At 42.1% G+C, this 144179-nt stretch overlaps 3 protein-coding genes across 3 annotated transcripts in view; 1 reads left to right on the top strand and 2 right to left on the bottom strand.

Moving 5' to 3' along the window:
* Positions 1-29646: 29646 nt before the first annotated feature.
* LOC147895356 (ethylene-responsive transcription factor WIN1-like) lies at positions 29647-30910 on the top strand. The gene is made up of 2 exons (XM_087383794.1): positions 29647-29783; positions 29890-30910. The coding sequence occupies exons 1-2, from the start codon at positions 29704-29706 to the stop codon at positions 30602-30604; spliced, it is 795 nt and encodes a 264-aa protein (XP_087239920.1). The 5' UTR covers positions 29647-29703; the 3' UTR covers positions 30605-30910.
* A 22327-nt stretch (positions 30911-53237) lies between these two features.
* LOC147895355 (Zn-dependent exopeptidases superfamily protein) lies at positions 53238-108483 on the bottom strand. Its single transcript, XM_087383690.1, has 17 exons — positions 108429-108483; positions 108120-108321; positions 104309-104419; positions 103944-104061; positions 103757-103848; positions 103514-103593; positions 71766-71843; positions 71545-71616; positions 71360-71433; positions 71046-71175; positions 70850-70921; positions 55596-55715; positions 55416-55484; positions 55002-55151; positions 54747-54831; positions 54177-54633; positions 53238-53983 (listed from the first exon to the last, which is right to left on the bottom strand). Exons 2-17 carry the CDS (start codon positions 108265-108267, stop codon positions 53719-53721), a joined length of 2121 nt encoding a protein of 706 aa, XP_087239816.1. The 5' UTR covers positions 108268-108321; positions 108429-108483; the 3' UTR covers positions 53238-53718.
* Positions 108484-132475: 23992 nt separating this feature from the next.
* LOC147895354 (serine/threonine-protein kinase STY13-like) overlaps positions 132476-144179 on the bottom strand; it is a 17048-nt gene continuing 5344 nt past the window's right edge. Inside the window, exons 4-6 of the mRNA XM_087383491.1 lie at positions 133662-133786; positions 133401-133559; positions 132476-133296 (exon numbers count right to left, since the gene is read on the bottom strand). Of these exons, the coding sequence (XP_087239617.1) occupies positions 132943-133296; positions 133401-133559; positions 133662-133786 (638 nt within the window). The 3' untranslated portion in view covers positions 132476-132942. The remainder of the gene's footprint in view (positions 133297-133400; positions 133560-133661; positions 133787-144179) is intronic.

Raw genomic sequence — 144179 nt, 5'->3', positions numbered from 1 at the left:
GACACCAGATGGGGGCCATGTGTGGCCTAATGGCTGGACGGCTTCAGATAGAGTTGGCACACTACCAACTAGGCTACATGCAAGTGCGAGAAGGGATCCCATGACTGACCGCACTGAGGGTAGATGGAGCATTTTTCGAGGCAGCCCATTCTTGGGTTGCGGGGCCTGTTTGGAGCCCCAGATGATCTCGGATGGCTCTGGGCCGAATGGCTAACCGTAGGTTAGTTGCTCTATTTTGCGCCACGGTTCTATCGTGTGGTCGGTGGCCTATTTCAAAACCGACCCCTAGTCGGCCGTTTTGGGCGTACTGGGTTGGTCACCCAATTGGGTCTAACCGACTACGAGTGGTGGCTATATAAGAACAAGCCCATGAAGCCCATCATTATCACTAGCTACAACAACCCTGATTCCTTAGCATCCAGCCTCCGTCCTCTACTATTTCCAGCACACCATCGAAGCTTCTCACACAGGAGCACATGACTGGGAGGCAGCGCCATCTATTGTATCAGTTTTACAGTAATCAAATGTTTGATTTTCCATACTATCTGCTTTTATCTCTTGCATACGAGATCCTGTTATCTATTGAGCACAGACGTTGTATTGTTTTCTTACATAAGTACCTCCTTGTTATTTTATCACTAGTCAAGTCTTTTGTTTTAGGATTTATAACATAACTACTAGACCTTGAGCTTTGATAATGGGATGCATAGGAATTACTTTACCTTGGACCCTAGGAGCCATCCTAATCCATGAGAGTTTGTGGAGAATGGAAATGGTGCCAATATCCACAATCTGAATTAGTTTTCCACTCTCATTCTATGTCTATGCTGCTAAGTAGATTGGCAGTAGTGTCATGCTAATAGGGAAGATGAAAGCAGCTGTGGAACAATTATGCATAACATTTTTTAGACATTGGTAGAGTGCCATTATCCACAAACTCTCATGGATTAAGAATGGCACTAATGCCATTCTCTATCAGAATGGCATTGGTGCCAATCTCATTTGTGACAGTCACATTTATGCATAACATTTTTGAAACATTGGCACAGTGCAATTATCCACAAACTCTCATGGATTGGAATGGCACCGGTGCCATTCTCATCAGAAAGGCACTGGTGCCAATCTCTTTTGTGTCAGTAAAACAGAGAATCACATCAGTGCCCATTGAAGCTTAGATTTTAGAGAACTCTCCATGTTAACTAGATTGGTAGCAGTGCGATGCTAAACATCCCTTTAGCCACTTTAATATCCCTTTAGCCACTTTAACCTTCATGCTATGAGGGAGATGAGCCGTAGACAAATATGGAATTTACAAAGCTATGGGCGCTACCACTATCCACAAGAATATAGCCATCTCTACTTAGTACCTTCCCATCTGTGCACAAGTTAATTTAGACTTGCATACATTATTGTGATCCACACCCCCATTTTTCACCACATTTAAACATAGAATCTTTTTCTCTCACATAAGAGATTGATATAATTGTTTAAGTACCTCCTTGTTATTTTATCACTAGTCCAGTCTTTTGTTTTTGGATTTATAACATAACTACTAGATGTTGAGCTTTGATAATGGGATGCATAGGAATAATTTTACATTGGAACCTGGGAGCCATCCTATCCCATGAGAGTTTGTGGAGAATGGCACTGGTGCCAATCTTCACAATCAGAATTAATTTGCCACTCTCATTCTATGTCTATGTCACTATTAAGTAGATTGGCAGTAGCTCCATTCTAATAGGGAAGTTGGAAGCAGATGTGGAGCACTTATGCATAACATTTTTGAGACAATGGCACAGTGCCATTATCCACATACTTTCATGGATTGGAATGGCACTGGTTCCATTCTCTATTAGAATGGCACTGGTGCCAATCTCATTTGTGTCAGTAACACCAAGAATCACATTAGTGCCCACTGTTAATCTCCATATTAACTAGATTGGTAGTAGTGCCATGCTAAACATCCCTTTAGCCACTTCAACCTTTTGGCTATGAGGGAGATCATCCACAAGTAGATTCAATGAGTAGACAACAAACTTGGACTTTACAAAGCTATGGGTGCTACCACTATCCACAAGAATATAGCCATCTCTAATTATTAGTACCTTCCCATCTCTACACAAGTTAATTTAGACTTGCATACATTATTGTGATCCACACCCCTATTTCTCACCACATTCACACATAGGATCTTCTTCTCTCACATAAAAGATTGATATAATTGTTTAAGTACCTCCTTATTATTTTATCACTAGTCCAATCTTTTGTTTTAGGATTTGTAACATAACTACTAGACCTTGAGCTTTGATAATGGGATGCATACAAATTATTTTACCTTGGCCCCTGGGAGAGATCCTAATCCATGAGAGTTTGTGGATAATGGAACGAGTGCCAATCTCCACAATCTGAATTAGTTTGCAACTCTCATTCTATGTCTATGTCACTGTTAAGTAAACTCATAGTAGTGCCATGCTAATAGGGAAGATGGAAGCACTTATGCATAAAAGTTTTGATACATTGGCATAGTGCCATTATCCACAAACTCTCATTGATTAAGAATGGCACGAGTGCCATTCTCTATCAGAATGGAACTGGTGCCAATCTCATTTGTGACAGTCACACAGAGGATCACATCAATGTCCACTAAAGTTAGATTTTAGAGAATTCTCCATCTGAGTTTGTACTGAATGGGACTGGTACCAATCTCATGCAATTCTCCACAATCTGAATTAGTTTGCTACTCTCATTCTATGTCTATGTCAGTGTTAAGTAGATTGGCACAGTGCCATGCTAATAGGGAAGATGGAAGAAGATGTGAAACATTTATGCATAGCATTTTTGAGACATTGGCACAGTGCCATTCTCCACAAACTCTCATGGATTGGAATGGCACTGGTGCCAATCTCATTTGTGTCAGTAACACAAACATTCACATCAGTGCCCACTAAAGGTTAGATTTTAGAGAATTCTCCATGTTAACTAGTTTGGTAGTAGTGCCATGCTAAACATCCCTTTAGCCACTTCAGACTTCAGGCTATCAGGGAGGAGATCAACCACAAATAGATTCAATGAGTACACAAACATGGAATTTACAAAGCTATGGATGCTACCACTATCCACAAGAATATAGCCATCTCTACTTAGTACCTTACCATCTCTGCACAAGTTAATTTAGACTTGGATACATTATTGTGAACCACACCCCCATTGTTCACCACATTCAAACATAGAATCTTGTTCTCTCACATAAGATATTGATATAATTGTTTAAGTACCTCCTTGTTATTTTATCTTATTTGGATGGCACCAATTAGTTTGGCACTCTCATTCTAAGTCAATGTTAATTAGATTGGCAACAATGCCATGCCAAAAGACAAGATGGAAAGAGATCAACCAAATGTCATGGACATTTCAAAATCATATTCTAGAGACTATTAGTAGTACAAATCTCTCTCAAAATGATGTGATTTGCACTTATTTTAAATATAATTCTATCTAATTGCACATGCAAGAATGGCTAAAGGAAAGAGAAAGATTTCAGAGATGACAACTTTTGATGGAATCTCTGCTGGAAAGGGATGGTACTTGGACATATTCAATAGTGAACTATAGTGGCTCAAGAATATCCATTGTTTTGTTAATCTCCTAGAAACTACATTTGAAGATGTGGGGGAGGTTGAAGAGATGGTGGAAGCTCAAGTCCAAGAAACAGATGTCTTGAGGTTCAGCCCAATGGTTGCACAGTGTATCTTTTGGATCCCACTTGCTATGATAATGCCAGGATGATATCCAATATGGATGACTCGATGGAATCCAAGGGCTAAACCATTGACCATGAAAATTTAAACAACACTCAAATCTTGGATGCCTTTTCTGCAGTGTTAAAGATTTTAGAGGAAGATAATGCCATGAGTAATAAGAGATCAAAGAAAATCAAGAGAATTGAAGAAAAAGGCAAAGAGAAGGCCGAGGAAAAAGTTAAGTCCACTATCTAGCACTGGAATGACCAAAGAGAAGGTGTTAGACACAACTAGAATTGACAAAGAGATGATTGGGGATACAAGCACTCTCGGGGACAAGCCATTCTGGCTCATGTGCCCCAACCGGCAATGCCACAAAGAAGTACTTGGCTACTCAGTTTATTGATTTGAAAAACTTGGCATCTAAAATAATATACACATTTCAAACTTGAATGTGAGATTAAAACATTACACAATTGGTATCTTGAATGAGATTATCAAAATATTACAAATGCAATTATACTTATAAAGGATATATCTTGGACTGTATAGGATATCCAAATTATTTTGAAAATTTGTTCTACACATATATGGAACTAATTATTCATTTAAAGGTGCAATGTTTCTTACACACCACATGAGGCAATGCTTGATCTTCTTACAACTAATTATTCATTTAAAAGTGCAATGCTTGAGCTTCTTACACACCACATAAGGCAATCAATTGAGGATGTTTGCTATGGTTTTGTGGATGTCCAATATTGCAATGAAATTATGCACACACATTTGAGGGCATGCTCAATAATATTTTGTTATTTAGTTGGAGGGTCAATGCAAGATCAAGTGTATGGGTGGAAGCACATTAACCGACTATGCTTTTTGTGCTTTTTAGCATTGACAAGATAGCATGAGTTGAAAGCACACACATTTGAGAATAATTCATATTCATTAATTTATTTTATTTCATAAAATAATGTTTGAGTGTGCATGAATAATCATGACAAGGCATGGACTTACTCTCAACTACATGCAACTACATGGCCTTACTCTCAACTACATGCAACTGAAATTGAACGAGGGTTGAGAGACTTAGTGAGTAGCTTAGAATGCGGGAGGGTTGCAAAATCTATAACGGGTGACGTGCTTGTGTGAGCTGATCATCATGTCTGGGAATGGAACGAGTGGTGAGCATGGGCTCCACAACTCAAGGAGGGAAGGAGGCATAGGAGATAACAGGTTGTAGGAAAGCTAGAGCCAAATCCAGCTCTATCGTGGAAGAACACTGCCAATAAAAAAGAGCAAGTTGCTCTTGCAGACTCATCAGAATGGGAAGCAGCTAAGCCATGGTTCTCCCGAAATCAGAAGACAAAACCCCTCCAAAGAGGAGGAGAGTAGAATGCAAACCTCTTCCACTACTGGTTCTTCCTTTTTTTGCACCTATTCATTTTTTCTCTATGGCTCTTCTCCACATCGCTTTTACACTTCAACTAATGTTGCATTCTATGTTCAAGCCAATGGAAACCTCCCAAATTGGAGTATCCAAAGAAAAGAAGGTTGTGACTTATGAAGGAGGCTTTTCATGCTAAACACAGCCTTAGTTTAATGGAATTTGGTCCCAAAACATTAAAGGAGGATGATCTGCCAGAGAAGGAGTGGTTGGGCATATTTAAAACTGCCAGAGATCCGTCCGTGTATAGAATTAAGTGCAACAGTGTTTGCCCTGAAGCATATAGGGATTTTCTTCTTTTCCACAATAAGGTGTACCAGAAACAATGCCCTATTAACATGGAGGCGATAGTGGCCTTTGAGAGGGCATAGGAAAAATAGTTTAGCCTAGGAGTTAAAGAAAAGTGGTTATTTTGAGAGCCACACCATTAAGTGGAAGACAAATAATGAAGGAACTTTTGCAATCCATAATGATGAGGAATATTATTTTCAAAGATTACATTCCTAGAACAAATGAGAAGGGGCATCCTAAAGAAACCCCCATATCAAGGAGATAATATACAAGGCATGGCAAGAAAAATAGGGGTCGTATGCATGTTGGCCACCCACATGCAGAGGAAAAAATTATTTTTCTGATTGATCACTTAGATATATGCTGAGCTTAAAACCATTGCATAGGAATTGGAAACGGCAAACACTTCATTAATAGATGCAATGGTTAGGAAGAGGAGTTGGGAAACTGTAAGTGCAGTTGACCAGCAACTTAGAGTAGAGAAGAAGGAAGTGGAGATTGGAACTACAATCCTTGCAGATAGACTTCGCAGATACAAAGAGGATGTTTGAGCTATAATTGACAATTGAACATCTCTCTAAGACCTTGGCACACTTGGACACCGAACATGCTGAGAGAATGAAGTGTTTGATGCCCAAGCATGTGCATCCAACTTTGATTGTCACTAGTCTCTTCTTGAAGTGCAAATGTATATATTTATTCAATGTTTCTAAGACTTGAGTCTATGTTGTATCATGTTTGTAGGCTATAGTTGACCTACACTCAGAGTAGTTAACAAAGTTGGGAGGCCATCATGCTATGTCTTTGTAGATGCTACATGACTTGAAGAGCAAGGGGCATGCACAGTTTGTACCTTCCCCTCATCATCCCCGATGTACAGCTAAAGGGCCAAATAAATCTCTCAGGCTTGTGTGTAGGTTGTGGGATGGCCATTGAGCATGAGAACGCCATGATGTTAGTATGCTTGCCATGCAAACATAGCTACCATGTTCTGTGCTTTGCCCACAACGTGCTCCATGGGCTCATCATGTAGGGATTCAGATTGCAACTATGTAATTGATGATGCTGTGAAGATGATGGTTGGGGTGTTTAGGGATGATGAACCAGATTGCCTCTTGTTGGATTGCAATATGCAACAACAACTGTTGGCAAGGATCTGTTCTGGTAAGAATCATGTTGTAACTTGGTTGAATGTCTCAAGTTTGCTAATAGACCTCAAATTCAATGTACTTGTGTTTTGAGCACATCTGTGATATTATTTCACTTGTTTGTTAGCATATCTATCAACATATATGTTAGCATGTCAGTTAGTGAAAGTGTGTTGTTAGCAGCTACAAGTGTGCTATTAGCACACCGATGCCATTTGGCACAACAGAGGATGTTAAACCACGTGCATGCAAGAAGTTATGATGTACACTTTATCTTGTTATTCAAGTCCATGCCAGAGTGGAACCAATGGTTCAGCCTGTGTGGCATTCTTCTACTTTTGAAAACCTATATGTTGTCTAGCAGATCCTATGACTTGGTCTCCTATAGTTGTAAAGACTTCTTACTCTTGTTTATAAATTATAAATAAAATACCTTGTTTTGAGGAAAAACCTTGTTATATTATTCTCTTACCATGGCAACCCCCATTTTACATTTATTTAAAGCTAACTAGCTTATGTTCTATGGTACTTTACTTAGTGTACTAGATACTCTACTCAGTGCACAAGTTATGCTATTGGGTGCACATTGGTATACTTTTGGTCCCAACTACCATATGTTAGTTAGCATTCATGCAGAGAGTACTAACTTGCTAGAATTCTACTCATGTGATAGTTAGATAGCAGTTGTTGTTGTAAGCTAATGTTTTATTGTTAGAAACATCCTAGCTACTAGTTTCATCTTTCGTTGTTGGATTGTCATTTTTGTAGATCCATCAATGTGTAACAGAGTTGCACACTCTTCAACTCTAGAGATGTCGAATGGAATTGCAAAAAGGGTTGATAACATCATGAGAGACCTTATAAAATGCAGGGTATGTCCAAGAAGATATTGCAAATATGGATATCCAAGATGACGGTCCCTCGGGTCACCTGCTAAAAATGAGGAATTGCCACAAGATATTACTAGTTTGTCTTCACTAGGAATTCCATCAATTGAGAGAGGGTATCCACTAGCTATTTAATTGTAAAACAAACCTACCCCAAGGGACGTGGAGATATCCGATTGGCAACAACTTTGAGATGAGACTTTGGTTGTGGTCTGCACGACATGGTAGCTTGGTTGAAACTAGGTACCCCTCAAGTTTTTTTAGCATAACAAGCTAGCGCACCAAGGTTATGAACAAAAGCTAGTGGACTTCTATGAGGATGAAATCTATTATGCACAAGGTGAAGAAGAGAAGTATAAGAAAGTGTATGAGGGAGCCCAAGAAGTCCATTCAAAGCTACAAGCTTAGCACAAGGATTTGTAGACTAAGTATGCCAAGCTATAACATACAAATGAATCATTGCTCATTGAATTTCAAGACACCCAGGGCCATCTCGATTATGCATAGGACACATTGGGGTGACATAGAATCAGCTCACCATGTTAAATGACTAGAAAATAAAGTCTCTTGTGTCTCTAATGACAATTACCTCAAAATTATTCCAAGTACAGCAACAGAATGCAACCCATTGTAGTAGTGAAATGGTCACACTTGAGTAGATCCACACCTTGTTGTAGACCTTAAATGCACTTCCTGAGAATCCGAGTCAACTCACTCAATGCAAGCAACCTGGTAATGACCAAGATGGTGCTTCAAGAGATGGTTGTCCTTGGTCACTGTCATAGACAATAGTTCCCAAGCCAAGCACTCCTGCCAACTCTAAAGAAACAACAAGGTCCAAGACAATGCCCATAGAGGATAGGCTACCCTAACCAAGAAAGCAATTGAATTAGACCCAAAAGAAAAGGCTATGGCATAGACACTTTTATAGCTGGATTCTGAGCCTTTCCATGTGCCTACTATCGACATCAGCTCCTTCTCACCAAGTGGATTGATGGAAATAAAAACACATACAACTGTGCTATGCCTTGTTGAAGCATGTGTGTAGGCTTTCTCAAGCATATCCCATTTAATGAGGCACTGCCACATGCCCAAGGTGATATTCTTGTCCCTAGTCCTAGCATCTCTCTAGGGCTTGTGCCAATTAAATTTTGATTTTCAATGTTGTGTACATTTCAAACCTGCACTAGACAAGTCTTTCATCATTCATTGAAGGCATATCTCTACATTAAGCAGAGCCATTGGGTCACTTTCCACCCAAAATTTCCATCTATGATAAGGCTTGCTATGAATTTGATCAAGTATTAAGGGAGAAGGCACGACGTCAATGTGCAACTCTCAAGTATTAAGGGATAAGGCTTGCCATGAATTTGATCAAGTATTAAGTGAGAAGGCACGACATCAATGTGCAACTTTCAAGTATTAAGGGATAAGGCTTGCCATGAATTTGATTGAGTATAAAGGGAGAAGGCATGACATTAGTGTGCAACTTTCAAGTGTGAGCACGAAAATCTTGTTGACAAAACTTGAGCACTACCCAGACCAAGTATGGATACATTGCGAGTATATTATGCAAAGTTACTCCACTTGATTAATCAAATGATGGGATCCATGGTTACTAAATCCCTATGTATGCCGCATCATCTACATTGTGTCTACAAGAGCCCTATCACTAAATGGGAAGACCTTCCTTCAAAATTTCAGAGGTATAGATTCAAATTTGAAGAGTTTTGACTAGTACTTCTTGATATGGATCCCATGGCTAAAGCATGGGTGGACAACTAGTTACAACACCTCAAACAAGATCCCATTAACATCGGTAGGTCTATACCCTTGGCTGCCCCACTAACTATACATGTGTATCCAAATTTTATCTAGAAAATGACAGATCCAACAAGGGACCGTAGGTCTTCCATAACCCTTTTCCTTTATTGCCCCCCTTTTCCCCTTAAGCACCAATGCCTTGCACCCAAAATACATAAAACTACTATTGGACCTTGTCGATGGAAGCCAACCTACGGCCTCCAAGTTTTGAGCACCGATTTGTGAACCGGTGGAACTTTGGGGATAGAGTTCCAAGTAAGCTGAGGTGAAATGTTGACTTAGAGTTACCTGATCAAACTTAGCTAGGTCTAGCTAGTCAACAAGTAACCCAAGAAAGTGGTTGCTGATACACCAAGTAGTGCGACCCCCAGTGAATAGGAGTGCCAAGCAAAGGCTATGCTAAGTCCAATCATGAGGAGTGATGATATAAGTTTCCAAACGTAGGTCTTAGATGGCAATTCTCTAGAACCCACTATCGTCCTAGGAATTAGTTAAGTTGTGAGTCCAAGTTAGGAAGGGCTTGTTCCCCATCCTCTTGTGTTGCCCTTTTAGATTTCACACAAGTTTACATTTTGCACAAGCTAGAAGGATCTGATTCCAACTACTCTTGAATTCTGTGTTGTCTCACCTTGAGGTGAGGATAAGAGAGTGTCTAAACATTGAGTTTGTAGTTACGGCTATTTCTAACCAAGTGGTTCTCTTTTATAATAGATGTACTCCTTACATCTTTGGCTTTCTTTTTGTTTTTGCAACACTTGTATTACTGTGCATGGTCAATCAACCATCTCCATATGGCTTTGCCCACACAACATAGAACCCATGTTAGTTTTTTTATTTCTAATTTATGCATCCCAATCATTTGAGTAGTCTACTTACCAAGCATCAGAGTGCAAGAGAGGGCATCTTTTTTTCGAGTCTTGTTACATTTTTTCCAATTTAAAGCAATAGAAAATTGGGGGAAAATCTGTCTTCTCTCAACTAATATTCTGAGAAGAAACACATGATTTAATAAAAGTATATAATTTAGTGTTCATAAATTTAAATAAGACTAGCTTGGATTAAGTATTATTTTATTTTTTACATATCCTTTATTCTTTTGAAGTTTCTAGTGTTTGTACTCTTAGGAGGATTATTTTAGTAGAGTAAATGCATGCAAAGTTGATATGAATGTATTCAATAAAATACATTAACACATAAAACATTTGATTTTAAAATTTTATATTTTACAAATAAAGATTCTTCATTGATTTAAAAATAATCAAAAAATATTATTCACAAATTTTAAAAATATTCAAAATTTTCACATGGGAAACTAGATAGAATGAATCAAAACATCTCATAGTAATAAATGTATCTCCAAAGTTTGCATGAATATGATAAATAGAGCAATGAGAATCTAGGTTTTGGTGCTCATAATCATCATGCTCCGCCTTTCTCCAATCCTTCATTTCCCTGAATTTGCAGGATTGGGATCGCCCCTCCATGAGATTGGGACCTACCTCCTTAGTTAAAAGATTGAGGTTATAATCCTCCACAAGATCAAGGTGCTCTTCTTCCTCATCTTGAATTGGAGACTAGGTCTCATAGTGAGATGCCAAGTCATTGAAATTGAAATTTCACATAGAATAGCAATTCAAGATTGGAGAATAATTATCTTTATTCAAAGGAAACCCTTTACTAGGAAACTCTTCCTACAGGGAGAATGATGTACCCCCCGACCACCCTTGTGCCCTACCCTCAGTATCTCAATCACAATCGCAATCTCAGTCTCAATCATAGTCGGAGGTAGGTATCACAATCTTAATCTCATTTGAAATCTTAATCCCAATCAAAATCTCAAGTTTTGTTACATGGGTCCTTAGCCTTGCTCTCAATTGAGAATCTATATTTACAAAGAAGGGAATAAAGAACTTACACTTTAAACTGATGGGACATTTCATCTAGGCTAAATTGAGGCAAATTTCTTTTGTCTTTGCTCGAAAAAATGTAGATAGAATAAAATTTCATTCTTATTCCCCTAGAGTGACGTCTATGCAATGATTGTCATGCCATCTGATAGGGTCTTGAAATCCACATCAGAGTGAAAAGTAAAAGGGAAACATATTCATGGAAGTGTAGTTCATTGGGGTGAATCATTCAAGAACATATCTATGGAAGTTTATGTCATTGGGAAAAACTTTGCCCAATAGAGAGTTACAAGGCTTAAATGGGTTTAAGTATACTTAAAATTCATATAAATATTTTTTATAAGCTAGAATTTGAAAAATATAACTTTATAGCTAGGTCTAATGACTTGTGCCAATCTTTTTGAGTACTTGGATGGCTAAATTTAGAGCTTTTATGAGAAAATTACGTTAAATTTTGGGCAAATTTATTGAATTTAAATATGTAATATTAGTCTAGGAAACTTGGATAAGGCTCTACCTTGATCCACATCTGACTATTTCCTTGTAGAGAAATATTTGATCATCCTTTGCACACATTTTCTTTTAACCCTTTATATCATCCTTTTCCCACATGCAAAAAAAATCTTCTTATAAATCCTAAATGGGACTCGAAAGAATGCTAAATGGGACTCGAGATAATGCTAAAGTAACAAACTATAGTGCATTCAAAGCTCTATTGTCTTAAAAAATGAGGCCAATCTCTCTATAGCATTGGATCCTGAGAGCTTTAGTAACCTTGTCAAGGTACTCATTATAGAAAAATAGAGCCCTTTTGATGTTTCATATTATTGTTGGTAGCATTATCATTATTGTGGTCCCATGCTATTAGCCTCTATAGTGAAGTAGCTCCCAAATGATGAAACATTCATAAGAATTTGCTTTCAAAATATCAAGCACATTGGCTAGAATCTACTATGACAAGAATAGGCACAACATTAGCAAAAGTATTGTCTTCATACTAACCCTCAAATTTGACATGGAACGGATGTGGCTCTTTGAAATCCAAAGGCCAACATCTAGTATAGTAGGGTCAAGAGAAGACCTATGCAATTTTTTCACCTACTCACATCCACTAACTTATGAAGCCCAAATGTTTCTCTCAAAATGTTTTGATGAGCATCCACAATCCTAGAGCTTACTTTTAGCTTGGGCACTTTAACTTCTCTCTCCTCCTTCTCATCTTTGCTAATTGTAACTGCAGCCTGCACCTCCTTTGGGGTTGGACTGTTGTTCTTCCTTGATCGATTCGACCTTGCAAAGTATAGTTAATTTCTTGTGCTTCTTGTCAACAATAGGAGACCTCGTAATATATTCCTTAGGAAACATAAAGGTAGAAAGTTGAGGAAAAATATTGGAGTTGTTTTGATTGCCTTGCACACCCATGGATAATTTTTTAATGTTAGTTTTATTAAGAAGCAAACCTTTTATATTAGTGTCAAAAGTTTGCACTCCCTAATAAAAATAAATGTTTGATGCCAAGATTTGAAACTTTTGTGCAACAAATATATAAAGTTTTGCCAGGATTTACATGTTTCACTTTCAATATCAAAATAATATATATATAATCATACTATATTCTATTAATGTTATGAACTAAAGAAACCAGATCCATAAAGTTTTGCTAGGATTTTTCATTAATATATAAGTATAGCTTTGATAAAAACATCCATGTGTACAGCTAAAGTCTGAGATTAGAGGGATTTATCATGGGACCTCACAATTCTCTTACGTTGGAACATCATGGATATTCTTGAGAGGGTGGTGGCTATACCAAAGCTAGAGTGTTTTTTGAAGGACAAATTGATGTATGTGTGTGTGTGAGTGCCTATGGGCTTGGAGTCCTATGCAAGGAGTGTGTGAGTGTAGGTGTGCTAGAAGGTTATAGTGACTTGCCAGTTAGGTATGTCAGGTTGGTGTGATGTGTGGATTTGGAGTGATCATAGGAGGTGACTGATAGAGACAATCATGGAGATAATTGTGGATCTGGGATCTACCAACATGGAGGCAGTTGCCTATATATGTAACCACTCATGAATAAAGTTTTGTTCATTGTGCTTCATTGCTCCATCTAAGAACCAACATGTGGTATCAGAGCTTGCTGAGAATCCTAGTGCCTAGGAAGAGAATCCATGAGATTCTTTGAAGATTCCCTCTTCTTACCCGAATGGAGTTTTCCTTCCACCTTCCTTCCTGAAATGCCTTAAGTCTATTCTCCACCTATAAGCCACCATTGCTCCTACCCTTTCAGCTGTAATTTCCCCTCATTAGGGTGCACTTCCATCTTGGAGGAATTGAAGAAATAAAGCTTCTAGAGCCTGTGCTGCTTCACGCTTCATCCCATGCCATTTCTTCAAATTGAGCCTGCTGGAGCCACCATTGCTCAAATGCTTTGATCTACTATTGGATGACCTTCTTAGGAAGCTGTTGATGAATTTTGAAGGCCAATGACAAAAAAACCAATCAGGATTGAAGCTCCTGTGGCTATGGTGACCTGACGCATTTCTTTGCCCAAGCTTGGTTGTAGGTCTTCTCTATCAATAGACCTTTGATTGTGCAGCAAATGCCCCAATCTTGATGCTATGTGGAGTGAGGTACCAATCCTTCAAAGTTCCTTTGTTTTCTGCAAGCATTTCTAGACTTTTTTGAAGGTTGATGCTACACTAAATGCTAGGTGATGCTTGAGGAGTTAAAGTACAGTTCAGAGATTTAGAGATCGCCTTTTTAGTTCAGAGAATGTTCTTTGAAGTTCAGTTGATTGTGATTTCTTGACAACATGCCAAGTTCTCAATGTTCTTCAAATGCTAAGAAGACTACAAGGACAAAGTACAAGGTAAAGAAGACCCCAGTTAAGAGGTTGTGGGAGAAGCCAACTGGTTATGCATATGCCAAACAACTAGGTTTTTTTGAAATTTTTATCTAGCAATTTGCATCTACATGGTGAAGGTGATTTCTTTGTTCAGAAAGATTGATCTTTTGTAAAGGGATTAGACACTACTATTAAATTGGTAAGACCTTCCCAAATGGCCTCCAAACTCAAAATAGATAAGTTTGAGGGAGAGGGTTTTCACACTTGGCAGACCAAGCTGAAATTTATTCTCATGAAAAAGGGAATATGGAAGGTGGCTAATGGAAAAGAAACTAAACCTACAACTAGGGAAGGAGAAGCTTCATGGCTTCCTAAAGATGAAAAAGCACTAGCCATAATTGCTCTTGGATTGAGTGATTCTTTTATCCACCACATTGATGGATGTGAGACTGCTCATGCTGCATGGACTCATCTTGAGCATGTTTTTGGAGCACAGGGGAGATGTTCTAAGTTTAGCTTGCTCATCAAGTTCTTTGATTTAAAATTGGATACAGGAGAATCCATCTCTTCACATCTAAATTCAATGAAGAGCATATTGACTCAGTTATCTTGCATCAAGTTTAATCTTGATGAAGATATTGTAATTGCCATCTTACTTAGAACCCTAGCTGAAGAATATGGCACTATTGTCACCACACTCACCAATATACCAGAGATTAGTCTAGTGAAATTGAAGCATCCCTCTTGGAAGAGGAAAGGAAAATCAAACAAAGAAGTGACTACAAAGACCATGGGGCATATTTGGCTTAAAGCAACTTCAAGGGAAAGAGCAAAATGAAGTGCAACTTTTGTGGAACACTTGGACACTTTGAAAAAGAATGTGCAAAGAAGAGATGTTCAGCAAACCTTGTTGAAGAAGCAGAGACAGAAGAAGAAGAAGAACCAGAGGATGTCCATCCTTAAATAATTGTTAGTCTTTTGTTTGAGATTTTTCCTTATTGGACTCATGGGGATTCCCATACATAGTCATTGTCTATCTCCCAGTTGTAAACCAAGAGTCCTAGGAGTGAGTCACAGGTTGGGGCCATGTGTGTTGCCACATGATGGTGGGCAAGCCATGGAGACAAATTGATGTATGTGTGTGTGTGTGCCTATGGGCTTGGAGTCCTATGCAAGGAGTGTGTGAGTGTAGGTGTGCTAGAAGGTTCTAGTGACTTGGCAGTTAGGTATGTCAGGTTGGTGTGATGTGTGGATTTGGAGTGATCATAGGAGGTGACTGATTGAGACTCATCATGGAGATAATTGTCGATATGAGATCTACCAACATGGAGGCAGTTGCCTATATATGTAACGACTCATGAATAAAGTTTTGTTCATTGTGCTTCATTGCTCCATCTATGAACCAACATTTTTGTCGATGCTCTCTCTCTCTCTCTCTCTCTCTCTCTCTCTCTCTCTCTCTCTCTCTCTCTCTCTCTCTCTCTCTCTCTCTCTCTCTCTCTCTTTCTCTCTCTCTCTCTCTCTCCCTCCCTCCCTCCCTCCCTATAGCTCTAGCATGGCCAGTAGCTTGGGAGATCTCCATGGAGGCAAGCGGACCAGAGACCCACTACCTCTCCTCAAACTCATGTAGGAGTGTTTATGTATCCTTTGGATCTAAGCACGCGAGTAATTTGTGAGCCTTCTCCATATTGATATTGGAGGTAGTCGTATCACAGGATCTCTTTTTACCTCTTCGACTCGATCCTCCACTTGCCATTTTTCACGGAATCAAAGCAAACATTACATTTAAAAATTTAGAATGCAAGTTCCATAAGAAGAGATGTGACATTCACTTAAAGAAAGAGAAGGGGAAGGGAAATGGAAAAGATCATGCTATAAATCTTTTAGAATGCAATGAAAAATGGCTTCAATGAGTTGTAAGAGCTTGGGACATCCTACCTAGTATTTTCTTCCATGATTACACATTGAGCTTCACTATTATCTGCTTTTGCATTCTCATGTATGTCCTACACATGAAACTTACACTTTAAAACTCTAGGCCTGAATTGAGAAAATGTTCTTTCACCTTCATGTATGTCCTACACATGAAACTTACACTTGAAAATTCTAGGCCTTTTTATCCAAGCTAAATTGAGGCAACGTTCTTTCACCTTCACTCAAGACAATGTAGATAGAGTGAAATGTTCATCTTGAGTCACCTCCATTGGTTTCCATGCAATGATTGTAATCTCATCTGATAGGATTTTCAAATCGCAATCAGAGTTAAAAGTAAAAGGGGGCCATAGTTATGGAGTATAGGTCATTGGAGGGAGAGAGAGAGAGAGAGAGAGAGAGAGAGAGAGAGAGAGAGAGTGAGATTATATACACATCCTCATTAGGGTTAGAGTTCCTTGTGCCCTTTGGCATCCTTTGAAGGACATGCATTATTAATATTGCACTTTATAAGTTAGTGTTGGACAGTTAGTGTTGGACAGAGTGAAACCCAAGGTGGGAACTTGTAATCAAATTAAGTGAGAGGTGAGCCAAGCCTATCAACACAACCACTTTTTAAAGGAGCTTTAAAGAATATCACATTTAGTACATACTAGATATCTATGCACTTACCTCATCATCAATTCCTTATAGAACGTTATACATAAAATACAACGCTATAGCAACATACTTCAGAATGAATGAATTTCCATGCATTTTTGATTTCATGGAGCTGGCCAAACATTATTGTACCTCTCTGGAGTAATGGCCAATAGCAAGGTATGTATATAGAATGGAAAACAATGCTAAAAAGTAGATCTACATTGCCCCTCCCTTGTGCCAAGTTTATGGTGTTTCGTGTCACCCTACAATAGTGTAGGAGGTTGAGGTGCTCTTATGTCAACACATTATAGTATTCAACCAAATCCATTAATTTCCATGTTCATATGAGCATAGATTTTATAAATGAGGGACCCCACTTGGATGAAATGAATCATCTTGACTACAAAAGTACACCACTCTTATACAAATTGTTGAACTAAAACCATGGTCCATTCCATTTTCTCCTCGTGACACGATGCTTTTAACAAGGTAGAAGGGGCGCCAACATCCCAAGGTTAAAACCAATACCTAACTTTCACATTCAACCTGATGACCGGGTAAGAATCTCTCTCTAAGAACTATACATTTTCTGCCTAAGAATTTCTCTCTACGCCAGCCCATGGACGCAATCATTCAAATGGGTTTTCAAGAGTTCGACTTTAAATTGACAATCTAGTCAAAGTTCGTTCCAAGTCAAATTTGATGGTTGATTTATTTGGCGTGCTCTGTTGCTTGTATTTATGTCAACAAGTATAGTACAAGCTTGTCGAAAGAATGTATCAAGTGCAGTACCAGCTTGCTGTTGGCTAGTTCCTCCCGTCAGTACTTCGCGTAACTACAAATTCTATTAATCTTTCCTGCTCTTAGCTGTCGATCTAGCAAAGTCTACGTAAGTAGTACGAAATCAACCGGTATCCGGCTGTAAACAGCTTCGGCTTGTGATCGATACGTGCATGTCCGTCTCCAGCGTCCGAGGCCTGTCCAGTGTCGAGTCATGTGAAACCTCACAGTCAAAAATATGTCGCTCTTGAAGCTTGTCCTGTTGCCGCCGAGCACGTTACAGCGGATCTTTACCTTGATTCACCGTTACTGAGAGCGGCATGGGCGATCCCGCGTCTTCTGAGGCAATCCATAGGACGGGGACGAAGGACCTGAAGCTGCGCAGCATTTCATATAGTCTAGGTCCTTTGCTCCTGAATCCTCGCTGCTGTGCTGTGCCCCTACATCGAACCTGATGACTAGTGGGCTCGGATCTGAGAGCTCTGAGGGCTGCAGGCGAATCGTTTCTCATCGAAAAATAGCCGACAAAGGCGCGGAGACACTTTTGTGAAGCAGAATTTGTGGGTGTAACCGTTGAAGTTTGAGGAATGCAAGCTGGAGCATTGGAAATCTTGCCAGTTCTTTGACTTTGAGGATCAGATTGATGGATTTTAAGTGTGCAGCCCCCGCAAACTACTACTTATAGAACCTCGCCAAAGCAAAACTACTACTTATAGAACCTCGGCAAAAGCAATGAGACCCACATGAAATCAGAGATCACGTTAGCGAAATTGTCGCTGAAATAGTGGCCCCCTATTTGGTTAGACCTGCCGCCATGTGATCACATGGCCACCCTGAGCTAACCTTCTCTTCATTTATGGTTTATGAACATGATAGTCTCCTACCCCCTAGTGTCCTGCATTGCCTCACGTGAGCCCATCTTTCCTTCATTCAACATTGAACCGAGTTCCACTCTCTCACATTCAATAAGCCAAGACCGGTGTCAAGCCACTTGAGCCCCACACGCACAAGCCAATTGAGTCCTTCGCACAACAAGTGAATTGCAACCTTTCATCTTCACCTAAATTTTTAGGATCACAAAATCTTTGAAACCTGTGTTGTCCTAGACTTTATATTTTGCCCGATAACTGTAAATTAACTTTAAATCCTCCAAATGTGGGGACGATAATGGAGCGCTTTGTGACCCTTACTCACAAAGCACTCCATTATGGTCTACCTCACACCAACTTTACTCCCTCGAAATTTCCTTAGAGGTGCCCCCCAATGGGGATCTACTTGGGTGAGGTCTTCAGCGTTCAATGTGGATAAGTAGAAGATTCTCACTATGTTCAAGTCACATGCAACCTTGCACTCTTAAAAATGACATTGTAAAACCACACTAGATACCCTGCTAGGGATCACAAGTTGGTAGAAGATGATTCACTATGGCAAAGGATACCTAGAAAGCAAATTTAAAAAAGGCTAGAAATGATGGAAGGTCTATATTCGCCACCAAAACTAAATGCCATGTGAGCTCATTAAATGATTAGGCCTAAAACCATTGTATATCCCCCTACTCATCAACATAGATCACAAAGCACTCCATTATCGTCTACCTTACAATAGCTTTACTCTCTCGAGAATGTTCTTAGAGGTGCCCCAAATGGGAATCGACTTGGGTGAGGTCTTCATTGTTCGATGTGAATAATCAGCTCATAATTAGAAGATTCTCACTATGTTCAAGTCACATGCAACTTTGCACTCTTAAAAATGACATTGTAAAACCACACTATACCTTGCTAGGGATCACAAGTTGGTAGAAGCGATGGCAAAGGATGATACCTGGAAATCATAAAATCAAGTATGATTATGGTTACCAAATTGAAGCACACTCCCAGAAAGCAAGGGTCTATATTTGCCACCAAAACTAAATGCAATGTGAGCTCATTAAATAACCCTTGTATATCCCCCCATCCATCAACATAGATCACAAATATGGTCTTCCTTCTTGACTCCTTTCTAGTAGATCATTAACTATTTAACAATCTCACTCAAGTCCCATTACTTGATAGAATATGGATACTCTCTCTCTCTCTCTCTCTCTCTCTCTCTCTCTCATATGAAAGGCATGCATCCATCCTTTGGATTATGTGGTCACCTCTTATTGAACCAATAAAACTAAGGCTTCAAGCTCCATGCACACAACTTTGTAATTGTTTTCACCCAATTGTCTATTTGCATTATCTTTGGAGGTTGTATTCGTTTTGAAAAAGTAAAATTAATTTTGTTGTTAGGGGATTATAGGCACCACACTTAGGACATAGAGTATGATTGTGGTCTTGGTCAAAGGTCCTAGCTCTAGTGGAGTAGTGGAGTAGTAGAGGAAGTTACAATAGTCATGGTTTTGGGGCATCTTGAAGATTGTATACATGTAACTATTGGGAGTATCTTCTTGGGACTTGTATCCTTTTGGGAGCTGGCCTCTTCTTCCACCAAGCAAGAAATGCAATGGTGCTTCCCCCTTCTCCTCCCGCTTCCATGTCCTAATTTTTTCTCTATGTTGTAGCAAGCTATAACACCTTGGTGATCCTGCTATTCGAATTCCCATTGTTTCTGGTTCAATTCATGCCTTTCCATTGAGAAAATAGAATGAACTTCGTCTTGGGAACAGTTCTTTGAAGAATTCGAGAGTATGAAGAAAACTCAGCCCAATGCATGGTGGAAGATAAGCGACTAGTTGAAGATGGCTTGTGTAGCAAGAATTGTTTCATGAAGACATGTTGGGGGTTTCCTCTCACTCAATGTTCGATGTTTCAGAAATCTCTAAGAGAACCGATACCAATCAATACTGGGCAATTAATGAAAGTCGTCGGCCTACTATGAGCATATGGAGAAAGTGTGTCCATGACAGAAGAGGGCACATCTTCTTACTAAGGGGGTAGTTGTGAAGAAGGAAGCCCGTGTTTGCAAATCTTGAGGGAGAGAGCCAATGGAGGACAACCCATCTGTAGGAGAGAGATATTGAAATCATGGCGGAAGTCACAAGGTAGTATGCAAATGTTTTAGGTGTAGCTAGGGACGTGCTTGGAATGTGCTGGTATGAGGGTAGCTTGAGGTGGCAACTAGTGGCCATGAAAATAGAGGAGAGGAAGGCGGCTCGGAAGCATGAATAGATGAGTGGTAAGAAGCCAAGAAGAAACAAGTATGGGTTGCGCAAAGGACCTTTGTTAGTTTCCATTCATTCAGCTTTTGAGCGATGAACAACGTCAAATAGCAGGCGTGCTAGCTTGCGCTCTATGCGACATGCATTGCGGGGCTCTTCTTCATCATAGAATCCTTTTATGCAACACAATTCTTGCCTGGTATACAATTTTGTTGTCTTTATCTTGGTGACATGGATACTAATTGTAGGTCTTCTAGGATGCCTATCTTCCCCATGCATCATGCATTATTCTAACTCTCATGTTTGGTGGGATGGTGAAATGTGAGTGGTGGACCTAGCTCTAGGATCAAGATGATGTGTAGCGACCAACCAGTGATGATTTGTTGCACTAAGACACTTGATTTGTGACACCTTTCCATTACTTTTGCAACCAACCAATGATGATTTGATGCACTGAGACACTTGAGTTGTGACACCTTTCCATTATTGATCCCCTACTATAGGATTGTACACTATAAAGTTTCTTTAGCAAAAAAAAAAAAAATCTTCCCTTTTGGCCTATTTGGTATAGGTCATGAGACAACATTAGAAAAATGGAACTATTAAATGAAACTTGGTAGCTTGAAGCTTTTTGATAGCATAAGTAATATGAAATAGAATTCCTTGCTATGGCCCATGTAGTTTGTGTATTTTTTGAAAGTAGAGTCAAGTTAGAGTGCTTGGAAACATGGCCCTATATTGAGAAATGAAGCTACTCAAAAAATATTTTGTTAGGGATCTGCCCATATTGGCAATGTGATTTTCAGTTACTCCCACCTAACTTGGAAAGTAATAAGTCATGTTGTTCTTAGTGTGATTTTGAGCTATTCATATTCATTGTGTGTGTGTGTGTGTGTGTTTAGCTTAAAAAGTCCCATCAATAATTGAGCCATACAATTAATTCCATCAATTGGATAAAAAGTATTTTTTAATGAAAACATATAAGAAAAAAATGTTTAAGACATCTAAGTTGAAAAATGCAATAACCAAAGTTTGCAAAAAAATTCACCAAAATTAAGAATTTTCAATAACATTGAGTTTGACAAACACGATATTGCAAAAAGATGTCGAATCCTCAAGCAGTCACGGTCCACTTACCTGCCACCATCAAAACAAACTAGATGTTAGAACATCATAGTTACGATTGGGTAGATAGGTAATGCATGTTTCGCTGGCTTGTTATCGCTTTACTTAGGAATATAGACAACCATATGGATTCTTAGATTATATATATATATATATATATATATATATATATATATATAAAGTTTAAGTCACAAGTGGACTAAGGAGCGAATGAGTGCATGGGTTGAGAAGGGATTAGTGAAGGTATGGGAGGAGTAGTGTGCTTGGTGCATGGGTAAATTAAAAAGATAGTGTAAAGGAGAGATTTCACGGGGGGTTTCTTAAAAGAATAATTCATAGTTGGGGAAGTATACGTGTGTGTGTGTGTGTGTGTGTGTGTGTGTGTGTGTGTGTGTGTGTGTGTGTGTGTGTGTGTGTGTGTGTGTGTGTGTGTGTGTGTGTGTGTGTGTGTGTGTGTGTGTGTGTGTGTGTGTGTGTGCACGTGTGTGTGTGTGTAAAGAAATAAGTGTTTCTCTGAGATACATTTACTAGTCAAAATTTGTGTGTGTGTGTGTGTGTGTGTGTGTGTGTGTGTGTGTGTGTGTGTGTGTGTGTCCCACCCCCAACCCAGAGGGTAAGTCCACATGGTGGGGAGTAAGCCCACCATGTGGAACTTACTCCCCACCTACTGATAATAAGTGAATAAAAGTGGATCTGTATCATAAGTGTCAAAATAAAAAATGATTCCAATAGTAAATTCATTAACCACTTCTACAAAATAGATATAAAGTTTAACTAAGGCAGATTAAAAAATGATGGGATTTTCCATGCTAAAGAATTATCCAATGGATGTGAACTAATTGTATGGCACTAGCCCCCGACCAAAGGCTAGCTGGGAAATCAAAGTGTTGTTTAGATTAAAAAGTCCCATCAATAATTGAGCCATACAATTAATTCCATCAATTGGATAAAAGGTTTTCTTTAATGAAAATATATAAGAATAAAATGTTTAAGACGTTTAAGTTGAAAAATGCAATAACCAAAGTTTGCAAACAATTTCACCAAAATTAAGAATTTTCAATAACATTGAGTTTGACAAACACGATATTGAAAAAAGATGTCGAATCCTCAAGCAATCCGCATTCCGAGGTCAGGGTCCACTTACCTGCCACCATCCAAAAAAACTAGATGTTAGAACATCATAGTTACGATTGGGTAGACAGGTGATACCTATTTTCCCCCGTTTGTTATCGCTTTACCTAGGAATATAGACAACCATATGGATTCTTAGATTTTATATATATATATATATATATATATATATATATAAAGTTTAAGTCACAAGTGGACTAAGGAACGAATGAGTGCATGGGTTGAGAAGGGATTAGAGAAGGTATGGGAGGATTAGTGTGCTTGGTGCATGGGTAAATTTAAAAAATAGTGTAAAGGAGAGATTTCACGGGGGGTTACTTTAAAGAATAATTCATAATTGGGGAAGTATACATGTGTGTGTGTGTGTGTGTGTGTGTGTGTGTGTGTGTGTAAACAAATAAGTGTTTCTATGAGATACATTTACTAATCAAAATTTGTGGTGTGTGTGTGTGTGTGTGTGACTGGTTTGAGAAACATAGTAAAACCTTCACTCAGGAAAAGAGATATTGGTTGATTGGTTGGTTTTATTATTGGACTAGTACATGTATCTATGGTGAAGCCAAAGGATTTGTGTGATAGATTATATAATAGCTTTCTTCAAGAATTTGATTCATTTGGCGTAGAGCCCAATGTATAGCATGATAGGAATTTCTAGCCTAGAAAGAAGAATATAGATGGAAAAAGTAGCAATCAAGCTACAAAAATGTTGATGTGATCAGAGATGGAACTTTGAATCCAATTTCATAACAACTCTGCCACATCCATTTATCGTCTCACTCATCTCTCCCTTTCATAACACAACCCCACCCATAACAAACTCTTTTTGTTCTCCTAAATGTCAATTGCTTATCACATTGAATTTACAAAAAACCCCATGCAACGGAGAGTTTTAGAGGAACTGCAACATACAACTTCAAAAGAGATGCTGCCAAATCTATCACAACCTTCCTTTGAGTAAAAATGGTGCTAGTTTCTTGCTTCCAAAGTAAGGGGGCCAACTCCAAATCCATCGTAGATGAAGTCCCACTTGATTGGCCAAGCCTATGTCAAATCCTTCTCTTGAGCCTCATATTTGTTGTCTCAAATGCTAATTATGTCCTTGACCACAACCAAAGTTTCCAAGGTACTTCAAACCCATGCAAAAAACAAAAAACAACGTGCAAGTGGACACACTCCCTTAATCACTACAACACCAAGAAGAAGGCTCCTCTTACATAGAAAATAGGCTCCCTTAGACAATCCACAAATGTTGCAAGATGGATCTCAATAAAAGAAAAACAGACTAAGCCAAATATTTGTTATTCATCAATTTGGGTGATAAAACTATAATTCATGGCTCAATCCAATTGAGAATATCATATTGACAACATTTATAAGAGCTTGCAACTCTATTTGCATTATAAGGTTGCATGAGAAGCCCATTGCTTCATTATTTACAACATGGTAGTATATGAATTTTGCAAACCAAGTGGACATCTTATCATTGGAAGATGGAATGCATAAAATGGGTTCTACATAGATCATGGCATATAACTTGTGTCTAGATATCTTTTCAATTCAATCTATTTGGATTAGTGGATGGAATTTCACACAAAACCATGTCTTACAACCAATCAGAAAGAAAGAGAAATTTTAAATATTATTTGAATTGAATTAAAATTATCATTTGATTCATAAATTAAAAGAGTTTTGAGCCCATACAAGAAGTAACAATAAAGAAAGAGCCTAGCATATCTAAATAAGTACATAACCAATATGTACACACCTTATAAATCAGACTAAGAATTAGTGAACCCAAAATAAATGTCCAGTAGCGACTTTTTGATCTTTTCCTCTTTCCTTAAGGGGGTCATAGGAAAATGTGTCTATCATGTGCATTTGATAGTAGGGCATTTTTAAATCATGTTCTTAATAGAAATATATTTATTGAGGGATACTATGAAAAGTGTTTCAAAAAAAGTTTCAAGATTTGTACTGAAAAAGCATATCTTTTATTAATACAATATTCATAGATAAGGGATTTAAAAAATAGGCTTTGAACGCATGTAATAAATTTTATGGTTTATATAGTGGAGCCTTTTTTAAGGGGTAATAGGAGTCTTGCATTAAGCTAAGATTACCCCTATAATCAGTCCACCCAATAGAGATGTCTTAAAATCAAAATACGAACCCAAAAGAAATAGCTAGCAAAAGACCAAACAAACTCACAAAGCACAAAGCACATAATATGCACCACACACCCACACAAGGATGCACAAATGTATAGCCAACAACGATAACACTTGCAACAAGTCCAAGTACACAATTGCAAGGGGGGGAAAGGTTCATAGAACCAGGAGAAACATACACCACATAAAATTGCACACACACACATACATTGCATAAGAGCACACATAATGAATAACACACCCACAAAATACAACCTCTCAAAATAAGAACCCATGAAATAGGCAAGCATACTCAATAGGAGCTCGATAGCAATCACAACTCATTTAGACATAGAGTGCACACACCATATGAAAGCATGCAACAATGACACACCGAAAAATTAATAAACATCTACTTGTAAAGAGTGCAAGACTCCAAAAATTCAAACAATACTATCCAATAATGACCCTAGAAAAATCTTGTGTTTGGAGATGTTGCAGTCGAAATGGGCATATCAGTTTTCAATATCCACCAAGGTTTCTTCTACAACATCCATAAGCAAGGCATGATGCATCTCATGAAAACTTGACAAGGGCATAGTGAGATAGAAGCCTGAAGAACATGGGGGCATTAATATCCGAATAACTATCAAGAGAAGTGAAAGCATGAAGCATGAAGGATTTGGTGGGAAACCCTCCTCTTGCCACACATGTATTGAGGATCAGATCATGTCTTGATAGTTATATTCCTCATGGAGCCTCTCCTTTCCGCCCAAAAAAGTTAGGTATAGAGAGGATAAGAAGGTCCAAAAGGTATCAACGTTTGGGGGGGCGGGGGGGAGGGGGGGGCGAGAGAGAGAGAGAGAGAGAGAGAGAGAGAGAGAGAGAGAGAGAACACTTGTACATGCACATGCATGGATGTGCACATGGTCCATGGGTGTGCATGCGTGTGTACATGTGTGTGTGTGTGTGTGTGTGTGCGTGCATGCGTGCATGTGTGTGTATGTCCTGCACATTTTCACAAAAAAAGTGTGTGTACATGCTACGTCATGAGCATACATGTGTGTGTGCATGCATGCATATGTACGTGATGGCATGCATACGTGTGTGTGTGTGTATGTGTGCGGCACACGGTTCCACACAAAAATGTGTGTGTGGACACATGCATGTATGCACACATGTATTGTATATGTAATGCTAAATTGGGGAGTATATGAGCTTTCTTAACATCCTACATTTTAATATTTTAACTTTAAATGAATCATAATTTTAAAAGGTCATGAAGACAAGGAGAAATTGCTTTCATCTTAAAGAAAGTTAACATTGATGAGTTTTGTAAACGTTAAAAATCAAAATATAATGTTCATCTATTTCAAGACATTAGAGGTATGCAAATCACCTCTTAGTTACCATCAAAAAAAGTATGGGACACATAAAAACAGTAAATTTGGTATGTTGAAATCAATTGATACAAGTTTGTAGATCATATGTGAGGAATCTTTCCAAGTTACACCTTGAAGGAAATTATTATTGGTTATTTTGTGAAGAAATGTTAGTTTTCCCATTTTATCATCCTAGTCTTTGATGAGATTGATCATTGAGTTCTCACATAATAAATTTGTAAAATAGACAAGAAAAGATCTTATTCAAAGTTCCTAGCACATGGTTATGCTTTAAAAAGGAGAGGACAATATAGTGAAAATATTTTGATTATATGTGCCTATATGGCTATTTAGATGTAGGACAATATTCCTTTGCATTAAGGGTGACCAAGTGTGATTGCATAAAGAAAAAGTAAAAAAGCTAGACAAATTTGACTTGATAAACACTATAGAGCCATTAGAATAGTCTTATATTTGGAGGCCCTCGTGTGCTAGGTTTTTTAGATCATTAACATCGATATCCAAGCCATAAAGTTTCACATACCTAAAAGAAAACTTAAGGATATAACCAAAACATTTATCTTAGATTAGGAACCATCATGGACACATGTCTCCAAAATACCTTGATAATTCTCATCTAGACAAATAACCTCTAAGCATAAAGGCACATTATCTTGTTGAATGGAAGATATTGAAAGTTGTAATATTATGGCATCGAAAAAAGGACAAAGCAATAAATTATCTTTGAAAATTAAGAAAGCTAATCTTAAGGATTTCTTGCCTTTACATTAAAGAAAATTCATAAATAAGTTACCAATTAGTATTTCACAACTTTATGAAGGCAACATGAGAACATGCCTTAGATAAATTTGAAAAGCGAAGGCATACAATCATGTCCATGAATTATTATGGTTGACAAACTAGAAAGGCATAATTCCACTTTTGAATTTGTATATTGTTGTGCAAGAGTAAGTAATAGGCGTGTACTTTCCAAAGATATCATATTAGCTATGGAAGTTCAAAAGGCTTTTTGGTCCAAAAGTTGATTTGAAAATTAAAGAGCCTTCTTTTATCAAAATTTAGAGAGCAACATCCAATTCATGTTACTTTGATAAATTAAAGGCATCATATTTTTAACAATTGGATATCACATTATACAACTCAAGCTTTACTAGTGTAGGGTTACAAGTCCCTATAATTATAACTTTGTGTTGCGTGAAGTTTACTTCACGCATGAGATTTGAAGTAATACAATGATCATTCTAGAGTCATTGTAGTGGGACCCTTACATTAATTTGCTCCAACATAGAACCTTTTCAAATGAAATAAGACACATTTTGAAGTCCAAGAAAAATCGACATTGGGAATATGAATTATTTCTTTTCATTGTGAAGTAAATTCCATGCGTCCATTACACCTCTTGTTGACTATTATAGCCCCAAAGTTAGGAATGCATTGGAGTTAGAAAAAGGGACTAAGAAAAATGTTTTTTTTTTGTCACCACTAATACTATATGTGAGAAGATGTTGCATGTATGGGAATGAGTTGATTCAAATGCTATCATTTCTCGGGATTGGCCGAGGTCGGGAGGCAGTCAGCAATCTTGTGCAAAGGGAGTGACAAGTGAGAGAAAAAAATTTAAAGCGTGTGCCACTTCATGGAAAGCAATATGTTGGAAGGGAACATTAAATATATATGAAGAGAGAGAGAGAGAGAGAGAGAGAGAGAGGCCAACATCTGGAAATGAGCGTAAGCTTTTTTGCACTTCATAAAGATTTTTTACACATATATATGGCACACACACACACACACACTCATACACAAAGCCCATACTTGGCCAACATTTAGACATGAACAGAAGTTTTTGCAATTGATAAAGCTTTCTTGTGTGCCTTATATTTGTTGTTGAAGACTACCATGCAACATTAAGATATCGTGTAGAGAAAGGTTGGCGTAATAGGACACAATGAGTCATGCAAGGAGGTATCTATCAATCTAAAACCATCGCATGAAAGAATGAGATACATTGGTGCATACTTTACATTTCAATGCATTTGGATTTGGGGGCATTTTAGACCGCCCAACCTTGGGTGGGGATAAGTTTAGATGGTGTGTAAAATAGTGAAATTTTGGGGCTAGTGAGTAGTGGACGATAAAAACCGTGAGAATGGTATGGCTTCCCTTCAATATCACCACCAAACTAACTTTGGGAAAGATGGGAGTTGTAGAGCACCTTGAGTTTCAATCAATGGTGTCCTTGTTTCATCAATTCATGGACATGGTGAGGGTTAAAATCTGTGTGTGTGTGTGTGTGTGTGTGTGTGTGTGTGTGTAGAAGGATTCTCTCCTGATTATAGAAATACTAATATAGTTCTATTAATGCTGGTTGCTTAATGGAAGCAAGATTGGCATCTTGAAAGAGTTGTAGCTAAGCAATGAAGAGATCTTTTAAGGGTGGGCACCTAGGGAATACTTTTTGGGCCTCGAAGTTTGGGATGACAAGGTCTAGGGCAGATTAAGGTGTGGCAAGAGGAGGAGCATCCCCTTTTTTTAAGTTTGAAGGTTGAGGCTTTTAAGGGAACAAGATGGGCAGGGGTGGGGTAGCATGGGAAGGAAAAGGACTTGAGGAGTGTACAAAGTGTCCAATGGGGAGAAGGGGGGGGGGGGGTGAACTTTGAGGCAACTTGCATGTGAAGGAAGAGGATAGGGTCCATGCATAGGATGAGAGGAAAGAGTAGGATGAACCTTCATAGGAGGAATAATTTTTTTCTTTAGAATTGAGTGGGTGGTTCTCTTCTAATAGAAGCTCACTTTCTCATGCGTCCAGAAGGGCATCTCATGTGGGCGTGTATTCTTTACACACCTAAGCAGGCAGCTGCAGTGGGTATCCCACCATATTTCCCAGTATCCGTGCAGCAAGCGGCAAGAAATCTTCAGACAGGATTTCAATGGGGGGACATCCGTGCACTTATGCAGCAACACGGATGGGATCGTGTCAAATGAGCAGGATTGCCGTGCCATATGAGGGGGTCTAAAACCCGCCCTTCTCTCAAAAAATATTCATATGAGGCATAAGCTTCTTCTTTACTAGAGTGGGTGGTTCTCTTCATATTCATATTCATATATTCTCTCTCTCTCTCTCTCTCTCTCTAGTCTCTGTGTCTCTCTCTCACTACAAATAGATACATACACACACGAGCTCGTGTAATTCTTTTTTGTTGTCTCTTCTTCTTCTTCTTCTTCATTTCTCCTTTCTCTCTCGCTTTGTATCTACACTACACTTTGCATATACGTACACTCGCAAACCTTGCTCCCCTCACCCCTCCCCCTCCCATGGCTCGCCCCCAACGCTTCCGAGGTGTTCGCCAACGCCATTGGGGCTCCTGGGTCTCTGAAATCCGTCACCCCCTCTTGTACGCATCAGTCCTTGTTCCTTTTCCAATTTTTCTTTTGCTCGCATTAATCCTGCCTTATCTCATCAGCTCACGTTTGATTTCTTGTTGTTTTATCAATATTCAGAAAGACCAGAGTTTGGCTCGGGACGTTCGAAAGCGCCGAGGATGCAGCTCGAGCTTACGACGAGGCCGCTCGCATCATGGGCGGCCCTGCCGCCAAGACCAACTTTCCTTTCGATCCCAAAGCGCCATTGCCATCGAAGTCGCTGCTTTCTTCCACTCTCATGGCGAAGCTCCAGCGGTGCTACTTGATGTCCCTCCCCGGAGCTGCAGGAACAACATCCGGGAAAAATGATCACTCCAAACCAGGACAGTCGCTTACATGCCTGCGTCTGGATCCTGAGAAATCCAATCTGGGTGTGTGGCAAAAGAAAGGAGGAAGAGACTCGAAGTCCAATTGGGTGATGACATTGCAGTTTGATCCGAAGGAGTATGCTGACAGCTACACTCCACTAACGAACCGACCACGCGACAGATCAGAAAGTGAAGATCTTATTGCCACTCAGATGATCGAGGAGCTTCTTGTCTCCAATCCAGCTCCGACGACGCTCCCTTCGCCTTCCTACACCAGCATCAGTAGCACCACTAGCTCTGAGTCCGATTTAACGTCCGTTCAATATACACAGGTATCAACACCCACAGCGTACTCTTGCCCGCAACAATCAGTAACGACTTCACTGGATGAGCTCTGGAGCAGCACTAGAGACGCACAATTAGGCGAAAGTTCCAACTGGTTATATCTTGATAAGTATAGTTCTGCCTTCTTTGAGTCACTGTAGTTTACGTCACCGTCCATTGGATGGGAGAAAAGGTGTTTGCATCGTTCCAAACAATCATAGCTCTGGATCATTGTAAGTTCTGGAGTTTAGGACGTCTCGGTCTCAGAGTGAGTCTCAGACTGACAAGATTCTGCGAGATTAGTTAGAACAGGATGAGTTTTAGAAAAGGAATGAGAAATAGAGCAATCGTGAAAAATTAGTATCAAGCATTCCACACTGGATCTAACGTTATAAACAGGTTAATCCGCCACCTATAGCTGGGACCTGTACTGATTTCGACACTACTTATGAAGTATATTAAGACTACACTGCGAGTTTGCCCGATGGCGTTCAATTGTGAAGACTCTCAAGATGCTTATCTCGATTTTGAGATGACTCCTGTGGGATAGGTCCAACTGTAAATATGTATTGTAGCTTGGTCGGAGTTATTAGAGAAGTGTTTTGAGCTTCTGTAGCAAAGAGTCCGCTTTGAAACTATGGAACGATTGTTAAAATTGCGAAAACTTCTGTCTTCAAATTTTTTTATGCGGGTTTCTACAACTTCTTCGCCACTTCTGTGTATCCCAAATTTCGTTAGATCGTTCATGTTGATCGCATTCGCTGTTGAGATTTTTTGCTACGAATGGCCTTCCAATATGTCCTGCACTTTCCCTCCTGCGTAGAAACTTCCTAAATCCACATGTAGTTAAAAGGTATTTCCAAAGTCAATGTGGGATCGGAAGGGTGCAGTCAAAATTCTATGTAGTAACTGTTGGGATTGGAGGCACCAAGCGGGTTAGCAGCAAGAAAATACGCTAGAAGTCTATGTGCAATGCGATAGGAGAGTGTTAATGCATGTGGGTGCAGGCACCGAGGGGAAGGGCAATGGCAGGATGACTGCAAAATTCGGATGAGAGGTCGAGGCGCTACGGTTAGCTTGTTACAACGGACGATTTGAGTGGAGGTAGCTGCGATTGCTATAAAGAAAGAAGAAAGAAGGATGCACGTCTCTTTGGAAGTTTGGAAGCTTTGGGTATGGACGACGACTTCGAATTGAATACGCAAAATATATAAATGTCCCCAAATTCAAACAAGAGACAGCACACGACATGATGCACTAAATGCCCAGTTGAATTTCCAGTCTTAAGAGAAATCCTCTAAACTACATACAATGAACCTCCAACATTTTCATTTTCATTTTCATTTTCACCTCTAAATAATATTTTCATGATTTTGTAAAATTTTGCAAAAGTTTACTCAATTTAGACATTTTACCTCTAAAAGAATACTTTAGAACTCAATTTTGTAAAATTTGCATAATTTTCTACAATGTAATTATATTTTCGCTTGAAAGTTTGCAAATTCTCAAGTAAAAGCTTTGTGAGAAAAGTGTTTTTTGTGAACACTACAACACACTCGTTATTTCTGCTCAACTCGATACAAGAAAAGATAGATTTTATTAAATTGAAAGGGAAAAAAAAAGAGTACCCGATAGGGCCTCTTCAACAGCCATATGCGTCAATCGAAGTTTTGTAGACTTAAGCCCAAATTATTCAAGAGTCCTAAGTACATCCAGCAAATCATGAAAGTCATCGGGAGGTAATCTAATCTTATAGAAGACAAGCGAATCCCGCAACAACCATGCATGCTCAATCATCAACACCCTAAGAAGTTGAAAGACCCAATATTGCACATCATTCTATTAACTTGTGTCACCAAACAACACAAGTTTCCATTGGAATGGGAAATAAAGTTGTGCCTTCTGCATCCATTTCGCAAGATGCCTCCATATCGTCTTGGTAACAATGCACTTCCAAAACTAGTGAAGATGGTCCTCAACACCCACCTTACAAAAACACAAACCAGGGAGACATCAAGCCACTTAATGAGTCAATCTTGTAGTGAGCAACATCCAAAAGCGAAAGTTAAGCTTATATGAGGGAGTGGAAACCCAAACCCTTCTGATGCACATTCTCAAGATCATGTTGAATCAAATTGAGTGTACTTCCTCCAAGCCATTTGGACCATGAGAGTGATTATATTGGTGCTGTCAAAAGGTTCAAATCCTTCATAGAAAAACAGGATCAGATCCTCCCTATTGGCAAAGTCCGTCCACATAATCCATCCATGCATAGTAACACAGAACTAGTAGGCCACGAGTCTTTGAATCACCTGGATGTTGCCACAATGAAGTATCGCTCCCATATAGATAACTTAAAGCGCTCCTCCAACTCCAGTAAGGTATGCCATCCTCCTCAATGATGATTACAAAGTAGCACATGAACACAATCCTCTCTAGTTCAACCTTTTAGCCATACGAGGCCTTATCAGCCATATATAAAGGCCCAAAAAGGCAACTCCTTGTAAGTTGCCACTGAGTCTAGGGACAACCTTTAATCATTTTTTCCATACTATGATGAGCTTAGCAAGCAACTCAGACTGTAAAATCCTAATAGGGATATCTAAAGAGCAAATCCTACCATGATGCTAAGCCTCTAGAAAAACCAAGCATGCTTTGCCAACCATCGATCCACAAGCACTCAATTTTTGTCCATGGATGATCTGTGTGCATCCGATCACCTACTTAGATCAAATCCAATCGCACTTATCATGAAAGGCCTCCAGGCCAAGTCCTCCTCCTTGTTTAGAAGTAGTTGCCACCTCCTAGGAGAAGGCATGCCATTTCATCTGCCAAAGGAAATCCCTTACTAATTTGTCAACAGCAATAAAGATAACTCTTTGAAAATGGCAAGTCAAAGGACACATACACAAAGGATGGCGCAAGGATATGCATAAGGACTGTGATCCTCCCCAACAATGTTAACTCCTTGTCCTTCCATTTATGAAACCTCATTTGAATTTCTCCATAATCTATGTATGCCTTTGGCTCACAATGACTTCGAACACTATTGGGCGCCCAAGATATCAATAGATAGAGTTAGCTGATATTTGTTGAAATGGAAGGTGAGATAGTCAATCAGGCAGTCTCACAAATATGCAAAGGTAGACTTTGTTGCATTTATGTGAGAGTCAAAAAACTTAACAAAGGAAGCCATAATCGCCATAAATTGCTCAACATAGATTGTTGGAGTTATCATATGCAAAGAATGTAGGTGCAATTGAAGAGTTATTAGGAAGATGTAGCATGCAAACAAATCCATGTTGTACATGATAGTCAATATGACATAGTAGAGTTTCCATGAGTAGCACAAACTGCAAAGATGTCTGTGGGCATCCTTGATGAACAAATTTCTGCAAAAAGAAGGATTCATAGAGGTAGCCATTAAGGGTAATGGTTGTTGAGGCATCAAAAAAGAGGACTCCAATCATGTTACAAAAACTATGCCCGAATCCGAGATGTTGCATTATTGCCAACATGAAAGACGAACTCACTCTATCATAGGCCTTCTCAAGGTCTAGATTGAGGTGGAGAAAACATTCACTCTGAGTGATGGCATAATCTATAAATAGCAGATATGAAAATGGCCTCAAGAATGTTTCTTCCATGTAAGAAGCCATACTGTTAAGGGTGAAGCATTTTGGCAAGCAAAAGCAAGTGCCTAGAGTAGCCAAATCACACCATTACTCCGCCAATTTTGTTCTCTATCTGCTTCTTTTGTTGTGCAAACGGTGTCTCCAAGGTTGCTCAATGTTCACCTTATCACCTGTAGGAGTCTTGTGCTTGTGCTACGTGGTGCCCACCTCATCTATGGCTACCTTTCCAATGTCTGCCTCCAACTTAGAGTATTCCTAGAAGGTACCCTCTCCATTGTTTCCCTCAAAGGTCTTCTAACCGCTATGGTCACTTTGCTCATTAGAGCCCTGCTCTTTGTCAAACAGCTGCCCTGCTATCCTCCTCAGCTCCACAAGACCCTACTCCTCTAATGGGTGCGATAATGGAATTGGGCCACTGTACCTCATTGGATCTGAGTCTATGGTACAGCATACACAAATGTGGCCCGAGGTTGCAATGTGTGTAGCTCTTGCTGATATCCTTGAGTCACAACTCAAAATTCTTCTTGAAAGTAGAGAACTACTCGACCTCTTGGTTATCCTCCATCGATGTGACCATCTGAGCCACATACTACCGTGGCACATACCCAACACTCTTCTTTAGCCCAACAAGCCCTGAGAGGAGCCTGCAAACGACTCAAAGGCCTTCGTCCAATGCTAAATGCTAATCAAGTACACTTGCAAAGATGAGTAGCTGCCACCATCATCGTAGGTGTCGCAGCATTTGTTGGTTGCTGTGCCAATGGACTTAGAGCTGGATGTGGAGCACTTCTTCCAATAGACCAGGGGTCAAGCGGACATGTACATCCTAGATGACCACACTATGATCTTCGTCATCGTAAGAGTCAAGGATCTCCTCCCCCAGAGCTTCATTCCAAACCTGCTCTTAATGTAGCTTGGCAAACTGTAAGATCTTGTTGCCCCTAAGAATTCCTCTGATGATCTCATTAAGTTTGTGATAGGATGTTGAGATGAGATTTGGGAAGGTGCTCTGTGCCCTTTCTATCAATCATTGTGCACCCAAAGTTCCTCCATGATCACCAACATAGTATAGGATGCAATAGACAAAAGTAATGGGAGAGAAATCGGAAATGAAGACACATAAAGCAAGTAGACAGTAAGAGAGAGTAAGAGTAATTGATGAAGAGGATGGAAAGCTAGAGTTAAGTGTAGACAACAATCAGGTAAAAAAGGATGCCTTGTCACTGCCACATGGTTGCACGTAATGCATCCCTTCTATTGTTACTAAAAACAGCTTATTGGCAAACTATCTGACACACACAGTAGAACTAAGGTATTGTCAACCATGTGACATGAATTCAACCCTTGTGCAACCAAGGAACCTGCTACTCAATAAGGCTTTAATTTTCTCCCATTATACAACTCAGGGAACACATTCCCTTGTAAACCCTCAAGTTGTACCATTCCATTAGGAAAGACTTCAGTCAACCTAAAGGATCCATTCCATCCAAGTTTGAAATCCGTTTTATGGTTGGCATTATATAGTAATACAAGCATACCTTTTTCCAAGTGTTAAGGCACAATATTCCTAACATGCCATGCTTTCCTTCTATGATGAATCACCTACTATGACCAGGCTACTTGGAGATGTAATTTGTCCAAGTGGCTTAGCTGATGCAATCATCGCTTGATTGCCTCAGGTTTATCTAAGTGATGTTCAATTTTTGCCACTTGGAAACTGGGAATAATAAATTCCAAGGGAGCTACAGCTTCCAATCCAAAAGACATACAAAGAGGTGTTAGATTAAGAGGTAGTAAATAGAGCGAGCGAGAAAAAGCGAGCGGGCCCAATGAAGCGAACGAGTTTTTCCACAATTCCTCTAATGAGAAAAAATTTGAAACCAAACTTACTATAGCAAGATGTTGTCATAATAAGTATACATTAGGGGAGAATTGGGGTCTCCAAAGGGCCCCCAATTAGTGTTTCCTAATTTCAAGGGATTAGTGAGGTGAGCTTCCCTCCATTTTTTCCTTACTTGCTTCACTAGCTTTCACTAAAGCATAAGTGTTGTACAAGTCTCTTTCCCACACCAATACTATCCCTTAGGGAAGTCTATCCACCATGGACAATGTGCTTATTCCCATTGAGAGAGACAGTGGATGCCTGGTGGATACATGCATGCTGCATGACCAATCTCCACCCAACTCTTGCACAAATTTGGAATGTCAGATATCCTTTTCTCTGTTGCTAAGTCGGAGAGATATCTATCAACCAAGAAACAAAAAGAAATAGCACAAACATAGACAAACGAAAAATGAACCTTGGAATGAATTGAAAACATACCTATAAACCACCCTATGGGTAGCCATGTCCAACTCAGATAGTCCATCTCCTTTTTTTCCACCCTTTCTCTCCATCTTTGTTTCCTTTGATCTTAGCACCACAAACATATTTTTCCTTCCCTCCAGCTTTATATCCTCCAGGTATTGCTGCAATGTGTAATCCTTAGGCATCTCCAAAGGCATGCCCATTGTTGTGATCACCCTCAAATCTTCAAGCACTTTCAATGACTATGTCTCGACCTTCTCCAAAAATATTTCTCTACTAATCCACCTAAATAGTAACAGTTGACAATTTTTTATAATCAAAAGTAAGAGTCATGCCATTGGTAAGAAACGAACAAACACCATGAAATCTAGTTTGTATTGGTAGTAGAAACACACCCTCTGTACTCAAGGTCGTCCACAGGCATGAAGTACATGTCTCGCATAGGTTTAGTAGCTTCTAACAAAGAAAGGAAAATATTTTTCTTCTCTAATCTCAAATCAACTTTGCAATACAGTTGGAGCTTCTTCAATGTCACGCAAGAGTCTGTACCATCAAAGCACAAGGCAAACAACTTTTCCAACCAAGCCTCTCCAAGACCAGGATCTATACAATTCAACACCTATCCAAAGATACATGTTAGTCACTTAACTTCAAAATAAATGCAACAAAATATAGAAAATTCAATTCACACCTTTCCCATCCATCAGCAATTCTCTTTTGAATTATGGTACACTGCTTTCCTTTAGCCTCTCCCCTTTGATCTAAAGGCAGCTTTGTAGATATTTTGTCCATTGCCTTTTTAAGCTCTGTATTGTACTCAACCTACATCCATAAGTTCCAATTAGAGAAAGCAAAGGAATAATAAAGAAACAAGCATCAATAAAAGTGTAATATTCTACCTAGAAGACAAGCCTTGCTAGATAACCTCTTGTCAATGGAAGCCATGGCTTTTTCCCTTTACTCTCTTGAGCCCTCCAATTCTCTATCGATTTGACCTCACTCGAAGATAATGTTCTCATAAACACCATAGGGTCACACTCACAAATGTTGTGTGCATTTATGAGTATGTCCCTTAGACTGGGTTTGATAATGGCATGTTCATCCATGTTACAAAACCAAGAGCAAAGTACACAACCCAATCAATAAATGCAAAGTAGCATTAAACACAAATGTGGAGAAGCTTCAAAGATTCCATGTGCTTAAGAAGTCATTTGTTGCAGCCCTACCAAGAGAGCAATCTCAAGCAAAAGTGTCGTCATAATCGATCCCCGGTCCTTGTGAGTATCCTTTGCCACAAGTCAGGCTTTGTGCTTATCCACAATACCATTTGATGTGTACTTGATCTTGTAGACTCATTTGACACCAATGACTGAACACCACTTGGGGCGAGATCCTAACTCCCAGGTCCCATTCTTTCCTTGGGTCAATTATTGTGCATACCAGTCATATATGTCTTTTCTTGTTTGTAGGAAAGATGTCCTTGATAACACTCATCCATGCACTAGTCCCTCCCAAACAAATAACATCTTTTGCGACATAAAATGAAAGTCATTGTTAGACATCACATCTTTCTCAAACTCTTCATCCACCTCTCTCCAGGTGGGAGACCAACTCTCCCTCATACCATCTGTCACAATTATCTCCTCTCCATCACTCTTGCAGACAGATACAATGATAGATCCTTTCTCTGGGAGATAGCCTGTTGAGAGTTCACGCTCAACATCATGTGATCATGTGTGCATAGCACCATCACGTGATCATATGTGCATAGCACTAACCTTATAGAGTGCTATAAAGGAAAGGGTTAGATCCCCTAACCCTAACCCTAAAAGGGTTTGTATATATTCTATTTTTTCAACTAATTCTAGTGTACAGTTAGTCATATTTTGTGGTGTGCTCTCTAGCTGTGCCCTCTCTCCTCATCTCCACTCTTCTCCTCTCCCCTCTTCATATTTTGTCATGGTATCAGAGCTCCCTTGTCTTCCGCTGAGACATTGCAATTCTTGAGAGAGTGAGAGTGATTGATTGATTGAGAGATTGAGAGTTTGTGTTCATTCTTTCACTTCCGTAGAGTGATAGAAAATTCCGTTCAATGAGTGGAGAATTCTGTCCATTCTCTTCTCTTGAGAGTTTAGAGAGACATTTCCATTGAGAGATTTCAGTTATGTTTTTTTTTGAGAGAGATTTCATGGTGAGAGAGAGCTTTTGTAAGTCCATTATCTGTCCAGAGAAAGAAGAAGAAGAGTTCTTAATCTTTATGAGACTCGAAAGAATAGGGACCGGACTTCCAGCGTCCTAGCTAAGGCTACTGCTTTTCTACAACTACTACATAACCACCGGGACCAACGAGCTCCTTCATCCACAAAGGTCTTCTACGAGCATCAAAGCTATAGCCCACAGTCTTCTATAAGGCGCCTCCAACGACACCAACAAACAAAGGCTTTCACTCAAGCACCCCAGCAGCTCCATCAGCCAGCACGCCCAGCTCCTCTATGACGGACGTCCCTGGCAGCTCCCTGGCAGCTCAAGCTTCTCTGACCTCTACATCGAGCCCTCAGCATACCAGCGATCTACAGTCTCAAACATTTGCAGGTCAGCGTCATCAATCAAGAAGGTCGACGTAACGTTGCTTAGCCCATGCTCTCGGCTGGCTCCACTCCAAGGATGATCTGCTTCTCCACAACGCTTCTCCAACGAGCTTCTCCACAACTGCTCCAACGAGCTTCCACCATGTCTGCAGCACGCCAAGCCTCTCTGTCGACTCAACCGACCTCTACGACCTCTTGCTAGCCTCTCCTCCACGGGCTCTGTCGACTCCAGAAAGCCAACTAGGTAAGAACGCCTGAGCTCCCGATCAAAGCATCCCGACTGACAGCCATGGCTCCAATGGCCCATGCTTCGTTAACGAGCTCGAGAGCTGTCGTCGTCTAAGACGAAACAGAAAGAGGTTAGCTCGCCAATCGTTGACCCAGAAGATGCGCTCGTCGTCCCACTCTCTGATCTCTCGCTCTTTCTTTCCCCCGTCGATTAGTTTTCTGCCTCCATCGCCATCGCTGGAGCCGCTTCCTACTTTTATTCCGACTTGTTGAGGTCTTTGCGCACGTTACTCCCGCAGCTCGTTCGCATTTCGACTGTTGCGTGAAGTTGCGTCCTTCTATCAACACGTGGCATCTACCCTATCATAAGGGTCACCACACAGAGGTGTGGTCAATCAATTGACACGTGGACCTTATCCATTGTAACCATGGTAAGGTTCATTGAAGATAGGGTTGGTCAATGCAACCCCAGGTCAAGTTAACTCTGGGTCAACTTAACCCCTGGCTGGGTCACCACGTGGTGAACATTGTGACACGTGGCAACCAATTGCCATGTCATCTTATCCAATCCACGTCACCATTGCCACGTCATTAGCCTATCCTTACTACCACATCATCACCGACTGCCACATCATTCTACCACGTCATCAGTGACACATCATCAGTGCCATGTCAGCATTGCCATGCCACCCTGCTGACATCATCTGTGCCACCTCAGCACAACCACCTCAGCAGTCCAGTCAGCACTGACCCCTGCAGGCACAGTCTCTTGCCAGGCACACTGTGCACACACTGCATGTGCACACTCCTGCCACCTCAGCACAGAGCTTCACTGGCACACCTCTTGCTAAGCACAGTGCCACATCATCACTGCATGTGACTCACAGTGACACATCATCATTGAGCACCATTTGCACTCCTTTTGCCCCTCCACCTAGATCAAGTCATATCTCTTGATCCAGGAAGAATTTGAGGGTGCTCCAAAAAGGAAAGTCGCTCGATTTTTCGTGCTCTACGCGCTCGTTACATCACGTGCACATTTCGGGGCAAGTTACACTCACATTTAAGCCTCGCCGACAAAACCACTTCCTTCACGCACATTTGCCTCTACATTGACGCATCTGACCCAGCACTTAAAAAGAACAAAAGAAAAGGAATTATTTGCTGCTCTTTCATCGATCGACGGTTGGTTTACATCTAGATCAGAGTAGACTAGATCGCCATAGAGGGGACGCTTTGAATTCCCCAAGTTGCCAATCTAAGCCATGCCCGAAATTCCCGACTAGTACCTACTCGGAGTCAGTCCATACGCTCACATCCGATTTCACATCATTACATTACCTGAAACCTTACGTTCATCAGTTCAATGAGCAGACTTCAGAGTTCAGAGGCATTGCAGATTGGTTCAGTGGGCAGATAGCACTTGATTTCACACACACATGCCACCATTGTAAAGCCTATTTGGCTATCTCACGGCATCGTGCACATCATTTTTCAGCCTTGAAAAGCCTCTTGGCTATTCCCGGCATCATTGCCACAAGCCTTGTAACACAGATCAGATCTTATATACTGCAGTTCTATCTTCACACGGTACAGAGATTTCACTTGGCATCTTCAGTGTATTTGCAGTTGATTCATACAGAGTTTTTCAGGGCACTTTTGAGTACGATGTTTGCACCATGTCGACTAGCAACCTCAATCTGGAGGCATCTGCTAACTTAGACAACTCCAATTACGGTACATGGAAATACCAAATGGAGACCATTCTTGTGCTTCAGGACAAATGGGAGTATGTCGATGGATCCATACCTAGACCATTGGCCGATCCAGCCACCAGTAGCTCTACTCCATCTGTTGTCACAGCACCAGCAATGGGATCTACATCTACACCATCAGTTTCCGCACTAGTAGCAGATCCTGCCATTGCCCGAGCTCAAGCAGAATGGGATAAGAAAGACAAGTATGCCTATCACCTGATCAAGCAGAATGTGCAAGACGTCATGCTAGGACAGCTCAACACAGTCAAGACATCAAAAGAAGCATGGGATATGTTCGCAGCTCTCTACGAGTCCAAGAACACATCCAGGATTCTCACCCTGAGAAACCAGATCAACCAGAGTTTCCGCAATAGCAGCGAAACCGGTCATGCTTATGTACTCCGCATCAAAGACTACAACAATCAACTTGCAGCAGCAGAGGAGAGACTATGAATCCCGTAGAAATGGTTCAAGTAATCCTGAATGGACTAGGAGAAGGATATGAGAATCTAGTCCAGAGTATTGCCATCCAATGGCAAATTCCGACACTAGAAGAACTTCAGTCAGTTCTACTTGGTGAAGAACTCAGGACTCAGGCCATTCAAGCACGTAAAGGTCATTCTAATGATCAGGCATTCACAGCTTCAGACAGAAGCAGAGGCAAAGGTAGAAACAGAGGTAGATCATATCAGAAAAGTGGTCATCATCAACAAAATCAAAGTCAGAATCAGCATCAGCATCAGCATCATCCTCAGCAACATCAGAATCAGCAAAGAGGAAATCATTCCAACCGAGGAAGATTCCAAGGACGAGGGAATGCATCCACCAATGTGTCAAACATTCAATGCAACTACTGTCACAAGTTTGGACACTATGAAAGAGATTGCCGCAAGAAGCAGTATGACCAAGGCGGTCAATCCAGCAGTAATCGAGGGAATTCCCAAGGAGGAGAAAATCATCGTGGTGGACATTCTAGTCACATTCATTTTGCAAATGAACATGGCAATATGTTTCTTGCAAGTGAGGAATTGCATCAGACTGATACAATACACCTAGACACTGATTTTAATCCCAAAGAGGATTTCAGCTATCAAGTCGACCAAGTGGAATAGGATCCTTGGTACATCGACAGCGGTGCATCATCTCATATGACAAATCATTAGGAATGGTTCACAGAAATGAAGCCATTAGAAGGTCAAAAGAATGTCATCTACACAGTAGACAATACACCAAATCCGGTTCAAGGGACAGGTGTTATCCCTATGAACAATTTCACTGGTACAAAAGGATTAGTCAAAGATGTGCTCTATGTTCCGAAGCTCAGTAAGAACCTTTTGTCAGTAGGTCAAATGACGGAACACAACTACAAAGTCATCTTCGACGGTGATGAATGCACTATCAGAGACAAATCCAAAAGAGGTCAGCTAGTAGCAAAAGGTGTCAAGGAAGGACGCTTATACAGGATGCCAGCTACAGTACCAGATAAGCATGCCATGTCAGCTCAAATGCAACAGATGCCACTATCTGCAAAATGGCACAAGAGATATGGTCATGTCAACTTCAAGTACTTATTAGATCTCAGGAATCAGAATATGGCAATTGGGATTCCGAAGCTACAGTTTCTTGGAAAGGTTTGTGAAGCATGCTGCTTCGGCAAACAAAAGCGAACCAACTTTGTCAGAAGTACCTCTCGTGCACGAGGTATTCTTGATTTGATTCATACAGATGTATGGGGTTATGCCCAGACCCGCAGCATCAATGGTTCACTTTATTACTTGACCTTCATCGACGACTACAGCAGATATTGTTGGGTCTACTTTCTGAAAGAGAAATCTGAAGTGTTTGCCAGATTTCAAGAATTCAAAGCCATGGTAGAAAACCAAACAGGCAGAAAGATCAAGGTCATGAGGTCAGACAGAGGAGGTGAATACATGTCTTCAGCCTTCATGAACTTTTGCAAAAATCATGGCATTCAAAGACAATTCACATGTGCAGATACTCCTCAGCAAAATGCAAGAGCTGAAAGGAAGAATGGGACTTTAGCAAATAGTGCTAGAGCAATGCTTAGTGAAAAGCATCTTCCGAATCAGTATTGGGCAGAAGCAATAGCTACAGCTAACTACTTGCTTAATCGGCTTCCTACCGAACCGATACAAGGTATGACTCCTTATGAAGCATTCACTGGACACAAGCCACGCATTGGGCATCTCCGCATATTTCGTTGCATAGCATATGCCCACATACATGATGATCATCGCAAGAAATTGGATGCAAAGTCACGCAAATGCATCATGGTTGGCTACAGTGAAGAAAGCAAAGCATACAAATTGTATGATCCCATCAACCGCAAAGTCATTATCTCCAGAGATGTAATCTTCGATGAGGAATCAGAATGGAAAACCTCACCTACACAGGAGATAGAAGCATCGACTTCACAGTCATCTACAGAACAGGTTGATGAAGAAGAGCAAGAATTGCCAGCAACACCCCAAGCAGCGCCACAGCAGCTCAGACGGTCTACTAGGGAAAGCAGACCACCAGCCAGATTGACATATGCTCAGAAAGGCAAAGCAATTCAGGTGGAAACCACCAACTATGCTCTTATGACTACCATCATGGCTACAGAAGAGCCAGTGTACTTCGAAGACGCAGTAGATAAGCCAGAATGGCAAACTGCTATGAATGAAGAAATGGATGCTTTGTATAAAAATAACACTTGGAAATTATGCGACCTTCCACCAGGAAAGAAGGCCATAGCCAACAAATGGGTATACAAAGTGAAGTACAATCCAGATGGTAGTATTCAGAGATACAAAGCCAGATTAGTTGCAAAAGGATTTGCACAACAATATGGCCAAGATTATGATGAGACTTATGCTCTAGTAGCAAAGATGGATTCCATACGGTTCTTGATATCACTAGCGACACTCAGTAAATGGAATGTGTATCAGCTCGATGTCAAGAATGCATTTCTCAATGGTTATCTAGACGAGGAAGTCTACATGCAACAACCAGCCGGTTATGTTGAACCAGGAAAGGAGAACCAGGTTTGCCATCTCAAGAAAAGTCTCTACGGCTTAAAACAAGCACCCAGAAGTTGGTACAGCAGAATTGACAAGTATTTTGCTAATCTGGGATACATGAAGTCCAATGCAGATCATACTCTCTACTACAAAGTTCAAGGGGAAGATATTACTATTGCACTTTTGTACGTAGATGATCTGATTGTGACAGGAAGCAAGGATAGCTTCATCAGAAAATTAAAACAAGACTTATCTGCAGAGTTCGACATGAAAGATCTTGGACTTATGCACTATTGTCTTGGAATTGAGTTCTGGAGAGATTCAGATAGCACATTCATGAGTCAGCTCAAGTATGTTGACAGTCTCCTGAAGAAGTTTCATATGGCAGATTGCAAGATTGCAGCCACTCCCATGGAACAGAGTTTGAAACTTACTAAAGATTCAGAAAAGCCTACAGTCAATGACAGATACTACAGGCAACTCATTGGATCTCTTATATATCTGACAATCACATGGCTAGATATTTGTTATGCAGTAAGCTCACTAGCACAGTTTATGGCAAATCCAAAACAGTCGCACTGGAATGCAGCCAAAAGAGTCTTGAGATACATCAGAGGTACAAGACAATTTGGGATAGAATACAGAGGAAGTCATCCACGGTTGCATGGATACTGTGATAGTGACTATGCTGAAGATCATGAGACCAGGAGATCGACACAGGGATATGCATTTTTCCTTGGTCAAGGTGCTATATCATGGTTGTCAAACAAACAGCCAACTGTTTCTTTGTCTTCGACTGAAGCAGAATATAGAGCACTCACTACAGGTGCATGTGAGGCTATATGGCTCAGAAGACTATTGTCAGAAACAGATTACTTTGATGAGTCAAAGCCAACAACAATATACTGTGATAATCAATCGGCTCAAGCATTGGCCAAAAATCCAGTATATCACTCCAGAACAAAGCACATTGATGTCAGAGAGCACTTCATCAGAGAAAGAGTGTTACTTGGTGACATCACACTGCAGCATTGTGATAGCAAAGAAAATGTTGCAGACATCTTTACCAAACCACTCGGTAAAGAGCTATTCGAGAAACACCGACTAGCTCTTGGTTTGATGCAGAGGAAGGACATTCCCATTAAAGGGGTGTGATGGAATGTAATGCTCAGTCCTTCTTCGATTCCCCAGAATCATCATCTTGAGGGAAGGCCTACTTCATGATGTTGATCTTGAGGGAAGGTGTTGAGAGTTCACGCTCAACATCATGTGATCATGTGTGCATAGCACCATCACGTGATCATATGTGCATAGCACTAACCTTATAGAGTGCTATAAAGGAAAGGGTTAGATCCCCTAACCCTAACCCTAAAAGGGTTTGTATATATTCTATTTTTTCAACTAATTCTAGTGTACAGTTAGTCATTTGTGGTGTGCTCTCTAGCTGTGCCCTCTCTCCTCATCTCCACTCTTCTCCTCTCCCCTCTTCATATTTTGTCAAGCCCTCCACTTGGAATGTACTTTTGTGTGAAGATACATCATCACAAAGTCCTCTCACTCTTGCATAGGGTATCAACTTACACAACAAAACGCAAGGACACTGATCTGAATCAAGCATCCTACATTTTCCAATCACATCATCTCCTCCTTCCACCTGAACTTCACTATCATCCAACTTATCCTCCTCCACTCTTGGACCTTCATCTCTTTGAGTTGATGATGTTTCAACCTCTAGACCCACCACACTTTTCTGGCTCTTCCATTCCACCTATTGATGATTCAACATTGTGATCTTCTTTTGTTCCTCTTGTCACCTTTGTAGCATGTGCCACTTGAACTTTTTTGCCTTTTTTTCCTGTCATCCTGAAAAGACAAAAAATAAGGCATTTTTGCAATCATAGTTCTCAAAACCTTTTCAAATGAAAACCAAAACTAAAAACAAGAAACAACATTTTAACAACAAATAGAATGCAATGTATGGTAGATTCAAAGGTCTTCTCAAATCTATCCATAAGCTCAAAAAAACATGAGATTTTATTCATATATATATATATATATATATATATGCTAAAGGTTTTGTTTATGAAAACATATGCAATGTTTAAAAATCCCTATTTATTAACATGTACCCTGAATGCGAAAGTGTGTACATATCATGAGGGCAAAGCTTCAAACAAATATCTCAGTTTAGGAAACATATACCCACTTATGTGGTGAAAGAAAAAGGTTCATCTCTCATGCACACACATTGAATTGATTGAAATAGATTTAACACAATAAGGAATTCAATTATTGATGCCAAGACACTAAGATTGCAATACAAATATCTTGAAGATATTACATGTCCTTGATAAAAAATGTTACAAATACACAAATACTTAAAGACGAGTGCAATGATAGAAATACATGTTATATCAAGGAATTTCATAAGGATATACGCAAGTACATGATTATATGCATTGTCAAGATTGAAGACACAAGGGGTTTAGACTCAAGGCACAAGACAAAGCAATGCACACAGTATATCAACTTGTTGTCATATCTATATACTTGTATATATGGAATTGCAGAGGTATATATGCACTTGTATGCCCAGTCGCCTAGTGCTACATCTTGGATTTAGCATTTGAATCATGCCTTTATCAGTTTTCATTCGCTTTGGAGAACATGAATCATTGACCATTCGTTATGACACTCCTTTCCTGGAGGTTTCATTGGTGGAGCATAAGGAACACTTTCACCCTGAGAATGAGGACATTGAGTTGCATCAAGAAATCAGAATAGATGAGCTTGCCATTGTGCTTCTACTAGTGGTGAACTTAGAGGATGGTCAGAAAGAGTTCAAGATTAGTGGCAGCCAACATTCAACCTTAAGAGTTCACTTGCTCGATAAGAGAGGTAATCATGGTGACTCTATGGATCCTGAACTAAATAGTGTGGTTTCACTTATAGAGAGGATGCCTTTGAATAGTTCTCTTCATGTTGCGCTCAAATCTGCAGTTCAAGTGGAGAAGGTTACTGAGCTTCCTCTAACTTATGATGGATACATTGTCTTCGAACTTCCACCCATGCCTAGGGTTTCCATGACCATCCAATTGAAAAAGGTAGAAGTCGAGCAAAGGAAATGCAAGTAGAGGATCTTGTTTCAAAGCATGCTAGGTTAAATGGAAATTCCTCTTGCAAAAATATCGAGGTGTCTGTGGCACAAGACCTTGTGATGGATATGATGCTAGCAAAGGATGGGGTTGTTGTGGAGCCGCTAGATGATCGAATGTTCGAAGAAGTGCTTGAAACCATTACACCAATGACCCAGAGAAGGGGGCTTCAGAGAGTGGTACAGAGCGCAATAAGTGAGGTTAGAGGAGGGGATGGTGGAATGGATTCAATACTTGATTTAAAGAGATGCAAATCCATACCTACAATTGCAAGATGAACAACAACTACATATCTTCAAAATGTCGACCATTGGTCCAGGATCAGCAGGAGTTGATCTAGTGAATCGCATGCGACCTGGTGGAAGCTTGGGATCACAATGGGTTCATTTTGACCATGTGCATCGAGTGAGGGGATGGTCAACAATGGGTGCTCATGTGTATGACCCATTCATAGCAATATGTGAATTTAAGGTGGAGGAAAACCATGCTCGGGTTCGATTCTGGGAGCTACTAAACAATACAACGGGGAAGAATGGTTTTGAAAACCTAAATTCCGTGGATTCATGGCAGATGGCGCAGGAGCAAATTGGTCGGCTATCCGCACAGTTTACAATGGTGGACCTGAAAATGTGATGGATGGTAGAGAAAGAACTTGTCTTTTCCATTGGGAGATGAACATGGTTGAGCACACCAGATAATGCATTAAGCCACAATTTCAAGAGGAGCATAAAGTTCTATGTCGGAAGTGGAGAGAGGCAACTTCAACTTCCGTAGACCAGTGCAAACGAACATTGAATTTGTATTGGTCCCCGATTCATGTGAAGGAGGGTGAGCTACCAACATTACATACGTGCCTAGCTTGGTGGGATGTTAGAGTCAACCAGTGGGGGGGGAATGTTCTTGCGACAAGAAGAGCGCTCTGGATTTGTTCCTACAGTAAACCTTTCAAAGACAAAACATTCTAGCATGAGAGCAGCACATGGATATGCAAAATACATAACATTGTATGATGCGTGTGCAACAGATCTTGCAATGAGTGTCCTTTAGAGTGCCCACTACAATGCCTTTATGAATGGAAAACACTTGGGTACAGGATCAAATTTGAATGATCTATGGCCAAAAACACTTGATGGTAGTGGGTCTAGTAAAGGGGACAGAAATAGGCTTGTGGATTTATCACGCACAGTGATTGAAGAGGCTCGGATACAGATGAAACTAGATCATCATCTTCCACTGGCGACCCAATGGAAGCAAGTGCATCTGCAATTTTCTTCACCTTCATGTGGTAGTCATTGATGCTCATATTTTCTCTCTGCACATTGTGCAACTCCTACTTGAGTTGCATTTTCCTGGCTTGTGTATTTGTGCTGTACATTTTTTCCAAAGTATCCCATGCCTCCTTTGGCGTACTTGTATCTTGAATATGCACAATCATAGAATCCGAAATACTGATAGATAGCCAATACATAACTTACCAGAATACATCACAGTGACAACAAGGAGAGTGATAGGAAAAAGAAGACACATTGATTTTATAAGTCCATCACAGGATGGGGTTTGTAGAGAGATAGATATTCATGAAGCCAATTGGGCAATCACGAGAACCAAACCACATAGCGTTGCCACATGCTTTGGCTACTTGACAGAGAGTCGGAGATGATGTGGGGCACTAATCAATGCCCTTGGTAGAAGTGCAAGTTATGGTGTGCCAGCCCCTTGTTTTAAGGGAAGAAGGCAACATTCTCTTGGAGTGACAGAGTAGTTTGTATGGTTTTGTAATACTTCTATCACCCATACATGGAATGTGGACAAATCCATTCAAGGTGTTCCTGGGGTCTCTCTGGGTGTATGGAAGGTTGCAAGTGGGACATCAATGACTATAGATGAGAGGGGTGCTCTTGTAAGGGCAGGGTTTGTATTTGACAGTAATGATTCTATTAGTGTGATGGGGCCTCCTTCTGCATAGCAGATCCATACACCTAGCCATGTGTGCCCATCTTGTCGTGATGATGGAAAGCTTGTTTCATGGAGAAGTAAGTTGAATAAAGATTTCAAGGAAAGGATACACAAGGCAGTTATAGAAAATGGGGAGGTGGTGAGAGAGAACATCATTATTCCACATGAGGTGCATGTCTTCCATGTTCGTACAGCAAGATCAATGTCCAAGGGGCTAACATATACTATCTCGATTTCAGAGTTCCCACCTTGCACATGCCTTGATTTCACATAAAAGGAAGCAGTAGAAGAAACCCATCAAGTATATAGTGTATGTCTAGGGTGTCCTTTTTTCACATTTCCTTCAGAAGCAGATAATATATTTAGGTGCGCTTCCATGCATGAAGCTGCACTAAGTTGTATTTTTTGAAGGTGCAAGAAACCCATCAAGCATGTAGTAGGCAGCCTAGATGTCCTTTTTAATATTTCCTTTAGCAGCGGATGATATACATAGGTGTGCTTCCATGTTTTGGTAATGCACAGAAAAACATTTTGTACAATCATTCCAAGGGTTGGAAGATATTTTGAAGCATCAAATTTTTTATATCAATTTTTTTTTTGTACGACATTCTTTTTGTGCTATGGAGTTAATAACTTTTAGAAAAAAGGTGTCTTGTGACAACATGAAGAGCAGTTAATGTGGTATGTTACTATTCTCATTATTGAGAGCATTCAATGTTTTATTTTCTCATTACTTTTTCATAGCAATGGAAACATGATTTGAACATGTACTTCTAGAAACATGGTAGCCAAGATGCAGGCGAGTGGGTAAGTTTTCTTGGAACATAAATTGTGAGTATTGCATGGTAATTGGTTGTACTGAATGAATACGATGTGGTTGTTATTAAGCACATAACAACTTGCATTGTTGTTTGTCCACGCTCGCTTATTTGACCTCGCTCGCTTTTTGGTAATCCCCTTAGATTAGTAGTGACTTTATAGGTAGTTTGATAAGCCTAAAGAGCAGCATGGAGTTTAGCATCCTAATCACTTTTATGAGACTGCACTGTCTTAGTCCAGATTAATGTAAGTGTCTTATTGGCAGATTTAGCTTCATTACCACAAGCATAATAAGTTGTGGAAATTGTATGCTTAATCTTGAATTCATCCTTTAGCAACTGTATAACTTCATTCAAAAAATGTGAGCCTTGATCACTAACCAACTGTATGGGCATCCATATCTGCGAATGATGTTCTCAAAGACAAACTTGGCAATGCTCTGAGCCAGGTTATCACAGAGGGCCTTACCTTCTACCCACTTCTACCCACTTAGTAGCATAATTAGTAGCAACGAAAATATGTTTGTTCTATGTATACCTAGCAAGCTTGAAAGGACCGACCAAATCCAATCCCCATCTCTGGAATGAGTAGGTCTATAATGGCATAGTTTGATTTGGCAATATACATCTAATACGTTGACACACACCACACTGCATACAGTTAGTTTGAGCATATTTAAACAAGGTTTCCCACCATAAACCTACTTGGAAGACCTTGGCAGACTGTATAATCTATTGGATTGAACAAAAAAGAAAAGAACCAAACATCCAATGAAATTTTCTAGTCTTTGGGTTTTTTCTTTGTCAGACAGAAACAAAGAATGACAAAAAAAATTTTAAGTAGGCATGTAAGACACTCAATGGATCTTATGTAAGCAAGATGCTAATCTAGGCACATCTACCTCAAACCTTATGCTCTCTTCATGACATCAACATACCATCAGATTGGCCATGCATAAGTATCACAATTAAAAGGGCTTAAAAGTCATGATACCAAGATCGATTGAAGAGAAGCCTGGATGTAACACACCCTCCCTTCTTGCCCACTCATTCTCCTTTCATTCAATTTTACATAATCTATGATAGGCAAAATTTTGGAGGAGGGGAATGGAATATTTCACAATTCTTTCTTTTTCTTAAAATTCTGCTCTTATGAGGAATTACCTTAAACTTTTTAATCCCAATGAGGAGGTATTGCAAAAGAAAATTTTTAAAAATGGAATGGTGATTCTTCGAGTGTTTCCATCCCTATAAGGTTTATTTTTGTTTGACAAACAAGGCTTTTCAATACTTAAGAAAAACCCCTTGGAACTCAATGTTTTATAAATCATTCTTCCCTTTAGGGTTTAAAATTCATATTCCATCTAATATTCTTAAGATCTTCCTTATATTTGACATACTTTTTTCTTAGTGTGGCAATCCCTTTTAATTGCATGATTTAATAAGCCAAGTACTCCAGCTAATGGATTAGCACTTACCATGATATTCCAGAGCTGAATTCCCATCGTTATTCCTAAATGCAAAATCTTTATTGTCTTCAATCCCAAGGGAGTTAAATTCATGCATTTAAATATCCAAGTATTTGCCAACTCATGGCAAAAGTAGATATAGAATTCTCTTGATTAGAGTTGTTTGTAGATAGGCAAACTTAAAGGGAAATCAATTGTTTTGATCATCGAAGGAGTACCAAGTGAGACCGTGAAGTTGCCTGGGCTAACAATAGATAATTGGGAGAAGACCTTTCTAGTTAAAAATTCAAATATGCTTGCAATTCTTGCCACATCTCCATCCTAAGCTAACTCCTTAGATCCCTCGTGAGCACAATCAACATTAATAGAGGACATATTCCAAACAATCAATAAGCCGCCTTCAGCCTGAAGAATTGCCAATGCCTCATGCAGAGAGAGTTGTCTACATAAATTCATGGGGAAATCCCTGGCAAACATGTGTGAGATGCATCGCCCTTCATTTTGAAATGACCTCCCTGCAATCACATTATACTCGAGCCATAGAATACCCTATAATGAATGTTCTATTGACTTCAATGAAATTATGGACAAGGAATTAAAATCATTACAAAAAAAATGATGAGAGAGAAGGGCTTAGTCCAATAAGTCAATTGTTCTTCTCTCTTCTGATCCTGGTCTGAGGGTCTGCCTCCCAGCCATTCCTTTTCTGCATTGGACATGGCTCTTGACCTGAACCTAAGAAGTATATTCTACTTCTATGCAAAAATGCAATGCTCCTCCTCGCCTCAGTAGGGCTCTAGTGCTCCAACCTTTTTTGTTTAACCACAGAAGGTGTAGTTCTCTTTTCACTTCCTGGAATCCTTTTTGGGGGTCACAAGGCTCTACTCCACTCAGCCCCAGCTTGACGAGAGGAATGACTATCTTACTTTAAAGACCAAGAATGATACGGCATACAGTCTGCCCAAAAATCTAAGTGGAACTTTTAACAAGATGTCATAGATACACATAAGTACACAGATATTGCCACGTTTTTCTACCTCTTCAATAATGCAATAAGAAAGCTTTTGTCTTATCTCAAAACATTATTTAAAATGTTGAAGCCATTTACCTTAAATTTAAGGGATGGATTTGGGACTTAAAGGAAGACAATGTATATAGAGGACAAGTTCAATTGTGCATGCTGGCCACTATGGCTATAAAGACTTTCTAATTATTGAATCTCAGAGAGCCATGAGGATTCATGACAAAAATCCAACCTCCATTTGATTATGAAAGATCAAAGCTTGTAGACATTGAGAATTGTCTAATAATTAACTTGCACACTTCAAATGCCCAGGCAAAATTTGCATTTTGGATCCTGAGACCCAAAACGAACCTAAATATGCTTAACAAATTATGACCTTGTTGCGGTTTCCTACATTTAAGTCTCAAATACACTTATTAGTACAGAGGTTTTACAACACACTGTACAATTCATGACTTCCATAGTGTGCGTTCACTCTAATTGTCTCCCACTCCAAATTTAGGCTACCACAACCATGATAATACATACAGTGCTCACATTCTGTCCAAACTTAACTTTAGTTGTCCAAACCTTGAACGTTTGCTCCACCGTGAAACCTATTGTAAGGATTGACTAATATTCCTCTATAATCCATGCTTCAAAAATTATGCTTTTTTAAATACCTCACCTAGATATATGCGAGCTAATTATAACAGACAAATAAGTAATCCATTGAAACTAAGTGGTATCGTTCTGTGATTACTAAAAGCAAAACCACCACACGATAGAAAAATAAAATATGTCCCTACAGGCATTAGAGAGGTAGATGATATTAAACAATTACATGTATTTAATAAAGATGGTTTGAGGGAATCAATTAATAGGAATGATCAAAATGTAACAACATGGGCTCTTATACCCACCAAATAACTCAACCAATACCCGTAGTTCCTAAAATGCCACAACCTTGCAGAATGACATTGGATGTGTATATCAACAGAGGATGAAGGCTGTCACTTTCCCACAGCCATCTTAAGCAAATAATTGAGGAAGGGTCAGGTTTGTCTCAAGAAACCATCTATAGCTACTCTTTCTCAATGGCATTTTTAAACACCAAATGCTGCAGGTAAAATCTGATCCTTTGGCTGATGAACAGCAAGTACTTAGTTGTACCTGTGGTTGGACCCATCAGACTGGAGTTATGGACACCAGTACCTGGAAAGTGTACATAGCTCCTAGGGGCTAGGTTTTTTAGTGTACATGGTTGGAGCTTTCACAGGTCCAGTAAAGGAGGAAGCGAGGAATTTGACAATCTTGGCATGCTATATAAACTGCCTAAGCCAGCTTAAGCCGCTTTCTGAATATAGCCTTAGCAGTCAAGACTGTGAATAAAGATCCAACCGTTACAACAATACCCATGAGTAAAACCAAGCCATTAAATATTGAGCTCTCTCTGGTATACACTCTGACACCCAGTGATTTCCAATAACTTTCTGTATACACAGGATCTACTTCCCCCATTTTATCACCAGATGCTGCTGGTACAACCACCCATCCAGTTCCTTTGTATTCCAGTCGAGTTGAATAGGCAGGTACATACCTGCACGTAAGCAAAAATTAAAATACCTTATAAGCAGTCTGGAAGCACCATATATTTGTTCTTCCAATTATTTGCTTCTCACCGACAATGTCTGAACTTCCCTCAAAAGGCACACGGAAAGAGCAAACCAATGGTTTTGGAGTATAGAAATGCAGTCAACGCACTGAAATTCTAAGGCATATAGAATGCTCACCTTGTTGTAGAAGCAACACAGATTCCTGCATGTTCCACTGTTGATCCAACACATATTTCTTCAGAGTCGGTGCAACTGGTTGAACACTCAGAAACCACCCCAGTACCATTGGTATCATTGACAGAGGATGCTGTGCGATTTGCAAGGAAGTTCCATACAAAGCGAGCTGTATCATCAATATTCCCAAGAACAGGGTCTGTTGATGGATCTCCAAGAAATACACCCACATAATGGTTAGGACACACTTGTGTAGGGGTGATAAAACTATTCACTAGGCTGCAGGACATTCCTGGGTTACATGTTAACAAGCAGTCAACTAACGCTTGTACCAGCGAGCTATTTACAACAATTGCATCTAGAGCTGGGGAGGTTGAGTTTGAGATATCGTTTGCTAGAAGGTACAATGTGCGTGCAACAAGCGATGCTGCTGAAATGATAGAGGAAATGTTAATATGTCCTGCATATGAACACCCAACTGCTTAGTGACTTTCGAACAAAAGCTCTTAGGGCGCTGAGAGCAACCCATTAAAATGCTAAGATATGGGTCCAAAATTTGCAAGGATTGGATACCTGCATCGTCCAATCCACTGTGGTAAAATTCGTTTACGAAATTGGTGTCAAATTCCGCCAACACTACTCCTGCGACTGACTCATTCTGCAGAACGCTTGAAGTTGAGAAGGATTAGTTTGATAATTTTGCAAAATCTGTGTTCTAAACATGCATGTGGCATGATGACTTGGTTGAAAGAAAAGTCATATGAAAGACACACTGGCCTTATTGCAAGCCCTTTTACTTAAAGGATGTATCTCAAGTAGAGAGATTACCGCATGTAGAAAAGACATCAATGATGACGGAGGTATGCCAGGGTTATTTTTGCTTGCTGGCTTCACTTGGATTTCATTTGCATTCCTGGTGATGAAAGAGGATGCAGCTACCTGTAGTGCATCCAATACCTCCAGTGTAAGGACGGAAGCCTGGAACACAACATAACACAAATCAATCATTGTGTATTTAACACCCTGTGCCATGCTTACTATTTGTCCGATTATATAAACATTCTGAACTGAGAGTGCAAAATAAGGGCTAGATTCACTAAAGATCAGGGATTATGACAAATCAAGCAATCTTCTACAGGTAAATACTGTTGCAGTTAAATCATTGTAACCTTTTCAAGAGAACATAACAAAAGACTGCTGGCAAGAAAAGCGGGAGAAAAGCAGCCCTGAATGCACATATACCTGAGTTTCTTGGCTGTGTGCATACAAGATGCTCTCTACAGCACGGCCAACAGAACCAATTTCTAATATCTGTGACAGTTCCCAATATATACACATTTAGAACAAACCAATTCACATAAGATCCTGCTGCATGCATATAGAAGTGAAACAATCTATCTGAAGCATTTGAGTACATCTAACCTGATGTATAAGCGAGCTGTTCAGACCTTGGACAGAAGATCCTCCACTCGACAGCTCAGAAAGGAAACGCCTACTCCCCACATAACCCCATGCTTCCCCAGTAAATACTGCAAATACGAGCTGAATTAAACAAAACAATGAAGACTGATGTGAGTAGACAAACAACTTATATAAAAGTTCTTAAAAAGTCTAATATTAAATCTTTTTAAATTAAAAATTGCAGAAATCTAGCACCGAATAAATAAGGTGAGGGGAAAGAGTTCTAGAATCATGAGATGCTTGGTGGGTGTAAGTGCCTCACACAGCAAAGCCGGCTCTCAAAACAAAACAAAACAATCACCAATCTGAAACATCATCATCCCTTACAAATTTTGTGGTCACATTATTTGAACAAAATTTCAAGAAAAGCCTACCAATCCTAAGAGACTAGACTTTTTGTAAGGAATCCTAGTTAGCCTGTTCTTGTTAATTGTAGTGAAGAATCTTAGGAGCAGAGCCTGGAGCGAGTAAGTGAACAGCAGAGTAAATGAAGATTCACTGGAAGGAACTGTATGCTTTATTAATGAATGTGTCTTATGTAAAAGTCCTCAGATCGGGTGCTGCTGAAAGTATTCCTGTAGAAGCTATGGATACTGCTGCATCTCCTCATCTGTCTACAAAGTGGGTCTCTCCATTAGACGAGTGTGATAAGTCAGTGGCGGGTTTCTTGCTGATAGTGAGCCAGTATCTTCTCCAAGATAGGAAACACTAAAAGTCTTTGATTTCTGCAATAGGAATCCAGAGAAGGAACTATTTCATCACCAAGAATGAATGATTTCAAGTATGATACATGAAACATAGAGTGCATCCCCAAGATGGAGGCAAATACAACCAGGGTATTGGGTCGGCCCTATCACCTGGCCTGGTCAGCCATTAGGCGGGGGGGGGGCGGGGGGGGGGGGGGGGGGGGGGGGGGGTGGGGGGGGAGCCCCCTTATAGAGCTGTGTAGCATCCTCTATGTAGAGGAGGGGCAGGTCGGCCCTAGAGGGCTGTTGCCCAGCCGTCATATGCAGGTAGGGGTGAGCCCCTTATATGGGGGCCGAGCCAGTTTGGTCGTCCCTGTGTCAGGGAGCAGTAGGGCTGCTGCCAGCCCCTCTTGTAGGCCTGTGGGAAGCCCTAGAGGTGGGCCAGCCCACTTACAGCAGTGGGGTCGGCCCCCTATGTGCAGCAGGTCGGTGCCCTAGCAGGCTGACCGACTGGGGGGGGCTGGGGGCTATATATGTGCCTCCCCCCTCCCCTCATTTCTCATCTTCTGGAGCAGCAGATCATCATCTCTTGGAGGGCCTGGCAGAGGAGCAGAGCCAGCCCTGTTGTGCAGCTGAGGAGCAGGGTAGTGGAGCAGTTCATCCACTCCCTTGTGCTCCCTTCCACTTGGTTGTTGAGCTGTGAGTTCCGAGCTCTCGAGCATCCCGTTGTTTCTGTGGTTTTCCCCCAGTTGTAGCGGGGTTTTCTCCAGAGATCACTTGCAGTTCTCTTGTGCCTCTCTCTCCTTTCTCTCCTTCTCTCCTTCTCAGTGTGTGTGAGAGGCGTGCTATCTCTCTCTCTCTCATCCATTCATTTCCGCTGCACTTCTCATAGATACCGCTCTTGCGCTTTACTCCTGAATCCTGCATTTCTTGGATTACTTAATCACAGCAAGGGCCACTCTATGTTGGACCATGAAGTTGATACGTAAAGGAGTATGACCATAGGCTGCCTAAAAAGGATTCATATTGATAGTATTATGAAAAGAGATGTTATAGGTGAGCTCAATGAATGATAAGTACTCTCTCTAGGATGATAACCTTGGTTGACTATAATGTTGCAACATTTCTTCTATGACTTGATTCGTGCATTCCGTCTATCCATCGGTTTCTAGATGGTAAAGAGCAAAGATATTCGTAAGGACTCAAAAAGTGCCAATCCAAAATTAGCTAGTGAACTTGAGGATCTTAAATTTTTAATGATATGCTTATGTAAACCATGTATTTGGAAGCTGTGATGAATAAAGAGACGAGCAATGCCAGGAACTTGAGCACATGGCATGAAATGTGCTTGTTAGAGATCATTGTCTCACATGTCAGCCCCCATATTGTTACATCCACGACTAGACGTAACGCAGGTATAGGGTTCACTAAACCCTAGGCCTAGTTGGCAAGGATCTAGGATTAAATCAAGGGTCAACGTGGGGTTTAGCTAAGAGTTAGGACTAACCTAGGGCTAAGACCTAACTAGCAGAAGAGGTCTAGAAGAGCTGGCCTAGCTTCAGGTGTGGCTAAACATGGGTGGAGTGTTCCCTAAGCTAGGGCAGAGCCAAATATAGCCTAGGTACCCCTAAAGTAGGAGTTGCTGGCTATAGATGGCTAAAGCCATATAAAGCAAGATGCCTAGCCTATAAGTATAGGCTAGGGGCTTAGTTGATGGGGTCCTGAGGATGTGTTCCTCAGAGACCAAGACCTGTAGGTCAGAGGGCAGCAGCTAGGGTGAAAGGCTTGTGGTATGGGACGCAAGTCTGGAGTTTAAGGCAGGCTGGCTCTCTCCAGGTGGTTTAGACCTCTAGCTCGGGGTGGCTTAGATGAGCCTACGGCTGGGAGGTGAGCTGCTGGATTCAACCCTTATGGATTGGTTGCGGGTGCGTCCCGTGGTATGTATTGTGAGATCTGGTTTAGAGGACGGTCGAGGATACCTCACTAGGGTCTAGGGTTGACTAGACTTGGCTTGAGGATTGTTACAGTTGGTAGCAGAGCCACTCTAAACCTCGATGATCCCTAGCTTCATGCTAGGGAAGCATGGTTGAACTCTGGATTAGAGTTTATTCCTTGCCAGACGAGATTCCTCCCTTGTAATCCTAGTGTCATGGGAATATGGTGTTGAGATATGTCAATACCTGAACAGAATCCTAAGATATGTTATGACTTGTCTTATGACAGATGGATTTCCCTACAAGTGGTACAAGTCATGATGAACTCCCTATTGTGAGGGAGGAGATTCCTAGTAGGCAAATTGACAAAGCTCTCATCAATTATCCCGTATAAGGCTGTCGAGAAATAATATCTCAACATGATGCTTTTGGGAGCAGATTCAATCTGGTAACGATTATGAGGCTTTAGATCAAGGAAAGCATCCAATAGCTTGGTATAATTTGGTTTCAGGGATTCGACCCCAAGCTAATACTAAGCACTTATATTCAGTAAAGGCCGAAATTAAAAGTTTGCTCAGCCCTTACCTTACAAAGAGACCACCTGGTGTATCGTACACAGCAAAGAGAAAGGACTAATTGCGCTTTTTTGGCTTGTGGTGACGCTTAGGTCAATTCCAACCTTCATTCAAATGGAGGAGGGTTGTGACACGTCCCAGCACTCCTAAAACCTCTGATCTGCAAGCAAACACAAGAACACTCACAACGTGAGAAAGCTGAGCAGGCTGCTCACCACCCAACCATGACATCTACGAGATGTGATCCCAAATCAGGAGATGTCTCCTCCGAGCCACAAGCTGAGCTACTGGCACGAACTCCCAACCAGATCCTAACCAGCCTGGTGTCCCATACCAGCAGGTGGCGCTATGAAGCCTGGGATCTGCTGCTAGGCCTTGGGCTACACTATGATGCAAGCGCGCGTCCGCGACTCAATCCAGGATCAGACCTAGCACCTGGGAACGAAACTTGCTTCCATCGGCTCTCTGAGAACTGAACCTCTGGGCCCCTTATATAGACTCAGGCCCCAAGCGCCAAAAATAGCGAAGACCTCTAACTGGTTCGTACCCTTGCCACTCAACCCGAGAATCAAGCCTGCCTAACTCTAAGCCTCCCAAGGCTACCTAAGCTAGTCTCGTGTACCCAGTACACGTCAGATACCAATCCGTGCACATGACATACTTCCCCTCCTCTAAGAACTCACTCCTGAGTTCGCTAAAAAACCCGGGAATGTTCTCTGGAGGTTCTGTAATGTCTCCCATGTTGCATCCTCCTCAACACGATCCTTCCACTTGATCTTGTATTCCGTGATAGTTCTATTACGAATCTGTCTTTCACGAAATTCAAGAATACACTCAAGTTCGTGTGGAATAAAAGTCAAATCTGTAACTTCTATTATTTCTTGAGGAGAAACAAGTTGATCATCCGCACCCAATACTTCTTTCAGTCTACTGACATGAAAGGCTGGATGTACTTTAACATCAGGAGGCAATTCTAGTCGATATGCAACTAGTCCAATTCTCTTAATAACCTTGAATGGACCACAGTATCTGGGGGATAATTTCGGAACCAAACCAGTACTTAGGCTCTTGGATTCCTTGGAAATTCGCAAATAAACCATCGTTCCTTCAGAGAACTCTCTAGGTGAACGATGTCTATTAGCATAAAATCTGTCCCGATCTTGGGCACTTCTAATAGACTCTTTGGCAAACTGCAACATTTCCTGCATGTCTTGCAAGAAGGTTTTTACAGCATCATTTTGGATTCCCTTTAACCCAACCATAACTGGTGACTTAGGTTGAAACCCGTACATAAGCATAAAAGGACTGTAACCAATACTCGAATGCTTTGCACTGTTATAAGCAAATTCTATCATAGGTAGATAATCTTCCCATGAAGACTGTCTCTTAGAAACATATGCCCGAAGCATATCTTCAACAATTGGTTGACCTTCTCTGTACTGCCATCGGATTGTGCATGATCTGAGGAACTCATACTACTTTGAGTAGTTTCTAACTTCTCAAAAACAAGTGTCCAAAAGTTACTTGTAAACTTCGAGTCCCTGTCACTGACTATGTCAGAGGGCAAACCATACAGCTTAAACAAGTGGTCCACAAACTCGTGAGCCAACTGAACAACTGGAATAGTTGTTCTAGTAGGTAAGAATCTAGCCATTTTTGTCAGACGGTCGACTATGACCAAAATGGAGTCATGACCCTTGCGTGTTCGAGGCAAACCAGTAATAAAATCCATGGAAATACTTTCCCATTTATTACTTGGAATTTGCAATGGCTGTAATAAACCCGTGCTTCTAAGGCGTTCTGCCTTAGTAACCTGACAAACCCGACAACCTACTAATAGTTTTCAATAAATGCACGCATCTTAGGCTAATAAAAGGTATGCTTCACAAGAGACAGAGTCCGATGTATACCCGGATGTCCAACACTAGGAGCATCATGACACTTCCAGAGAATCTTGGATCGAAGTTCCAGAACATCTGGCACACAAATCTTTCCATTCCGGAACAGCAAGCCGTTCCTAATCATCCACTGACCTCCCGCCGCCTGTACCGTAGGTGGCACAATCCCTGAGTCCTCGTCAACCATGGAGCTCCCATCCTGGACTCTCTGCCAATAAGAACTGAAATGACTATCAGTTGCGCAAAGCCCTCTCAAGGATTGAAACAGGTCTGAGGATATTTCCGTAAATGACATAGCATTTATTCAACGAACCCTTTCGATAACGTATTTCAAAATCAAAATCTTGCATTAATTCTGCCCACCTAGCTTTCCGTCCCCTCAATTCAGACCCATCACACACATACTTAATTGACTGATGATCAGTCAATACAAGAAACTTCGAACCATACAAGTAGTGTCTCCAAACCTTAAGGGCATACACTACAACATAGAGTTCCTTTTCTAGTGTGGGCCAACCATATTGAGTGTCGTCTAGCTTCTTACTCTCAAAAGCTACAGGTCTGCCCTCTTGGAATAGAGCTGCCCCAATCGCAAAATCACTCGCATCGGCCTCTAAAACATAAGGCCGGGTAGGATCGGGTAATGCAAGAACGGCTTCCTTGATAGAAAACTTCAAGGTTTCAAAAGCCTTGTTCAATGCATCATTCCAAGAGATCGGCTGGGTAGACCTGCGTCCACGACCTTTCAATATGTTTGTCAGGGGTGCCGTGATGTGTGAATAATCACGCACAGACTTCCGTAGAAATACCGTAAATCCTAGGAAAGAACGAAGTTGTTTCACAGTCTGAGGGATCGGCCATTCTAAAACCTTCTGGATACGATCCACATCAATGCTAATACCTTCAGAAGAAATCTTGTGTCCTAAGTAAATGATCTCCTTCATAAAGAAGTCACGTTTACTCATCTTGGCATAGAGCTTATGCTGTCTTAGAATAACTAAGACAATCCGGAGGTGTCCTATGTGATCCTCTAGCGTTCGGCTATATACCAAGATGTCATCTAAGAACACTACAACGAATTTGCTCAGAAAATCTCGCAACAAATCGTTCATCATTTGCTGGAAGGTGGCAGGAGCATTGGTCAAACCAAAAGGTAATACAAGAAACTCGTAGTGGCCATACCTAGTTCGGAATGCGGTTCTATCTATGTGTTTAGCATAGATACGGATTTGGTGATAACCCGTACCAAAATCAATCTTAGTGAAATACTTCGCTCCGACCAAACGGTCTATTAGATCATCAGAACGAGATAGAGGGTATCGATTCTTAATTGTCACTTTATTCAATCGTTTATAATCTATACACATTCTCCATGTAGAATCTTTCTTCTTTCTTAAGAGGACTGGTGCTCCCCAAGGTGATTTACTTGGGCGAATATAGCCCATATTTAAGTAATCCTGTAGCTGTGAAGCTAACTCATCCTCCTCAAGCTGGCTCATCCTATAAGGTGGAACACTAATAGGTTGAGCCCAGGTACTAAGTCTATGCGATGATCTACTGCCCGTTCTAGAGGTAAACCTTCCGGCAGTTGAGCAGGGAATACATCCATGAAATCATCTAACAACGTTCTCAATTCTCGGTGTTCAAACACACTTAAATCATTCTTGTTATTTACAGAGACAACAAATGAAGAAAGCGGAATCAAAACACACTAATAGACATCATAATGAGAAGTGTTTAATATATTCCGAAGCTGCATCGCAGATACAATAGGTCCCTGAGAAGAGGGAATATTATCACACTGAATACAAAATTGGGTGTCCATATCCAAAAAAGAAAGAGTATGTTCCTTCCATCCAATCCGAATATCGTGGGTTTTAAACCACTCTATTCCGATTAACAAGTCCACATGCTCCAAGTGCATGACATAGCACGTAAGAGCCGCTGTGTATTCTTGAATCCGGATAGAAAGGGCTTCAATCTTGCGATCCCAAAACTGCTTCCCAGCTGGAAGCTGCACCTCATAGGTGTGATCGCTAGGTATCGTGGACAGCCCCATCTTCTACACAAGTTTGTAATTAACAAAGTTGTGTGAGCTGCCCGGGTCAAAGAGAATGTGAACTCTTTGGTCCCTAACTTCTCCATAAACTTGGAAAAGATCATGGGAACCAAATAACGAAGTATTAAAAGTGCAATTACAAGAAAGTGGGCAAGTAATGACATTTACAGAATTACCTGTCATCGCAACTTGATTAGCTCCCTTGGCTTTGGTACCCGTATCCGCCTGGAGCTTCAGTCCCAACGCTTGCTTGTGGTTCTTGCGCTTAGGACAATCATTCTTAGTGTGGCCCCGCTCCTCGCAGAAGAAGCAACGTCCCTCCTTCTTTAGCTTCAAGGTACGAAGGAAACGGACACGACCATTCTTCCCCTGAGTCAAGTGTTTCTTGGAGACGTTGTCTATAGACTTCGACTCCCCGGTACTAGTGATAGGCTGAAAGAACTTTCGCTTGTTCTTCCCACCCGTGTCGGCAACTGTGGTTCCCTTTGCACTGGCCATGGTATCATCATAAATACGCGCGTAATTCATGGCCTCTTGCAACGTGGTACACTTGTTGTTCTTGATCTGTAACTTGTACGAGTCAGGCAAACCATCCACAAAGAAACCTAACAAGGTCATTGGATCCATCTTTGTAGCTCTGGTTTGCAAATCCCGAAACCTCTGAAGATAAACCTCAAAAGTCAAATTCAACTTGGACATATCGAGGGCTTTGAGCTTGCCTACGATATCGTAATCTTCCTCCTCCTTCAGAAACTCTTTCCTGAAGACCCCTTCAAAATCTATCCATGTTGTAGGCTTGGGTTGGAGTTCCTTCCACCACAATAAAGCCTTTCCTGACATAAACCCGGCTGCAAGCTGTATTTTCTTGTCATCTAGATAAGGGTGAAACTAGAAGTGTACTTACCACTTGTGCAACCAAGTGTCAACAACCTCCTTGGTACGAGACTTTTGATCTCCGGGAAAAGGATCTGGAGTGATGTTCGGACCTAACACTGAAGCCATGGCATCCACATGCGTGAGCGCCTGAACAGTACTAGTCAAAAGTGTGAGTGTAGTCTGAATCCCTTGGAGTTGTTGCGTCAACCCCGTTTGATTCGTGTTAACTTGCTCAAACTTTCCATCAAGAGCAGTGGTGAATTCACTGAAGGCTTTCTTCGTAATCAGATCATCGTAGAGACCTTGGTCATCCTCCGCATGGTAGTTCATATCCTGATCTCCCTTCGCAAGCTCAGGGTCTATAGAATCAGCCATAAAGGATGTGGAGCGAAGGAGCTCCGAAGGCCAAAGGGAAAGGAGAGAGTCGTGAGGAAAGGAGGGGGCAGCAGAGAAAACAAAATCCCACAGCAGGCAGTAAATAACGATCTGCCTGGAGATTTCGTTAGAGGAGAGAGTGTTGAAGCAGAGGAGCAGCAGGGTGACGAACTGGAAGGCGATGAGAGAAGGGCTGTTCCTAACTCAGAATTGCGATACAGCAGCCTGAGCTAACGGGTGAATACGAGGTGAGGGCGGGTGGAGGGTTGGCTATGCGCACTTATGGACTGCGGATTAGAGCAGGCGAGATGGCTGCCTGAGCAAAGAGCGCCTCACTGCAGGCTTATAGCAGCCTGCAGGCCAAAAATAAAACAGACCTCTCTTTTTGGAAGGGCTTTTGCTTTTTTTAAGCTGTCCAAGCCTAATTTGGACGCAGCTCTGGCACGCCAAAAAAAACAGTCCCCTACTTTTGGTGGGGCTTTTGCTTTTTTTAGCTTTCCAAGCCTAATTTGGACGCAGCTTTCCCCTGCCTGATTCGCAACCCAACCAGTCCCTCGAGACTGTCATCTGCTGCGCACCTCCATCCTCACTCCAGCCATCAATACCCGCTCCCTAACTCTTATCATGAAAGTTGCCCGCGGCCTTCCATCACGTCCTTGCTCTCTGCTTTTATTCTGAAACACGCTCCTACAACTGACGAACTGCTCCCAAGCTCTTCCCCTTACAGACTACCTTTCTCATGGCCTCTCTTCCACTCCACCTTGCTTCTTGCGAATTCACCTTTTCTCTCTGTCTCTCCTTCCTTCTTTCCACCATCTATCCGCCACCCTTAACCTTGAACCAATAAAGCATATGCACGGTAATAAACATGAATTTCGAAATTAGGGCATACCTGGAGGAACAAATCGTCCAAAATTCATGGAACAGAAGTTCCTACCTCAGGAGTTGGCTCTGATACCAACTGACACGTCCCAGCACTCCTGAAACCTCTGATCTGCAAGCAAACACAAGAACACTCACAACGTGAGAAAGCTGAGCACGCTGCTCACCACCCAACCATGACATCTACGGGATGTGATCCCAAATCAGGAGATGTCCCCTCAGAGCCACGAGCTGAGCTACTGACACGAACTCCCAACCAGATCCTAACCAGCCTGGTGTCCCATACCACCAGGTGGCACTCTGAAGCCTGGGATCTGCTGCTGGGCCTTGGGCTACGCTATGATGCAGGCGCGCGTCCGCGACTCAATCCAGGATCAGACCTAGCACCTGGGAACGAAACTTGCTCCCATCGGCTCTCTGAGAACTGAACCTCTAGGCCCCTTATATAGACTCGGGCCCCAAGCGCCAAAAATAGCGAAGACCTCTAACTAGTTCGTACCCTTGCCACTCAACCCGAGAATCAAGCCTGCCTAACTCTAAGCCTCCCCAGGCTACCTGAGCTAGTCTCATGTACCCAGTACACGTCAGATACCAATCCGTGCACATGACAGGTTGATGAGAAGGTTGCTATTCTAGATCAGCAGACCTCTCTTGTGACGCAGCCTATCCCCTACGTGACAAAGGTCTGATGGAACTGAGGCACCTAATTTCTCAAGGCAAGCCTTTGGTGCTTGCAGGACAGATCTGGGACTACAGCAAGCTTGCAAAGCAGGGCAAGCCTTCATGTGACATGGCTTGTGAATCAAGCAAGGACTACTTGGAAATAGGCGCATACCTCACAAACTAGAGTGGGCAATAGTTCACTTGATTCAAGCCTGTTAAATTTAGGCCGAATTGTTCTAGGCGTTTGCTTTCTAGCCACCTCAGATTTAAGTGAAGCGCTTCTTAAAAGTTAAAGCACTATATTTAGCTCACCTAAATTTAGACCTCGAGTCTAAAGAAGGGCTCACTGCCTTTCATAGGCAGCTAAATCAGAAATCACACGCTTTTTGTTAAAGCATGATTTCGAATTGATTTTGAGGGCAGTAGACGTTTATTTATGAGCGATGGCACCAAGGCTGCAGTCGTCTGTCCTACCATAACGAAACACTCTGTTCGCCCTGCCTCCTTGGTCTCCTCTGTTTTTTCGCTCAGCTGAGGGTTCACAAATCCTTGCAACCATGCCTCAAAGGCCAATCAGTGGTACTCGACCTCCTCATAGCACGGAGTGGCCAAAGGCCAATCAGTGGTACTCAACCTCCTCATAGCCCAGAGTGGCATCTATACTGCCGCACTATATTTTACAGATCATGGATCGTTTATTGTCTCCAATTCCCCTGCCTGTCTGTCGAGGAATATATACTCTGAGGAAGTATTGATGGAGCGCCAGGGTAGCAACGAGACGCCCTCATTGGACCAAGGGTTCATGGACATATATGACAAGGTTCAGTCAGAACTGAAACCAAGACGACCTGATGTCATTCTTCGCGACATCGAGACTATAGATGAGGCCTTCTTGAAGGGCTTTGATCCTTCCTCCAAATAAATGGCATGATCAACTTCCCTTTCAGGGGCCAGACCAAGTGGGTGTTCGGAAAATATTATGATATTGCTGTAGCAACCCTAGCATGTCAACATCCTCCAATTTGAAGCCTTTACTTGGTTTCTGGTTATCTTCAGCATCAAGCTTTAAAGCAAACTAACTAACATCTTTCTTGAGGAGCCTTCTGAATTGTTTTGAGAGCCGGCTTTGCTGAGTGAGGCTTACACCCACCAAACATCTCATGGAGAACTCTTTCCCCCCACTTTATTTATTCGGCGCCACCTCAAGTGTTTGGCTGTTACCAGCTGCAGTTTTTGAGAATGAATACCAATTAAACAGACTTCCTTATCCTTGTCATGGAAGGTCATTGTCATATTCTGTAAATACATGGTGAAGTTACGCAGAGTTTGGAGCCAATCACAGCCAACTATAATATCAATGGGACCCAGATCCAAAGAAAAAAAATTCAGCATACATGAGTAATATGAGGAAAGGTTATCACAGCATTAGTGCAAATCTTCCAGCTGGTAGTGAAGGTCCCATTAGCCACTTCCACCTTCAAGGTGTGAGGCAGATCGATCAGAAGTAGCTTCAATGAGTGTACAAACTTGGAACTTACAAAGCTATCGGTGCTACCACTATCCAAAAGAACATAGGCAGCTCTGCTCATTACCTTCCGTTTGATACTAAAGGTGGTGAGACTGCTTACACCATTAAAATCATTTGCAAATATTTTGTGCAGTTGTGATTGGGTGTCCCATCTGATTTCTTCATCAGTTACAGCCTCATTGCCCTCAGCACCTCTGCAGGGGTCAACAGTCAAAGGTGTTTTCAGAGTTGTAGTAGCTATGCTTACCCACTGCTGTAGGTGGACTGTGCACAATCTGCGAGCGAAAAGATAATAAATTCCAGGTTCTAAAGCCATTCGTAGCTGTCACTTCATTGGTTATTACCACCTAGGTTGAACACATAATTATCATCATCCCTTGATGTCGACATCCTAACCACAATCACAAAACTCTTTTGCAGTTTCTGTTGAGGAAGATTCATCCTCAGATTCTGAAATCTCCATAATCAGACTTAATTTGCCATAGCTGATTTAGCCTTGCATTCCTTATTGGGATCCATAAAATTTGAAACAGAGACCTTTCTTTCTCCCCTCACCTCATAGGCTGCTCATCCCTAGCAATCTCTTTTCCTTTGGGCTTAACCCTACTCCTTACTTAGTTCACATCACTCCTCATAGTTCTCAGCTGAGCGAAGGCATTATCAAACTTAGTCCTGCAATCTTTTTCCACGCCCTCAACCCTCTCCTCCAAAGATGAACTGAGCTGACCAATTGACCAATTGACTCTGTTGGTCCAAGAGTTGCTGCATGAATTTACTCTACTCTTCCAACAATTGTTCTTGCTGCTCCAGCATTACTGCCATGAAGCCTCGCAATTAAGTCCAGTCCCGAGATGGGGTGACTTAGAAGATGATTGATTATGGAATCGTGGGGATGGGCTCCTGGATTTTATTGTAGGGACAGTTCCAGCAGGTTCATGGTCATTCAACTGGACATCTTCAATAGGTGCAGCAACCAAATTTGCAGCTCCTTCTCTTCTTGAGCCTCTTCATAGTCCATTTCTGATTGCAGATTCACAACCATCTTGCTCTTCCTAGAATTAGAAGAAGACTTCCTTGGAGCCATTAAAAACAACTAGGCCCCAAATTTCCTCAGCTTTAGATCAAATTTCCCCAATGTCCAATGCAAATCTGAGTGAAAAGATACTAGAGGAATATAAAACCATAGGATAGTTCCAGAATTGTAGATTACAGCCAAAAGCCCAAATTCCAAGCTTTGCCATAATTTCGCGAGTCAAGTTTGAAGAGAAAATTTTGAAATTTCCTACATGATGAGGCAATCCTTATGCAAAAAAGGAACCAGAAAGGAGTAGAAATTCATAAAAGTGCACCTGGATTGCAAGAAATGCCAGAATACTTGGCAGATTGTTGTCCTATGCTGGCTGTTGTAGCTGATTTTCAAATTACTCAGCAATAAAGATCAGATCTCCATCGTCTGATCTTCATCGAACTTAATTGTCTGCATCCAGGGAGCTGGGCGACTATATGCACTCAGGCTGATGCAATGGAGTTGTAAATCTGTAAATTGCAGCAGTTAATGAGTGCTAGCCAGTCGAATCTGCTCATATCTCCCTCATAGGAACTCTAATCTCCACAAAACTTTAGAAGCAGCCTCTAGAGGTGGGGCGATCAGAATGAGGTGTGTTGGGATGAATTGGCATCCAGAGTCAGACGTAGGGCTGCAATGTGGGGTCAAACCCTAAAAATTTTGTGATTCCAGCACATAGTCTCAGGGAGTGGAGCTCTCCATTGACGCAAAAATCCCCAATGTCTGAGCACATTGAAAATTCATCCCTCTAGATGGGTAAAGGTGGCAGAACAAGATCCTTGGCACTTCTGGCGATGAATTTTTGCACAGAGGTAGCCCTTGGGCTCAAGAATGGCAACTCAGTCTTAAAACAACAATTCTGGTATTAAAGATTTGTTTAAAAACCATTTTATAACCACGGATTGCGAAGCTGAAACCAAACACAGATTATGAGAGCGGAACCAAACACACGGATTATGAGAGACGGAACAAACACACGATTATGACAGCAAGGAGGAGGACGGGGTTATATTTAATACTCAATCTGGTAGTGACTCTTGGGATTACTATCATGATAAAGGTTTTTACGATAGATTATTAGATTGTGAAGAAGAACCACGTGCTAAAAGACATAATTATGGAATATTAGAAGAAACAAATGATACTGATGCTCCAAATTACCACAAAATCCCCTTTATCTGGCCCAAAATCTGCTCTGATAATATCACTTTATAAAGGTTAAAATCTGCTCTGATACCAACTGAGACAAAACTTCTACTGCAGACTGCTAACAGTAACTAGTTTAGAAAGACAAGAGAAGGAGAGTTCACTCTTACTAGGAAGAGGACATGGGATGTCATAGCTCCCATGGTGTGGCTAGCCAAAGCTAGATTCAGCCCTTGCATGTGCAGCCAAACAGGCTGATGTTTGAGAGTACCAAACAGTCACAGGAATGATCTTCCATGCCTTGCAAGTACAGCTGAAGCCCCTCTTATAGTTCTAGGAAAGTGGGCCTTCACCGCACCTAATTGTCAATGGGATTATTAAACAGGGGCGCATGCCATGCCCTCATGAAAGCCCAATAATACTACTCAATCTACAAAAGCACTGAAGAAACTACAGCTATGGTGGCCCTTTTATGGACCAATAGGGCGGCGGGCCCACTATTTAGCTGACTGCTAAACTAAAATTTGCTATTGTTACATTGGCCTCGTCTTGAAATGCATGTGTGCATTCATCATGAGAATGCTCAGACATCATGCTTAGCTTGACTGTCCTTGCTGCTCTTCGCTTAGATGGTGATTCAGCCCACATTGCAAGCATCAGCTTTACGCCCACTAGATGGCAGCAAAAGCATTAACATTACCTTGATCCTTGGGGTATGTATGGCACTTGCCACGAGTGGCTATGGTAAAAGCAAAGCCTGCCTTTACCAGGTCTAGCTTGAAAACGTTATCTACTCCAAGGCTGCTGAATAGTCATGGGAACGTGCTAGAATAACATGGCCCTATTTAATGTTCAGTGCATAATATGAGTAAGCATGTAGGACTAATAGGATAGAGCTAGACCTTGTATTCCAATAAGTTTGTCACCTTGGGAGCACCTAGACACATCCGTCTTGCAGCTGAATTAACCATGGCTTTTACCTCAAGTGGTTGGGGTTAAAATGGGTTGCCTAGGGTTGGAAAGTCAACCTACTATGAGGAGACTAGGAAGTGCTCTGCTAAGGATTATACACAAGATGAGATAGAGTACGAGTATCTCTTACCTACAGGCATATGTGTCTACACTCTGATGCACTATCAAAATGCAACCTCAACTCTCTTAAGCAAGTAATCTGTTCTAGAAATCCTTTTAGGAGCCATTCCATGCGATAAGCCCAAGGCATTATCAAGTAAAGTAAAAGGGTTATCTCTTGAGATGACATCTCCCAAGAATCCAGAAATTATTCAAATGAAGTCGATTGAAACAATGATGTTATATCTTGTGAGGATAGCACATGACTAAAGACAGAAAGACAATGCACAATATGGTCATCTAATCGAACAAACCTTGAAACCAAACCAACTCAATTGAGTACTCCTGTATGTCAATTCTATGTGTTTTAACTTTCAATTTGCTTCTCAAGTTTAACAAATGTTCTCATGATAAAATGCACAATCCAGAACTCAAAGGAAGGTGTTGAAGTCTTACTTGTTTTTTCCAATTCTGTGAATCAGTCACTTTTGAAAGAGCATCAACAGCTGCTAACAAGGCTATCATCCCCTGTAAACTTAAAAGATCAGGGACTCAAAAATATAAAGAACTTCAGAATTGGGAAAGTTCATGTGAAGATGAAAGTAGATCAGTACACAGAACAGTTTGAATTTGTGGAGTTTAGAAGGGTAACTGAAAGGGGAGAGTCTGCTCCAATATTCTTGTCCCTAAAAAGAGAGGCCGAATCCATTGATGATACAGCTAACAGAATTGGTCTTTCTGATGACGTGGATACATTGATACGAGGAAGTGAAGACCAGACACTGCACTTAAAGACACAAGTTTTCCTACTTACAATTGGATTTAGAAATACTTGATAAAAACTGAGCTCTGTACAATTCAGGGGTGAAAAGGCCAGACTGCCCATAGCTTTCTTTGATGCACTTGGGCATGTATTGAAACCACCAATTAACCTTATGTTGATCTCTTGTGAAGTTCAAGACTGACCTGTAGCCTCCTAAAGGTAGACAAGACCACTCTTGAAGGCATGCATCAGAGGTGTGGGTTCCAACTTTTGTTGTCTGAGACATTTACAGCAGAGATTAATTGTTCAGTGTGCAATCATTGTCGATATGTCCAAGGAAAAAGAAAAACACAAATGCAAGCAAGAGAACTATTACGCCAAAACCCACCTGCATCACCATGTCCAACTCAGCTACCTTCATAGGGTACTTGAGATTCCTTTTTTGATTCTCTAATGCAACCTTCAAAGAGAATTTGGCATTATTGAGAAAATAACTACGTATTACCAAATGGAGGTCAAGCACATATCATTTGCAGATTACCTTTACCTAAACAGTACATCTGTTTATGCTCCAAGAACAGTAAAGATCCTAGAGCAGTAACCAGGTACCTTTTGCAAAGATTTGGTACCATCTTCTGTAAGAAGGTACACGGGGAAATTGTAGCGCTCTGCAATAATACCAGATCCCTACAATTCCAACGGACTCCCAGGAGAAAAATGTTATACAATTGGGTGTTAAGAACAACATAGGTACACCAATAAAATGGAAATTTTTTCAAGTCAAGAAGATAATAACAGTAGAATTGAAAAACAAAAACTGCACACAGTTTTTTTTGAAAATATACTCCTGACATATTCTTCAATGCTTATAGCTGTATCAACTGTTCTTGCGTGTTTTTAAGACTTCTCTCTTCTTCAAGAAGTATTGTTGTCAAGGTTTAGTTTTTGAGCACCCATCACCACCAAAGTACTTATCATTCCTGAGTTCTTCTGTTGAACTTGATGTCAGGCAGACAGCCGACCACATCAGTCAGTCAGTTGACCAGTCCAGGTGAGCCGACTGGTCGGCTCTACATCTGTGCAGCCAACCTGTACTACACTGTGCCGATTGGTATGAGCCAAACTGTCGGCTGTACATCTGTGCAGCCGACCTGTACTACACTGTGCCGACCTACCAATCCACGACTGCTGACACTGCCGCTGTAGTCTGCTCTTTCCTGGCCTATATATGGCCCTGTTGCTGGCACAATCTGCTGGGCCCTTTCCCAGCCCATCTACCCACTGATCCTGACGCATGATGGCTCGAGATGTATTGAAGATCGTGACCTTGGTTTTACCCAGGATGACCTTCAAATCATGAGACTCACAAAAGGACTATAGTGCGTCTAGGTGTCTCTGAAGCCCCTCTGCTGAGGAAGACAAGAGAGCCACATCATCTGCATAGAGCAAAATCTGGATCAGCGTGCCCGCAAGAGAGCAACCTACACCCCCCTGTGTCTGCATCACTGTCTCAAGCTCGCCAATGTAGAGGCCAAACAAGGCAGGCAACAAAGGACACCCTTGTTTGACCCCGATGGTGCTCATGATCTCGTCTATCCACCTGGGTCCTGCCCGAACTGTGCCAGAAACTCTCTCGTAAAGTGCCATGACAGCCCAAATGATATCTTGGTCATAACCCAAGTCCTGTAGGCGCCATATGAGGCGGGCTCTCAAAACCGTGTCAAATGCCTTGCGGAAATCCACAAAGCAATAATAAACCCTCTGCTTCCGTGACCTCGCCTCCTCGATGATACATCTGAGCATGAGAATGTGGTCCATGGTTCCATGATCACGCCGAAATCCGGCCTGTCTTGCTGCTCTAAGTCCTCGACACTCTGCAAGTCTGCTAACCTCGGAGTCAAGTACCGATGCATAAATCTTGGACATGACATGTCCAATCATAATGGTCCTGTAGTTCTCCGGGCTCATGGGATCCCTTGCCTTGTGGATGGATGAGATAGTGTTAATGATTCAAGTGTGTGGAAATCCCAAACAAACAGCTTCATTAAAAAGCTTTGATAAGATCGGGGCTAGGAGGTTAATCCCATATGCAATGAACTCAGTGCATAGCCCCTCATGATCCTTCGCTCGGCCATTATGAAGTTTCATTACGGCATCCTTTACCCCTCCTCTAGTGAAGAGGGTGCAGGATGTGGAACGAGGCATGTGTGAGAGGTTAGGGACTGGCTGATTTGGGATGTCATAAAGTGTGCGTGCATAATCAAACCAGATCTGAGTGTCAGTGAGTGGCGAAGTAGACCGTCCTAGAAATCTCCACTAAAAGTCCTTAGAGTTGTTACTAAACAAATATTCAATAGCTCCTCGTTCCGACGAACGAAGTCTAGTTTCTTCTTCCGTACCAGTTTATGATATTCACGTAGCGTATCTGATGCGCTCAGAAGACTGTTTTTGGTTTCGAATCTGAGTTGACGGCGTAAAGCCTTACACTCATCATCGTACCAACTATTGCAGGGTACAGTTCCAAGGGGTGGTGGACGGGTGGAGCAGGTGGTGTGGGGAAAAGCGTGAATGGCAGCCTCGTGTAGTGAACGGGTGACAAGGGTAGCACAATCCTCTAAAAGGGGCATGAAGTCAATATAAGCGAGAAGTATGTACAGACGGCCAGAGTAAGAAGGTGAGTGATCCCGATTAAAGCGTATATCGTGGTAGGTGGAGTAAGCACTGAGTGGGATGGAAGGTGCTATGTGAAGGGAGGTGGAGATGCTAAAGAAAAGGTATGTATGATCAGCCCCTGGGGGGAGAGGTGCTACAGTGAAGTCAGTAATGCGAGATGTGAAGACAAAGGATCCCATGATGTAATCAACAACACTGGAGCCCCCCCCATGTGGAAAGCATGTGAAATCACCTGAAGTGGGCCATCTGTCAAGACCATTATAGATAATGAGATCATGTATCCTGCCGAGGTCTAATAGGACCTGCCCATAAGATGAGAATGGACCTCGCCTATCAGCTGAAACCCGTAGCATACTTGCCTACCTGATGGGCCCTTGTCCTCGCGTTGAAGTCCCCCACTAGAAGGACTTCTCCGCGGCTAGAGAAGTCAACGATGGACTGATAAAGAGCAGCAAATGGGGATGTCTCATCATCACCTCGGATATCTCTGGCAAAGTGGGAGGTCTCAGGGGAGAAGTAGCAAACTGCGACAAATAGATCCCGGCTCTCCATGTGTCGAATCCAGATCCAAAGAAATATGGAATGTGTATCTCTCTGCTCTACTGAAATGGTCCCCCGAAGTGTGGATCTGAAAAGGACTGCAACTCCACCTGAACCTTGAACTCCTCCTATATCCCTCATCTCATCTCTGTAGGCAGACTCCCGTGTATACCCGCTGACTATTGGAAGAGGGTGCTCTAGACTCTGATGTGTCTCTGTATAAAAGACTATGTCGTGGCTCTGTATAAAAGACTATGTCGTGGCTTGTATAGGATTCCGAGAAGTTCCCTAGTTCTGACCATAAGGTACCATTATAGTTCCAAATGGTGCATGACAAGGTCTCGGATATCTGAGTCTCATAGGCCCCGCTTCCCTATGTAGGGGAGGGAGCAGGTGCCCTACGGGGGCCTGTAATAAGTCGTCCCTCTCGTACGACTACCCACTTCCCCTCCTTCCGGACCTAATCCCACTGCTGCACCAAAGAGCGCCTCTCCTCAACCTGTAGAGGTGTGAGGTTCTCATCCATAGAGATCGCCGGCTGATCTCGAAGGACTAACCTACGTCGTAGAGCTGAAAGTCGTGCTTGAGTGTCATGGAACCGTATGATTAGGGGTTGCTCTCGGTTGGGATCTCTCCCCACCTGCCATGCCCTCTCTATCTTATGCTCAGCCACACCCAGGGTAGCGGCCACGAACGCAGTCGCATCTACCATCGGTGTAGCCTCAGTGCGTGGGATCCCACGTACTCTGATGTTGAGAGCTTTACTGGCTCTCTGCTGTTGCTCCATGAGGGTAGCCGAAACGGTTACCCTTGCGAGTTCATGTTTGGCCACGTGAACCCATGTGGAAGTCTCCTCAATAGCAAATTGCATGCTCGCAATCTGTGCCTCGACCACCAGGGTACTCCCTGGGACAGTGTGTATGGCTATGACCTCCTGTTGGAGCTGCATGATATCCTGCCTGAGTCCCTGAATAAGACCCGCCTACTCGCGAATGGCCCTAGCCTGCTCCTGTATGATGCGGCTCTACTCCTAATTGAAGTGGACCTGCTCCCGTGCAAAGCGAGTCAGCTCCATCTCACGCTCACGAAAACTATGTATCTCCATGAGCAAGGTCTCATGGGCCTCTGGTGTATCAGCCCACCCATGTCCATGGGCTGAAACTGTGGTGACTGTGGCATGAAAGTGTGGGACTGAGTCCGAAAACTGGACGGTGACTGAGTGAGGAACGAAGATGACAATGAAATGGATGAGGCAGTCCCAACGGGGTGTGGGAGCGTGGGTTGACTGAGAGGGAGAGGGGAGAGTGAAGCGTAATGCAGAATAGTGTATGACACCTCTGAAGTAGGGTTCATAAGCTGTGCGAGAGCTGTAACAGGAGAGGAGAGGAAGGGAACAAAAACCGGTGCCATGGGCATGAGTATGTCATTGATCGTAGATGTAGAGGGAGCTGAGACTGGAACTAGAGCTGAGCCTGAAGTGGGGGCTGAAGTCGAAGTAGAGACAGAGATAGAGGGAGCTGAGGTTGGAGCTGAAACCGAAATTGAAACTGTAGCGGGAGTTGAGGTTGAGGTAGAGATAGAGGCTGAAGAAGCTGAGGTGGGTTCTGCCTTTGCCTTGCTGTCTACCCCGAGTCCACTTCGATTGTAACGTGTGTTCACATCCTCCAATTTCAGTTGTGTCATTTGCTTTTTTTTGTTGTCGTTGTTGTCATCTTTCTTGGCCACTACCAGGAGAGTTACTTTTTTCAGAGTTTGGAGAGGATCTCCTTTCTTCTCTGAATCTCCCTCAGGGTTGAGATGGCATTTTCAGCCTCTGCCTTGGTTTTTTATTAGCTCCTTTTGAGCTGTTTTTTTTCCTCATGCATAGCATAATGTACTCCCGCATTTGAGCTTGCTCTCGCGGTTTTCATTCATACTTAATGAAGTAATTTTCGTGAAAAAAAATATATATTCCAGCTGTGTGCTACCACTTTCAGGCTTCAACCTCTCTTGATCCCAATCAGGCGGCAGGCCCATATGGAGCTCAATCTACTCATGGCCGACACATGATATAGGACACACGGCATGACATGTCAGGGACTGGTCCTGACACATGGAGTTGTTCCTGCATTCATTACTAGCTTTGTGGAGGTGTGATAGACACCACGTGTTACCCCCACAGTTGGAGGAAGGCACAACTCAGTAAGACTGAGGCTGCTCGAGCTACGGTGAGAGAACGGAGGTGACTACTGTCACATTTTTTTCTATCAAGTGTTGCAAGACAGGTAAGAGAACGCATTAATCATGTGCTGTATAAAGGTGGTTCCTTTTTTTTTGAAGGTCCGGTACAAAATGAGTTTCAGATCTTACAAGTGTCATGACTTCGCTCCTAGAAAAAGTAGAGAATCACACAAGTTATTGAAGCTTGCATGGAGAATTGGTTGAGAAGGCGGAAGTGCAAATGCGTTGTGAGGGGTCTGATTTTGATCGCAAGAATTCGGTAGTTGCAAATCGCAAGGGCAATGATGCTGAGCAGCGATTGCAAGCTTGTTTAGATTGAGAGAAAGGAAGGAAGGAAGGCGATTGAGGATGGTCAAAGAAAGAAAGTTTATTAAAGTCTTCGGAAGAAGGATGGGTCTATGAGACTGTGAGAACCTGATACAAGCAAGCTGAAAGAGTGGAGCTACTAACCGAGTATCAACACCCACGCATAAAGCAAAAAGCTAAATGCCGCATAGTCATATCAGAAGTTCACTTTTTGGCACTGTCATTTCCACATAATAAATTTCACAATCTGTCTCTATAATGGTGCACTAATAAAGCAAAAACTTCTACTTTTGTACTTCTTGTTTTTAACAATCCTGTTCAAGTTTTTAAAAAATCATGAGTTATTAATTTAAATCCATGAAATTTCAAAATAAAGACTTATTAATATAATTTAATCCAAAAGAATGCACTTAAAATTTGATGTAGAAAACTTTAACACTCTTGAAGTTTCAATAAATTAAAGGTTAAAATAGACAAGAGACATGGAAGACTCTTTTGTGCTCCAAAAAAAGTAATAGCTATGCTTGCAATTTTACATTGTCATATGTTTACAAGAAATATTGCTCTCGATGAGTCTTTGTACAAAGGAGTTTGACATACAGCCTTTTCAATAACTCAATTCTACCTTTACAAATGTGTTAAGTACAAATGGGCAATCCTGACATTTGCTTGTTTGAATGTCGGATTCATCGTCACTTGTTGCTTGGGTGCCATCCTCATTCACTCTCGTCAAACCACCGTCATCTCGAGTCTTTATCGATGCTTGAATGGTATTGTCATGGGCATTGTTCATTTGCACTATCTCCCTTACTTCCTCCTTGGCGAGCATCTTCAAAAACTTAGTAATGTACGAAATAATTGGTAGCGGTACTCTTATTTTTTCTTCTACATCATACCCCATGAGCTTCTTTGTTTTCTCTGTCCTTGATTTCCAGGATACTATGACTGTCTCAGTGGAAAGCTCTGAAACTACTTCATGGTTTGGGACCCATTCCTTTTTTAGACAACCAGTATACAAAGTATTGTTACCCTGGTTCTCCTTCCTACCCCTTGGCTCATACCATAGTGCTGTATGTTAGAAAATTACCCAACAGAGGGTACGCACAGCGGAAGATTGATAGTAATGCCCAAGAGCTCACATAGTGTGGTGTGGGATGTGGAATCACAAACTTCTTAACTTATGTGCATAAAATAGATGTGCAGACTCATCAATAGACAATGAACCAGCCACATAGAGAAACCACCCAAATAATATATTTCCATCCAAAACTATGGACACAATACAAAAGAGAGAGATCCAGAGTCCCACCAATGGTGTGGTCCTCTGATCTTACCACAAGGTACTTCTCCTATCTGCTGGCTATCTCTAGACTCGAGCCCGCGTGCTCCACCTCGAGGGTCTGTAGACTTTCCGTCCAGTGTGTTCTTCTCCACCTTACTGCCTGTGAATCAGCCTAGGTGGGCAGCCCCTGCCAAGCTTTGTGTGCAGCACACAGGTCCCCTTGGTCCTCCTGATGTAGGCCCCAAGATAGCTGTTCCACTGCTCCAACCTGCTTGTAAATGGCTGCTCTAGAAGATGATGATCTCAGCAACCTTCTGCCCTAGAAGACAGTCTAGGTTCAGCCTCTCCCTGGAGCTAAGTCTGCAGCAACACCTCTCTCCTTCACTTCCTATGTAGAGGCCCAAGGATGGTGGATATGCTGCTCCTTTCTGCTCCTCCCAAAGCTGCTTGGCTGGATGTTAAATGAGGCCTGAGGCCTCTCCTTTTATAGAGCACAAGGCCCTTTCAAATGGACCGACCAGCCAGCCTAACTGGGCCAACTGGACCCACCTGGTTGGCTGGCCCAACCGACCTGGTTGGCTCAGCCCAACCAGCCCCATTAGGGTCCTTTGCTGACCCCTTTCAGTGCAGGGTCCAGCCCATAGGTCCCACCCCTTTCCAGGCCCTTCTGCAAGTTGCAATCCTGCCCACAAGGCACGCCTCTGCTCCTGCTGTGCTGCGCCATGTGCCAGCTCTGCTTGCAGGTCGTGTCCCTGCCTGTAGACACCTGCCATGCTGCCGTATAGGGGCCGTACCTGTCCGTACAGGTCCTGGCCTGTCCCGCCACCTTTTGTGCCTCTGCCAAGCTCTTGTGCTGCCCCGCCATCTGCTGTACACTGGCCTGCAGCAGTCCGTACTGATCCGTACAGTGGGGCCATGTCCAGGTATGTCTTGAGCAGTGCTGCCCACATGACAGCCTTGCTGCTGTCCATGTGGCAGCCATCTCTTCTCTCTTGGCTGTGAGGTGCTGCCCATGTGGCAGCCCCCTCCCTTTCTCTTCTCTGGGCATCTTCTGCCCTTGGTCTCCCTCCCCCATGCTCTCCTCATTTTTGGGGCTTACAGATGGGGAGGTGACCATTCCAACACTGTAAATGTTGCAGCTTTTCCCTGGTCATCCATACTCACGTCCACCACTTTTGCAACCCAGAACTTCACATTCTCATGCTCCGCATCCGATGGTCGAACTGCAACGAAACAATGGACGTCTATGTCTACTTTTGGCATAAACTCTCTCTTCTTCGGTCCACAATATGGACGTGGGAGTAGCGATTCAAACTCATTTTCAAAGACATCAAACGATGGGCACAAGTCATTACCAACATTTGGCCAAAATAAAGGCCGTTTTGCCTTAACATCATCTTCTCGCTTTTTCTCAAGGTCCTTTATTGTCTCCTAGTCATGACTGTGTGAAAGGAGGCAGCTTGGAGATGAATGAGGGGAAGGCGTTTGGGTTTAAGAAAGTGATGCAATGGGGTGGGTGTCACCAAGCTATAAATACTCCAAAGTCAAAGCATAAGTTGACCATTTATTGATCATAATTAACGAGTTTTTCTTTTATTTAATTATGTTCAAAGAGTTACTTTTATTTGGTCAAGTCTTGACTTCGGTCAAAGATACTTAACCTCGGGTTAAGTAAGCCTAACCTCGGTTGGGAAGATCTAGCTTCGGCCAAGACGGTTAACCATGCAATCAAAGTGCTGACTTCGGTCAGAGAGTGTTGACTTTGGTCAACGAGACTTGACTCATTTCAAGAGGATTAATCTTGTTAACCAAGGTGCACCAACTTCGGTTGGAGAGACTTGGCCATAATTAAGGGGCTCTGACTGATGGTCAAGCCCCTTAATTATGACCAAGAGGGTTGACCTCAGTAGACTAAGAATTATGTTCTATATTTTGTTCATGTGTTTTTGTTCAGTGGGGACGCCCACAAGTAACTACGATTAGTCTATGGTCTGATTGCATGCAAAAGCACTAACCATTAATTGGTACCATGGTCGTGCGCTTTAGTTGATAATTGCAGGTTACCAAGCGGGATTGAAAACCCAAGCGCTATGGAATTTCACAAGCATCTTGGAGGACGTTCGCGTGACCAAGTGCTTGGAGGACTCCACAAGTTGCCTTTTAGTGGCATGTAACTAGTTTTTAGTTAGGAAAGTTGACAAGTGGCATGTTGCCAAGAAAGAGAGCCTAAGAGCTCATGTAATATTGCATGTTTTGGATTGTTGTAACACGGCTTGCACGCTGAACTCTCTATTCTCAAAACTTTCAAGTAATAAACTACCTTCGGGGGGTCCAACCCGACGATTGTCTTGGGCCCTAGTGTGTTTACACTGAGAAGGGAAAGTGAGAGAGAGAGAGAGAGAGAAAATTCATTAAAGTCTTTGGTTTATTAAAGTCTTCGGAAGACCGATGGGTCTACGAGACTGTGAAAATCCTGATACAACGAGCTGTGGTAGTGGAGCTACTAAATGAGCATCCACACCAATGCAAAATGCAAAAAATGCAGAATGGCAGTACTAAGTCCTGAGTACAACATAGTCATGTTGATGGTCGACAATATATCAATCTCAGCATCATCATAAACATCATCATCATCAGGACATTAGGATGGATGAGGCAGTGGAGGCATGAAGTCGGTAATAGAGTGTTGTCGGCCACTCAAAGGTGCAGTCTTGGCACGTCTCTTGGTCATAGCTCCATGTCTAACCAGGGCTACTCTGACCCCCATCGGTCTCCCTGGGTAGTCGCTCTGCTCTGCCGCTCTCGATACAAAGTCTGTGTGAAGAGACCCGGAACTGCCCAAGAGAGATCCTTAGCGAGTGGGGTAGGTGAATCTGCGTGTATCCTGGTGGGTCGATGAAACCCTCCGCTGTGATATGTAAGAAGTGATCTCTGTAGAAGCTAAGCTTCACTGGGAGTTCACTCGGTCCTAACAAGGTCCAAAATGTGTGTAGCTATAACAGATCCTCACAGATAACCTGGTTGACCTCGTGTGATAGGAGGGGACAAAACGGCGCATCCATGTTGTACTGGAAGGGAGGTAGTCTATCCATGTGGAGTCCCAATCACTCAAACCATCTCTCTGTACCTGCATACTAACAATTCTGGTCCCCTCCTACTGCAAGTGCCGTAGAAGAGAGATAGAGCTAACCATGGTAGCCTGCTACGCTCAGACATATTCCCTGACTCGATACAGATACGTGATGACCTGAAATGCAACATCTAGCTGTAAAGGGGGTGACCCAAACTCAGCCTGAATGATCTGGTGAGGAACGGATGGCTTACCACGAATCATCCGTAATAACATGAGAACATGTAGCCGCTTCACACGAGCCCACTCTATATCCGACAAGTCTGGCCCCCAACATGGGCTGCCGTACATCCCCGCTAGGCGAACCAAGGAGTCAAAAAGCAACCCCTTGGTACGTGGATCCTGAAAGTGGGACCTCTCTAGTTTGGCCAATGAAGCATACCCTCTGTTGAAGCATTCTTGCATCGCGGGTCTCATAGTGAAAATGGGTCCGAAAAAGATAACCCCAAGATAAGTGTATGATGAAACTATCTAACAAGTGACCCATCAAATGTGAACTGCTACTGGCGCATGATGGCTCGAGAGGTATTGAAGATCATGACCTTGGTTTTACCAAGGTTGACCTTCAAATCATGAGACACACAAAACGACTGTAGTGCATCTAGGTGTCTCTGGAGCCCCTCTACTGAGGAAGACAAAAGCGCCACGTCATCTGCGTAGAGCGATATCCGGATCATCGTGCCCGCAAGAGAGCAATCTACCCCCCCTGTGTCTACACCACTGTCTCAAGCTCGTCAATGTGGAGGCCAAACAAGATAGGCGATAAAGGGCACCCTTGTTTGACCCCGATAGTGCTCATGATCTCGTCTATCCACACGGATCATGTTCGTACTCTGCCTGAAACTCTCTCGTAAAGTGCCATGACAGCCCAAATGATCTCCTGGCCATAACCCAAGTCATGTAGGCGCCGTATGAGGCAGGCTCTCAGAACCGTGTCAAATGCCTTGCGGAAATCCACAAATCAATAATAAACCCTCTGCTTCCGTGACCTCGCCTCCTCGATGATACATCTGAGCGTGAGAATGTGGTCCATGGTTCCATGATCACGCCGAAATCCAGCCTGTCTTGCTGCTCTAAGTCCTCGACACTCTGCAAGTCTGCTAACCTCGGAGTCAAGTACCGATGCATAAATCTTGGACATGACATGTCCAATCATGCTTGGAAGCAGCCTTCAGACATGAGATGAGGAGGGATAGTTGGGATACAAGGTTCTAGAGGGGTAGCAGTCCTGTTTAGATCACACCTTAGGCTGCTCATCTCTGTGATGCGGAAGGAGGAGCATGCAGGACACATGTTGGTACAATTCTAGCCACTTGACACACAACCGCTCTTTATTGCCGTGTGCTATTCTCCCCCAGACACATCATCCTATGCGCATGAGATCACTACAGAGAGTCATAACCCATATGAGACGATATATGAGGACATTGTGAAGTTTTCTAGACAAGGAGAGGTACTCCTCCTTGGTGACTTCAATGCACACACAAGGAACAAACATATGGAACTATTTGATTTGAGTCAGACCCTGTTCGAGTGCCAAAGGTAGACCCAATAGAGCTGGGGATAGTGAGACACTCAGAGGATGCACCATATGTGATAGGGTATGGTAGACATTTACTGAAGATGGGAGCGATAGATGACCTGATCATATACAATGGTCTTCAGCGGGATGGCCATTGTTTGGAGGGATTCCATGTTTCCCACATGGAGGGGGTAGCAACACTGTAGACTACTTGATAGGCTCCTTGACTTTTGTGACACGGGTACATGACTCCATAGTCCCTCCCCCCCCCCCTCATGGAGGGGGTAGCAACACTATAGACTACTTGATGGGCTCCCCGATTTCTGTGTCAGGAGTACAGGACTCTATAGTTCCCCCCCCCTCTTGGCGCCGACCACTCGTACTATCATTTAGTATCTTGACTACATTGCCAAACATAGTACGTGATCCACCTGCCCCCACCAAAGTCCGGGTTAGCGATCATGCCCTTGATGCCGTGGGCTAGCGACTCCCTTCGATCATGCCCTTGATGCCGTGGGCTAGCGACTCCCTTGAGAGATGATGTAGACCTTGCTCTTGCCTCAGACACACTAGTATCAGTGATCCATGATGCCGCCATTAGATCATTCTCTACAACCAGATCTACAGTTCACCCCTCAGCTGGGAAGATGCCACAGAATCCTGGGTTTGACAATGAGTGCCGAGAGAGAGATCCTACCTCATACGCAAGCAAGCTTTGGGACACTTGGCGAGGTCCTGAGGCAGCGAGTTTCACAAAGTCTAATGCGGCATAAGAGACGGGTGTTCCTGTCACATAGGATGGATAAGGTGATCCGATCTTTTCGTGGAGGTGACCCACATTTGCATGGGGACTCTTATCCGAGGGGAAGCTATCTATAACCATCACAGATCCATACAAATGTCATGATTTGGGGGGTGATGAGTCTGTATGAGTCAGTCAGAGGGAGAGTACGTGCCCTTAGAGGCATGTCAAGTTGGTTCGAGAGCACGATTAGGGACGCAGCAAGGATGCCCCCTGACACTATTTGGGCTATATATTGATGAGATCACGACATTCATTGGCCGCTTGGGAGGCGAGGGATCGCAACTAGCCGATCTAGGATACAGATACTATTATACACAGATGACATAGTCCTATCCTCCTTCTCAGCAGCAGGCTTACAGAGACACCTTACAAGTGTTTTGTGCAAAGAGAGACTTCACAGTTAACCTTGGCAAGACCAAGGTTATAATTTTTAACACCTCATGGCCAACACTTCATCGACATAGCTTCACCTACCAAGGAGAGTCAGTGGAGATCGTACAGTCCTACACCTACTTAGAGCCAGTCTTCACGATGACCTATGTAGCTAGGGCACATCTTACACGAGGGCAGGGAGCTCTAGCTCAACTAGAGTGGCACTACTTTCAAGCACATTTTCAGGACTCACTGACAAAGGGATGGCTATTTGACACGATGGTGAGGCCGACAGCCATGTACGTAGCACCCTTCTAGCGGTGTGACCTAACAACGGACTGAGTGGTAACGCTTCGAGAGGTTGCAAGTGACTATGGGATCCAAGATCATACGAGCGAAGTTTCCCATGACACCGCTCGAGATCGATACCATCTTCCAAATGGTTACTTATCTTCACAAGGTCTGTGCCGTACCTAGAGGGAGGCTACCAAGGGTGGCACTGGAGTCATCTATACAACTAGCTGAGAGTGGGGCTCGCATGGCCTGGTATGCACACATTTCTAGATGGTTCGACAAATAGGGCCTTCACATGGAGCCCTCCTGGTCCCCTGGTCCCACGAGATGAGATCAACCGTATTATAAGGTTGGACCTACCCGACTTTATACATCATGGACTTTCGGAGGGACCACGGGTTTTCCACCAAACCTATTACAACAACCATTTCCTAAGATTGTCACAAGATGGAGTGATCATCAGGCCCTAGTATCAGGAGAACAAGCGAGTTTCTCATGCCCTTAGGATTGCCATTGGATAGATGCAGATCTCATCTCATCAACTAAAATTGAGACATGGAGAGCCACAGGGTGCACCCCCAGGGAACAGTGGATCTGTAGATTATGCCTCTAGGAGAGAGAGAGACGGAGGAGCATTTCCCATGTCACTACCCAGTTTACTATGAGATCTGTGGTCATTATCACTACCTCTTCCAGGAGGGACATGGCTTCAAACCTCTCTCCCGATTGATTCAATTCTAGGACCAAGTCTGCGTTGGGTTGATGGAGATGAGACGACATAGAGAGATCCTTCTTGGCCCACCAAATACGGAGATCATGGAGACCACACACCCCGCCACAGCATGAGACATCCAGACATACACCAATACGAGATATTTTCGCAGCTCACAGTTTAGCCACCATGGCACCTGGCTATGTCTTCTGGCTCTGATTTTGGCTATTAGTCCCTAGTTTTGGAATTCGAGTTTGTGTTTTAACTTTTGTATTTCTCAGTTTAGTTTAGCATAGTACTCAGCAAAAGGTCTGAGTGAGCCCTTTGCCTCAGCCCATAGCGGCTTGTATGAGCATGTGTCTCTCTAATATTGTACTTTGTCTCATATGCCCGCAGGGCCTCCTAAAGACGTTAATCTCTCTCTCTCTCTCTCTCTCTCTCTCTCTCTCTCTCTCGGCCTCCTACTCTCTCCATTTCTCTCCAACTCCCTCTTCCCTATCCTCACTCTCCTTTGCTACATCTATCTGTTAGAATTATAGATATAAGTCAGCAGTGACCAATGTAATATAATAAGCTAGTTAGGGGCACTTTTCCCTCTTTAAGAGGTTTTTTCCCCTAACCGCAGTTAGTTCACTAACTATGGTTAGTGACTACTAAGGTTTTGTCACTAGGACAAAACCTTATCTTTCTCACTTTGAGTTGAACTCTCCCACTCTATTCTATTGCAACTACGTCTTCAGCTTCCAAGCTTCCTGCTCTCTCAATCTCTCTTGCTCTCACTCACTCCCTTTCCTTCATTTGGTATCAGAGCGGGTTCAAGAGCCTCGGGCTCCCTGCTCCCTCAACGTACTCCCCCTGCTCCAACTCGTCCATACAGTCCGTACGACTGTACGGAATTCACCGTACTACCTCCGTACTGCCGACGTACAGCCCCGTGAAAACAGCCGTACAACAACGCCGTACCTGCGCTGCAACAGCCGTACGAGATTACCGTACAGATCCGTACTTCACAGCCGTACATCATCGCCAGACTGTACGGTTAACCGTACAGTCCCGTACAGCTCCTGCTTCCATACAGATTCGCTTTTCGACCGTACCTACACCATCAGTACCGTACGGTCTGTTCCGTACTTACCGTACAGTTCGTACAGTCTGTACTTACCGTACAGTTCCTACTTACCGTACAGTTCTTACTTCTGTACTGTATCTTCAGTAGATCTGCGTGGATTCCTTCAGTACCACACGTGTGGCAACAGTCTGTTCATCCATACAATCTGTACTTGCAGATCTGTACTTGCAGATCTACACCGGTTGCCTTTAGCCACAGGTGTTCTTGGGCAGGCTCATCTTGCAGAAAACCATAGTTTGGTGCAGTTGTTTTGAAGTAAATTTGGGGCATTTTGTATATTGCAGACATTGCAATCATTGTGCAGTTTTGGAGCTACATTTGGAGCAAAATTGCAGATCTAGTCTGAAATTTGGGGCTTTTGTTTAAAAATTGCAGATTTTGGGCTTTTAGTAATTTTGCCCCTTTCTGGCTGCAATTTCTAGCCACAAATTGGGGCTTTTGTGTTGAGAGAGCATTTTTTGGAGTATTTAGTACATACTGCCTTTCTTGGAGTGTTTGGAACACTTTTGGCAGATTTTGGAGAGTTTTTGATGCTTGGACAGATTTCTGACAGCTCAAGTACAGAAATCTAAGTTGCATATACAGCCCGTGCTTGGCTGTGTTTTTGGGAGTTGTGCATTTTATTCCCAGTAAGGGAATTCAGCTTTGTATCTGCTTCAATCTCTTTCTCAGATATGGCCCATCAAAATCAGAATGAGTTCCAGTTCGGTGGTCTTTCACAGGAAGACAAGTTGGATGGTACCAACTACTCCCTCTGGAGTTTCATGGTACGTAATATTCTGATTTCTCGCAATTTATGGGATTATGTCAATGGGGATAAAATCCGACCAGCAGATATTGCACCTGCTACCCCTCCTCAGCAAGGAGGTGGAAGAGGTCGTGCACAGGGTGCAGCTGCAGGAGGACAAGTTGTTGGTGCAGCTACAGTCAATACTCCAGAGCAGAAGAGATGGGATTCACGGGATGCCTTAGCCTTGTCATGCATCTCTCTTTCAGTGAAAAGATCAATCATTCCGCATATCCGGTCGTGTAAGACCTCCAGGGCAGCGTGGGATATTTTGGAAAGCATGTATGCAGCACGGAATGATGCCAGGGTATCTTTCTTAAAAAGAGAGTTGAGCAATACACATATGGAGGAGGGTGACTCCATGTGAGTCCACCTCACAAAGCTACAGGATCTCAGAGAGCAATTGTTAAACATAGATGAAATTATTCCTGATTCAGAGATGATTACAACCACTCTGAATTCTCTTCCTGAGTCTTATCTCAGCTTTCACACTTCGCTGAATTTATCATTGAGGGGGGGTGCAAATCCTCTCACTTTTCATGAGTTGATAGGACTTCTGCTTCAGGAAGAGCAGACCAGGAAAAATTTGGCTTCACGTGCAGGTGAACAAGCCATGCTCTCAAAATTTAAATCAAAAACAAAGGGACAGGCAAAGACAGCAGCAAATCAGCCTTCCAGTGGGTCAGGACAGCCTTCACAAAAGGCTAAAAGTGATGCAAGTAAGCCCAAAAAGAAGGGTTTTTGTCACTACTGCAAAAAGCCAGGTCATCACATAGCAGAATGCAGGAAAAGGATTGCAAAAGAAAAGAAAAACAGCTCAGGAATGGCTGTTTCAGATTCAGCCCCTTGTGCATCTGACAATGGGGATGCTACAGCCAACTTTGTTGGTCAAGATTATGCCTTTTTATCTTGCATTTCAGATTCTAGGTTGGCTGTTCCAGATGCTCGGGATAGTACAGCCTCTTGAAGTGATGATACATATGCATTTTTGACTTGCAGCTTTGACTCTTCTACAGATGCATCTGCTTTCAGTGTTAATGAAACACTGAACACATGGTATTTTGACAGCGGTGCATCCAAGCACATCACTTCTAGGAAGCGTTTTTTTACTTCCTTGCATCCACCTCCTGTTGGTAAGAAAGTCACTTGTGCCAACAACTCCTCATATTCAGTACGTGGCACAGGAGAAGTTGAGCTCACTGCAATTGATGGCTCAATTTTCAGACTTTCAGATGTCTTATATGTGCCTGGCATAACCAAAAATCTCCTTTCAGTGTCCACTCTTAACAGAGGGGGATTTCAGGTCATCTTTGAGGATGACAAATGTGCTGTCCGAGACAGGGAAACTAACTATGCCTTAATGTTATATGGTACTCTGCTGCGTGGGCTTTTTCAGCTTGATATTTTTGAGAAAAGAGCAGCCCATGCTCTGGCAGTTTCTACCCCTACAGCTGCCATGCAAAATGCAGAATTATGGCATGCCAGATATGGCCACATGCATTACAACAGCTTGATGACACTTCAGAAATTTTCAATGGTTGATGCATTGCCACCTCTTGAGTTACCTCCTCCACATGCCTGTGAAGGGTGCATTTTAGGTAAGATGCATAGATTCCCCTTCAAGAAGGATGGTTCAGTTAAAGCTGTTCGCAAATTGCAGCTTATACACAGTGATGTCTGTGGTCCCATGAGGACTCCGTCATTGGGTGGTCATCTCTACTTTGTCACATTTATTGATGACTACTCCAATTTTACTTGGGTTTATGGGCTGAAAAAGAAATCTGAAGTGTTCACGGTGTTTAAACACTTTTCAGCCATGGTTGAAAATGAAACCGGACTCAGGATACAGACATTACGCACGGATAGAGGTGGGGAATACCTATCTGCAGAATTTGATGCTTTTCTCAAGCAAAAGGGTATTGTGCATCAGCTCACAGTCAGGCTGACCCCTCAGCAAAATGGCAAAGCTGAGAGGAAAAATAGAACCCTCATGGAGATGGACAGATGTATGCTGAAAAGCAAACACATGCCTCATAAATTTTGGCTAGAGGGTTTGATGTGTGCCAATTACATTTTAAACAAGGCTCCCACTAAGGCTTTAAAAACAAAAACTCCTTTTGAGGTCTGGAATGACAGGAAGCCTTCAGTGGATCACTTCCGAGTCTTTGGATGCCTTGCCTATGCACATGTGCCAGTTGAATTTAGGCACAAATTGTCAGATAAAGCCATCAAATGCATATTTGTTGGATACAGTGCAGAAAGCAAGGGGTATCGTCTCTACAATCCTGCTACACGCAAAATCATTGTAAGTAGAGATGTGATATTTTCTGAAAATTCAGCTCACACTCAAGCTGAATTTCAAATGCCTTCATCTTCAGAGGATGTCTTTCAAGGGTTGCTACCCATTGCTTTGGGTTCCCCTGCTGATTTTTCTGATCCAAATCAGAATTTACAGCAACCTTCAAATGCTTCAGTTCCGCCACAGGATGTCTTGCCTCCTCCACAGGCAGTGGAACAGGTGGTGCAGCAAGAAATTGTAGACATACATGCAGCAAAAACAGTCCCAAACTGGCTGTTACAGACTCTCAGGGAGAGTAAACTTGATGCTCCGTTACCTGGCAGGACTCGCAGTGCAGCAAGGCACATGGAAGGTGCTAATTCAGTGGAATCAGCATATGCAGGTACTCTCCTTGATGAAGAGGAGCCTGCCACATTTGAAGAGGCAAAAGGTAATGTGCATTGGATGAATGCCATGCACGATGAGTTGCAGTCCATTGCTAAAAATCAGACTTGGGATGTTGTGGACTTGCCACAGGGTAAACATGCTATTGGCACACGATGGGTATTTAAAGTCAAACGGAAGCCAGATGGCTCCATTGACAGATATAAAGCCAGGCTGGTTGCTAAGGGCTATGCTCAGAAAAAGGGCATAGATTATGAGGAGACATTCGCTCCTACATCCCGGATGACCACCATCCGATCAGTAATTGCAATGGCTGCACATTTTGAGTGGAATGTTCATCAGTTGGACATAAAAACAGCCTTCTTAAATGGGGACTTGCTAGAAGAGGTGTATGTCAAACCACCTCCGGGCTTTGAAATTACAGCAAATGCACTTCAAGTATGCAAGCTCAATAAAGCTTTATATGGGCTGAAACAGGCCCCTCGTGCATGGTATGCTAAGATACATGCCTTTTTGACCAGCAAGGGGCTGCACAATAGTCCTACTGAGAGCACCCTCTACATCAAGATGGATGGGGGGGAAATATTAGTCATCCTTCTTTATGTCGATGACTTACTGCTCACAGGGTCCAATGAAGAAAAAATTGCAGATTTCAAAGCTGATTTGCAGACCAACTTTGACATGTCAGATTTGGGGCTGCTTCACTTTTATTTGGGGATCCAGTTCTCTCATGAGAGACGTGGCACTGTTATGTCTCAGTCCAAGTATGTTCAGAAACTCTTGGACAGATTTAACATGCAAGAGTGTAAGCCCATAGCCACTCCTATGGAGTCGGGGCTGAAACTCACAATGCATGATGCAGGAGAATCAGTTGATGCCACACTTTACAGTCAAGCTGTTGGATGCCTCATATATCTCTGCAACACTAGACCTGATATTCAGTTTGTAGTATCTCAGGTGAGCAGGTACATGCACAGCCCCAAAACTATGCATTGGCAGGCAGTTAAGCGCATCTTCCGTTATTTGCAGGGCACCAAGTCTTTTGGCTTACTATTTCCCAGGGGGGGTGACTTGCAGATGCATGCCTACAGTGATTCAGATTGGGCTGGTGATTATGACACTAGGCAGTCCACTAGTGGCAATTGTTTCTTTTTGGGTAAATCTTGCATTTCATGGCTGAGCAAGAAACAATCTACAGTGGCTACCTCATCATGTGAAGCTGAGTACAGGGCAGCTTTCACAGCAACAGTTGAATGTGTCTGGCTGAGACGTTTATTTGCTGATCTTCATCTGTCTTTGGAGGGTCCTTCTCCAATTCTCACTGATAGTCAGAGTGCCATTGCAGTGGCAAAGAATCCAGTGTTTCATGCTCGCACGAAGCACATTGAGGTTCACTATCACTACGTCAGAGAGAAGTTGCATGCAGGAGAGATTAGTATGATCTTTGTGTCCACACATGACAACGTTGCAGATATTTTCACCAAAGCGCTACCACGTGAGAAGTTTGAGGCATTTCGCAGTGCCTTGAACTTATATCCGTTTGGTGATTGATCAGCCTTGTACATGACATTGGCACTGCAGGGGGGTGTTAGAATTATAGATATAATTCAGCAGTGACCAATGTAATATAATAAGCTAGTTAGGGGCACTTTTCCCTCTTTAAGAGGTTTTTCCCCCTAACCGCAGTTAGTTCACTAACTATGGTTAGTGACTACTAAGGTTTTGTCACTAGGACAAAACCTTATCTTTCTCACTTTGAGTTGAACTCTCCCACTCTATTCTATTGCAACTACGTCTTCAGCTTCCAAGCTTCCTGCTCTCTCAATCTCTCTTGCTCTCACTCACTCCCTTTCCTTCACTATCCTCTCCTTCCTCTTTTCTAGCTTAGCCTCTTCTTACATAGGTATCAGTGTGTGACCTGGGCCTCTAAACCTCTAGACCTAGGCTCCTTTTACAGCTGCATTCAGCCTCACTTATGCAGCCGATAACATGTAGAACAAAGATCAAGTGATCAAAGCATCAGACCCTTGTTGCCAACAATTGTCAAGGCAGCTTGCATGTCACTAGCTAGGTGTCAACACTGCCGTATGCCATTCATCAGAGGTCTATCAAGTTATATGCTGCCATTCCGTCATGCCCTTCTTGCCTGCATTTTTTTCTAGCCCATGGTTTAGACTTAGATTCTTGTTGGAAATGAGGGATAGAATCACTCTAACCTCTCAACCTCTATGCGGAATAGGAACAGCTCGGTCTCACTCACTCAATGATTCAGACCATGCACTAGAACCTCACTTAACAGATAGAGTATATGAGAGAATATGAGAGAGAAGAACTCAGATGTATTCCTCCACCAAACAGTGGGCAAAACCTAGCTCAGGGTGAGCAAGAATATGAGAGAGAACTCAGATGTATTCCTCCACCAAACAGTGGGCAAAACCTAGCTTAGGGTGAGCACAGCAAGAGGCTGGCCTGAATCTGGAACTCTCCTACAAGTCTCTTCCTGCTCCGCGCTGCCTCTTGAAGGCTTCAGTGGTTGCTGTGGCTGATGCCAAAAGATGGGGGCAAGGAGCCCCTTTTATAGGGGGCTGGAAGGGCTACCACTGGCCGACTTTTCTGGTCGGTCCAGGGCTAGCTGGCCGACCTGCTAGTCGGCCCCTTCCTGGCTTCATAGAGCCTCCCCTGGACAGCCTAAAGGGCTGCCAGAGGGGCTCACTAGGGCTTACTGCCCTGCATGGTATAGCCTCCCTCCAGCATCTGTTTGCTGCTGGTATGCAGCCCAAAGCTTCCCCTCCCCTCACAATCATATACCCCTTTGTCACCACAATCGGGGGCTCACATATGGGTGCATTGATTTCTAACACCCCGTCTCAATGACATAACTGTGGGCCGATCCCCATGCGTCGAATGAGGTGCTCCATTTGCTCCCATGGGAGAGCCTTCATGAAAACATCGGAAAGGTTGTCGGCGGTAGGATAGGACATCAGCTCAAGGACGTCATCGATGATGAGCTCTCATACGAAGTGGTAATGGACTTCGATGTGCTTCGTCCGTGCATGAACACTAGGTTCTTCGCAATGGCTATGCAACTTTGGTTGTCCACCGAAGGCTCCTCTTTAAACACGTCCATATCCTCCAGTATCCACCTGAGCCACGTCGTCTCACATGCTGCAGTGCACGCAGGTCAGTACTCCGCCTTTGTAGAAGAAAGGGCAACTAAGGGTTGTTTCTTGCTCAGCCGGGAAATGGCCCCTGATGCAAGCACAAAACAGTATCCTGAAGTCGAACGTTTGGTGTCGTTGTCACCTGCCATAGAATGCACCTAACTCAATCCCCATGGTGTATGTAATCCTGTATGTGCAAGTACCCTTAAGATGCCTCAGCACCCGTAGACCTGCCTTCCGATGATTCTCCCTGGGTTTCGCAGAGAACTGACACCACAGCCCAACGGCAAAGGAGATGTCCGGCCTGGTGTTGGTTAGATAAAGCAGACTCCCCACCAACCATCGATACCTCCTGGCATCTACCAGATCTGAACAGTCATGTATGCTAAACTTCTGCACGAGCTCCACCAGTGTCGCAGCATCCTTCGCAGTCTGTCATCTCGAACCGCTTAGTATCTCCGACAGTAGTTCTCCTGAAACTCAAACTCCTCCATGAGTAGCTTCTTGACCTGAGAGATATTCCTAGTTTGGTCACCGGTAAGGATCAGATCCTCAACATATAGGATAAGAACGAGCCTTTTACCCCCTTTGGAAAGAGATAGAGGTTCGCATCCGATGGGCTTCGATTCAACCCAATCTTTGAGAATAATAATCGATATGTTGTACTATGCCCTTGGGGCCTGTTTCAATCCGTACAATGCCTTCTTTAGTTTGCATACCTTTGACATTCACCTTGGAACCTGAAAACTTGCTCCTCCAGGGTTCCATTCAAAACATTGACTTCACATCCATCTAGAATATGGACTATCCGTGATGAGCAGCCAACGCGATCACCGTCCGAATAGTGACCATCCGGGACATGGGGACAAACGTTTCGTCGAAATCAAGGCCTTTTGACTAAGCATAGCCTTTTACTACCAATCGTGCTTTATATTTGTCCAAGCTCCAATCAGATTTGAGCTTTTAGCTTGTACACCCACTTGGTACCTATGACCTTCCGCTTGTAGGGTTTGGGCACCGAGTCCCAGGTGTCATTCTTCAAAATGGCATCCATCTTTGCCTTCATGGCAACCTGCAACTCTGGAATATCTTTCGCCTCCTCAAAGGTCCGCGGCTCGTGGAGCTGAGCCACCAAAGCAAAGTTGGCTGAGGGAGTAGACACATTGCATCGTGACCGTCAAGCTCCTGAACTTGGCCCAGGAATGTCCGCAACCCGAGAATCTTGCAAGATCTTCAAATACCACGTCGGTAACTTCTATCTACAGAAGTTGACTTCAAGGGTGGCTCTGGTGCATCTTGCTCTTCCTCTGGTTCCTTGGTATCTTTAGTTGTCAGTACCTTTGTAATGGTCAACTTGGGTGTCGAAACTTTGGGAGCTTTGATGACCTCTTCTTCTACTTGGGACTCAAAGACCACTTCCACACTGATCAATATATATCTCCTCACCGGGACGAAGAGGCGGTACCCCTTTGATTCTTCACAGTACCCGACAAGACGCACTTCCTGCTCTTGAAATCCAGCTTTGTCTTGTCATCTTTATGCACATGTACGATCCGAAAACCCTCAGATGAGAGAGAGTGGGCTTCTTACCTTAATATGCTTCGTAGGGCGTCATATCTACAATGGACTTGGTCTTTGTCTTTGTCTTTGTCTTGTTGAGGATGTGAACTGCAATATTCATTGCTTCACCCTAGTAAGCTTTTACCTGTTCATTGCTTTCGCTCAACAACTCCATTCTGCTGAGATGTGCAAGCACAAGTAAGCTTACGCTTGATCCCCTGCTTCCTGCAAAAAGTGTTGAATTATGCGGAGGTGGACTACCCCCCTCAATCAGTGCGGAATGCTTTGACATCCTTCCACGTTTCCTTCTCTGCCTTGGACTTCCGATCTTTGAATTTCTCAAATGCATGAGACTTCTTGGCCAAGCAATGTATCCAAGTCATCCGACTAAAGCCATCCACAACTAGAAGAGTATACCTGGACCTTGCAAATGAGTTGCTTGACATTGGTCCGCAAATGTCGGAGTGGACCAGCTCCAATGGTCCCTTAGCCCTCGATGTAGCCTCCTGTGGGAATCGCTCCCGATGTTGCTTGCTCTCCAAGCAAGCCTGATAGACTTCCTCTTCAATTCTGATAGGTGGCAGTCCTCCACCATTTTGGACTTTTGCATTTCTATAAGAGTACCGTAATTGACATGACTGAACCTATCCATATAAACATTCAAAGGCCTAACTCTCTTTTCCCAATCACGGGCATAGGCACATATTTTCCTCCCAACCAACCTCGATGCTAGAAAGCTCACAGAATCTCTTACGTGAAAGTTCCTGCTTGTCAAATTCCAACGAGCCCCAATTCCCTAGATGGATCTAGTATGCCACATGTCTACATTTTAGGGTACCTCCTAAATGCATCATTTACCCCTCTCTTGGGATATCATTGAAATCATTTGCCCCTTGGCACATTTAATGCATTTATACCCCTTAGCCTTAAATCCACCTAGTCTTGTGCCATATCACCCTCACCAAGGACCTTGACTTTGATTCCTTTCTGATCCTTTACGTAGAGCCCAAACAAATATAATACAAACATTGATCCTTCAAAAGAAAAGGTTTATTCACCCTTCCGAGGTCATGTCACCTCAACTTGAGCGTAACATTCCTTCCCTCTTCAGGCATCAGCGTCCTCGACGATAAAGTCTAGGAACACTCTCCGTAACTAGTATACGGATTCCCAGATAGCTTCTGATAGAGGTAAACCATGCCATGCAACCAACACCGTGGGTATCTTCCGATTGCATACTTGCATTGTTCCTCAATCCAGGATTCTTGTTGGTTTGCATCTTGCATTATTCTCTATCTCCTGAAACAAAACAACACCCTCGATTAGTGAGTCACCTGTATGCAAAATTTTCTTTAAACGAGAAACATGAAACACTGGGTGCACCTTACAACCCTGTGGTAATTCTAATTTATAGGCTAGCTTGCCTATTCTTTTTAGAATTAACCACGGCCCACAATATCAAGGTGATAACTTAGCCCACTCTCCTACAGTCAAAGACTTAGGATGCGAAGAAACTCTGAGAAAAACTTTTTCTCCTTCCTTAAATTCTCTAACGGATCTGTTTTCATCCGCATACGCCTTAGCTCTATCCATAGCTTGGCGGATGTTAGATCTCACAAGTGCTAGCATCTCCCGCATCTGAACTACAAAGTTCACGGCACCAGGCACTTTCTGAGGTACTCCAACTGTAGTTGGATTTGATGGTCTATAACCATAGTTCAGCTCAAACGGACTGAACCCTGTAGAGGAATGTTTTCTATCATTGTAGGCAAATTCTAACAATGGCAACCACTTGTCCCATGTATGCTGCCTCAATGACACATATGCTCTAAGCATATCCTCCAAAATTTGGTTGATTCTTTCCGTCTGACCATCAAACTCATATTATGCATAATGCGTGACAATGCATCAGCAACCTTATTATCCTTACCTCTTCGGTACCAAATCGTCAAGTTAAACTCCTGCATGAGTTCTTCCCACCTAGCTTGGCGGCCTCTCAAGTCAGGTTGTTTACAAAAATGTTTCAGAGTATCATGATCAACATCAACATAAAACTCTGATCCATATAAATAATGTCTCCATGTTTTCAGAGCATGGATAACAACATACAACTCCAATTCATGAGTTGGCCAATTTCGTTGAGAGGGAGAAAGCTTCTTGCTTTCAAAGGCTACTGGCCTTCCCTCTTGAAGGAGAAGTGCTCCTACCGCAATGCCACTTGCATCAGTTTCAAGGAAAAACGGTTTCTGGGGATCAACTATTTTTAACGCCGGTCTTGAGACCACAGCTTGTTTTATGGTGTTAAAACTCTCCTGTTGATTCTATCCCCATATAAAAGATACTTTATCTGAGGTCAGATCAGTCAACGGCGATACTATTTCAGAATATCCTTTGATATGTCTTCGATAAAATTGGACAAATCCCAAGAATGATCGCAAAGCAGTCAAACTCTGAGGTATAAGCCAAGTCAGTATCGCAGCCACTTTCTTTGGATCCATTTCTACCCCTCAGGAGTAATAATGAATCCTAAATATTCAAGTCTTACCATACACAGTACAGTTTTCTTTTTTATTTACATAAAGACTGGCTTTCCTCAAAGTACTGAACACTATTCTTAAGTGTTCGTGATGCTCAGCAATACTTTTGCTGAACACAAGAATATCGTCAATAAAATGTACTACAAACTTTCCGATATATGGGCGTAGTAAATCGTTCATAAGCATGACGAATGTAGCTGGAGCATTAGTAAGTCCAAATGGCATTACCAAAAACTCATAATGTCCAAACCTGCTTCTAAAAGCGATTTTATACACATCCTCGGCTCTAATACAGATATGATGGTAGCCACATTTAAGATCTATCTTACTGAAAATTACGGCCCCATGTAACGCATCTAGCAAATCATCGATCCGAGCCATCGGATACCTGTGCTTAATAGTGATATTATTCAATGCTCTGTAATCTATACGGAGGCGAAAAGTATCATCTTTCTTTTTTTTAATATCACTGGCGAAGCAAAAGGTGAGAAACTATGTTGAATCTACCCCAACTTGAGGTATTCTTCCAGTTGTCTTCGTACCTCCGCTTCTTCGGTAAAACATAACCTATAGGGAGGCCTATTTACAGGTTCTGCCCCCGAGATTAGTTCAATCTTATGCTGAACATTCCACTCTGGAGGTAACCCACAAGGTAACTCATCCCTAAACAATCAGAGAACTCCTCTGCTATTTCATCAACCAGCTTGGCCATCTCTCCATTTTGGGCAACATCAGTGCTAGCCGAAGGACCATCAATTAGCTCTACCGATGCTGTACAAAGAAACAAAAACTCTTCTTGAGCTTTTCGAACTTTCATTATGGAAACCAACGGTCCTTGACGTATATCTTTTTCACCTCGTAAGACATACAACACATCATTCATCTTGAATTGATAAATGTGCTTTTTTCAATCTATGGCTAAATTCTTCCTAGAATGCCAAGCCTTACCCAGGGCTATGTCTACATGAGCAAGCTTTGTCATTTCAAAATCAAGCTTCTCAGCATAGTCCTGAATTCGAAGTTCCAACTGGGTAACCCTTTGGTCCCATACTTCAGTTGAACTTCCGTCTACCATTCTGACTGTATATGCATAGTCAGATGGGCTAGTCTTTAATTTTAGCCTCTTTACAAGCTTGGAGTTAATTACATTGTGCATTGACGCTGAATCAAACAACACAATGACATCATGATTGGCTACTTGCCCTTTCATCTTAATTAACTCCGTATCGTTAAAAGCTGTGTACCCCGTTGCTGCGGACTTTGACAGGACATTATTAGATGCACTAGTTACTCGCTTAGCAACAAACACACATAACAAAACAGATACTGACCTTTGAGAAGATCCCGCTAGTTGAATCTGCATCTGTTCTGCTCTCGGACTTCCGGCTGAAGGCATCCAAAACACAAGCCTTCTCTCCTCACTTTTTCTCTTTGCTCTGGGTTCAAAGAAGACTTCGACCAAGCCCAGGCTGCCATTGGTGTTACTTTTCTTTTCATTCCAATGGTGGCACTTGGTTTAGGAGTCTCGACTGGCTTCACCTGCTTAGCTTGACCACTAGGCTGTGAGGCACTCCCTTTGCTATTCCACTTCTTCTTAAACCCAGTTTTCTTCGGATACTCATACCGAGTCCCAACCTGCACAACCCACTTGATCTGTTCCCTTTGGCATCTTCATAGTTCAGGGCTATGGCAATTGCTTCATCTAGCGTGTTCGCATACTTAGCCCGAACTTCCATCTTGATCCGATCATTCAATCCAAAGATAAAATCCTTTACCTGGATTGACTGAGGTAGAGGTTCATAAACTTTCATTACACTTTCTCTGAACTTATCAGTGTATTCCGCCACTTATAAATTTCTCTCACGAAGGTTTTGATACTGATCCCAAGCTCGGGATGCTTCGTCAGGAGGTAAGAAGTGTTTTCTAAATTCATTTTTAAACCCCTCCCAAGTAGTGGATGCCATACCATCTTTCTGCTGTTTTATCCACCACCTATCCGCTGCCTCATTAAACATATGGATGGCCTCGCAGATTTTTTTCATATCATTCCTGATTTCACAAATGGCAAAGGCTTCGTCCCATTTGTGTAACCAGGTCTCTATGATATCGGAACTACGGTCAAAGATCCGACCAAAATACTTTTTTGGCCTATAATTGGCAATATTAGGCACCTTAGCCCTTCTAGGCTTGACCGTATGAACACTAGTTTCAGGCTCCATTGGAGATTTACCTTTGTCCTCACGAGATGGTCTAGCAGACATACTATGAACCATTTTCCTGAGCTCGGATTGCCCTACATTTGCTTGTAACTGTTGCGCTAAAATCTGTTGCAAGGCATCCTCCAATAATGCAATTCTACCAGATAGTGTATGGCCTGTTGGGCGCGACACCTGCGGGGTCGGTCGGACTCCCGACTCTACGGGATCCACCCTAGAAGCTTCTTCTTCTACTTCCATTTAGGTCAATAGGTGTTTTTTTTTTTTTTAAACAAATAAAACACCGCCTAAAACTATATTTACAAACGGCTTTTCAAACTCCTAACCCCAAAAGGTGTCTAACCAGGCGTAACCATCAACTGAAAGTAATTGAGAACCAAACCGAATATCTTTTCCCTATACTAGGGAAATATCTGCAATCAAAAATAACTCAAACACCGAGGCAAATAAACGAGCATATACTCCAACAAAACTTAGAAGGCATAGAAAGCTCCCTGGTGATATTTCTACTGCATGAAGAGATTAACTTGTCCCTGTAAGGTTGTTCCAAGCATTTATGACCTGCCTTGTGACCACGAACATGCTGTACTGTCTACCCCTTTTCATGAGCTCACGACCAAGCGCAGTCTTAACTCGTGTTCAGCGACGAAGTGCAACCAATGAAGGCCTAGCTCTGCGGGCTATCAGGCCCAATAGTCGAGTCCACAACTAACAAGCCATTTACACTGTCATAACGCCCGAACCTTGCAGAGTAATTGATCCACAACCTCTGTTACGCTCCAACCTTTGGTGTTAACCAACGCTCTACCAACCAGTCACGACACCATCTAATAGACTATGTGCTTCGTCTGATAACGGTCCACAGCAACGTACGTAGCTCTACTGGCTACCGAATCCACTACTTGCAAAATCCACAATACTACGCTTTTTTTTCACACCCAGCTCTTGCTTGCAGCACTACCCAACAAGACACTCATCTTTGAAGTACCAGCATCGATAACGTTAAAGGATCTCCACGTAACGCAGATATCAAAACACAGACTTCTTTTAAGTGGTTCATCGTGGATATCTAGATCAATTTCCCTGGCCCTAGGCTAGCTGCAGATTGACGAACGAAATCACAATAATTATAAAACTAGCCCGTACTCACAAGCTCTTGCAATCCCGTCTTCCACGCCTTCAATCAACGACGAAAGATACCAAAATATTTTAGTCAGCTAGTCCTGAAGGTAACCACCCGTAAACCAGCGCATGCGCCACTCTTAGCCTTTTTCTCTGATCCCGTAAGACAAGATCCCCGCTCCTCTATTGGCTTCCCGATGGTAGCATGCTAAGGCTTAACGAAGAATCGGATCAACAGCCCGACGTTCCGCCACGCTCTGCCTGCTGACCCTTCCAGAAGCAAAAGAGGTTTGATAAAAAGCCCTTCTTTAAATATAAAAATGGTTTTGTTCCATAGAAGACAAGCCCAAGACCTCTCTCGATCCCCCTTTTCCCAATCGCCTGCTGCTCTGATACCAAATATCACGTATAAACATTCAAAGGCCTAACTCTCTTTTCCCAATCACGGGCATAGGCACATATTTTCCTCCCAGCCAACCTTGATGGTAGCAAGCTCACAAAATCTCTTACGTTAAAGTTCCTGCTTGTCAAATTCCAACAAGCCCCAATTCCCTAGATGGATCTAGTATACTTGCCCTTACCAAGCTTGTCCTTTGCTAGAAGTGCTTTATCATCGTCCTTCTTGTACAACTTTTCTCGGGCTTCCTCCTATAGTAGCCAAGGCCCAAGCTCTTCAAATGTCAAAGGCTTGGTCCTTTGTCCTACTGACACAGTGGTGACGAATCCCTTGAAGCTACGCGGTAAAATCCCAAGTGTCAACAGTGCTAGCTGACAATTGTCCACCTTCTGACCAACCGATGCCAATTGATCTCTTACCACTCTGACTTTCGTCAAGTGGTCATGTACAGATTCTCCCTCATCCATGTGCATATTGAAAAGCTGGTGCTGGAGAGTCAAGATACAAGAACTGTTATTGTCTCATTTAAGTCCTTCAAAGAGGCCCACGCCTCTACTGACATTTCAGCCATCTGGATATGAGGAACCACAGAGTCCACCGTCGCCTCTATGACTAAAGCCAAGGCCTGGGCATCTCTATCCTCCCATGCTTTGAGTTCATCCTTGTCCACCGGCATCACAATCCTGCCCTTGCTATCTACCACATCCTCCGGCCTTCCACTTCCGTCGTGAGCTTCCACAGCTTCTGGGCCACAAGGTGACTTCAGATCTTTACCTTCCAGGTGGGGTAATTTGTCCCATCCAGCTTCCAAGACTCTCCAAAGTTAGGGATGGTATAAGAGGGAACATGACTAGCGGAAGGAGTATGAAGAGTAGTGGCAGAAGAGGCATGTGATTCGACATGTCTGCTGTAATTTTCACACAGCAAAGAATCTGCAAATAGAAGTGTGGTAGATGAAATGGAACTCTGCAAACCTTGTGAATCGGAGTCGCTTTCTTGAACAAGAACTCCTTCCTCGATGTGAGTGTCTAGAGCGGAGAACCGTGCTCTGATACCATGTTGGAAATGAGGGATAGATCACTCTAACCTCTCAACCTCTATGCGGAATAGGAACAGCTCAGTCTCACACTCAATGATGCAGACCAGGCACCAGAACCTCACTCTACAAATAGAGTATAGACAGCATATACAAGAGAGAGAATATGAGAGAGAACTCAGATGTATTCCTCCACCAAACAGTGGGCAAAACCTAGCTTGGTGAGCACAGCGAGAGGCTGGCCTGAATCTGGAACTCTCCTAGAAGTCTCTTCCTGCTCCGCGCTGCCTCTTGAAGGCTTCAGTGGTTGCTGTGGCTGATGCCAAAAGATGGGGGCAAGGAGCCCCTTTTATAGGCAACCATCTAGGAAGTGTTTTCCCCACATTGATGCATTTGGGAGATCTGTCCAACCAAAATCGTATGCTTTTGATCCTTGGTAAGGAGATTCACTATTAGCATCTATGTAATTGCTCAGCATCAGGCTTCTTGCTTTTAGACCAGCTTCTCCACTCAATGGAGACAAAAAGTTTGCATGAGGTGCTGCCATACTCTCAGAAAGTGCTCCATGACAATGAACACCACACCAAACCGAGTCTTCGCAAGCCTAAGAATAGCTAGCCCTCCAGGATTAAGTGCTTGGAAGACACCTAAGCCTCTTTTGTTTTTGCTGGAGTATCTAGCAATGAAATTGGCCTTGTTAACCTTTTAAGTCAACCAATCAAACTTCCCTAAGTCTTCAAGAAGCAAATCCAGCGAATGGGTGGCACATGGGGTCCATACAATGCAACTGTTTGTCACTTGAATCATGTCACCCATTGCTTGTGCTCCACCAGATGAGATTCTCTTTTAGTCCTCATTTAAGTAGTAATCTTCCTCTTCCATTGAGGACATTCAAGAAAATAAAAAAGGAGATTGTATTCAATAATCAGCTTGGAAACCTTCCAAGAGGGCAGATTTCTTTCATTGAGGACATCAATAAAACTAATATTCTTCCATTGAGGACATTCAAGAAGATAAAAAGGGAGATTGCATTCAACAATCAAATTGCAAACCTTCCAAAAGGGAAGATTTGTTCAATACGCTTCCTTTTTTTAAAGAGCTTTCTAAAGCACCTTTATAACTAGAAAAGTGTTTTTGAAGATGTTCTTTACTTTTGAAAAAGAAACAATTTTGCCCAAAAGACAGGCAATGTTTGCAATAAGGATGGCTGGCCTCTGATATATTTGCCCTCCCATTGGGTACTGGCAGTCCTATAAGGGATCCCCCTGCCTGCCCTCGATGACACAATAGACAAAACCTTGTCTTACGTATCCTTTCGCTGCGTACCTCTTCCCTCAAAACAAATAAGGATTCACAAACAAGGCGCAAATGCTCTACTCTACTAAGTACTGAAGTACACACAGATAGAAGTGTCTCCACTGCATACTAACAAACAATGATGCATGTGACAGTACCACTAAAGACCATACTTCCTCTCAAAGCCTACAGCTGGATGCCGAATCTTATGATTGCCCTTCTGTTGTTCTAGCATCTTTAGAAAATGGTTGTTAGTATGAATCTAAGATGGTTCCATGCTGGTTACTTTACACTTGCATCATATTAGATATGTGGTAAAAATTTAGTTACAAACTTTGCAAAGAATGGCCTGTCTCATACTACAATGATGCCAAATAAATTAAGCAAAAAATTGATATGAAATTGTGTCTGAAGTGATAGTCTATTTAAAATTACCACTTGATTATCAAAAATTCATACTGATGTGTGCAAATGATCCTCCATGCATTCAATAAGTCTATGTTCTTAGTGCAAAGTTCAAACTGAAACCTTGTTCTGCCTGTTTCACGAACAAGAAAGAGATACAAACTAATCTTACCAGAGGGTTCCAAACATAGCTTTTGTTGGCATATGGTGCAAATTTAGCTAGTGGAAACTTCTCATCATCAGAGATACCTCCTGCATACGGGATCACAAGACACTTATTCCCAGCATGGAAACTCTCACACGGCAGCAGCCTAAAATTCCAGGTTCAATCATCCAAGCACCAGTTGTGTGTTGCCAAGTTGCTTAGAGACATTAAAGAGCATGTTGTTCGCAACCACAAGACATTTTCCTTTACCCAGTATGACTCGAGTGCTGTTGTCAGTGCCAGAAACAGATTCGACTAGCAAACCTGTCACTTTCTTGGCAAATAAGGGCTCAGTCAATGTCCTGCCAGTAACCAAAGATATTAAGAAAAAACGTGTAGACGTCACATAATTGGCAAATCTACTAGATATACCTCAGGTCTGCTCAATGAAAAGTACCTGTTTAAAAAAACGCTCAATTCAGAGGAAGGCAACAAAATAGCAGCTTTTTGTTCCAAATCTTCATTAGCATTGGAGAATTTCAAAATTGGAGCAACCACCTTCACTCGGCCTGGATCTGTCAACATGTTTGGAAAGGCACCAGATATGACACTCACTACAGAAGAGAGGGATAAGGGAGACAAGAAAGGCACACAGTGATGATCCGTATGGTTGCATTAAGACAGCCAACTTTTAGAATTTCCCTGCTTTCACTAGCTTTTAAAACCAATTGCAGGTAACCAGACAGACTACTTGTGGAAAGAAAATTTTTCCAGGGAGCTTTCTCACAAGGCACAGAAAATACGAGATTAATTGGGCCTTACTGCCACATCCAATTTCGCCTGAGAGAGTCAGCAACCGAACACAAGGCGTGCCTTCCACAGGTTGATACATAGCAATTTCAAGTTCCGGCACTGACTGTAAAGTTGCAACAGCTGGAAACAGTATGCAAAAAAATAAGAGATCCCAGGTCCGACGCACATCTGAAACTGCAATCTATGACAAAAACTTTACACATAGCACAGCCCATGCCTCTCAAAGATGCAATTTGTTTAAATAATAATTATTGCAGAAACAAGTTCCGGCACTGACTGTAAAGTTGCAACAGCTGGAAAGAGTATGCAAAAAATAAGAGATCCCAGGTCCGAGGCACATCTGAAACTGCAATCTATGACAAAAACTTTACACATAGCACAGCCCATGCCTCTCAAAGATGCAATTTGTTTAAATAATAATTATTGCAGAAACATTTCAACAAATAACTGTTTGAACACAGTCTCAAACTGATGGTTGGATGAGTATAGATAGCTTTGGGCGCACATGCCACAGTAGAGGTAGGTGGATGGGGACTTATATAGTCCCCCAATAACTCTAACCAGAGTACTACTAAGGTAGCCCCCCTTTCCCCCTTCATTACACCCCTTGTCTCCCTCATATGAGGGCTCACACATGGGGCAGTGACTTCAACACACCAAACAGTGTGAACATTCTTTGCAATGTGATCTTTCAAAATGTCTCGTGACATTTCGGACGGCATCAATGCAGCTTTTGAGCTTGATAATGTATTTCTCCATTTATAATTGCTAACAGGTAGGCAAGGTGTCATCGTTCATGCTTGTGCAATTATAGATATGTAACTTGAGATGAGTAGTGTGCTATTGTGAATTGAGTATTACTGGGTGTTTGTCTTGTTTGGTCTAATCCTCTCTAATCTCCCTCCCTCCTCCTCTCTCCTATCCCCATCTCCCTCCTCCTCCCCCTTCCTCTCTCTCCCTTCTGCTCTTCTATCCTCTTTCTCTAATCTGCCCCTACCCCCTTTTCTACATTGCTATCAGAGCTCTGACCCTGGCACCTTTGCTTTTCCCCCTTTCAGCCATTGGTAGCTTCAATCGAGCTCACTGCTGTACGTGCAAAACCAAGGGTAGGGGGCATCAACGCGATTGATAATAAAAACCTTCGGGGGGGTCCAGTCCGACTGTTGTCTTGGGCCCTAGTGCTGTGTGTGACAGAAGAGAGAGAGAGATTTCTGAGAGAGGCTGAGCGCAGCAAGTAAATCTTCTCGGGGTTTTCTTAGTTTTCATTGGAAATCAGCATGATAGTTATCTGCAAGAGAAGATCACCAGATTCTTGTTACAACCTAATCAAGAATCGAAAAGCTTTTGCAACCATAGCTGGGAATAATTCTTGCAATCATGCCATGGATGAAGACGATCGACTGCCCTGCATTCGCTTTCAGGATATTCCTGGAGATCAGCTGGCAAAACTCTTTGCGAACCCAGATGAACCTCTGCATCCCTGAATCGCTTGTGAAGCAATAGCATCTACACCCTTCTCAGTTTCTTCAGCTTCCTCGCAGTTTGTCCTTGATGGAAATCTCCATCGCTGGCGCCATCTCCAAATAGTCGTTCATCAGGCAGATTCGAAGTAAGGAGCATTCAACTAGTCCCTTTAGGCTCTTCTGTCATCTCCTCATGGCCAGCGATGCCGCCTCATCTGGCAGAGCTCCCATCTCCTATGTCGTATCATAAGTCTGCCCCACCAGCATTGGCTTGCCTTCTTTCCTCTGCATAGGCATCACAGACATGCCTCTACCAGTCTATGTAGATCTGGGTGTTGCCTCAGTCGCAAAGGATACTGCGATCGTTGATAAGAAATGGGCACAGAAGTTTGTGATGCAGAGAGAGAAGGTGGGATTGCAGAGCAGATGTCCAAATTTGAGATAGAAGAAATGAGGTAGCGTAAGGGCGGAGGAGACCTCGTGGGGCAAGGTTCTTTTATGCCATAGCCAACGGGGCAAACTACTGGGTCGATTGTATTTTCTACTCTCACTCTTTGCAATTGGAACGTACAACAGTCAGCAAATGCAGAAGCTGCATGATCTTGTTGCCTGTCTCTGCATTTTTCGGCCCGGAAATTTAGTCTTCTCTCACCTAGCAAACCTGAGGTCAATCTCTTGAGTGTAACTGAGGAACCCTGATCCAAACGGCGAGGAAAACAAGTAAAGGGGATGAAGAATTTGCCTCCCGATCTGGTCTGCCTTGCAGTTAATTGAAGTGAGCGGTTAGGCAATTGCGATCATTCTACTCTTCGGATCCCTGACGTAAGGCTCTGGCTAGCATTTCTGGAAGCCCTTTGCTGCGATTGGAGAAACAAGCGTGGGAGCGCTTTCAGTTGAGACTTCCAAAGCGCTTGAGACTTTCTTCAATGGTGTAGAACAGATCCTTAGTCCCTGGGCTACACTGCATTTGACAAAAACGGTCTACAGCAAATTCTAGACTTCAAAACGAAGGAGAGGCAAGGTAGAGTAGTCGCCAAAGTCTTATTGGGAAAATGCCTCTGTTAATAAAGTGTTGGGGGCTAAGGGCTGCCCCCAACAGGGTCTTTCTGAAAACTACATGAAGCACGAAAAAGGGAGAGATGAAGAAGACAAAGTAATGCTGCCAAAAAACTGAATATGCATAATGACTCCCAACAAACGGGGCATTCAAGATCATCCCTTGAAAATGAAAAGGCCCATACATGTGGCAACCATCCAAAGTTCTCCTAAATAGCCAACTCTCCTACCTTCCTTGTACCAAAATTCAAAAAGTGTGCATGTGGTGGCCATAATGTCTCTCATGATCTCCGAATCGGCAGGCCCAAGTAACGTGTTTAACAAGGGGTTGATGGAACAGAGGAGAATATTTCCTCTGCCATTTTTCCCATTGCTAGCAACATGGTCAAGTAGAAAAATAGGTAGTTACCTTTACCACTTTATTTGGACCTATACGTGGCCTGACACCTTGCCAAAGTCTATAGTAACATTGGATAATTTCCTTGAAACCTCATGCCAAGGTGATGATGATGCTGCAAATTTCTGACACCAAGCTTCTAATGCTGCAAATCACCACAAATCTGCTGTGACAACCAACTACTGGCTATATTATGTATTGGGCTCATGGAAACTTCACTTTGGACTGAAATCACGCTACTTGCTAAAAATCTTGAGTAGACTGAATTAGCCACTTGAGGCCTAACGTCCTTAAGTTTTGTATCCAAACAACCTATTCAAATAGACAAAAGTCCTGCTCGCAATAAGCACGAAAACCAAGGCTTCCCACACATTAGCATTGTAGAAGCTAGTTGTCCAATGGAAGCCTTTGCTGAGCTGAAACTGGGTGAAGGCACGAGGAGAGAGCAAGAGTTAAAAAGCTAGACTCCCATAGTTGCACAAAAGGTGAAACGTTATGGGACATAACGCGTTTCAAAAAAAGAGGGGCTGTTTTGTTAGCCTGTATATTTCAGAGACATGGGATCCTATAATTACCAATACAATTGTCATACGCGTAGTTCAGTATTTTTTAAAGCTGTGAGCACCTTAAGATGCTTAAATTCCTTCCCACGTGTCCTCTCTCTTTAATAGTTGATATTATTTTTAGCAAGAGCTGAGTTAGCATCTTGAATCCAGAAGAAATGAGCTAGTGAAAATTAGATCGTCAGAGATCGTAGCGGACGCTCTTCACAAAAAGAGAGGTATATTTAAAAGGGCCTTATCATTGAAACACTGGGTGTTGATTTTTCTTTAAAATTATGCTTCCAAAAAGATTGCCAAGTTTAAGAACTCATCGTCATCTAAAAAACACAGCAAAGCGTTACCCGAGTGCCAGAAACAGAGTATAATGACCAATTTCAGAGCACGAAAAGCACGCGGAGCCATAATTGCGTGGTGAAGGCGTGGCCTGGACCAAGGAGAAACGGGAGCTGAGCCGTTGAAGCCTGTGCACGCACATCGCGAGGGTCTCATGACGATTGACGACCCCAAGGAAAATGGGTCTTCTTTCTGATCGTTACATCAAGACTGCAGAGTCACAGCCGAATTGAAAAGAACCATCGCTTTTGTCATACAGAAATTCAAAATGTGAATCACCTCTCGTCTCAAACCAATCAGATGGCTTTTGAAATTACTTCTTTTGCAGACAACAATCCAAATCCAAACTCGTGGATTTGCCAAATATGATTTATACTCAACATGATCTATGATGATCTAGTGTGTATATACATATACACATTTATCAATGTATGGGGGGACATACTAGTGTGTTTACACATAGTAGCACACCATGGGCACCGCCCACACAGATCATGGACAGACTAGATTGCTTGCCCACGGCTCATATGCATTCAATGCACCATGGGCCCTCTAGCCTCTAAACACCCCTTATAGTGAACATGATCCACTAAGCCATGTAGCTTCCTTCACAAGGTGAACATGACCTACCCATCTCCTTCAAATGGTCGATCCTAATGAACATCCAGTGGACTATGGGAAGATGGTTGGTTTTTTTGCTCCTCTTAAGGGGGTTGGTTGCTTTTTTAGCTCATTTCCATGTTTTTAGTTTTTTTCCGATCAATTTGACCATTTTGGATTGATAGTCCGGGTTAGTGTTAAGTAACCCTCTTATTGTTAAGTAAGTAGTTAGGGTATATTGTTTTAGTGTTAAGTCACTCTGTTAATGTTAAGTAGTTAGGGTACATTAGTGTTCCCTAACTCTGTTGATGTTAAGTAAGTAATTAGGGTACTTTGTTTTTGGGTTAGTTTTATTATGGTACTTTGTTTTAGAGCAACCAAGCACAAATTGTTCTTGGGTGCATGTAAGTTTATAGAATGCTTTGTTTTCATGTGTAGCGTGTTTTCTAGTTTTATTTATCCAAAAACCATACATCTCTTATCAATGGATAACTAGGCACAAATTGTTTTTAGGTGTACATAAGGTTGTCTCGTGTAATACACCTTGGACCCACCTTTGAGAAGAGAGAGAGAGAGTGAAGGAAATTTGGCCCAAGTGAATTAGAAACTAGTGATGAAAAAGTGTAAATCAAATGTTAGTTGAATGGATTGATGAAATTGAATTAATCAATGATTCTGCTAATGGTGTGCATGGTTTTATCGAGGTATAAGGACAAGATTAAAAAAGGCATCCCCTGTGTGGATTAAACCAATGCACCCACGCGAAAGGGTGAGTGCCATGCAAGGCCTAGAGCACATGCAAACTACAAGATGTGGACTAGTCTTAGGGTGAAGGTTGGAGCTATATAGAGAGTGGGATCCCAAAGAGAATCATAGAAAATAGAGTAGAGAGGAGCCAAGTGACAAGGGACAGCCTCCATCGTCCTTGTAAGAGTGTGATTCTTCCTCCTCGTTCCTCTCGGCTCAGTGGAGTAGATCCCTATAATCCCCACAAAGGATTTTGGGAAGTGATAAGTGAACTATGGCTTCTTTGGTTGAATAGAAACATTTAGAGCATTCTTTCAAGGACCTATAGCAAGAGGAGTATTGTGTTCAATGGTGCATGGGCCTAGTGCTTGTGTGGTGAGATAAAAAGATGCGATGGTGAGCTGTGTGAATTCCTCTGTTTTCTACCTATTTAGGGGGGAGTATTCTGGTTGTGGCCCCTATTTCAGGTAAGCTACTTATTGTCGTAGCTACGAGTTGCTATCTCTCTCCGTGCATAGAGTATTATGCAAGACGATGATCTGAATATTATGGGATACCCACGACATGTGATCCACCTTCGGACTACACATTTTTGGCATTGCGATCGAGGAGCTCAAGGTATGCTTTTGCTTGCATTTTGCTTCTTTCTAGTTACCCACCCATTGCCCAATACTAAGTAGCTTAATAAAAGGCTATTGGTTTTGGAGTATAGGATAGGAATTGAGTGAAAAGAGGATTTGAGAGTGTTTTGAAGTTGTTATTTCATGCTTTAGTTGTCAAATCTCAGGAAAAGGTAACTAAGGTGATTTGTAAAGAATGTATGTTGTCAAAAGCAATCAAAAACACCAAGAAATGATGCTTTTTGTGAATTTTGCAACTATTTTAAACTGACAAAACTATCACATTTTGAAAAAATCCCCAATATGTGTGAATTTTTGTTGTTTGTTGCTTTTCCTAGGAAATTTAGGTAGTATAGTAACCCATTGGCCCAAGAAATGCTACACATGAAGCATCAAATGCCAGAAAATCATTAGCCTTGGGATGACAAACTGTTTGGAACAGACCTAGCACATTACGAAATAACACAATGCCCCCCCCCCCCCCCATTAGTAGCATTAGCACTAATGTGATGCCCTCATCATGTTAGGTTCTGACACACCTACCCTTGGAAAAATTCACCAACTGCCAGTTAGCATTTTATGAGCATTTAACACTGACAGCTTATCTACCTCATTGCATTATCAAAAGTCACCTCGTTTTGCATTAAGATCTAAGTCAACAACCTTGCAACATTATTAGTTAATGTAGTTGCTCCCTCATGGGGTTGACACTAATGCAACAACTCCCTCATGGGGTTAACACTAATGTGACAACCTCGTTGAGTTAAGCTTCATGCAATGCCCCACTGCATTAGGCACAAACTCAAAGTTCTACCTAGACATCATGTCCAGGGTTCAAATCTAAATTGAATTGTGGGTCATTAGAGATAATTACTAGAAACCCTAAAACCTCACTCATAAACATAAGAAGAGGGATTTGAAACCACATGCCATAAGTTGAATTGAAAATTGCACCCAGATGTTGTCAAAACTTTTAAGAAGCATCTTGCACACTTAGGTAAGCCACCATAATTGGACAAGCAATTTGGGGTGTCTTCATTTGTTAGTCACAACTACCCCATTGCATTAAGGCTAATGCATTGAACCATCGAGTTTAACGCAACAATCGAGTGGGTTATAATGCAATGCCCCTACAGTTAGGCTTAATGCATTGACCTAGTGAAGAAGAATAATTTTACTGTAGGAATATTACTGTATTACTCATTTGGTAGACATACATGCGCTTGAGGTCTAGTAGAGTCCTTGCAAATGATCTTAAGCCTGAAGATAGTTCTTGAAATAACATTCTGTCTAGTCACATAACCCAGCTTTGCATTATTTCAGTCAGGGACTTGAATTCTCAACTCACATTCCATGCATGGGCCACCCTAAGGTGATATATCCAGCTCCGAGGAATAAATGAGTTTTGACAGAGATATGGGTGATCCATCTAATTTGAGAGCCTTGGAGGCTCCAAACTCTAGCTTAGCTCCACCTCACTCCCCTACTCCCTCCATAGCAACACAAATAAGAGACATCTTCTCCAATGTGATGGAAAGGTTTGGACTATTAGAACAGGCAGGTATGGTAAATCCATTTGCCAGGCATAACAGTAGCAGGGAGAACCTCAACAACCTCAGGTGTCCACCCAGCTAATGCTTTTGGAACCAATATTTATGGACCCAAGTCCCACCATGTTTATTGGCAATCAACCACTACAATACCCATTCTTCAATTATAGCTAGTCTTATAGAAGTGAATTTGGCTCTTAGACTCCCTCAAGAGTTCCAAATGCTAAAGAAAAATGGGCAAAGCAATTCCCTAGAAGGTCCACAATTGAGACGCCCTACTTTTGAAGTTTTGATAGTCCCTACTTTAGAACGTGGGAGGTGTTCCCTACCCAATGATCTCCCCTTATAGACCTATTTTCGGGGTGAATATCATACTCCCTAGAGGACCTCTAGCCTAACTTATTAGGCCAACTAACCCCAAGTCACAATCCAAATGGGTAGTGGGTCAGGGTCCTCAAATCCTACATTTGGACAACCAATCTATAATATTCTCCACCAGGACCACCTATATATGGAGCGAGATCCACATTTCTCTAAACCCCTCCTGTATCACAAACGGTCCTTATGGACAAAACCATGAGGATCCTAGTGGAAGCACTAGGAGGGAGACTTCTTTGCCTCTAATTTTCTTGAAGGAGAAATACCAATCCCTTAAGGAGTAAGGCCATCATGATCTCTAAACTAATCACCAAGTTCATGTGAAGGAGACCCAGTCTTCCACGTGGAGTGACTAGAGCAAATTTGTGAAACCTTTGGTGCAATTGGAGATCTAGACATCGCTAGTGCCTTTGGCTTAAGCCTTGATGGAAAGGATGGAAAATGGTTTAGGGCTCTAAGTCTAGAGAAGAAAATCAACTGGGACACCTTGTGCATGGCATTCATAGTGGGGTTTGCCCCAAATGGCCCAAAATGGAGTCTAATCAACCAGTTGTACAAGGATGAACAGCCAAAAAAATGTATTGCTGCAACCACGACTGGAACAGGCACCTCGACATAGGTAGTATTGAATTGCTCCATCTAGTACATGAGGTCGAGTGCTATGGCACAAGGTGGAAAATTGAAGTGGGAAAAAGTGTAGACTCTAGAGGATATTTTGGTCCTTTTCTTGGAGCTGTCGGAAGATATCCCACCACCACTATTACAAAATTGGCATGTAAGTGGGGTGAATGCGTCTTCATTGAGCTGTTGTATAGAAAAGCCTCCCAAAATGTGGCTATTTGAGAAAGAGAATATACCATTGAGGTTGAAGTCCCATGTCTTCATCTTTGGTTGGAACTTTGCTTATGTTCGGAACTTCATAGCGACATCTTGTACATTTGCGACATTGCACAAAAGCTGCATTGGATAAATCTTGTGAGTGTGTGCACAATCCTCAAGTTGTGTTTTTGGAGTCTTTGGTGCCACCTTCTTAGGTTAGTGATGTCATTGAAAATTTGAATTGTCATCAACTGCCTTATGCCAGTCAGGATCTAGTGGCAGGAGCTCTTCATCGGCGGGAGGTCATCATCATGGATGTGGAAGTCATCCGGTTATTGGGGTAGTGTTCCCTAAGATAAAAGTGGGATGTGGAAGTCATCCGGTTATTGGGGTAGTGTTCCCTAAGATAAAAGTGGCATTGTAGATTCTAAAAGTAATGTTGGCCAGAGAATTTTCTGAATGGGGCTACAATTCTTCCTTCTTAGTCAGCTCCAAAATAGGTTCATCAGTGGGTGGGAAGAATTGATTATTCTTGAAGGATTCTGCACCACCCTTGAAAATTTGATATAATAGAATGGAGTGGAAGTTGGGAAATATCAGAGTCTTGTTGAAAAAGTAGATCATGGCTAAAAAATGTCATGGCTATTATGGGCTGGGTGTAAGTGGGAGTGTATGGATAGGTCAAGGTGGTCTTGAATGGATGCGGATGTGAGTGTTGTGAGGTGGTACGATAGTGTTTGGTCGATGGAGCATGGTTGAAGTGAGTGCGCAACCAGTCGTGTGGGGAGCCTATCAAATTCTTCATCTTGTGTGCATTCTACTTGTGGTGCAAGGTGGGGTGGCATGTTTGCTCTAGTAACAGAGTTCTGCAGGTTCAAATTTTGGTGTTGGCATTGCTACACCTAGGTGTGTAGGGCATTGATTTGCTTGCATTGTGCCTTAGTATCCCTTTCTATCACTACCCTATATACTATTATAGTTGCATCGAGCTCAGTGATCTGATCTTCGTACCTTTGGCACTGTAGCTCTAGCTTGGAAATGTGCTCCATGGCCAATTTTGCTTCAGCCAGAGATAGTTGAGCTTGGAGGTGCTTTGCATGCGCTTGGTGCTGCTTCCCCTATTCTAAGAGCTATTGCCCCATAGCCTCGAAGGCTATTTTCCTTGATTTTTTTGTGGCTAGTTTTTGCTATAGGTGAGACTGAGTGAACTTGATGAGCAGGAGCTCTATTTATGCAAGTGCACTATACTCTTGCTATCATTTGAAGAGATTTAGTGCTGTTTATTGGAGCTGTACCATCGCCTGCATAAAGTTCTTCTCAAGCTATTTAGTTTTCTTGGAGTCTTCAATTCATAGGTGATGATACTCTAAAAGAAGAATCATAACTTGAGGTTGAGAAATGGGTTGATGCTTCCATTTGCTGAACCCAACGGGGGGCAACTTGTTTGGCTTGGGGAACTGGATCCTTGCCCTTGAGGCTTCTAAGTTAGCCACTTGTTTTGTGCCAAGAGTTGGGGGCTGAATGTTATGAGGCACAGAGATGGTTGGCATACTAGGAGGGGCATCTAGAGGATCATGTACATTGGAATCATCTTAGAGTTGGGAGTCGAGGTCTTGTGCCATTGTCCCGGTGGTGTCTTGTTGGGTTGTGAGAGTGCTCTCAACGGAAGCAAGAACGGAAGAGGGAGAGGGAGAAACAGAGAGCCACACAAGTTTTGGTGGGTGCAGAACCACCCTAATCTTCTTTTTCATTCATTTATATATGTGTTTGAGTATTGTACATAACCAGGGTAAAGGCACAGTGACCTTTAACCCCCACAACCTCCCACTTAAAGGACAATGTGCCTTTAAGGGAGAACAACCAGTGAGCATACTATCCAATGCCCATCAATACATGACAATACTCAAACCGCTGACTAGGTAGACTCTTCGTCAGCATATCTGCAGGGTTATCATCTGTATGAACCTTGACAAGCTCCATGAGCTTGTCCTCAAGTACCTCCCTGATGAAATCGTACCTGACCTCAATGTGTTTGGTCTTTGCATGAAAGACCGGATTCCGTGCTAGCTGAATAGCACTCATGGAATCACTATGCAATGTCGGTACACTTGTATGAATCCCCAAATCTCCCACTAGCCGATTAAGCCATATAGCCTCCTTGCAACCCTCTGTAACTGCAACATACTCAGCGTCTGTGGTAGACAAAGCAACGCACTTCTGTGCACCTCCTTGGTACCCTTAATGTACCTCATGATGCACTTAACTGCCTCCCAATGCCTCTTTCCTAGATTAGCCATATACCGGCTAACAACTCCCACTGCAAATGCAATGTCTGGTCTAGTAGCTATCATAGCATACATAAGACTCCGAACTGCTAATGCATAATGAACCTTGGCCATCATGGCCCTCTCCTCATCTGATTTGGGACTATCTGTGTGACTCAGTTTCACATATGAAGGCAATGGAGTACTCCCTGCCTTCCCCCCCTCCATATTGAAATGCTGCAATACTTTTGTAACATACTCTTTTTGTGAAAGCCAAAGGAGTTTCTTACTCCGATCACGCGTGATGCGCATACCAAGAATATGACCTGCAAATCCCAAATCCTTCATATCAAAGGCCTCATGCAACTTGGCCTTTAATGCATCTAGCTCATAAGTATTCTTGCTAGCCAATAGCATATCATCCACATATAGTGCCAAGATTATCAGGCTATTATCCTTAGCCCTTTTAGTGTAGAGCCAGTGATCAATTTCACTCCTTCTAAAACCCTAGGACCGAATGGAAGCATCAAACTTCTGATACCATTCTCTAGGCGCTTGCTTAAGACCATAGAGACTCTTCTTCATCTTGCAAACTAAATGCTCTTTGCCCTTTTCTTCAAAGCCTTCCGGCTACACCATGTAAATTTCCTCATGCAAATCCCCATGCAAGAAAGCTGTCTTGACATCCATCTGCATAAGCTCCATATCCTCTACTGCCACTAGTCCAAGCATGCATCTAAGTGTGGTCATCTTCACAACCGAAGAGAATATCTCATCAAAGTCCACACCCTTCTCTTGCTTGAACCCTTTAGCAACCAAACAGGCCTTGTACCTAGGCACATCATCACCTGTGACCTTCATCTTGTAGACCCATTTACATGGCAATGCTTTCTTTCCATGTGGCAAAGAAACCAAGTCCCAAGTCTAATTCTTCATAAGTGAACTCATCTCTGATTGCATAGCATACTCCCACTTGCGTTGATCCTCACGCATCATAGCCTCTTTGTAGCAAGAAGGCTCCCCGCAATCAGTAAGCATCACATAGTCTACCCCTGGAATAAACTTATCAGGCGGTCTAGACACTCTAGAAGATCTTCTCAAGGGCATTTCAGCTTGCTCTCCCACCTGCATATCAGCCACATTTGGCTCATCATTTCCACCATAGATGATCCATCATCTACCCTTGATTGTATACCTGTGGGAGTACTTGGTGGTACCATTTCTTGCACATTCGGTGCATGGACAGCTTGCTGTCTATCAACATATGCAGGTGGATTCACATCCTGGAAAGTGATTCTCCTCATTTCCACATCCCTCATGGGTGCCTTATGCATCTTTTTCTCATTGAAAACTACATCATGGCTACGTATGATCTTCTTTGCTTCTGGATCCCAGAGATGATAGCCCATCTCTCCACTTTCACCATAACCCAGAAAGATGCATTTCCTAGACTTAGGATCTAAAGCTCTTTTGGCACATGTGCATATGCCTCACACCCAAATATACGCAAATGAGAGTAAGAGGGCTTCTTGCCACTCCATGCCTCTTCAGGAATACCACCATCCAAACTCTTACTAGGTGATCTATTGATCACATGCACTGCAGTCTTCATTGCCTCAGCCCAAAAACCACCAGAAAGACTTGCATTGGAAAGCATGCATTGCAACCTTTCTTGAATGGTGCAGTTCATCTTTTCTGCAACTGGATTTTGCTCTAGAGTACGAGGGGATGTGACCTCCCTCTTAATCCCACGTGTATCACAGAAATGCTGAAAGTCATGAGAGAGATACTCTCCACCATTGTTAGTCCATAGGCATTTAGGCGTTCTACCTGACTAATTCTCAACCAAGGCCAGCCATTTCTGAAATACCTGGAACACATCACTCTTCTGAGCTATAGCATAAGCCCACACTTTCCTAGTTCCATCATCAATGAATGTCACGTAGTATTCAAGCCCGCCTAATGACCGTGTAGGCATGGGACCACATACGTCTGAATGCACCAAATCAAGCATTTCAAACTCTTTCTTTCCCCTTCTTTTATGGGCTGATTTAGTCTGCTTCCCATAGAGACAATGCTCACAAAATTCAAAATTAGAGAAACTCAAATGCGGTACATAACCCAAATGGCATAAGAGTTTCATTCCATTCTAGCTCATGTGCCCCAACCTGTAATGCCACAAAGAAGTGCTTGGCTGCTCGGTTATTGCAACAACATGATCAAATACCCCTGATACATGTAAGAGATACAAACTCCCACACTTGGCACCCCTGGCCAAAAGCATAGAGCCCTTCTGAATTTTCCAACTCTAAAAGTGGTGTGAAAACCAGCATCATCTAGTTGACCCACTGAAATAAGACTCTTGGTCAGCTTAGGCACATGTCTCACATGTTTTAAAACAAATGCAGACCCATTTGCAAAAGAAAACTTTATGTCACCTGCTCCCACTATGTCACATGCATAGTCATTTCCAAGATGCATACAACCTGTCTTTCCACTGTCATAAGTGGAGAACCACCATTCCCTATGGGGAGTAACATGGAATGAAGCACCAGAATCCAAAATCCAATCTTGGGAATATGCATCATCTGAAGTGGTAAGCAACTCTGCAGATAAACTAGACATGAAGAGAACGTCATTGTCACTATCATGTGTGACTGCATTGATCTCCTCGATCTTCACTTTTCCTTTGTCCTCCCTTGGACTCTCTTCCTTTTGATTTGCACCCCAATTTGCATTCTTTTTCTTATCCTTTTTCTCTCTTTTTAGCTTGTAGCAATCCTTTTTCATATGGCCCTTCTTGCCATAGTGGTAACACTCAATGTTCCGTGTCCTGGATTTGCTACGAGACTTCCCTCTTTCTTGGGACTTCCCCCTGAACTGTGATTTGCCCCTTTGCACATTTAAGGATGCATCATGCTTGTTGCTATCCATAGACTTCCGTCTAATCTCCTTGGCCAACAAGCTATCCACAACATCATCAAATTTCAGTACTCCACCAGGTGCAGAGTTACTGACAGCTGTACGGAAGGTATCCCATGAGGATGGCAATGAACATAAGAGAAATATTGCTTAGTCTCCGCATCAAAATTCATCTTCTGAGCCTGAAGCTGGCTGAAAATAATATTGAATTCATTCAAGTGAGAAGCAATGGAGACCCCTTCCTTCATCTGCAACTCAAACAACCTCTTCATGAGGTAAACTTTATTAGAGGCAGTTTCCTTTTCATAAGTGGCACATAGTTTCTTCCACAAATCTTCCGTAGTCTGCTCATTTACTACTGTGAAATAAACTGACTCTGCAAGATGAAGTCTAATAGTCGACTTTGCTAATGCATCCAACTCATTCCAATCATCCTCAGACATATTTGCAGGCTTAGCTTCAATCCCTGCCAAGGGTTTAATCTGCTTCTTTTGAATAAGCACATCCCTTATTTGTTCTTTCCACAAAGAAAAGTTTGTCCCATCAAACTTTTTAATGCTGAAAAACTCCTTTTCAGACATGGAAGAGGATGCCATGATGCAAATGAAACAAAATCCCAAATGCTAGTGCCTGCAAGAGAGAATCACACCAAATACCAGGTGCACCCAAATGTGTATGCCACAATAGAGTGAAATATCACCAAAACTCAAAGCTCAAAGCATCAAAAGATGCATCTGGCTCATGTGCATATACTATGCATCCATATGAGCAAATCTGGCCCAAAAGAAAATGCTAATAAGTGCCAAATGACTCAAGCATAAAATAGCATCCATGTGCAAAGCGTCCATAAAAAATAGCATCCCACAAGGCAATTTGGGCCTATCAGCACATCCAATAAGGACCGTAATGCATCCAAATGGCCTATAAATCATCCACTGCAACCCAATGCACACCGCGAATGACCGCACACTGCTCAAACTGCAACGAGAGTGATCTGCATAAGGTATGCTCAAGAAATCATAGTCTCACGGTAATGACCGCTACTGAAAATAGAACCTGAGATGCCTCAAAACATGGGCGCCATTGCATAATCGGACTCAGCAAGAAAATCTACAAATATCTCTCTCCTGCCAGAACTTCAAAATCCCAACCGATGAGTGAGAAATGGGAGTCGACCCTTATCCGTTGCCATGTGGCATAAATCTAAGGTTTCAAAACCTTAGAATGAAAAATGCATAACAGAGAGACGAAATCGAATATACAGAGATCTATAACTCTGAAAATCCTCCACCAAATCATGCAAGAACTGACAGGTAGGGGTCTTTGGGCATCCGAAACGCAATGGGACAGACGGTTTTGGAAACCGTGGTCTCAATCACTGGGTCCAACACACGGACTGAAAAACGTTTTTGGAAACAGAGCTGTTTGTAAACTCCATCGGAGTGCGAATGATGAGCAACATAGAAGTTTTAGGACCTCCTGAGTCCATCGGAACTGACAGATCTGCAAATGGTTGCTCCAAACTTGAGTTCCAACACCCGGGCAAAAAACGCAGAAACTGACATAGTAAGTCAGAAATCCAATGAAACGATCCTAGATTCAAGAATGAAGGTGTTTCCAAGCTCCTGAAGTGAAGTGGACACCAAAAGCAAGCAATAGTTGCCTCTACAAGTCAATACGGAGTCTCTGTCATCGAACGGAATAGGGAAAAGCTCAAAAAACAACTTTTTCTTTGAAAACTCTTAACAGGCTCTCAAAACCACTTCGCAAAGCCAAAGTGTCCAAAGGTTCCTCTAAAGTCTCTGCACACTCAAATGCAAGTAAAGTCACCCACAAAGCTTCCCACAGAGCTTCTCCTTCTTCCCACAGAGCTGCTGAGTTTCAAGCATTCACGCACGCTCAGCTAGATCACCTGGGCTCTGATACCAATTGAGAGTGCTCTCAATGGAAGCAAGAACGGAAGAGGGAGAGGGAGAAACAAAGAGCCACACAAGTTTTAGTGGGTGCAGAACCACCCTAATCTTCTTTTTCATTCATTTATATATGTGTTTAGGTCTTGTACATAACCGGGGTAAAGGCACAATGACCTTTGACCCCCACAGGTTGTTGTAACCTACTGTTTGCATTTGTGGGCTATAGCTTCTTCTCTTCCCCACCATTAGATTTTGAAAATCTTTACCCATTTGGCAATGATCTTAGCTACCTTCTGACTATCGAAGCTAGCACATTCGTTTTTTTGGTTGGATTCCTCTTGGATGTCTGCCTTCTTTTCAGGGGTTCCTGATGGAGTTGTAAATGGAGTCACTTGTCCTAGGGCAGCATACAATATCAACGGGAGCTTTTGGGTGAGACCATAATCATCAGTGGGTATCCCATCGTGCCATGTGCTAAATTATAGGCATGAAGAGCATGGGTTCCTGATTTTTTGGTTATGATTTGTGCATGCCATTTGCATTTCATTATAATAATATTCCACCCAGTTTGTCAAGTGCTGTTGGGGTTGGTAGAGGCAGACCAACATGTTTGATGTGATAACATTGTGGTGGTCTGAGATATCCACCTTTGTGAGAAAATGCAGAGCCTAAGTTGCCTTAACATACACGGAATCTTGGATGTCTTCAAATGGAATAACGCGTTGTGTTTTTTTGAAGAAAAATCCACCATCCCCTTCAGTTTTTATCCATGTTTTTGAAGTTTTTGAAGGGCTCAGTGTGGATTGTGAGGTTAAAAGATCCTCACATTGCATCGACCAAGAAATGATAATAATGAAGCTAGCCTGTTGTGGAGGACATATTTGTGTTAATATTATAGTTGGATATGAATTGCAACACGAATTTCAGATCCAGGTAGCAAGGGAGCTTTTCTACAACCGTGTGTAGACCCAAAGCTTGTAGGTGTGGCTATAGTTTGGGATCTTGTAGGGCATGGTAGCATGTTGTGCTATGGTAATATACCTTGAAGTCAAAATTTTCTCTGTACTGGAATTTGGAGTGACCACAACACTAGCCATGCACTTGATACACTATGTGCCCAAGGGGGGAAACATGCTCAGCATTATGGAGTGTTCCATATAGATTGCAGGGACATCCAAAAGCTCAATTTTGTGCTTCTTGATTAACGTGGAAGTAGATTGTTGGGCAGAGTGGTCTATGTTGTGCTAAGAGTTGAGTTCTTCAATCACCTTGCTAGGCAGGGAAATACAGGCAGTTCTAGAAGATGAGGCAGTGGCAGAGACATCATGGAGAGAGGCAAGAGGATTTGTAGGGACATCTGTTTAAAGTTAAAATCTAGCTCGTGGTCCATGCAAAATATTTTCAAGATGTCGGTGGAAGCTAAGGAGGACATTTGAGAAGTGGAGAGGATAAGTTATCTCAGTTGAGGAGGCTTGAAAATTGAGCTTAAAAACTGTAGGAATTTCTAGTAAAATTTTGGCAAAGTTCAGTTGTGCAAGTGCTAAGCCCATAGGGGGGTACCCACCAGCTCCTGATTTTATAGGTTTTTGCTAACTTAGTGCACTCAGTTACGGATAACTCAGCGGCCCTGAGTTATAATTTGGTGGGGTCGTTGCCTTATGAATAACCCTGCAGTCAGCAAATTGTATGGATGTTCATGGGCATTGAGTTACAGATAATGCCATGGCACTGAGTTATGAATAATCCCACAGATGGCTGACTTGTGGTTAACTCAGTAGTGGGCAGTGGGCACTAAGTTACAAAACACTGTGTTGAGTTACTAACTCAGTGGGTTGCTAAGTTAGTGTCGATAGTGTCGATTCAGTGTCCTCCTTTGAAGTTCATTTTGAACATATCAAAATTTCCCATCATTTTTGGACTTCTCTTGAACATACTTCTATGCCTTCTCATGCATGACCAACCCTTGATTGACCTTTAAATATTAGCAATTCTATCTTGATGTGACTTAGCAAATATCTTTTGTGTGGTAGGGATTGACTTATGGGACCCAAATGACTTGACCTACGCATTGTTGACTCTGACTTGGATCAAGAATGGTCTTATAGAAAAGCAAGACCTATCAATGAAAGAATGTGGTGAAAGGGAACACATAATTTGTTCAAACCCTCTCTAAAAGACTATTGAACATTGCATCCACATTCTCAGCCTCAGCCACATCCACATCCTCATATCTATGGCCAACCACATTCTCAATCTCATCTCATCGTCATCCTCATCCTCACCCACATCCACATCCTCATATGTGTGGCCAACCACTAAGAATCCAAGATTCACAACCTCAAATATACCCCTTACTGTGACAAGGGAGAGAAAGGAAAGACACTGTGCCTTTTGTTTTCAGAACCACAATTATCAAATTGCAAGAACAATACTCTTGATAGGACATTGAAATTACTATTTCATAGTTAGCCAAATAAATATACATTTTAGGGGAATTATCAATTTGTAACAAAGAGGATCCTTGAACATTCATGAGTATATTAACATCTTGGATTAGAGAACAACCCTCTATATATGTTGTTGATACATCATACTTTTAGTTGGAGAAAATCCTTCCGCATTCATGGTTGAAACAGTGTTTCCTTCATCTTTGTCTTTATTCCTTTATGAACGTCATATGCATCCCTTGATGGAAAGATGATGTGTTATTTAATATTCTCATGTAAAATATTTAGTTGCCGTAAGGATCTTGCAATTGACCCCAATATGAAGTTTGGGTAAGAAGGGCAATATCCCATTGCAAAATGACCATATCCACTCCTTTTATGTCCATGGACTATCAAACAAAATAGATTACATAGCATGAATCTTGAGCTTTTAGGATGGAGCTCTAGCTGAGGTATGCATATGTTCAATTGACTCATTTTATCATGGATAATGCGCACATAATTTCTAGCTTCACAAAAAGATTTGTCTTTTGACAATAGTATAGATTATGACATCTCATCTGTGTGAACATGTATTTTCTCTTTTCTATGAATAAAGCTCCACAATTTTGCACCACCTTGGTTGATGCCAACATGATTCCACTTCATTGGTGCAAATTTCACATTTTGAAAATGAGCTGGATTTGCAAAGTGATGCTTGCTTAAGAACTCTTCTCCAAATTCTACTAATTGGAGAGAAATTATTTTGTATTCTAATCTTGGGAGTGTGATGTTGACTTCACACAAAACATCTTGATACTTGTAACTCCTACCAAAACATGCTAAGTGTTTGTCTTTTTCAAATGTTGTTGTACTTCGATGGGGCATAAGCTTAGCATTGTTGTCCACATAGTCTTAGATGATTCTTTAGCCATATCCACATGTTCCCATGATGTTCGTATTATCCCCTTTGTTTCCATGTCTCAATTTCCTAACCCTTTCTTGTACGTAGCTTTGTACCTATGAAATGAAGTTAGCCTTTGATATTGTATCTATTGTGTACTGTGCTTTTCCACATATATTCCTTGACAAAAGAGCTTTATTATACCCGTTTCTTTTCCTTCTTTCTTTTGCAAGACTTGAACGATGTCAACATGAGGCTTTGATGAGATGAGAAGGACTAAATATCCCTTGACTTTCCTTAAATTTATAGTCCACTAATTTCATCTCTTTTCTTCCTTGTATAACTTGAACTAGACAAACCAAGTTGTGCATACATATAGTAAAAGCGAGCTTTCATAGCATGCAATTGCATTGATGACACTAACACCTCTTTGTTCCTAGTGAATGGGAAGACTTGCTTATGGTATCATGAGTCATACCTTGTGAGTACATTAAAGTGCTTTTATAGCATGTTGAAGAGAACATAGAATCCGATTTCATTGAATGTTGTAAAGCACATGCATAGGGCTTTAAAGTACATGATAATGCATTATTCCCTATTATGAAAAGCATACAAATGTGATTAATATCTTGTCAAACAAAAGAAATTGACTCCTCATTGTAAAGCGCACAAATTGTGATAGTAAATGAGGCACATTGTAACTTGCCATGAAGGTCATTGCCAGAATTCAAGTTCGGGCTTAAAGGCACATCCTATGCTACATACTGCTTTACAATGCAAACTCTAAACTTGCAAGCCATTGTACTAATGTATAGTACTATCTATCACACCATCGTAGGGCATAACTCTCCATCAGCAATAGTATTCCTCAGAGCTTGTAGATTTGTTTGAGAGTACAATGGATTTACTTCAAACAATAGCTCATTACAAGCTCCTACAACTGATTGTTTCTAGCTGTTAGAGGGTTTCTTGACTCTTACAGATATTTGATTATTTGGAAGAGAGGCCCTTAACCACAGATGTCCAAAGAGCACCCCTCTAAATAATTCTTTGATTCAATGTTTTGATTCCTTTTGGTGCTAAATCAATCATGTGAAGAAGCTCACGTAGTTCATCCTTCATTATCCTAGCATACACAAAACCAATCCTTTTGATACATACAAGAGATTCGGTGCTTTTTAGTTGTTAATGAATAGACTTGCAATGGAAGCTATTGTTTTCTTTTCTTGATCCTCCCATGACACAACACTTTTGAGTCTCCTATCTCCTAGCAATCTTGGCCTTCAAAGCACCATGCTTCTTTGCAAATTCCATAGCATGCTCTGCAAACTACCCCTAATCGATTTTGATCAAAGAAGATTCATGCTTCCTTGTAAAATTTGGCCAAGCTTGTTGTTATTGGAGCCTCATGATAGACTTTTCTACGCAATAACATAAACTCTTCTAAAACTTGTAGCTTCACATCAATGCACTTGATCTTTTACAAGGTGTTGGTCATTGACACCTGAATACATGGTGCCAATCTCCTTCAAACATGTCTTTGGAAGCAACTCAAAGACTTTGAGGGTCCAATCTCTCCATGCATAATGCGTTCATAGAATTAAAATCCGTTGTAGTTTAACTTAAGGTACATATGCTAAAAAGTATAGAAAGCATGTCATCCAGCCATCCTAAAATCTATTAACATGTTGTGCATATATGTACTAATTTTTTTTGTGTCTAAATAAGGTTTTTAGCAATACTAACATGTCACTAGATTGTTTAATATGCGTATAATTTTTATTTGAATAAGCATTTCTCTTTCCTTGCCCTATCCTTGCAACTTGAATTTGTCTCAAGCTTGGCAACTAGCAATGTTCAAGCTTTAAGCTTAATTGTGTGACTAAAGTAAGCTAGAATCCCAATCACATTATTTTCTAGTCACTTCTAACATATGCAACGTTTTTACTATATTCTTTCAATGCCCCAATGGTACCCAATATGGCTACAAAGTGTTTGCATAGGAAATGTATGCCTACAAATTTTAAAGGATCATAATTGTGTGACTAAGTTAGAATTACAATTCAAAGACTATTAAGTCATTTGGATTTATATGGTACGTCTTATATTTTCTAGTTCTTGTTAACATATGCTCCTTTTGTCCAGTATTCTTTCAATGCCCCAACATTACTTAATATGACTTTGTGAAAAGGGTTTACATAGAATATGTACACTTTGCCTCTATTCTAGAGAGAATAGTAACATCTACTAGAACCAAGAGATTAAATCCTTCACATTAGTGCTTTGGGTGTCAAAACTAGTTCTTTCTTGGTGGAATATCACATCCATCTGTTATAGTAAGTCCTACAAGGTTTAGCCACAACTAGTAGGATCTGTCATAGAGAGGAGAGATTAAACAGTAGAAATTGGAAACAAACTTGACATTCGTAGATACAAAGATTGGTATCAAGGCTAAAGATGGGCAACAAAAATTGCTTGATGTACAGATTCATGCTACCAGCAAGATGTTATTAGCTGAAGATCACGATCATCCTTTTGGCCAAGCTGCACCTCAACTTGTGTGGATGGACGTGGATGATATCACAGCAATTAAGAGTCCTATGAGCAACAAACCTTCATAGTGGGTATCATGTGAGAGTCGGAGTTTCCCCTCCTCAACCAATGTTGTTGCTCCATCCAACCCTTTGTGAAATGAAGGGTGTGTGAGCTCTTGCTATACTTTTACAGAAATCCCAATGGCCATGCTAGCATGCTTAACTCACCTTGTTATGTTCTCTTCTTTGTTGTCCCCCTAGTTTGAGCTAATGACTGTGAATATTTGGGCATGTCTTTGGTCAATTGAGCAACCACAGCATAAAATGCTCACTAGTGCAACATCGTTCGCATTGGCTAATTCACTTGAGACAAATATGGTAGACGCCTTGAGAGCAGATGTCTACAATACTTTGGCTTTTTTAGTTCCCCTTGGGATTTCAAAGGATTTTCAGGCAGTGCCGATCCTGGCCTCGACCTCATCTTCTAAAAGACTCTCATCATACAAGATCTTGTGACCTAGATAAAATTTTGAATAGGATTCATCCCTTCAACCTATACTACAGTCAGTTTGAACATCACGATGGGGACAAGTTGGCATAAGTGTCCTTGTAGTATGTGCTTCTTTGGTGGTCGGTGCATCAATTTAAGGCTAACCCTATGAAAGAGTGGTCTATTTGTGTAGATAGTAGATCTTCCGAAGGCTAGGAGGATCAAACATTCAAGTGGAGCCAACTATGACAGTTTGCTAAAAAGTCGATGAGCAAGCTTACTACTAAATTTTGTGTTTGGAGTTCATGGCCAAAGATGATATGGAAAAATTGCACAAATTTCTATCATATCTTAAACCTAACATTTGATGTGCGGTGGAACTTCTAATCTTGAGTACCCTACGTGATGCCATTAAGTTAGTAGATGGAGACAAAAAAAATGTGGGACTAAGGAGAAAGATAATACTTATGAAGCATTTGGGCTAATCCTAATTTTGAATTGGTCTTCTAGGGGATTGAGAAGAATTGGGGAGGCTTTTTCCATGTAAATCTCTAAGACCACCACTTGTGATTGTACAATTTGTCAAACACAAATGCCATTGTCATTCTACCCTAAGCAAGAGGGTGAAACTTTAACATTTGATTATAAAGGAAGACAGAGCACATAAAATAAATGATGTTGGTTCTCAATACACCATAAAGTAAGAGGATCGACATAACTTTCTAGCAACCACATTGCAAGTGTGGACATGAATTTAGGTAGACCTTGGAGGTATGACTTTGGACAAGTTATGGATCTGTGACAGCATACATGTACTTTGAACAATTAATGGAGACTATTATCTTGAAATGAGGAAAAAGCATACTTCCTATTCAGTTCATATCCATATTAGAGAAAAACGAGAGATGTGTAAAGAAGTGATTGTAACATGAAGTCGCATCATCACACAAAGGAGTGTCAACATCTAGAGTTTTGAAGCATTTTAATAGTAGATTCAATATGGATAGTTGACATGAATTGCATGTGTCTAGACTAGAGGATCATACCATTACGCTCATTCCGAATCCTCACTATTAGAGGTGGTGTAATTCACCCCTCGCATTCATGGAAAATGTATGTTTGAAGGCCTTGTATGCACTTGTGACATGTGGACTTGAGGGATAATAATCCCATATGCAAAGATGTAAATTGGTGGTCCTTGTATATATTGAGTGATTAAAGACCCTCCTCACATCTGTGTTGGCTTTTTGGGTTGTAAGGAGGTAGCATGGCTATGGGGCGAGGGTGTGGGACCCTTGACACCCAGTGCTTCCTTGGCATGCCATTTGGTGCTCAAGCATGGTATCTGAGCTCGCTGTTCCTATAGACTGTGGACTTGCAATGATTTTTATTGCAGGATTGTTGATGACTCGTTAGCAGCCTAGTAGGAGCTGTGTGGCTATTGGATTGTGTGGCAATGGCTCCAGATAGCTTGACATGCAACTATGTGCATCCTTCATGACATCCTTGAAATGACTTTGATGGCTTGAGATGGCATGGCCATGGGCAATTCTCAGGCTTGGTGGTAGTTGTTGATGGACTTGCACATGTGTGTGTGTGTGTGTGTGTGCATGTGCACGCGCACGCGCGACAGTGCACGTGTGTGTGTGTGTGTTAAGATTAAAAAGTCCCATCAATAATTGAGCCATACAATTAATTCCATCAATTGGATAAAAAGTTTAAAAAGAGAAACATATAAGGAAAAAATGTTTGAGACATCTAAGTTGAAAAATGCAACTAGAGTTTGCAAAAATTTTGATCAAAATTAAGAATTTTTAATAATATTAAGTTTGAAAAACATAATATTGAAAAAAGATGTCGAATCCTCCAGGCAGTCCAAGTTTTGAGGTCGAGGTCCACTTACCAATCACCATCTAAACAAACTAGGTGTTAGAACATCATAGTTACGTTTGGGTAGACACGTAATGCCTTTTTCCCCGGCTTGTTATCACTTTACCTAGGAATATAGACAACCATATGGATTCTTAGATAATTAAAAAAATAATTTAGCCACACCAGTGAAGTTTAAGTCACACATGGAGTAAGGAGCAAATGAGTGCATGGGTTAAGAAGGGATTAGAGGAGGTATGGGACGATTAGTGGGCTTGGGATGTGAGGTGGTTAAAAAGATAATGTAAAGGAAAGATTTCACGGGGGTACATAAAAGAATAATTCATAGTTAGGGAAGTATTCATGTGTGTGTGCGCGTGCACGTGTGGGTGTGTGTGTGTGTGCGTCAACATATGCATCTACATCTACGTCCACGTCCGCATATGCATCTGCGTGCGCATGCATGCGTGCACGCACGACAAGAAACTATGATACCTCATTAATGGATGGTCCAAGGGATACATGGTCAATTTAAAGAGGGTGACTCTTGGTGGGGCAGCTTGGCTATGTAAGTGCGCTTTGGAGATTTTTCCATGGGAGGTTGTTGTGGAGTGGTAGCCTTCACCCCTCGCATGCATGGAAGTGTAGATTTAAAGGCCCTTCTATGTGACACAGGGACTTGAGGGATAAAAATCCCATATGCAAAGGTGTAAATTGGTGGTCCTTGTATATATTGTCCGATTGAAACTCGTCCTCACATCCTAACCATCTCTTGTGGGTTGTGTGCATGGCTAGGGGTAGTATGGGACCCTCCACACTCAGTGCTTCCTTGGTATGCCATTAACACTCACTGCCTTATGGATCACCCTATAGGATGAACGAGATGGAATTAAAAGAGGTGGAGAATCAAGTTGTGAGGTTTCTTGAGAAAGGGGAGGGGTAGTATAGGACCCTCCATACTCAGTGCTTCCTTGGTATGCCATTAACACTCACTACCTTGTGGATCACCGTATAGGATGAACGGGATGGAATTAAAAGAGGTAGAGAAGCAAGTTGCAAGGTTTCTTGAGAAAGGATTGATTTGGCCAAATAGTTCGCCCTTTGGAGCCTACCTTCTGATAGTGAAAAGAAAGGTGGGACTTTTAAGATGTGTGTTTTCTTATAGGAACCTCACCAAGTTGATAGTGAAAAATAGATATTTGATACCTTGGGTATATGATTTGCTTGATTTGTTGAAGGGATCCAATATTTTCAATAAAATGGACTTGAAGTTGAATTCTCAAGTCCATATGAAGGAGGATGACCGGAATGTTTGATGATTTTTTGGTCATCTTTCCCAAGTGATGGAGTTCTTGAAGGAGAATCTATCTTTTGTTGAACATTAAAGAGAACGAATTCTTCAAGATAGAGATTGAGTATTTATGTCATGTGATTAACACAAAATCAATTAAGATTTGACCCAAAGATGGTAAGAGTGATTAAGGAATGGCCTATCCTTAAGGATGTACATGAATTAAGGTCCTAGCTTACGTTATGCAATTATTATTGAAGACACATTTATAATTTCTCTAAGATTGCATCACCAAATATGTACATCATTAGAGGGATAGTCATTCACTTGCTTTTTGACATTTGAATGTTGGCTTGATGACTGCTCCTATATTGACTTTACCTAGTTTTGGCCTTGTTTTGTAGCTTTAACGGATGCTAGTGAATTGGAATATGCATAGGGGAGTCATGCAATGGAGAGGACTGATTGAAGAAAACTAAAAAATTACCAAAACGTTGCAATGAATTAAAACCCTAATTATGGTTTTGATGCATGAAGACATGGGTTCTCCTTTTTTGTTTTGTTTTGAGTTGATGGTCCATGGGATGCACACAAATCCATGGTGAATTTTGGTGCAAAAAAATGTCTTGAGACTTTTTTTTTGCAATAAAATTCACCGTGCATTCTTAGGACTTTGTTGATTTTTTAAAAATTGAAAAACTACTAAAATGTTTGACTACATCAAAGGGTCTGATGCTGTCTTGATGAATATGTTTGATGCAAAAGGTCAACATGGATTGACATATCTAATGATTTTTGTGGTACATGTAGGCCAATTTTATTTGACATGTCCAATGATTTTTGTGCTAACATGTAGGTCAATTGAATTTGACAAAAACCTTGACATTTGGTGATTTTAGGATGTTCTTTGGATTTTGTTCACATCAAACTAGGGCAATTATGTCCTCAAGTGGACATTACAATTGAAATATTTTTGCATGTCCTAGGATTCCATCAATCGGTATCTCCTAATGGAAAATTTGAGATCATGCAATCTAGGGCTTGAAGCCACGTATTGAAGATGAGATAATAAAATCAAATATAGATAGGTTGTGTTGGTGAAGTGAAGCCTTGTCCCCAAACACATGGGTTGGACTATTGCATGACCTTGCTAGTGTTGAAGACGCAATTCTTATTGATAGGGAGATAAAACACTCCCAGATGCTTAAGCTAATGAAGGAAGCTAGAGGACCAAGTTGTAAGAACCATAGGCTAGAGTAGTATTCTTACAAGGTGCACATTTGGACTCAACAAATATAATATATATTTGCTTATGCAATCATTTTTTTGTCCTTCATTATGAAATCCGTTATAAGGTGGATGCCTTCATTATGCATTCTTTTTTATCACTTTCTTGTGTTGATTAATGCCTTTATAACATGTTTTAAATAACAAAAATAAATCCTTATGGAACTCAGTAAAACAACTTTGAAAACAAGGAGAGAATTGCAAGGAAGCAAGCTTATATTTATATTTCATGAACAAGATACAAAATTTCCATTGTGTCCCTGGGAGGATGTTTATAATAAGATATATGTGCACCCTAAAAGTGTAAAGCTATATACCTAATATCTTTTTTTTTGGAAGGATCATCCATGCCCTTCTAAATAGATATTAAATATCTATGTTTCCTCTTTTGGGGTGCTAGCACCATATCTATGGTCACTCACTTTTGGGTTATGACCGCAAGCTGAGTGTCATCCACAAGATAGGCTATATTTGTAGTGCTAGCAAGGCTTCAATTGTTATCCTACAGTGGACTTCCACACCTAAGATTAAACTCTTACGTACCCTTCAGACGCTAGCCTTCTTGATAATGATCTTCCTGAAAGACACTATGCATGGCTTGGGCATCATTCTTCGAGCTGGAGAGGACCAGGAACGTGGCGATACTCACAGATGCAGAGAGCAGCTGAGATTCATTGGGCAACTCAAACTTGCGGGACTGGTTACTCTTGAACCCTTTCCACCTCGTCTCATTTCATTTGCTTGGGAAGCTGCTCATGTTTTCTTTGTTGCTCCAAAACACAAGCCCTCTCATCAAGTTTCTCTTGTGTGGCAAGCCCCTTCTTTGGAAGGGGATCTTCTCATGCCGCCTTGGTGGCACAGACCCATGCTCTGAGTGAGTCTCTCTGCTTGGGAGGTCCTCCTCGCCTTCTGCTTTGTGCATTTAAATCTCGAGAGGCAAGCGGAGAGGGTAGAGAGGAGGATGGGATGCCCTCAAAAAAATGGGTACCTGCATGCAGCTTCTATCGAACATAGATGCAATGGTGTAAGGCTAGACATCATCGATAATAGTTCTGAGCAACAAGATTTAGTGAATCACTCTTGAATTCTACTGTTCCTTCATTTGTTCAACTTCAACTCTACTTTCGTTTTCATACATTAAACCAATGAAGACAATCATCGGAGGCTTTTGATGATTATCAGCAATCCTTACTATTTGAGGGATTTGTATACAGGGAGCAATACATGAGCATAGCTAGTTAGAGACACGTGAACCATCCAAAAAATCAGGAAATTGTCAACCTACACCAGTCAATGAGCAGTCATTCAGTAGATCAATCACACAGCAGAAGATTAATGTTACTCCCTTGCCAGTACATAGATAAGGGCTCATGTGGCAATTAGGGTAGAGAGGAGGATGGGATGCCCTCAAAAAAATGGGTACCTGCATGCAGCTTCTATCGAACATAGATGCAATGGTGTAAGGCTAGACATCATCGATAATAGTTCTGAGCAACATGATTTAGTGAATCACTCTTGAATTCTACTGTTTCCTTCATTTGTTCAACTTCAACTCTACTTTTGTATTCATACATTAAACCAATGAAGACAATCATCGGAGGCTTTTGATGATTATCAGCAATCCTTACTATTTGAGGGATTTGTATACAGGGAGCAATACATGAGCATAGCTAGTTAGAGACACGTGAACCATCCAAAAAATCGGGAAATTGTCAACCTACACCAGTCAATGAGCAGTCATTCCAAGTACATGTTATAGTGGAAGAGTAAAACTTTTATAGTAGATCAATCACGCAGCAGAAGATTAATGTTACTCCCTTGCCAGTACATAGATAAGGGCTCATGTGGCAATTACAACATTAACATTGAGGCAGTAAGAGTAAATGCCATGGAAGCAATGCAAATGAAGGTACAATTACAATGGTCAAAACCTGAGCTTTTCACAGCAGTCCTTAAAACCAGGGCATTTGCTTTGTAATTGAAAACTGGCAGGTAACTAGCTACTTCTGCCAACTTCTCTGCTAGAGCCCAAAGAGTCGTAAAGACTGCAGCTTTCTTTTGTATACATGTCATACTTGTCATGACATAAAGCTGAAGACCACCAATTTCAGATGTAAAAGAGTAACATCAGACCTGCATCATGATCTTCCATTTGCTTATATTGTGCAATGAAATAAGTTCCGTTAAAAGTACATGGCATGGTGAGCAAATAGTTGGTCACATTATTCCATTGCCTGTGCTAGAAAGAAAACAGCGACCAAAGCATTCAAAGAGGCCACCTCTGGACTTGCTTAAGGAGTCAGGGTTGCTGCTGTCAGCCATTTTGTCTGCCTTCTCTCTGGAGGAGCTGGTGCTTGACATCACTTTTGGGACAGGCATACTCTTTGAGACAATCTGTAGCTGGGGGGCAGATTGCTCAATTGCTGGAAGAGTTGATAGGAAAGTATTCAGCATGCGAACCACCTGGGCAAAATTAGGCCGAACATTGGGGTCTTCAGCCCAACAAGACTGTAAGATAAAGACTAACTCTTCTGGAAGGTTCAAGCTCTCAGCAAGGCTAGGTCTTGTTCCCTGTAAATAACAAATTACAATGAGCAACAAGGTTACATCATAAAGTTTGCTTAAAGTGAAATTATATATTGCAGAATAAATTTCCCTCCTAAAAAGGTTCATGCCTTAAAAGCAGCTGCATAGGCTGCCTGCAAGTTGGACATGCCCTCGAATGGCATCCGGTTTGTTAGGAGCTCCCAAAAGACGATCGAGAAGCTGTACACATCTACTTTATGGTTGTAATGCTTCTTCTCCCCATTTCTTAAGGTGACTGTACTGTACAGCTACATAACCAGTAAAACAAATACAATTTGATGCTCAGATCGAGATTGATTTCACTTTCAGACCTTCTTGAGGAAGAAAAGAATCACTACCATGCAACAGACCTCTGGAGCCATCCACCTGTAAGTTCCAGTCTCTGCTGTCATCATCTCTGTCAATGTTTCTTCTCTTGCTAATCCAAAATCCACAAGCTTTACTGTCTTATGATCAGCTGTCAAAAGAAGATTATCTACATCCAAGAAAAAACCACAGCATCACCTCTATTAGCTTGCATTTCTTGTTATTTTAAACTTCATATGTTTTTTTGTCTTCTAGCCAGCTCTGAAACCAAAGATTCTACAGAGAGCACGAATCAGGAAGACCATTACCAGAGAGTTCATTTTCAGAAACAAGGTTGAACAGAAAATACTATGGATTAACTGTGCATGTCTAGAAAATTAAAGTTTCTAGACAGAAGAATTGGTCTGATTTTTTTTCTTAATAACTGAAAAACAAAGTTGTCTAAAGAGCTACAACAATTGCCTTATTTGCTTGAATGAGAACTGAAGAACAGCCATGTCATTACCATTCTCTTCTCTTCTTTTTCAGAGAGCAGATAGAGAGGACTCTCTACCGTCAGTCAGAGGATTCTAAGTGCCACTTAAAAGAACTTAGGTGATTGTTTGTTAGCTTTATGTTGCTATCTACCAATCAATATCTGCCTATGTTATATAGCATGCAGTATTACAATGATTTTGTGCCATTACATCAGGATGTTCTTCCACATATGTATGGAGATAACAAGGCATGCACAAGTTAAAAATGATAAAGCATCTGATTATGTTGATGCATCTTAGTAAAAGGTCAAAGGGTTACCAAAAGAATTAGCGCCATTATCACTCCTATTAAGGAAAATACACAAGGGCCAGCTAAAATGGAAGGGAACAATATCACATTTGCTGATTGTTAAGAATGAAGCATATGATTACACACTATTTGCTGTGTATATCACAGCAGCTCAGCTATAGAAGAAGAGTGAAAGAAACTGAAATAATCTTCCTTTTATTGTTATATCATATCCTACGGCCCCCATGATGTAGACATCTGAGTGCATATCTTTTATAACAAATATTGGTCAGTATTACATCATTTGTTGATCTTTGTGCTCTCAAGAGAGGTTTATGCTTGGCCTCTCTTCGGGGGCCTACAAGCATAGAATGTGAGTGCATAGGATTCGAGCCGATTATATAGGTAGTTACACAAAAAACCTAGTAGATATGCTGCTAAAGAGGTGAAGGTGACTTCAGACTAGTCAGATGTTCTATTTGTCAAGTTTCTTGCAGTGTGCATTGTGGGTGGATATTGCGACATGGCATCTCGCATGCCAACTCCAAATTTTGGTGAGATGGGGATACTCAAGAAAAAAGTTCAGCAACACGACTTGCTCATCTACTTGTTGAGAAGTCATTTAGCTTTTATGGTTTGCTTGCTGATATTAAAATTGAGAGATTTACTGGGTGTTTCCGGCAGCTGTATTCAAGAAGTTGGATAGACTAAGTATGAGTTCCACTAATCAACCAAAGCCTAATGTGAGCCTCATCACTGGAAGTGAAGGAGAGAACCTTGAAGCTGCAGACCTAGTTTGGAAGGCTGCCTACCTAGGCTGTACACAAGCAGTAAGGTAGAAGGATCTGGACGAAGAGTCTAGGTAAATCAGACTATGGAAGATACATATGTTCCATGAGACAGTCTGATTGGGTGAAGTTTCTTCCCCTAGTAGAGTTTATATACCTAGATGAATTCAGGAACATTCCCAAACTCATCCTCTAAAAACACAACATAGTGCAGTTTCAATCTCACGAGAGTCACTCATAAGATTGAAAACCATAAACTCCATCACGCATAGTAGGGACTAGCTATTATGACATCCCCACTGACGTCATCAGCGCCCAACAGTGGGTGTAGACCATAGTATAAAAGTATGCTCACACATACAAATCCACACACCCACACATACTTGAGCATCCATTTATACAAAGTCTTCGTACTAAGTTCCTGTCGGCACTCCGAAGGTGAAGGGCAAACTCAGCCATGACGAAGGCTAGCACTAAAGGAGAAGGCTAATCAAAAAGTAGTCCAAATCTCTTCATTCAAGCTACAACTGCTTGTGAAGTCTAAACGATTTCATTTTAGTCTCTCCCAAACGAGCATCTAAATCTAAATCTAGTTGATAGGGCAACGCACCATTTAAGATAGAAAGAATTATCGCAATACCAACACGCCGCAACTTGGACGAAAACTTCACAAGGTGAAATTTGCATGTCCGCTAATACGGCAGAAGCATATACCTAGATGAATCCAAGAACATTCCCAAACTCATCCCCTAGTAGAGTTTGCTTATAAAAGTGCTAAGCATTCTCCTGCTAAGGAGAGTCCGTTCATGTTAATTTACGCATGTCAGCTTAGAGCCCTACAATAGCAACAGGAAATGTTGCACTTAGCAAGGGAAAACATAAAGGTCCCAAGGATAGAGCACAGTTTTATGCCAATCAAAATTGCTCCACCTCAAGTTCTCTTGAAAGGCCAGCGGATTTATTTGAGAATTCCTAAGGACTCCCGGCGGGTAATGAAAACTGGTATCGTGTACAATGTATCCCCACATTATTATAGTCCATACTTAATCCTTAAAAAGACTAATGATGAGACTTACACATTGCAATTACTTGACACCAGTCTTTCATGTCAACAGACTGAAAGAAGTGGCGAGTGCTACAGATAGCTTAGTCTTCGACAATGAATTGGTAAGACTCAAAGATCTTTCCACATTTGTACCCTATGAGCCAGAACTCGTCCTGGACTATCTTGTACCAAGCCTAAGGGTGGCCGTCCAATATACGAATGGCCAAGAAGGAGCCCTCTAGAAATGATTGGGCAAATTGTCCAAATCGACGAATTGCTCGCTAAGGCAGCCTAAAGCAGAGGCGGGCATGACAGCCACATCAAGAAAAGAGCACTCAAAGACGAGATCCTCATGTTGTGTACAGCATCCCACTGGGGGCAATGAAGCAAAACCTCCAGGTCGGGCCATAATGAATCAAGAAGTTCTTTGACAACAAGACCGTCACATTCGCAAACCTAAAGAGAAACAATTGCCAAAAGAAATCAACATGATGAAGATCAAATTGCTTTGGCCACAAGCACAGTTTGTTGGGGTATTTGCAGGTAGGCTTACGCAAGAGATCCTGCTTGGAGGTATGTTTCATTTCTCAATAAGGCTACTACTAAAAACATATTTACAATCCCCATTGTTAATGACTTGTTGGATGAACTTAAGGGTGCTTAGTTTTTCAATATGGTAGATTCGGGATATCACCAAATTAGGGCAAAAGAGTGTAATGAGCAAAAGACAACCATTCGCACAGAAAGCTTAACTGAGTTCAAGATGATGCCACTTGGGATTGACTAATGCACTGGCTACCTTCCAAACACAGATCAATAAGATATTGCAGCCACTACTATTCTGATATGTGCTGGGACATCCTCGATTATAGCAAGAGCAAGCAAGAGCCCATTAAGCATGTCCAACAGGTGCTGGAAATCGAGAGAGAGAGAGAGAGAGAGAGAGAGAGAGAGAGAGAGATTTATTGAAAAGAGGAGAGGCCCTTATAAGGGCAACTGATACAATGCATGTGCCCCAAAGGAGAGCATCTCCACTTGGGATTGACTAATGCACTGGCTACCTTCCAAACACAGATCAATAAGATATTGCAGCCACTACTATTCTGATATGTGCTGGGACATCCTCGATTATAGCAAGAGCCCATTAAGCATGTCCAACAGGTGTTGGAAATCGAGAGAGAGAGAGAGAGAGAGAGAGAGAGAGAGAGAGAGATTTATTGAAAAGAGGAGAGGCCCTTATAAGGGCAACTGATACAATGCATGTGCCCCAAAGGATAGCATCTCCAGATCCACAAATCACTCCACTGATTTCTCAATCAGCTCCATGAATCTCTCAATCACACCTGATAGAACCTTCTACCACCAAACCTGGTCACACTAATCTACACACAACCCTTGTACCCCCTTGGTACACCCCATTACATCAATTTGTCCTTCATACCCCCCCACAAATCGTGGGAATATTAAATTGAGAAATTTATTAAATATATTGAGGAATGACTGCAGCCTCACAATCCCAACCAGCTGAGAGGGTTCTGGGCCTTGTCTCATTTTATGGACGACTCATACACCATCTTGCAAAAAGAAAAGCCCCCTCTCATGGATTTATTGAAGCCTTCATGCGGTCAAACAAAGCTCAATTCATCTTTGAAGATCTGAAATTTACATTAATGCATGCCCTACGGTTGGTATGCCCCAAATTTTCATAGCCGTACATTGCCGGAGGCAGATGCCAGTTGTAAAGGATTGAGGACTGTTTTAAGGCAAGAACAAGGGGTGACAGCCTTTGAAAGCAGAAAATTCGATGACAAAGAGCTCACTTACCATCTGTGAGACCAAGAGAAGCTGGCAATCCTACATGCCTTGAGCAAGTGGCATCACAACCTGTATGGGAACAAGATAAAAAAGGGCTCATACATACTCCAGTTTTGTTCAGGCCTTTCAGAGTACTTTGCCCAGCAATCTGCTGGAAGTTGTGGCTTCATCCTGAAGCAATTCTGCCACTCTTGTGGTGAATATTAACTGATTAATTTTTTGAAGTACCTTTGCCGCTCTATCTCTCTGTTCATTTACAGTTTGTGGGTTCAGATTTCTTTTTGAGTGTGTATTGGAAAGAGTTGGTCCTCGTTATCCGCTGTGCACAGGTGCATACTTCAGCACTTAATATTCTGACATGGTATCAAAGCCTTGTCAGCAACTCTTCAGCCTGAAGGAAGAAGCCCCTCACAAGAAAGAGGAGACCCCGTTTTCAGAAGCATACCTAGTTTACAGGTTCTGAAAAGTTCTCACTCCTCCTCCTAAGCCTTCCACATCCTCGTTGTGGCTAGTAGGCTACCCATCCCTATCAATCTCGATGGTACAAACTACCGGCAGACACAGCAGGAAAAGAAACAAAGGCCAGAGAGTACAGACAGATAGGAAGAAGAAAGAGAGATTTCTAAGATACAAGCGGCTCAAGCACTTTGAAGAGCAAGAAATACCCCAGAAGTTTTTCCAGAAGCCGCATGGAAAGAAATCCCAGGTGGGGAAGGCAATGTGGGAAGGCTTTATACAGTTTGTCCAGAGACTCCACGAAAGAGACAGAGGAGGAGGTGGACCCAGAGGATCTCCATCCTAGCTACTGATGGCATTATTAAAGAAGAAAACGTGAGAGAAGACTGAGGAAGTTAGCCAATGGGAAGGCTCCGGACTCACAAGGCTTAGTAGCAGAGATGCTGACATGGGAAGGCGACAAAGCAAAAGAAATGCTGACCACAATAATAAATAAAAGTTTTGAAGAGGGATTCCCCACACATTGGCAACTCAGCAGGATAGTGCCAATTCACAAAGGAGGAGACAATAAGGTAGCAAAATTTCCAGAACAATCATGGTAGGCAGCTTGTTGGCTAAACTGTATGGCACCATCCTTGAGGAGAAAATCAGTAAGTGGGCAAGGGAACAAGGAATAAGGGTACCATCCCAGGCAGTTCCGGCCCAAACATTTAAAGGTAGACCATCTGGTCCCTATTCAGAGGGGCCCAAGAATAAAAGCAAAGCTATCTACTGCTATTTTGTGGACTTCAAGAAAGCCTTTGGCACAGTATCCCATACTGTAAATCCCTCAAGCACTCAAGGAAGCCATACTCAAATTGTGTGAGAAAGTACTAGCTAATTGGCAAGGCCACTTGTAGATGGGTCAATCTCCAAGGAAAAAGATAATCATAAGTAACATAGGGGTTAAACAAGGCTGCCCCATCTCAGTAACTCTCTTAGGTTTATTCATTGATGAATTAGAAGAATGGATGAGAGCACACATGAAAGGTTGCTAGTACTTAGGGTGAAGACTAATCAAAGAGTAAAAAACTCAAACATTGCATCTGTTTAAGATGACTATCACTGGCATAGCTGCAAGTCTGCTCTGTGTGTTACACTCTAGCCGAGGTAGCATGACCTCGGAAGAATCAGTCGGCATTTCCCTTTAAGGATCTATGTTTGTAATATATTTGTTTGCGCTTCATGTAAATGATCAAGAGGGAATTAATGTCAAGGTCCTAGGTGAGGGTTGATAGCACCAGACTAGGTGGATAGGGGCAAAGGAAAATTAAAGTATCCCAAGAGAGGGGTGAAAAGATGCATTAGGAAGGCCCTATGATGATGACATGTGGCATCTAGATCCATCTAGGGAGATGGGGCTTGTTGGAGTTAGTGAGAGATAGGAGAATGGCTTTTTACGTGATTTTTGATTCGGATTTCTCTGTCAGCTCTCATGCTTTAACAGGAATTGGCTGGGAGGATACTCATGGTGCTACTCCTGTGATTCTGTTGTAGTTAGTATGAATCTACATAACATTTGGTATCAGAGCGTCAAGTTGGACGAACAAAAGAAGGAGCTTGTGAATGGGACGTGATCCCACGATTACTTCGTGGAGAAGAGGTGTGACGACGAACAGCGTGGGCGTGTGATCAGAGAGCTATGCGTGATGCCAAACGGGAAAAAAAGAGTTGGGCTCGTGACCTCCACGCGACGGCTGACTTGACGAAGTACAGAGAAAGGATCGTTTCATTTGGTATCATGAATGATGCGCTTCACTAGTAGTGTGATCTGAAGCGGTCGGGTACAAGGCCTACGTGGACTATTCGTGAGGCTTGATCGGCGTTGGCCTACGAACTGGCTTACGCTAACAAATATATTGCATAGCAGTTAACCTCCAGGCTTCTAAGCTGTTGCTGGAGCGGAGGGTTCCCGTGAGGCAGGTTGACGGAATACAGATAGCGAACGACGGACTAGCGGGGTAAGCTGACGCACGGGCAGTGGCTTGTGGTATGGGAGGCCTTCGATGCGAAAAGTGGATGGACATATGCCCCGTACATTGACGAAGGAACGTAAAGACATTGCAAAAGATCGTATCATTTGCAATCAGGCAGTTACGTGGAGGCTGCAAGCTTCGGGACGTCTGCACTACGTGAAGTGTAGACTCTTCAAATCGGGAAGCAGGAGCAATCAGCCAGGGAGCTTCCGTTAACTCTGTGTTTTTTTTTCTGATTAGTCTTTGTTGACGCTCCGCTTACATGAAGAGGGTCTCGTAAGTGATTAGTCTGCATGAAGGTTCGATGCTATAGCAGGGACATATTATGCCTGTGTATGTGCCTGTGTGCTTCAGTCAGAGTTAGTTTGCAGGAATTTCCCAGTATAGGGAAAAGCGGGATTTGGATATATGCCTGTGTCAAATGCCTAGTTAGTGTGAAGCTGGGATTGCAGGTATTCCCTAGTATAGGGAATTGTGTCAGAGTGCCAGTACCCTGAATTTTGTTAGTCTGTAAATACAATGTTCTAGCGGTGTTAAAAAAAAACAAAACAAAACACCCATTGACCTGAATGGAAGCAGAAGAAGGGGCTTCCAGGAGGGACCCTGGTGAATCAGGAGTCCGGCCGACCAGCAAGTGTCGCGCCCAATAGCTCACACCTTATCTGGCAGGATTGCATTACTTGAGGATGCCTTGCAACGGTTATTAACGCAACAGTTACAAGCCAATGCAGGGCAGTCTGAACTTAGAAGAGTGATACACAGTATGTCTGCCAGACCTTCTCGAGATGAGAAGGGAAAGGCTCCAATGGAACTGGAGTCTAGTGTCCATACGGTCGAGCCTAGGAAGGCTAAAGTACCTAATATTACCAATTATAGGCCGGAAAAGTATTCTGGTTGGATGAATGACCGTAGTTCTGATGTCATTGAGACCTGGTTACACAAATGGGACGAGGCGTTCGCCATTTGTGAAATCGGAAGAAATGATATCAAGAAGATCCGCGAGGCCACCCACATGTTTAGTGAGGCAGTGGATCGATGGTGGATTAAACAACAGAAAGATATTATTGCATCCACTACCTAGGAGGGGTTTAAAAGAGAATTCAGGAAACACTTCTTACCTCCTGATGAAGCATCTCGAGCTTGGGATCAGTATAGAAACCTTCGTCAAAGAAATTTGTCAGTGGCAGAATACACTGATAAGTTTCGAGAGAGTGTAATGAAGGTTGAGGAACCCCTACCTCAATCAATCCAAGTGAAAGATTTCATATTTGGATTGAATGATCGGATTAAAATGGAAGTTCGGGCTAAGTATGCGAACACGTTGGATGATGCAATAGCCATAGCCCTAAACTATGAAGATGCCAAGGGCAGCAGGCCAAGTGGGTTTGCACAGGTTGGAACCCAGTATGGGTACCAAATGAAATCTGGGTTTAAGAAGAAGTGGATTAGTAGAGGGAGTGATTCTCAGCCGAGTGGTCCAGCCAAGCAGGCGAAACCAGCTGAAACTCCTAAATCAAGTACCACCATTGGAGTGAAAAGGAAAGTAACCCCAATGGCAGCCCGGGCTTGGTCTAAGTCTCCCTTAAACCCAGAGCAAAGAGAAAAAGCGAGAAGAGAAGGCTTGTGTTTTGGTTGCCTTCAGCCTCATCAGTGGAAGGATTGTCCACGTCTCAGCCGAGTGGTCAAGCCAAGCAGGCGAAACCAGCTGAAACTCCTAAATCAAGTACCACCATTGGAGTGAAAAGGAAAGTAACCCCAATGGCAGCCCGGGCTTGGTCTAAGTCTCCCTTAAACCCAGAGCAAAGAGAAAAAACGAGGAGAGAAGGCTTGTGTTTTGGTTGCCTTCAGCCTCATCAGTGGAAGGATTGTCCGCGGAATAAGGATCGTCGGATGGCTGAGATGGTAGTCTCAGAATGCGACGTGGAAATGAAGGGAAGTCCTAGAGCGGAAGAAATGCAGATTCAGCTAGCGGGATCTTCTCAGAGGTTAGTACCTTGTTTGTTATGTGTGTCTGTTGCTAAGCTAGTAACGAGTGCACCTGATAACATCCTATCTAAGCCCGTAGCAACGGGGTATACAGCCTTTAATGATACGGAGTTAATTAAAATGAAAGGGCAAGTGGCCAATCATGATGTCATTGTGTTGTTTGACTCGGCATCAACTCACAATGTAATTAACTCCAAGCTCGTGAAGAGGCTGAAGTTAAAGACTAACCCATCTGACTATGCGTATACAGTCAGGATGGTAGAACCGTTGGTTTCCGTGATGGAAATCCGAAAAGCTCAAGAAGAGTTTTTATTCCTTTGTACGGCATTGGTAGAGCCGGTTGATGATTCTTCGACTAGCACTGATGTTGCGCAGAGTGGTGAGATGGCCAAGCTGGCTAATCTTATAACAGAGGAGTTCTCTGAATGTTTTAGGGATGAGCTACCTTATGGGTTACCTCCAGAGCGGGATGTTCAGCATAAGATTGAACTAATCCCGGGGGCAGAACCTGTAAATAGACCTCCCTATAGAATGAGTTTTACTAAAGAGGCAGAGGTGCGTAGACAACTGGAAGAATACCTCAAGTTGGGGCAGATTCAACTAAGTTTCTTACCTTTTGCTTCGCCAGTGATATTAAAGAAGAAAAAGGATGATACGTTTCACCTCTGTATAGATTACAGAGCATTGAATAATATCACTGTTAAGCACAGGTATCCGATGGCTCGGATTGATGATTTGTTGGATGCATTACATGGAGCCGTGATTTTCAGCAAGATAGATCTTAAGTGTGGCTACCATCAGATCTGCATTAGAGCCGAGGATGTGCATAAAACCGCTTTCAGAAGCAGGTTTGGTCATTATGAGTTTTTGGTAATGCCCTTCGAACTTACCAATGCTCCAGCTACATTCGTCATGCTTATGAACGATTTACTACGTCTGTATATCGGAAAGTTTGTAGTACATTTTATTGACGATATTCTAGTGTTCAGTAAAAGTATTACTGAGCATCGTGAACACTTAAGAATAGTGTTCAGTACTTTAAGGAAAGCCAGTCTTTATGTAAATAAAAAGAAAACTATACTGTGTATGGTTAGGCTTAAATATTTAGGATTCATAATTACTCCTGAGGGGGTAGAAATAAATCCGAAGAAAGTGGCTGCGATACTAACTTGGCCAATCCCTCAGAGTCTGACCGCGTTGCGATCATTCTTGGGATTTGTCCAGTTTTATAGAAGGCATATCAAAGGATATTCCGAAATAGTATCGCCATTGACTGATCTGACCTCAGATAAAGTACCTTTTATATGGGGACAGAATCAACAAGAAAGTTTTAACACCATAAAACAAGCGGTAGTCACAGGACCAGTGTTAAAAATAGTTGATTCCCAGAAACCGTTGTTCCTGGAAACCGATGCAAGTGGCATTGCGGTAGGAGCAGTTCTCCTTCAAGAGGGAAGGCCAGTAGCCTTTGAAAGCAAGATGCTTTCTCCCTCTCAAAGGAATTGGCCAACTCATGAATTGGAGTTGTATGCTGTTATCCACGCTTTGAAAACATGGAGGCATTATTTGTATGGTTCAGAGTTTTATGTGCATCATGATACTCTGAAACATTTTTGTAAACAGCCTGACTTGAGGGGCCGCCAAGCTAGGTGGGCAGAGCTCATGCAGGAGTTTAATTTCACGATTCGGTAC

The sequence above is a fragment of the Dipteris shenzhenensis genome, chromosome 13, assembly GCF_047967505.1.
Source record: "Dipteris shenzhenensis isolate YYH24624 ecotype China chromosome 13, Dip_SZ_1.0, whole genome shotgun sequence".
Lineage (NCBI taxonomy): Eukaryota > Viridiplantae > Streptophyta > Polypodiopsida > Gleicheniales > Dipteridaceae > Dipteris > Dipteris shenzhenensis.
Note: the sequence above shows the minus strand (reverse complement) of the source record. Positions and strands in the feature narration are given on the sequence as shown.

What these genes read in the sequence shown, in the direction of transcription:
- LOC147895355 (XM_087383690.1), bottom strand. Translation starts at nt 108,267, where the DNA reads ATGAGACCCTCGCGATGTGCGTGCACAGGCTTCAACGGCTCAGCTCCC. An exon ending in AGGCGAAATTGGATGTGGCA is followed by an intron (nt 104,062 to 104,308) that starts GTAAGGCCCAAT and finishes ACATGTTGACAG; the next exon opens with ATCCAGGCCGAGTGAAGGTG. An exon ending in GCTATGTTTGGAACCCTCTG is followed by an intron (nt 71,844 to 103,513) that starts GTAAGATTAGTT and finishes TTGGAATTGTAG; the next exon opens with GGATCTGGTATTATTGCAGA.
- LOC147895356 (XM_087383794.1), top strand. Translation starts at nt 29,704, where the DNA reads ATGGCTCGCCCCCAACGCTTCCGAGGTGTTCGCCAACGCCATTGGGGC. An exon ending in GAAATCCGTCACCCCCTCTT is followed by an intron (nt 29,784 to 29,889) that starts GTACGCATCAGT and finishes ATCAATATTCAG; the next exon opens with AAAGACCAGAGTTTGGCTCG.